This window comes from Lethenteron reissneri, chromosome 14, assembly GCF_015708825.2.
Source record: "Lethenteron reissneri isolate LAM-NWPU_2019-01 chromosome 14, ASM1570882v1, whole genome shotgun sequence".
Classification (NCBI taxonomy): domain Eukaryota; kingdom Metazoa; phylum Chordata; class Hyperoartia; order Petromyzontiformes; family Petromyzontidae; genus Lethenteron; species Lethenteron reissneri.
The window spans coordinates 808,396-952,574 of record NC_083792.1 but is presented as its reverse complement, the minus strand read 5'-3'; the positions used below and the strand labels follow the sequence as shown (position 1 = coordinate 952,574).

Genomic DNA, 144,179 nt, shown 5'->3' with positions numbered 1-144,179 from the left:
CGGTGGTGGCGTAGGCGAAAAGGGCGTAGGGGAGGTGTTCGTCCCAATCCCGTTGATTTGCGGCCGCCATACGTTTGAGTTTCCCCGCTAGGGTCTGATTCATGCGCTCTACCATACCGTTCGCTTGGGGGTGATACGCTGTGGTTCGGTCCTTCTGGATTCCGAATTCTCGGCACAGTGCCTGGAACAGCTCGGCCTCGAACTCGCTACCCTGGTCGGTGAGGACTCGTTCCGGGATCCCGTGCTTGAGTACGTAATGTTCTACGAATGCCCGGGCCACCACCAAGGCCGTTTTATCAGGGATGGCCACTGCCACGGGGTAGCGGGTGAAATACTCTACTGCGACTAGAATATACCGGTTGCCTCGATGGGATCGTGGGAATGGCCCCTGTAGATCGATCCCGACCAGCTGATTCGTGCGGCTGACGCGGAACGGCCTTAGGGGTACCTGGTATCGTGCCGGTTTCGGCCCACACTGCTGACAGGCGCGGCAGCCCTGTACCCAGGCCGCCACGTCTTGTGCCAATTTGGGCCAGAGATACTGGCGACGCAGGGTCTCTCGAGTGCGTCGTTCCCCATCGTGGCCCCCGAGTGGGTGGTCATGCACCAGCCGTAGCAGCTGGGGTCGCACCTGGGCAGGAACACAGATGCACCCTGGCTGGCCGGCCTCGGTTAACTCCCGTACCACTCCGTTCTGCACACACAACCGGGCATACAAACCGCTCCAGGGTCCTGGTAGGGCGCTCTTTTCCTCCCGCAGTGCCGCCTCCACGGCCGCCAGATCCGGATCTCGCTGCTGGGTCTGTCTCAGCTGCTCGTCGTTCAGGCCCGGGAAGGCGCAGCCGACGTCCTCCTGGATCCGTCCGATCGGGTCCCGAGCCGCGGGTCCCGCGCTTGCCGGGCGGTCGACGGGATCCTCGGTGCCACCTGTGAGGGTCTCTGTGGCGCACACTGCACTCTCTCTCGCTGGGGGGGGGTCAGTGGCCGCGGCCTCTCGGGGGTCCGTTGCCTGCCGGCAGCGTCCCCCCGTGAAACAGGGGCAGGCCTCCTCCGCCCTTGTCTCGGCGTACACCGTGGGCCGCCTCGACAAGGCGTCCGCGTTTGCATGCGTCCGGCCAGCCCGATACTCGATTTGCAGGTTGTACTCCTGCAACTGCGCCAACCAACGGGCCATCTGCCCCCGCGGCTCCTTGAATGTAAGAAGGAACTGAAGAGCATAATGGTCAGTGCGTACGCGACATCTCCTGCCGTACAAATACGGCCGGAACTGCTTACATGCGAAAATCACAGCGTACAACTCTTGGCGGGTCACGCAATAGTTCAGCTCGGCCCCACTCAAGGTCCGGCTGGCGTACGCGATGACTCGTTCCGTCCCATCCTGTACCTGTGACAACACCGCGCCCAGCCCGCTGCTGCAGGCGTCGGTGTCCAAAATAAAATCGGTGGTAAAATCGGGGAAAGCGAGGGTGGGGGCGTGGGTGAGGTGGTCTTTGAGAGTGGTGAAGGCCGTCTGGCAGGCCCCCGTCCACTGATAGGGGTGCTTAGGGGAAGTGAGTTGGGTGAGGGGGCGTGCAATCTCGCTGAATCCCTTTACAAATCGACGATAATAGGTGGCAAGCCCCAAAAATGATCTGATCTCCGTCAGATTCCTTGGCCGTGGCCACTCCACTACGGCGCGTACCTTCTCCGGATCGGTGTGCACGCCTGCCTCGCTGACGCGATGCCCGAGGTACCCCACCTCGCGTTGTGCGATGTAACACTTACGTGGCTTGAGCTTGAGATGAGCCGCTCGCAGTCGCTAGAACACCTCTCGAAGCCTGGACCAATGCTCAGACAAAGATCTACTGAACACTATCACATCGTCCAAGTAAATCAGGCACTGTTCCCATTGCAAGCCCCGCATCACCAACTCCATCAGCCGCTGGAACGTCGCGGGCGCATTGGTGAGTCCGAACGGGAGTACTCGAAACTCGAATAGCCCCATCGGGGTGGTGAATGCGGTTTTCGGCCGATCCTCCTCCGCCATCTCCACCTGCCAGTACCCGGACGCGAGATCGAGGGTGGAAAAATATCGCGCTCCAGCGAGGCTGTCGAAGGTGTCGTCGATGCGGGGTATAGGGAAGGCATCGCCGAGCGTGACTGCATTTAGTTTACGGTAATCGACGCAGAACCGTGTTGACCCATCCTTTTTCGTTACTAGTACCACCGGGGCTGACCAGGGGCTCGCCGAGGGCTGAATTATGTTATCGCGAAGCATGTCCCCAACTGCCTCTTTGATTTGGGCGCGTTCGGGTGCGCCCACTCGGTACGCAGGGAGTTTGATGGGTCGGGCTGCACCGGTGTCAATTTGGTGCTTAACAAGATCGGTCCGACCCACGTCCGAGTCGTGTTCACTGAATACGTCGGCATACTCCCGCAGTAACTCGCGCAGCCGATCGGCCCCTCCCTTAGGTAAATCCGCCCATGGTACATGTAACGCGTCGAGCAGGGGAACGACCTCGGCTCGGGGAGTCGGGCCGACTCGCCAGGCCAGGTCCTGGTCACCCTCAGGATGCCCGGGGTCCTCAGCCCAGAGTGCGAACACCGAGTCGTTAGAGTGGCGTGCGTGCAGGGGGTGTACTGTGGCTATCGGGGTGCGCCGTCGCAGTATCGCTGGGGTATTGTGGGGGTTAAACATCCGCATAAACAATCGGTCCCCATCTGCATTTACCAACGTGGCGGATCCCACAACCCCATACCGTTTTGCCAACTCCGGGTGAGGAGTTAGCATTACCTCCCCTGATGGTCGGAGCGCGGGGTCGGTGGGGGATGTTGCCACCGGCACCAGCATCTCGGTGAGCGGGCCGATGGTGACTGTCGTCGCCAGGATAGCGGCCACAGGTGCAAAGCGGCGGCGCGTTGGTTCTCGTCCCAGGAACGGTATCCGCTCGCCGTTGCTCTCCATGGTGGCGCATCGCTGGCGGGGTTGCACGTTGAGTCCCAACCGTTCTAGGAGGTCGGTGCCTGCGATACACTCGTGACACAACGCACTCGACACGTAGAACTCCTGCGTGCACACCTGGCTGCCTATGCGGACCTCTAGGGTGGCTCTCCCCAGCAGTCCCATTCCGGCTCCGCTCGCAGTGTGCAGCGCGCGGTCCGGGGCCTGCAGGTGACGCACGTCGACCCCGATCGCGCTGCAGTGCGCTGCGCTCACGAGCGAGGCCACCGCCCCCGTGTCCAGCAGGATTCGGGTACGCACTCCGTTTACCTCCCCTTCCACCAGCGACATGGCCCCCGTGATCCCCGCCACCAGCTCCCGCAGCCAGTCGCCAGGAGTCACCGTTTCTGTGGGCGTTGTTGCTGGAACCTGTGTGGAGATCACTCGCTTGCCATTATTCTCATTATCGTCTATTTGTATCGGGACCGCGTCGATTGCACCCCTAGTTGGTCCGCTTTCTAGGGGGCGTTGGAGTTTAACCCCCGCGTCTGCCTAGCTCGGGTGATTTCAGGACAGTCTCTCACTAGATGCCCTCGGCGGTCGCACATATAACATGCCCGGGGAGGGGGGGCGGCTCCGTAGCGGGTCCCCTGTCCGCTCCCTCTCCCTCCCCCAGTACGCAGTTGTCCCACATCGGACTCTAATTGGGCTACTCTCCCGGCCAGCCCCCCTACGGTCGAGCGTAGTTCCCCCATCTCAGACTGGAGGGTCTTCATATTTTTATTCGCTTCCTCGCGTACCTGGGTTACCCTCTCACCTACGTGGGTTACCCTCTCCCCTACTTGGGTTACCTTACCGTCCATTCGGTCTACTCGGCCAGCAATATCTCCCATGCCGGTCTGTAACCCAGCTACCCAACCCGGGGTTGTCTCGCGGGGTTTCTGGGCCTCTCTTGCCCGTCTCCCCATGGGGCTGGCGGGCTCATCCTCATCCTCCTCCTCGTCAGGGATCAGGCTCGCCACGGTGTACTCCTGTCCCGACCCTCGGAGCTGCGCGCGTTCGCTGGAGAGCTCCTCACACTCCAGCGCTTGCTCGACTAGGGTATCGAAAGGGAGGCCTGCGCTACTCTTTTTGGGCTGCCACCACGCGGTGCGAGCTAGGTACCTGAGTAGCTTGTCTGCAGCTAGCGCGTCAATGACCTCCTTCGAGAACTCTGGACGGGCGATCCGGGTTAGTGATCGCACGTCCTCAGCGTAGTCTCGGAAGTCCTCGCCAGTTTGGCGTCGGCGCGCCTCTAAGGCGGTCTTCGCCCGTATCACGTTGCGCGTGCCGAAACGCAGGTCTAATCTACGCATTAGTTCTTCTAGTTGGGTTTGCGCGCTTTCGGGTAGTGCCTCTACAAAGTCGGCTGCCCGCCCGTCTAAGTTTAACGTAAGATGTCGCAACGCCTGCGCGTCCGACCAGCCATTAAGCTCTTTAGCCCCTATGATATTATGGGAAAACGCTTTCCATGTAGGGGTCCCCTGGCCGGTGAACACATGCCTTACCTTTGCGTGGAGTAGCGCGCCACCTTCCCGTGAAGATGTGAGGGTTCGTCCCACTTCTGGCACCAAGTTGTTGGGGCCGCTGGTCCCCGGAGTCCCTCCCTGCTCCGTGCCTATGGCAGGGGCTCCGCCGTGCGCCGACCCCTCGCTGCTCTGCGAGCAGCTGCTGCCGTCGCTGGGCTCATCGCCCGACGGCTCCCCTCCCTGGTCCGTCCCTCCGCGAGCTCGTGTGAGAGGCATAGCTCGCCGCACGCCCTCGTTCACCTGCAGACGCTGCGTTGTCTCTCCACGGATCACGCGCTATTAAAACGGGGGTCGGGGGCGAACGGCGCTGCCCTCACACTGCGCGAGTCCCGGCGGCGACAGACGGATCGGGGACCTGCGGACGCACCGACCCCTTCACCCACACTACGAGCGCACACACCTGCACACACACGACACCCACTCGTGCGCCGCTCTACGCAGAGCTCACTCACGTGGTGAACCACAGTGTACACACGCGCACCCACACGCTCACACTGCACGACAATATCACGCGAGACCACGCTTCGCTATTAATGATTTATTATCTGATACCTGGTAATTTAATGTTAAATCAGTGAGTCGACGAGGCTGGCCTACGCTGATACCTTTATACCTATTCCCGATTTATCTGCTATGATTCTAATTCACCTACTTACTTCCTGCTGGATGCCCACGGCGGTTCGTTGATCCCGTGCTCGCAGCGCACCTCGATGCGTCTCACGGACGATCGGGTCGCTGGACTGGAGAGCGTCCTGTCGCCTGGCGCTGGAGAGAAGAGAGCTATTTTCCCTCTGCGCCCCTCTATTTATCCTCCCTACCTCAAAGGGGATGCTGCGCTAAACAATGGGCTCGCGATCCTCTGGCACGCGCACGGCGGTTCTGGGCGCTGTTGATATGCTAATCAGTGTGCTGCGTGCAAGGCGTAAATCCTACTTAATCCCTTACCCTCCCTAACAATGGGGCCTGCGCGCTCAAGCGCAATTATCCCAACCCTCCATGACTATGCGCAACAGCCCCTGTGACCCCCCTATTCATGCTGTCCCGTGCCTCCCCTGCTCGCCCCGTCGACCCGTGGGAGTGTGTGTGGGGGGAGATGCGCTTCAACCGCGGTGGCCGAATGCCCCACGCCGCGACCACACCATATTAAGGCCGGCCGCAGCGCCGCGGTGCCACGTAGCACGGGGGAGGTCATCCAATCCCCTGATCGCCGGAAACCGTGAGAATTAATCCCGATAAGGGTCTCTCGGATAAAAACCGGTCGGCCAGGCGACCTCCCCTCGGAGCTCTATGGGGGGGGGGGGAAATGAGTGCGGGTGTGTTCATGTGAGGTGAGGTGAGGGGGACGCGGGGTCGGCTCCGTTGCTTGGTGGTGGCGAGGTCGGGGATTTGGTGCCTGCCGAACGGCTTCGTGGCGGCGGCATCACAGTGTCAAGATCGGGCTCTGTGGAGGGGGCTCGTGAAGGATGCTACTGGGCAGTTGGAGGCAGTCGCGTTCCAGCAACAACGGAGGGCAGAGGAGCGACGCTCACAACAACGAGCGGAGCGCCGGGTGGATAAATTCCAGCAAGTTGGCACAGTAGGGGGTAAAGCTGGTGTGCATCTATACCTGTTATCTCAGTAAGCCAACCCATGGCACCTGCTGCGTCTGTCCCGAGACCTCCTGCCAGAAAGCCTTCAACACTACACGTGTGTAATAACAGCCATAGAGGGTTCACGTGGGGATTGGCTTGCCGGTCCCGCTTTGTAGCCAATAAGGGATGAGCCAGGGAGCATGACCTCGGCGTGATCACGGCATGTTAGCAGGGGTGATTGGCCTGGCCAATCGGGGCCTCAGCTAATGGGGAGCCGGATCAGAGGCGTGGTCCCGGGATTGACAAGGAACCATCGGGAAGGGTCAACGCTGTCTATGGAGGATTGGCTGGGGGGTACCACGTGACGAAGAGATTAAGAGAGAGAGGGAGAGAGCAGTCGAGGGCAGACTTGGGAACGAGAAGAGCAGGAGTCACGCGCGTACGTGGGCTCTGGGTGCCACGTGCGCGGTGGGGACTTGGCGGGAAGTCTGCCCTCTCTCCGTTGTCTGTCAGCAACGGGGAGTGTGTGAAGTGTAACTGTGGAAGTTGAAAATAAAAGGACTGATTCCGGAAGCCGTCTCAAGAAGGTTTATTACACGTGGTAGCCTCAAAGTGCGCCTGGCACAGGCAGCCTGGTGACGTCACCGTCACATTGTGGTGAATGGCGGGGTATTGCTATTGGTGTGTGGATCGGTTGTGTAGTGGTTAGCGCGCTACGCAACAAACCCAGCGACCCGAGTTTGATTCCCGCTCATGGCCAACAACAGTGACGATTATCTGAACTGGTCCTGGGCCTCCCCTAGGTCGACTCAGCCTCAAATAATTACCTGATGTGATATATAATCATCGCCACTTGGGGATACAAAGGTGGCCGGGCGTGGTGCTGGCCACCCACCCCCTCGTGTGCCGTTCCGGCCTTCATAGATGCTCGCAAACGGCACTTGCCTCAACAGTCTGTTAAGGCTATATGGGGGATCTTTTTCCACAAATCTGGCTGTCACCTGATGATGCTTATTGTAATTACTCGCGAAACGTCATACTCGAATTGTAATTGTTGTGCGTTTACTCTCCAACACACCGGTGTGCTGTATTAGTGTAATGACATGATGACACCTGCTGGCTGGAAAAGGAAGCACGGGTACGGGCACCGCTAAAGAAAACATCAAATCTGAAAGGGAGAGGTATCTGGGGCAAAGGTAATGGGCGGGGATGGCCTAGACGCTCCGGGAACCTGCTCGAAGGTTCCACAATAGGGCGTGGCCAGAGGCGGAGCCTAGCCGCGCCTGGGAGGATATAAGAAGGGCCGGACCGGAGCTCGGGGTTCGTGTGTGAAGTCTTGGGCCCGGACTGAGTCGCTGCTCGCCGTGATCTCTCTCCATCGTCCGGCCACGTGGAAGATCCCCTGCGGGTTTCCGCCACCCTCCTCGGCACGACACCAGCCAGCGGCGTAGCCGAGTGTGGACGGTGGAACCACGCCAAGTGATTGGCCGTGTGTGCGTAGCCAGTAGAGACGCTAACATCCAAGTGTTGTACTCAGAGTGAGAGATAAGGTTGGCCTGTGTTGTGCCCATATATGAATAAAAGAGGGAGTGCCTTCTTCAAGACGTGTCGCGGAAGTTGCTCATTACACTAGTAACGAATTGGCACGTTTTGTTTATATGACAAACCGTACTAATTGGCTGTGTCAGCCATTACATAGAATACAAAATGGAGGCACAAATAGCATCTCAGTGAAGACAGGTGCATCTGTTCATTGTGGGACATTGAGAAGCATTGTCTTTTTACCTCATTCTATTAATTAAATACGTTGGAGTCGGATGTTCACCCTGGCTCTGAAGGTTTATTGAATGCGAGGTTAACTACTCGGATAATGATGCAACGCAGCGCACAGTGAGGCCGCGACAGTAAAAAGACACTCTTCTCGGAGCTCTCAACCAGTTAGCTCTTCAGGCTTGGAGCTCTCAAGCAGCCAGCTCCACATCAAGTTTACATTAAACCTGTGCTGCAAACACAGTAAAAAGATACTCTTCTTGGAGCTCTCAACCAGCTAGCTCCTCAGGCTTGGAGCTCTCAAGCAGCCAGTTCTGCAGTGAGTCTACATTAAACTTCTGTTCCAAGCATCACAGCAGGAAAGGCACAGTTCAGCAGGGAGAGATGCTGAAGCAAGTGAATTAAGCAATCCAGGACCTCCCATTCTGCCTCAAGAGGACCAAGGGAGTTCAAAGCCCAAAGAGAGGCCAGGCTGACACAACAGGCCTTGGAAAGCTATGATGCTGAGAAGCAAGACTTTGATGCCAAGATACAAAGGGCATGGGACCGGGTTGAAGCAGACATATCTGAAGCTCAAAACGCCTCAGACACAGTGGCCTTAATCCAAACCCAGTGGCACTAAGCCTTTCGATCCCGAAGCAGAGCACAGCGGGGAGCAAGGTGAGACCGCCGCATCCACTTCGTCAGTCACAACCAAATTCACAGACGTCTGTGGAGAAGGCTTCAAAGGAAATCTTGCTCAAATATACAAATATAGGCCTCGTCCGAGTGTATCCTAAAGGACATCCTGAAAGAGCAGTAAGGATGTACGCCATAATGGACAATCAGAGCAACAAGTCTTTGGCAAGGTCAGAGTTATTTGATCAGCTAAGCGTATGTGGGAATTCCTTTCCAAACACTCTCAGAACATGCTCAGGACTGATGGAGACAGCGGGAAGAAGAGCGAGTGGCCTCATGGTGGAAACCATGGATAGCACTATGAAGCTAGCCATTCCTACGGTTATACAGTGAGGGAAAAAAGTATTTGATCCCCTGCTGATTTTGTACGTTTTCCCACTGACAAAGAAATGATCAGTCTATAATTTTAATGGTAGGCTTATTTGAACAGTGAGAGACAATAACAACAACAATATCCAGAAAAACGCATGTCAAAAATGTTATAAATTGATTTGCATTTTTATGAGGGAAATAAGTATTTGACCCCTCTGCAAAACATAATTTAGTACTTGGTGGCAAAACCCTTGTTGGCAATCACAGAGGTCATATGTTTCTTGTAGTTGGCCACCAGGTTTGCACACATCTCCGGAGGGATTTTGTCCCACTCCTCTTTGCAGATCTTCTCCAAGTCATTAAGGTTTCGAGGCTGACGTTTGGCAACTCGAACCTTCAGCTCCCTCCACAGATTTTCCTATGGGATTAAGGTCTGGATACTGGCTAGGCCACTCCAGGACCTTAATGTGCTTCTTCTTGAGCCACTCCTTTGTTGCCTTGGCCGTGTGTTTTGGGTCATTGTCATGCTGGAATACCCATCCACGACCCATTTTCAATGCCCTGGCTGAGGGAAGGAGGTTCTCACCCAAGATTTGATGGTACTGTACATGGCCCCGTCCATCGTCCCTTTGATGCGGTGAAGTTGTCCTATCCCCTTAGCAGAAAAACACCCCCAAAGCATAATGTTTCCACCTCCATGTTTGACGGTGGGGATTGTGTTCTTGGGGTCATAGGCAGCATTCCTCCTCCTCCAAACACGGCGAGTTGAGTTGATGCCAAAGAGCTCCATTTTGGTCTCATCTGACCACAACACTTTCACCCAGTTGTCCTCTGAATCATTCAGTTGTTCATTGGCAAACTTCAGACGGGCATGTATATGTGCTTCTAGATTTGAAGCTTTCGTGACTGCAAGGATTCATACTCTTAGGCTTTTTCGGTAAAGTCACGTAGGTAAAAAATAAAAATTAAATTAATAGAATAATAGAAATAAAATCATAAATCACGTTTCGGAGGCAACACAAGTCTCCGTCATCAGGTGGGACCGTCACAGCTAAATTTACTGCATCAAGTGAGGCAAAATTCCAAGAGACAAGCCCTTAAATACAAGTTAAGGGGGGAGGGGCTTATCTGAATGTGGTAACCAGAGAATGGAACGTGAGGGTGGTGGGCAGGGCTACAAGAGAAATTGGCGAACGTCGTCCTGTGCAAGAGAATAATCGGTGTACCTCGACCTAAACAGGTGTTGGTTGAGAATCCAAATACAAAAAAGCAGTATTGTTAAACGCTAGGGATGTCAACACTCGGTAAAGTAGAAAAGTACCTGTCAAATAAGATGGTACAAATATGTGTAGTTAAATCTGTTTTACATGGTTAATAACATCTTTCCAATGATTACTCAGTTTGTACCCATCATCACGGTTGAAGTTATGTCTGTGTTTGTATATCTGGATGGCTTCGTGTACAAACCTTTGATGGTAGCCAGAAGGTTTGCAGAGTACCTTGGTGTCAGAAAAGACAATATCATGAGAGCCCACAGCGTTGTAGCAATGATCGGCAACGGCAGAAGACTCAATTTTGCCATGTTTCAGATCTGACTTGTGCTCGCGGACACGATAGGAGACATGACGTTTCGTTTCTCCAATGTAACAATCACCACAGATGCAACTCAATTTATAGACTCCAGGGTATTGTAAGTCAGGAATGACATCTTTAACCGATGGGATTAGATGACGGATTGTATGTACTGTACGGAATCGGACTTGGATCTTAAGTTTGTTTAGAATTTTGGAGATCTTTTTGGTCACGCCTGCTATGTATGGCAACGTGATAGTTTTGATGGGAGTTTCAAGTGGTTGTTTCTGTATGGTGGGAGAAACAGCTTGGCGAATAGTGCGGTCAGAGTATACGTTCATCTTTTGGGCCCGATGTACATGTTTTAATTCACTGGCCAGGTGGTGTTGGTCAGATATGCCATGAGCTCTGTGGTATAGTGTTTTGATGAGATAATTCTTTTGAGCTGGGTGGTGGTGGGAATCAGGTTTTAAGTAGGAATCTGTGTGGATGGTTTTCCTGTAGACAGAATGTCCCAAGGATCCATCAAGTCTCCTCTCAAACAGAACATCTACCAATGGTAGTTTGCTATCTTTCTCCACTTCCATGGTGAATTTGATGGATGGATGTCTGGAATTGATGTGGTCCAAGAAGTGGTTCAATGCTGGGAGGCCATGTGGCCAAATGACGAAAGTGTCATCTATATACCTCTTCCACAGGGAAGGACGTAGGGTGGACGTCTGGATGGCGTCTGATTCAAACTTTTCCATTAACACATTGGCTATCACTGGTGACAAGGGGGAGCCCATAGGGATACCCTCATTCTGTTTGTAGAAGGTGCCATTCCAGGTAAAATAAGTGTTGGTGAGGCAATGCCTAACCAGCGCAGGTACATCCAAATTCAATCCATGTTGGACCAAGTCCTCAATTATTGTTAGGGTGTCAGGCACTGGGACTTTGGTAAACAGAGATACTATATCAAAACTGACGAGGATATCGTCAGGAGATAGTACAATGTCCTTGACCATAGAGACCAATTGGGTTGAGTTGAGTACTGCCGAAGAGGTCTTGCCTGTGAAGGGAAGCAGAGTATCTGATAGAAAACGGGCTAGTTTGTAGGTAGGAGAGTTGATCATCGACACGATGGGTCATAGTGGGGTGCCTTCTTTATGGATCTTGGGAAGACCATAGAGTCTGGGAGGTCTTGCAGCCGAGGGTTTTAGAGAGGGACATTTGGTTGGTTCGATTAGGGAAGTCGAACTCGTGATGATCTTGTTAGTTTTTGTCGTTAGGCTGTTAGTAGGATCGCTTTTAATTTTGGAGTAACTCCCATCATTAAGTAGGTCCAGGATTTTGTTGTTGTATGATTCTTTATCCATGATGACCGTGGAATTGCCCTTGTCTGCCGAGAGGATGACTATATCATCTCTTTTTTAGGTTCGCGAGTTCAGAGCGTTCGTTTTTGCTAATGTTGCTAGTGGGTTTCTTAGCATTCTTAAGAATAGTGGCTATTTCAGCTCTTGCTACATCCGCATGGATGTGTCCTATGCCTCTGAGGGCTACATCAACCTGAGAAATCACATCCTCTACTGGTATATATTTAGGGGTGACAGCGAAATTTAGTCCTTTGGCCAGTACCGTTTTCAGATTGTCAGAAATTGGGATGTTACTCTGATTAATAACGGTCTTGTTGACATCCAGCTTTGTGATGTGTGGCTCTGGCTTCTTCTTAGATAGGAGGTTGAATTTAGAAATCAGGTTAGCTTTGCATTTGGCTGATAGTGAGTCAGCAGAAGCAGCAGTCATGTTGTCAACGTGGTTCCAATCAGAAGGGTACATTTTTTGTTTTAACATTAAATGTGTTTGTAAGAGAGTCTTGTGTAAATTATCGAGTTCAAATCGGAGTAACCTTATTCTCTTCGAGATTAGTGATAGGCTAGCTTTAAATAAAATCTGTTTAGAGTTCGGTTAGGACACAGCAGCAGATGTGAGTGTGAAAGTGATGGGTATTACCTTGTTATCGCGGCATCTCTTGAAGAAGGCCAGCGTCTCGAGAAGCTGTGACTTCTTGTCTCGTTGTCTGTTAAAACTGTAACACAGGGGTCCTCAAACTTTTTAAACAGAGGGCCAGTTCACTGTCCCTCAGACCGTTGGAGGGCCGGACTATAGTTAAAAAAAAACTATGAACAAATTCCTATGCACACTGCATATATCTTATTTTGAAGTGAAGAAACAAAACGGGAACAAATACAATATTTAAAATGAAAAACAAGTAAAAGTTAAATCAACAAACTTGCCAGTATTTCAATGGGAACTATGGGCCTGCTTTTGGCTAATGAGATGGTCAATGTCCGGTTCCATATTTGTCACTGCTAGTCGTAACAAGTGATGCAAGTGTGCATCCATTAGTCTAGATCTGGTTGGAGATTTCAAATGTTTCATTCTGGAAAAAGTCTGTTCACAGACATAAGTGCTGCCAAAGATGGTTGCCATTTTGAGTGCATGGTTCCTGAGATGAGGATATGTCTCAGAGGGGAGAGATGCATAGAAATTATGAAGGCTGCTTGACTTGAATGCGTCTTTCAGAGAGTCACAATTCTGCAGTTCAGCCAGTTCCATTTGGTAAATTGTATCCACATTTTCAATGTCAATAGAAAATGGGTTACGGAAAAGCTGTATGTCCTGTTCATGGAGATGAAGCTCTTTAAATCCAAATTGGAACTCCTTTTGCAATTTTTCCAGTGAATCCACACGTTTTGTTTGGGAATGCAACCAATGGTTTTTCCGCTAACATATTTTGAGTTGTGGGGAGATGGCAGAAGTTTTCCTCCTTCACTTGTTTGATGAGGAGGCCTAATTTTACTTCAAATGCTTTGACATGTGATTGCATATCACAGATGAGCTTCACCTTTCCTTGAAGTTGCACATTGAAACTGTTGAGTAGCTCTGTTACATTTGTCAGAAAGGCAAGGTGCCATTTCCATTCTGCATCATTGAGCTCTGGTACTTCTTTGTTTTTTGAAAGCAGAAAAGCTGTAATCTGTGGAAGTCATAGAAACGTTTCAAAACTCTCCCTCGACTCAGCCAACGGACTTCTGTGTGATACAGAACATCTTCATAGTCAACATTTAGCTCAGACAGAAATGCCTGAAATTGTCTGTGGTTTAGTGCATGAGCTCTAATGAAGTTAACACAAGATACCACAAATTTCATAACCGAGTCCCACTTCAGTGATTTACTCCACAGCGCTTGTTGGTGGATGAGGCAGTGTATGGCTATTGGTTGAGAATGGTTATGTTTGTCCATCTCTTGGTTAATGCGAGCAATTACTCCTTTCTTAGACCCCACCATGCTAGGAGCACCATCAGTTGTCACACTGACTAGTTTAGCCCAGTTCAGCTCCAAACCATTCACAGTTTGGCAAACCTTTTCATAGATATCCTCTCTTCTTGGTTCTTTCGGTAAAGTCACGTAGAAGGGAAGTAATAAAATAATAAAAATAAAACATAATAAAATAATTCTCACGACGTTTCGGCCACAACGCAAGCAGCCGTCCTCAGGTGAAAACCAGGTCTGTCGGGGAGACAGCGTCTGAATGAAACAGCACACGAGCTTGGAGCATATATAAGCTGGGTTGGAAACGGGGGAAAGAGCGCCTTGACAAAATAATTTGCATATCAAGAGGAATTTAGCATATTTATGGGAAATGCAGGAATGTTATTAGTACTACATATGCAGCACGGGTTGACTGGAGCACCTTGCTTGGGCCGCGCTCACGAGGAAACACTGCGGGGTCCGGGGGATCCGTCCGAACCTCGTGGCTGGTCTCGGGGCAGGTGGCTCCGTCCTCTGTAACTCCTGCGGCGGCCTCCTCCTCCACTCTCTCCCCGTCCTCCGGCACCTGTGGGCTGGGGCACAAACTCAGCAGCAGAAGGGTTTAGGGGCCGTCGTCCTCGCCGTCTCCTGACTGGGTCGGGGCGTCTCGGGGTCGGGGGCCTGGCGGGGCCCATGTAGCGTGCGAGGCCCCCAAACACGGGGGGTGCGGGTACCCCGGGATTTCGGGGCCTTCGGGTGACGGGGTTCTCTCTCGCCGGGGCCACTTTCCATGGTTTTAAGCGGCGGACGTTGACCACTGTCTCTCGACCCCTCTCCCCGCCATAGATTAGTACTGTCCAGGGGGAGATCTGCCGCACCACGGTCCAGGGTCCTCGCCAGTAGGTCGTCAGTTTCCCCACCTGCCCAGCCCCGACGCGAGGGGTGTGTAGCCACACCTTAGCGCCGGTCAGGAATAAGGGGGGTTCCATGCGGGGTCGGGCGCCCTGTTCTTGCCGCCGATGCGCGGCTTCCCCTTGCGGGTATGCTCGGCCTCGGGCTTCTCGCAGGGTCTCCATCAGGTGTTCCACGGGGCGGCTTCCCTCCTCCGGCTGGGGGGAAGGAACGCCGAACAGCAGGTCTGCGGGTAAACGAGACTCATGCCCGAACATCATTAAAAATGGGGTTTGTCCCATCGACGTGTGTACGGTGGTGGCGTAGGCGAAAAGGGCGTAGGGGAGGTGTTTGTCCCAATCCCGTTGATTTGTGGCCACCATACGTTTGAGTTTCCCTGCTAAGGTCTGATTCATGCGCTCCACCATACCGTTCGCTTGGGGGTGGTACGCTGTGGTGCGGTCCTTCTGGATTCCGAACTCTCGGCACAGTGCCTGGAACAGCTCGGCCTCGAACTCGCAACCGTGGTCGGTGAGGACTCGTTCTGGGATCCCATGCTTAAGTACGTAATGCTCCACGAATGCCCGGGCCACCACCAAGGCCGTTTTATCAGGGATGGCCACTGCCACGGGGTAGCGGGTGAAATACTCTACGGCTACAAGGATATACCGGTTGCCTCGATGGGATCGCGGGAATGGCCCCTGTAGGTCGATCCCGACCAGCTGATTCGTGCGGCTGACGCGAAACGGCCTTAGGGGTACCTGGTATCGTGCCGGTTTCGGCCCGCACTGCTGACAGGTGCGGCAGCCCTGTACCCAGGCGGCCACGTCTTGCGCCAATTTGGGCCAGAGATACTGGCGACGCAGGGACTCTCGAGTGCGTCGTTCCGTGTCATGGTCCCCGAGCGGGTGGTCATGCACCAGCCGTAGCACCTGGGGTCGCACCTGGGCAGGAACACAGATGCACCCCGGCTGGCCGGCCTCGGTTAACTCCCGTACCACTCCGTTCTGCACACACAACCGGGCATACAAACCGTTCCAGGGTCCTAGTAGGGTGCTCTTTTCCTCCCGCAGTGCCGCCTCCACCGCCGCCAGATCCGGATCCCGCTGTTGGGTCTGTCTCAGCTGCTCGTCGTTCAGGCCCGGGAAGGCGCAGCCGATGTCCTCCTGGATCTGTCCGATCGGGGCGGGGTGGTCCGCCGGGCCCCGAGCCGTGGCTCCCGCGCTTGCCGGGCAGTCGACGTGATCCTCGGTGCCACCTGTGAGGGACTCTGTGGCGCACACTGCACTCTCTCTCGCTGGGGGGGGATCAGTGGCCGCGGTCTCTCGGGGATCCGTTGCCTGCCGGCACCGTCCCCCCGTGAAACACAGGCAGGCCTCCTCCGGCCTTGCCTCGGCGTACACTGTGGGCCGCCTCGATAAGGCGTCCGCGTTTGCATGCGTCCGGCCAGCCCGATACTTGATTTGCAGGTTGTACTCCTACAACTGCGCCAACCACCGGGCCATCTGCCCCCGCGGCTTCTTGAATGTAAGAAGAAACTGCAGAGCATAATGGTCAGTGCGTACGCGACATCTCCTGCCGTACAAATATGGCCGGAACTGCTTACATGCGAAAATCACGTACGCGATGACTCGTTCCGTCCCATCCTGCACCTGTGACAACACCGTGCCCAGCCCGCTGCTGCAGGCGTCGGTGTCCAAAATAAAATCAGTGGTAAAATCGGGGAAATCGAGGGTGGGGGCATGGGTGAGGTGGTTTTTGAGAGTGGTGAAGGCCGTCTGGCAGGCCCCCGTCCACTGATAGGGGTGCTTAGGGGAAGTGAGTTGGGTGAGGGGGCGTGCAACCTCGCTGAATCCCTTTACAAATCGACGATAATAGGTGGCGAGCCCCAAAAATGATCTGATCTCCGTCAGATTCCTTGGCCGTGGCCACTCCACTACGGCGCGTACCTTTTCCGGATCGGTGCGCACGCCTGCCTCGCTGACGCGATGTCCGAGGTACCCCACCTCGCGTTGTGCAATGTAACACTTACGTGGCTTGAGCTTGAGATGAGCCGCTCGCAGTCGCTGGAACACCTCTCGTAACCTGGACCAATGCTCAGACAAAGATCTACTGAACACTATCACATCATCCAGGTAAATCAAGCACTGTTCCCATTGCAAGCCCCCCATCACCAACTCCATCAGCCGCTGGAACGTCGCACGCGCGTTGGTGAGTCCGAACGGGAGTACTCGAAACTCGAATAGTCCCATCGGGGTGGTGAATGCGGTTTTCGGCCGATCCTCCTCCGCCATCTCCACCTGCCAGTACCCGGACGCGAGATCGAGGGTGGAAAAATATCGCGCTTCGGCGAGGCTGTCAAAAGTGTCGTCGATGCGGGGTATGGGGAAGGCGTCGCCGAGCGTGACTGCGTTCAATTTACGGTAATCGACGCAGAACCGGGTTGACCCATCCTTTTTCGTTACTAGTACCACCGGGGCTGACCAGGGGCTCGCCGAGGGCTGAATTATGTTATCGCGAAGCATGTCACCAACCGCCTCTTTGATCTGGGCGCGTTTGGGTGCGCCCACTCGGTACGCAGGGAGTTTGATGGGTCGGGCTGCACCGGTGTCAATTTGGTGCTTAACAAGGTTGGTCTGACCCACGTCCGAGTCGTGTTCACTGAACACGTCGGCATACTCCAGACTCCTGCAGTAACTCGCACAGCCGATCGGCCTCTCCCTTAAGTAAATCCGCCCATGGTACATGTAACGCGTCGAGCAGGGGAACGACCTCGACTCGGGGAGTCGGGCCGACTCGCCAGGCCAGGTCCTGGTCACCCTCGGGATGACCGATGTCCTCAGCCCAGAGTGCGAACACCGAGTCGTCAGAGTAGCGTGCATGCAGGGGGTGTACGGTGGCTATCGGGGTGCGCCGTCGCAGCATCGCCGGGGTACTGTGAGGGTTAAACATCCGCATAAACAATCGGTCCCCGTCTGCGTTTACCAACGTGGCGGATCCCACGACCCCATACCGTTTTGCCAACTCCGGGTGAGGAGTTAGCATTACCTCCCCTGATGGTCAGAGCGCGGGGTCGGTGGGGGATGTTGCCACCGGCACCAGCATCTCGGTGAGCGGCCCGATGGTGACTGCCGTCGCCAGGATAGCAGCCACAGGTGCGAAGCGGGGGCGCGTTGGCTCTCGTCTCAGGAACGGAATCTGCAGTCATGTGGACCAATCAACTTCAAGGACAGTGCACATTATCAGAGTTATGTCTTTTGTTTGTATGTATGACTGCAAGTATTGCGGTCTATGCAAACATGACTCCTTGTAAAAAGGTGTCAGTTTTGTTGCCAGATAGAAGGGTAAAGAACCAATTATCATATTTTTACTGGCAAATGAGGTCCCCATAGTGTAAATGCTTACCCTGAGCTTTCATACTCTGATGGTGCATTGTCTTTGAGTTGTGCGCCTTTTGGCGTCTTCTGGTCCAACCCATGTGAGACTAGGCTCTAAGGAAAGCTGTCTCGGGTGTGGACCAATCAACTTCAAGGACAGTGCACATTATCAGAGTTATGTCTTTTGTTTGTATTTATGACTGCAGGTATTGCGGTCTATGCAAACATGACTCCTTGTAAAAAGGTGTCAGTTTTGTTGCCAGATAGAAGGGTAAAGAACCAATTATCATATTTGTCTTTTGTCAACGTGACACTGCTTTAGCCCACCGGTGTGTTGAAGCGTGAAACCACAACAAATTGTAAATGTGGTTTCACGCTTCAACACACCGGTGGGCTAAAGCAGTGAACTATTTGTCTTTTGTCAACGTGACACTTTTTTACTGATTGGCCGTGTCGGGTGGTGGAGGGTTACGACACATTTATAAATAACGCGATCTAAACCCAAAAACGGTGATTATGAATAATATTGGTCGCGAAAGCCTACGTGTTAAACTCTCATTATTGTATGTTTGTATTGGGACCGCGTCGATTGCACCCCTAGGTGGTCTCCTCTCTAGGGGGGCCTTAGTGTTTGACCTTAGCTCTTGTCTAGCTCGAGCGACCTGAGGACAGTCCCTCATTCGGTGTCCCCGTTGGTCGCATATATGGCATGTAGGGGGAAGGGTGGCGGCTCTGTGGCGAGCTCTCTGCCCACTCCCTCCTCCCCCAGTGTGCTGTTGCTCATACTCTGCTTCTAGTCGGGCTATCCTTCCAGTTAGCCCTCCTACCGTGGAGTCTAGTTCCCCCATCTCGGATCGGATGGTCTCAACGGAGGATTGCAGTTTGGTCATATTTTTATTCACTTCCTCGCGTACTTGGGTTACCCTCTCACCTACTTGGGTTATCATATCTCCCATGCCGGTCTGTAACCCGGCTACCCACCCTGGGGTTGTCTCGCTGGGTCTCTGGGGCTCCCTTGCCCGTCCCCTTACTGCGCTGCCGGGCTCCTCCTCGTCCTCCTCCTCCTCGTCTGGGATCAGGCTCGCAACGGTGCACTCCTGTCCTGACCTCCGGAGCTGCGCGCGCTCAACCAGGGTATCGAAGGGGAGGCCTGCACTACCCCTATTGGGCTGCCACCACGCGGTGCGAGCTCGGTACCTGAGCAGCTTGTCTGCAGCTAGCGCGTCAATGACCTCCTTTGCGAACTCTGGACGGGCGATCCGGGTTAGTGATCGCACGTCCTCGGTGTTGTCTTGGAAGTCCTCGCCGGGTTGGCGTCGGCGCGCCTCTAAGGCCGTCTTTGCCCGTATCGCGTTGCGCGTGCCGTAACGCAGGTCTAATCTACGCATTAGTTCCTCTAGTTGGGTTTGCGCGCTTTCGGGTAGTGCCTCTACAAAGTCGGCTGCCCGCCCATCCAAGTTCAACGTAAGTTGTCGTAACGCCTGCGAGTCCGACCAGCCATTAAGCTCTTTAGCACCTATGATATTGCGGGAAAATGCTTTCCATGTAGGGGTCCCCTGGCCGGTGAACACATGCCTTACCTTTGCGTGGAGTAGCGCGCCACCTTCCCGTGAAGATGTGAGGGTTCGTACGACTTCTGACACCATGTTGTTGGGGCCGCTGGCCCCTGCGGTCCCTCCTTGCTGCTCGCCGACGGCAGGGGTTCCGTCATTTGCCGACCCCTCGCTGTTCTGGGACCAGCTGCTGCCGTCGCTGGGCTCATCGCCCGACGGCTCCCTTCCCTGGTCCGCCCCTCCGCGTGCTCGCGTGAGAGGCATAGCTCGTCGCCCGCTCTCGTTCACCTGTAAACGCTGCGTTGTCTCTCCGTCAGGCACACGCTCTGAACGGGGTCAGGGGTCGGAGGGCGAACGACGCTGTCCTCCCACCGCGTGAGTCCCTGCGGCGATAGACGGAGCGGGTACCTGCGGACACACCGACACCCCCCCACGTTATCGTCCCTGGGTCTGTACCCGATCTATCGGAGGGATATGATCTAGGCGGCTCTGGACTCTCTAGTCTCTTTCCCAATACCCCCTTTCCACTTACTCACGATTAGGTGCCCACGGCGTTCCGCTGATCCCGTCCCCACTGCGTACCTCGATGCGTCGCATGGACGTCCGAGTCGCTGGGCTGGAGAGCGTCTCGTGGCCTGACTCCGGAGCAAGAGAGGCTCTACCTCGCTACATCCGCTTTTTATCCTCTCTCCCCCGTCCCCCCACCCCTTACGCGCGGCGCACATTCTAATTATCCTCCTCCATAACAATACTTATGCGCGGCGCTTATTCTAATTATGCTCCTCCATAACAATGCTTTATGCGCGGCGCTTATTCTAATTATGCTCCTCCATGACAATGCTTATGCGCGGCGCGTATTAAAATTAGTCCTATTCTTATGCCCCTCCATAATAATGGGTGGTCGGTCTGACCGCGCCGGTGCACGGCGCCTTTGTCATGCCAATTAGTCATCTCGCTCCTCCTCGCCTGCCCCGTCGATACGCGTGTGTGTGGGGTGCGTTTCAACTGCGGTGGCCGAGTGGCCCCTCGCCGCGACCATGCAATCTTAATGCCGGTCACAGCACCGCAGTGCGAATTAGCGTCGGGGGAGGTCGTCCAATTCCCTGGCCGCAGGAAACCGTGAAGATTATCCCGGTAAGGGCTTCTCGGGTGAAAACCGGTCAGCCAGGTGACCTCCCCTCGGAGCTCTATGGGGGGGGGGGGGGGGGTGGGGGAATGCGTGCGGGTGTCTATGATGTGAGGTGAGGTGAGGGGGAAGCGGGGCCGGCTCCGTCGCTTGGTGGTGGCGAGGTCGTAGATGGGGCGCCCGCCGAGCGGCTTCGTGGCGGCGGCATCACACACTCCCTTTAAGAGTGTGCTCCTAATCTCAGCTCGTTACCTGTATAAAAGACACCTGGGAGCCAGAAATCTTTATGATTGAGAGGGGGTCAAATACTTATTTCCCTCATTAAAATGCAAATCAATTTATAACATTTTTGACATGCGTTTTTCTGGATTTGTTGTTGTTATTCTGTCTGTCACTGTTCAAATAAACCTACTATTAAAATTATAGACTGATCATTTCTTTGTCAGTGGGCAAATGTACAAAATCAGCAGGGGATCAAATACTTTTTTACCTCACTGTATGCATCTAAGGTCTTGAGATCTTTGTAGATAACTTTTCCAGTGTCCTCTGTTGTCCGGGCTTGGGTTGCCAGTGTGATGTCGTCCGTGTACATGAACTTACAGGAAAATGTCGCCAGAATGTCGCTGGTGTAGATATTGAACAGCACTGGGGTAACAACATATCCCTGTGGCATTCCATTATTCAATCTCCGTGGGCTGCTGGCAACCCCACCAAGGTGCACGGTGAACCATTGGTCACTCAGCATTTCGGTGATGAGTCTGATAGTCGGGCGGCAAGGCACGACTATTGCGAGCTTCAGCAGGAGACTCTTCCACCATACGGTATCATATGTGGAGAAGAAGTCGATGAATGCTGCTCCTGTTTTGGAGCTGGCGTTCGAAACTGGCCTCAATGTAACTTGTCAAAGCTTGCACCTCGTCTCAGCGATTTCGGCCGGTTCAGAACCTGGCTTGTTCCTTAGGGACTATTTTGTCAAGTGTAGGCTTGAGTCTTTGCAGCAGGAGCTGCTCCATTAGCTTGTAGCAGACGCTGAAGAGGGAGATAGGGCGGTAGTGTTTGGCCTCAGATGCGTCCTTGCCAGGCTTAAGAATGGCTATGATCTTAACCACTTTCCACTCCTGTGGAACCACGCTTGAGGAGTGGATATCATTGGGGAAAGTGGATAGCTATTTTCTTACTCATGGTCCAAAGTTATTGATAAATTCCGGGTAAATATCACCGAGGCCTCAGGCTTTATCGCTTTTAATCTAGGGCAAAAGCAGAATCTACTTACTCCATTGAGAAAGGACCAGAGAAAGCAGAGGTTTGTTGGCAGCGGTCAAGAGTGTGGTAGAATTCTTTGTAAACTTGCTGTCTTGTGTTTTTATTAATTGGCGCTCGCGAGTTTCTGATTAGCTGTCCGGCAATGTTGTCAGGGCTGACTTGTGGAGATTTGTAGGCTGGCATGGCTGCTGCTCCCAGCATCCTCAAGAGGCCTCAGGCGTTGCAGCTGTATTTTATAAAGTCAAGCGCCGCCACTGTCTTACACCACCTTTGTCTTCTTGCCACGTTCAGGGACTCAAGCAAGGCTTTGGCAGTGTCCTGCTCCTGATCAGCATTCAATTTCCGGAAGAGTTGTTCGCATTCTTGAGACCAACAGGGAGTGAAGACTTTTCTGAAACCTCTAGCAATGTTGGCCTTGGCATCCGCCTTGATGAGGCCAGTGAAGCGATGATAGTTGGCCGCACATGGAGGGATTATCTAACAGATTCCTCCATGGCCATGGTGTAACTCGGCCAGAAAGCCGTTCTCAGATTCCAGTGCGGTTTTGGTGCAGAGCAGATCAGTAAGATCTGAAGGCCGATATAGATCAATACAGCAGCCTATTTTGGCTATTTGGAAAGTCATCTAGGACGGTTCTCATTGACGGCATACAGTTACCATTATCATCCCGTAACACAAAGCATAGATCAGGCATGTCGCATTTTTTTCCAGCATGCCGATTTGAACGAGCCCCGGAGATTGACTATGATTGGTGATGAATAGGATTAGATTGGTGATGATGACAATACACCCAGTTAATCGGGAGTAATCCCGAAGTATGACAGAGAGGATTGATCCCTCGAGATGAGGAGACATGATTCGTGGTGTGAAGATAGAGAATTGGTGGCTGGGAATCAGGAGACAGGGATGAGGGGATGGAGAGGGAATTGGAGAGGAGGCCGTGGAGAAGAGTGGACCTTGGAGGAGTGATAGGGAGGGAGCTGTGGATGAAGAAGAGAGTTGTGGATAAAGGAGGGAGCTATGTGTGGAATAAAAGGGCTAGAACCCTTCCCTGTCTCTGCATGTTAGTGAGGAGATTGTCCACTACATTGGTGGCAACAATGACGACGTGTCGTATCTTCAGCTGGGCCCTCCTCACCAGCAAAGCTGAAATTGCTGCTTGCTGATGCTCTAAAAAAAGTCTCTCAATCACCTCTCGGCGATGGTCCTGGCTCAGTCCACCCGAATACAGATGCTTGTGGACCACCACGCATCTCCCTCCCCTGCGAGGCTGCGACGCTGATGGCTGGAATCATGGGCAACCACACCGTCTTGTTGCCCGCTTCGGCCACGCTGCTGTTTTCCCTCGTGCCCAGCGTCTGCCTTGGGACAGCCCACCGACAGTGCTCCATCCCCTGCTCGTTGTCATCATGCCGTTGCTATGCGCGATGCCCTCACCGCTCCTGGTAGCCAGCCGCCGCTGTGCCATTGCCCGCAGCACTATCACTGACCACGATGGTGCCCTCGCCGCTCCCTGCCGCGTCGCCACTGCCTGCGCAGCCATTTTCACCACCCCCGCGCTGCTGCTCCGCATCTCTCCACACCGCCGCTGCTGCTCTCTGCTTTGCGCACTGCGGCCGCCTGTGATACTGTCGCATGCAGGCGCGCCAGGCTTGGGGACTATATCGCTAGGTCTGGCGGCAGAGTTGCTCGGCTCGCTCGGCTCACTCGGCCTGGGTCCTGTGGCCTCGGACGCCACCGCTTGGCTGCTCCTGGTGACACAGTCTCGGGACAACTGCAAACGCTGGGAGCAACAGCTTCAACAGCGGCACAGTGCCTCCTACTGGACGACCTGCTCAACACACATTTCCACAGGAGGTTTTTTTTGGGTTCGATCGTGTAAATATAAATGTATCGTTAAACCCACCACCACCCGACAACCAATTAGTAAGGGTTGTCACGTAAACAAAATATGCCAAATAGTTACTAGTTCACCGGTTTGTTGGAGAGTAAGCCCACAACAAAAATTCCCACGTCATGGAAAGTGGTAACAGGTAAAGTACAGGATTGCCAGACAGGGCTATGTATGGTGGATGGTTCGACTACCTGGGCTACTTCGGTAATCAAGAAGGCTTGTCTGGACTCACCTGGAAACGCGCTGGCTAACGGGGCTCTGGTTAGCCACTTAGGCTAAGGGAGTAAACCCTGACAAAATCCCGGGTGGATACCAAGTGGCTAACGGCCCACCTCGGTGAGGCGGATGAGCTACGGTCCAGAAGGCCAACGGCATATGGCGGAGGAGCCGCTGAATGTCTGGTGCTTCAGAACAAGCCTTCCAATCGTCTTGGTTTCCTGCCTCGCCATTGGACCCAGGCTTGGTTCATGGTTAAGCCCCGTGCGGTAGCTGGTGGGCAACAGACACTACACGTAAATTAATTCACGCACTGGCACCCTCCAGAGAAACTGTGCCATCGCACCACCACACTACGCACCCAAAGCCCTTAGGCGATTGGCAAGTGGCGAGCGGGGCAGGCCTATGCAGCTAGAAACTCCTAGTCACAACACAGCACAAAGGCGGCAGCTATTAGAAGGTCGCCATGCACTCGGATTAGGCAGGAGTGCATCCCGGCAGCTGTAGCTGTGACTGAGCAGCCCAAGAGGATCCACTCTGCTCAACCAACATATGGGGAAGGGGCTATAAAAGGTGCCCTAAACACAGCCTGCCTAGCAACATCCTGTCTGGCTTACCGCAACCAGAGGGAGCATCAACAATTGCGGTCGAAACAAAAATAAATATAACCTAAACATTGCATCCTGGAATGTCAGGACCCTCACAGACAACCCAAACTCGCAACGTCCACAGCGCTGAACAGCTCTTGTGGCACGCGAGCCGAGACGATTTAATATCCATTTAACCTCCCTCAGCGAAACCCGTCTGGCGGATGAAGGCCAATTGACCGAGTTAAGTGGGGGCTACACCTTCTTTTGGAAGGGTAAACCAGCGCATGAACGACGCCTGCATGGTGTAGGGTTTGCAATAGACAACGTGCTCATCAGCATCTTAAGTGAGCTTCCAATTAGTATCAATGAGCGTTTTATGACCCTACGCCTGAAACTCGCAAAAGACCAACATGCAACCATCATCAGCACCTATGCACCAACACTGGACTCTGAAGAAGACACTAAGGAGACCTACTACAGCCATCTCAACCAAATCCTTCAGAGTACACCAACAACTGACGAGCTGATTCTCCTCGGCGACTTCAATGCTAGAGTTGGGAGAGACCATCAAATGTGGAATGGTGTAATTGGTAAAGAGGGAGTTTGAAAGTCCAATGGTCACCTTCTTCTTACAACCTGTTCTGAGCACGACCTGACAATCACCAACACCCTATTCAGGCAGAAGAATAGCCTTAAGACCTCTTGGTGCCACCCTCGATCACACCAATGGCATTTACTGGACTACGTGATTGTCAGGAAGCTTGACAGCACAGACGTCCACATCACTCGTGCCATGATCAATGCAGACGATTGCTGGACTGACCACAGACTAATTCGATCAGTGATGACTCTCAAACTAAACCACAAACACATCAATCGACCATAACTACAGAGGAAAAGACTCAATATAACCAGGCTAAAAGACCCAGCAGTACAGCCCCGACTGAAAGAACAACTAGTTCAAAGACTCAGCACTAGCCAGTCTTCAAGAAATGTTCATGAGTACTGGACACAACTGAAGACGGCAGTTATAACCAGCTGTGAAAACACCATTGGCTACACAAGAAGGAAAAACTGTGACTGGTTTGATGACAACGACCAGGAAACCACAGGCCTCATTGGCAACAACACAAACAGTCTAGACATAAAAAAACAATCATATTGGAGGCCAAATCGTAAGTATAAACTAAAAATCCAGGAACTGAAGAACAACTGGTTAGAAACAAAGCAGAAGAAATACAACATCTTGCAGATTCCAATAGCCCACATTAATTTTTTAAAGCAACCAAAGTCTTATTTGGACCATCAAAACAGGGCGTTGCACAACTTCAGTTTAAGGATGGGACATAAATCTTCAAAGACAAAAATGCAATCATCTCCCACTGGCAGAAACACTTCAGCACTCTTTTCAACTGCAACGCTGTTGTAGACGCTTCTATATTCAGTGAGATTCCGCAACACTCTGCCACTGAGGATTTAGCAGGAGAACCAACGATACTTGAAGTGGCTAAAGCTGTCAAGCAGATGAAAGAGAACAAAGCTTGTGGGCTAGACCAGATTCATATTCTTAGGTTTTTTCGGTAAAGTCACGTAGGTAAAAAAATTAAATTAATAAAAGTAAAATAAAAAAAATAAAAAAAATCACGACGTTTCGGAAGCAACACAAGCCTCCGTCTTCAGGTGGAACCGTCACAGCCACGACAGCTGTATCAAGTAAATGAGAGATCACAAGAAATACCACCCCGTATATATAATGGTTGAGGGGGGAAGGGCCAGGAACGGCACACTTTTTATGAATATGGTAAGGTGAGGCTTAAGACTAAGAATAGACTGCATAACAAAGGACTGAGCATTTGTTATGGAGAGGTGCGGTTTGTAACTAACACCTAGCATACATAACAAAAGTGTGAAAAAAGAAAGCAAGTAAAAACTAATACTGGTAAAACAACAAACTGGCTGTCTATCAATAACCTGTAATAGTTGTCTGTCAAATAAGATGGTCCAAATAAGTGTAGTTACATCTTTTTTGCATGGTTAATCACATCTTTCCAATGATTACTCAGTTTGTAACCCTCATCACGGTTGAAATTATGTCTGTTTTTGTATATTTGTATGGCTTCGTGTACAAACCTTTGATGGTAGCCAGGAGGTTTGCAGAGCACCTTGGTCTCGGAAAAAACAATTTCATGAGAGCCCATAGAGTTGTAGCAATGATCGGCAACAGCCGAAGAATCAGTTCTGCCGTGTTTCAGATCTGACTTGTGCTCGCGGACAAGATCAGAAACATGACGTTTCGTTTCTCCAATGTAGCAATCACCACAACTGCAACTCAGTTTGTAGACTCCAGGATACTGTAAGTCAAGAACGACATCCTTCACAGATGGCATTAGATCACGGATTTTATGCACTGTACTGAATCGGACTTGGATCTTATGTTTGTTTAGAATTTTGGAGATCTTTTTGGTCACGCCTGCTATGTATGGTAACGTGATAGTTTTGGTAGGAGTTTCATGTGGCTGTTTCTGTATGGTGGGAGAAACAGCTTGGCGTATGGTGCGGTCAGAGTATCCGTTCATCTTGAGGGCCCGATGTACATGTCTTAATTCACCGGCCAGGTGGTGTTGGTCAGAAATGCCATGGGCTCTGTGGTATAGCGTTTTGATGAGAGAATTATTTTGAGATGGGTGGTGGTGGGAATCCGGTTTCAAGTAGGAATCTGTGTGGGTGGCTTTCCTGTACACAGAATGTCCCAAGGATCCGTCAGGTCTCCTCTCAAACAGAATATCCAAGAATGGCAGTTTACCATCTTTCTCCACTTCCATGGTGAATCTGATGGATGGGTGTCTGGAATTGATGTGGTCCAAGAAGTGGTTCAATGCTGGGAGGCCATGTGGCCAGATGACGAAAGTGTCATCCACATACCTCTTCCACAGGGAAGGACGCAGGGTGGATGTCTGGATGGCGTCTGATTCAAACTTTTCCATGAACACATTGGCTATCACTGGTGACAAGGGGGAGCCCATAGGGGTACCCTCATTCTGTTTGTAGAAGGTACCATTCCAGGTAAAATAGGTGTTGGTGAGGCAATGCCTAACCAGCGCAGGTACATCAGAATTCAATCCATGTTGGACTAAGTCCTCAATTATTGTTAGGGTGTCCGGTACTGGGACTTTGGTAAACAGAGATACTACATGAAAACTGACGAGGATGTCATCAGGAGATAGTACCATGTCCTTAACCATAGAGACTAATTGGGTTGAGTTGAGTACTGCCGAAGAGGTCTTGCCTGTGAAGGGAAGCAGAGTATCTGATAGAAACCGGGCTAGTTTGTAAGTAGGAGAGTTTATCGTCGACACTATGGGTCGTAGCGGGGTGCCTTCTTTATGGATCTTGGGAAGACCATAGAGTCTGGGAGGTCTTGCCGCCGATGGTTTTAGAGAGGGACGTTTGCTTGGTTCGATTAGGGAAGTCGAACTCGTGATGATGCTGTTGGTTTTTGTCGTTAGGCTTTTTATATTTTTTATTTGTTTTATTTTACTTTTATTAATTTACATTTTTTACCTACGTGACTTTACCGAAAAAACCTAAGAATATGAATCCTTGCAGTCACGAAAGCTTCAAATCTAGAATTAGACCAGATTCCTGCTGAGATTTACAAACATGGAGGACAACCCCTACTAGAACACCTGCACTCCCTCATGGGCAGGATCTGGAATGATGAAGACCTTCCCAACGAACTGAAAGATGCCATCATTGTCACCGTCTTCAAAAAAGGTGGCAAGTCAGACTGTGACAACTACAGAGGAATCTCTCTTCTTGCCACTGCTGGAAAAATACTGGCAATAATCCTACTAAACAGACTTCTACCACTTGCTGAAAAAATCCTTCCTGAATCGCAGAGTGGCTATCGACCTGGCAGGGGAACCTCAGACATGATCTTCTCAGCCCGTCAACTACCATTGTACATGGCCTTCTTTGATTTGACTAAAGCTTTTGATTCCGTTAATCGTGATGCACTATGGAGAATCCTTCTGAGATATGGCTGCCCAACAAAATATGTTAAGGACCTTCGTCTGTTGCATGATGGTATGAAGGCTGTCATCCTCTCTGATGGTGAAACCTCAGAGCCAATCGAAGTAAGGACTGGTGTGAAGCAAGGCTGCGTTCAAAATAAAGGTTTTTGGGTTAGATCGCGATATTTATGAATGGGTGCAACCCTCCACCACCCGACGTTGACAAAAGCCAAATATTTCACTAATTTAGACCACCGGTGTGTTGATAAGTGGATCCATAACATTTACAATTTGAGTACGATGTTTTGCTGAAAATTACATCCAGCATCTTCGGGCGATTTGCCAGAATAGTGAAGCCATCCACCTGTTTCCGGTCTTAAATAGTGCAGTATGACGTCATCATTGTTGAACCCCATCAGGATTTGAGATCAGAGGCGGAGGTGTGGGTAGGGGTGCATGCAATTACGTAATATATCAGTAATCGGCCACTTAGCATATGACTGACCTGTAAGGAATTGCAATGTGTTGTGTATTCCTTAATAATACACTTCCAGGCTGCGCTGAGTCTATAACTATCGCAGCGATTAAAAGTATTAGAATTCTTCTCAATTTAAATTGATTCTCTAACTAATCTTGGCTAGCAATTATTAGTTCTGCATAACACTTCAACGTTATCAAAATCAATTGAATGTCTTTGTTGGCAACCATGCTCTGCCACTGCTGACAGCTGTGTTTGGGATAATTTAATGTTCCTTTGGTGTTATCTTAGTCTTACGCTAATGTTACGTCCTGTCTGCGTAATTTCACCAACTCTTTTCTCCATCTTGCTGGCGGGAATGCTTCATCTGACAGAGAACAGACTTCCCAGAGGCATACATATTACATATAGGACAGACGGGAACATATTCAACATCAACCATTTCAGAACCAAGTCAAAAACATCAATCACATCCGTTATTGAGTTCCAATATGCGGATGCCCAAGTCAGTGACTGCGCAGAAGCTGACCTTCAGGTTATCGTCAACATATTTACAGATTCTAACAGCAGGATGGGTCTAGCATTAAATACCAGCTAAACAAAAATCCTTTTTCAACAAGCTCGGGGAGGACACCTACCACCTCCTTACAGTCATTACCAACAATGCAATACTAGAAAACGTTCTCAGTTTCCCATACTTAGGCAGCCATCTCTCTAGCAATGTCTTAAGTGATTATGAAATCCAACATCGGATTGCCCGAGCTAGTGCTGCCTTTGGCAAACTTAAGAACAGGGTCTTTGAAGACCACGACATTATCACCAAGACCAAAGTGTCTGTGTATAACGCTGTGATCATTCCAACCCTCTTATATGGTGCAGAAACTTGGACCACTTATTGTAAACACGTAAAATCTCTCGAAATGTTTCAACACTGTCTCATGAAAATAGTAAACATCACCTGGGAGAAAAGACAAACTAATATCAGTGTCCTGGAGCGATCCAACTCATCCAGCATAGAGGCCATCATGATGAAGTATCAACTCAGATGGGCAGGTCACCTTGTGAGGATGAAGGACTCGAGGCTTCCTAAGCAAATCTTCTATTCCCAGCTCAGCAATGGATCACGTGCCCCCGGAGGTCAAAGGAAACTTTCCCATGACAACCTTAAAATGCACCTCAAGCAATGCCACACAGATCCAAACAACTGGGAAATCTATGCTCTTTATAGACCATCATGGAGGGCCAAAATAAACAATGGAACTCAGCATTTGGAGGCCGAGCGAAGAGAGTTGATAGCCATGAAAAGAGCATGCCACAAAGGACAACAACGAGTGGGAGCTCCAGGATGGACCATCCATGCCCCCATTGTGCCAAGATCTGCAGGTCACGGATTGGCCGATTCAGCCATCTCCGGACCCATGGTGTCATGGACAAGTGACAGCTGGAGGGAAATCATACTCGACTACGAGGGATCCCAGAAGAAGAAGAAACCCACAACATTAAAAATTCGAGTACGACGTCTCACCGGTAATTACAACTAACATCATCAGGTGACAGCCAGAATTGCCATGCAGGTGTCTGGCCTATGGAGCAGTGTAATGGCGTCCTCTCCTGGTCACGTGGGGAGTGGCATTCATGACCCACAAGCTCGACCACACTTCACCGCTGGAGCGTCACCGCCACCACCTCACGGGCCAGTCCACACCGTGCGGCGACACCCGTGGGTGGCTGCTCAAGTCCACTTTTTTTTCGCAAGATGTCGCTAATCGGAAACTCGCCATGCGCCCTCCGCCATCTTCACCAGCCCCTGCCTCCACCCAACAAGGCCTCCACCTAGGACTGATCGAGAAGTTCTGAACCCCTGATGGACTGGGACCACTTTACCTGCTGCTACCGGGCAGCCTGTCTTTTAACAACGGTCGTACGATGACGCCACCCTGTTGTACTTCCCCACCGTCTTTGGGGACGACGCGTTTGAGGCTTGCGACTCCATCCCGGCGGGACAGTAGACCACTCTTGCCGACGCATACAAGGCCATGGCAGAGATATTCACCACAAGGGTTGTTACAGGGTGCCACTTCTGGGGACGGACCATAGCCATGGAAGAGACTCCCATGGCCTTCACCGTTGCCCTCCACCTCTTGGCCCAGAAGACATACCTGACCATGAATGACGTGAATCTGGAGGGTGTGGTAGTCGACTGACTGGTCAACTACGTTGCCATCGTTGAGGACCACCTCAGTGATGGTCACGTGGGTCACTGAACAAATCGATGTGCACACGTGGTGATGCACCGATCGGCGACCGTCAAAATGGTCACCGTGCCCTCTCCGGGCCACCTCAACTGCCGTGCACCTCACTAGTGGCAATGGGAACTCTCCAGTGTGTGACTGTGGTTATCCAGAACAGACCATGCAACGTATAACAACACAATGTCCGATCCACAAATACGAAGAGATATCATGGCGATACACTCCGGGTTGTCTGGCTTGACCACCTGAATGTGAAATTGCAGCTGTTGTCTCTACATGAATATCAGACATACGAAAGAAGAAGTGGCAATGCACATTACAGATGTTCTGACCACCGTCCTGCGAGAAGTATGGGAAGAGCTCCCAGACACACAGCACAGGGGCCTTGTCCACCGGGGTTACCATCCCCAACAGCCACGGCCGGCTGCAGGCTTCTTAGTCCTATCAGGCGGCCGTCGTTTATCATTGGTGTGGCCAGCTGGGTCGGGTCCCAACGGGTGTCACTGAGGCAGGCCAGCGACGCCAATCCATACACGCCTGCTCTCCCCTCCGCCACTGCCTTGCAGCCAGAACCGCCGTAGCTGGCAACACCGTTGTTGCCCGTGGGCCGGTGGTCACCCATCGCCTTCACGTCTGCCACGAGTCTGCAACCGCCACCTACACCACTGCCAGTGGCCGCGCCATTGCCACATGTTGCTCCGTGGCCGCCTTTCAATCTTCCGGTCACCGTCCTCTCTTGCCGCCCACCCCCACCGATTCTGCCTGACATTCCACGGGCGAGTGACCCGCAAACCGGCCACTCGATCAGAGCTATCTCACAGTGGAAGAGGCTCCAGCGGCAGGTGGTGGCCGCGGCGTTGGGCACAGCCTTCATTGTGAGGCCCGATCTTTGGGACTCGTACTAAAATGTCACTGGTGCATCCGCTGCACTAATTGACCACTCGCTCTTCAACTCGCTCCCTCAACACCAGTGGTAAGCACTTATCTAGGTCATGGGGCAGGGTAAAGGTCAGCATCTCTTTTGCTGACATCACAGTAGACGCGCCCGACCACGTCTCTGCGACCCTCCTGCGTGCCGTGCCCCTTTTGGGAACTGACTTCTTATTCTGGACGCCTCTACGAATGAATGCGCCGGAGAGTCACTTTGGAACACCCAACAAGATCACATACCCTTGCGGAGTCCGGCGAATGCCGATGCTACCGGCGAGGTGTAGGCGGTAGTGGTCTGTGACGCGTACATGCCTCCGGCCACACAAATGCTTGTACCGTTATACAGTACCGCGCTCCCTTCGACGCCCCCCATCCTCATCTCGCCCACGCGGTCTGCGGTGGGTCGTCTGGGCCTGGTGGGAGGCCGACATGCTCCTCCACTGTCATCAGGCAGAGTCTGTTTCTACAGGTCCTCAATGCTACTGCGGACGAGGGCGTCACGATGCAGTCCGTAACGACATGAGCACACGGCTCCACGTTGCCTGCCGATACGATGATGATGAGCGGTGAGTGTGGAATAAAAGCAATGGAGCCGTTCCTTATCTGTCTCCGCGTGTTGATTGAGGAGAGTGCCCGCTGCAGTACGATACTGTGCGACAGCTTACGAGCTAGCGTTGATCAGTGAGGTGACAGCTGAGGGGAGGTTGTGGAGTGAGGGAAGGGGTAAGGGCAGGGTGTGGAGTGAGGAGAGGGAGTGGAGTGAGGAGAGTGAGAGGAGTGAGGGGAAGGAGTGGAGTGAGGAGAGTGAGATGAATGAGGAGAGGGAGTGGAGTGAGGGAGGGAGTGGAGTGAGGAGAGAGTGCGAAGTGAGAGGAGTGAGGGGAGGGAGTGGAGTGAGATGAGTGAGGAGAGGGAGTGGAGGAGGATTGTGGGGAGGGAGGGGAAAAGGGCTAAAGAGAGGGTGTCGAGTGAGAGGAGTGGCCGAGAGAAGGGTGCGGGATTGAGGGGAGTGAGTGAGTGGATGGTGCAGTGCGATGGGAGGTAGCGAGGGGAGGGTCGTGTCGCCCTCCCGGCGCGCCACGCGCTGCTTGCTGTCTGCTGAGCGGAGCAGGGAGCAGGGCGCAGTTCACAGTCGTCCCGCGAGGAGGAGGTGCAGCAGAGTCCCGGTCGGAGTCCCGCGCCTCGCAACTCCCCGAGCTCCCGAGTCGAGATGGGCACCGCGCTCCACCCTCTCGCCGCGCTCGCCGCGCTCTGCGCGCTGCTGGGCTCCACTGTCTCTCAGCCAAGCCACGAGGCACCACCGCAGGTAGGAGGCCTGCGTGGCACCGCAGGTAGGGGGGCGCGTGGCATCACCACAGGTAGGGGTCCGCTGGTCGTGCAGTGCGAGTTGATGACCTGGCACATCAACTCGCACAGCAGAATTTCCGTTTACAGTAATTGTAACCTTTGCATTCACATGGCGTTGCTGGATTCCCACGGTTTCAGTTGGGTACACGGCGGAAGAGGCGAACACGATGCCATGATTATTAATTGTCATTTATCATCGCCACCCTTTGATCGATCGTCATCAGCTGTTGCCCGACTCCTGAAACTCGCCGCCACGACGTGTGGATTACAAACGTAGTCACAACAAAATAGAGATCGCAAACAGGGAAGGGGCCCAGAGAAGCGTGGGTAGATGCATCGCACCCGTGGGCTTACATCAAGCGGCGATGTGGAACACGGGGATTTAGAGAGCACACGCAGGTTCATGACATCATCCATGGCTCAGGCGGGATGATGGATCACGGTCAAGAATAGTGATGGAGTGGCAGCGAAGGAACGGAACGCGCCGGAGAGGGCGTTGAGCGTGGAGACGGAGCGATTGAATCAGTTCACCTGCAGGTGGATCGTTGTTGTATCGTTAGATGGCGAGAAGTGGTGGCGGCTTGGGGAGGCCTTCATCCAGAAGTGGATTGAACATAGCTGATGATGATTCTCAGTGACGAATCGTTGTAAATGTCGCGAGGTGTGCAGTTGTTGCCTCGTGAATACCACGGCTTGTATTCTTGTAAACGATATTCACACGGGGAGATGTTACGTGTCACGTTTTGTAATAGACCGTGGTTCACCCCCCCCCCCCCACCTATTCACGATGCCGTGCTGGGGATGAAGGCTCGGCGAGCGATCATCGATGTGGCAGAATGCGATTTTTTAAACTCGTCAACTGGAACGTTGCAAAGTTTAAATCCCAGTCGGGGGTCCAAGCGGCCAGTTTGCGCCTGTGGGGGGGGGGGGGGGGGGGGTTTCTACGGAGAAAAGTGACTCCCCACCCGAGGAATTTGGAATTTCCTCCACTGGCTCTGGGCCTCCAGCATGGATGAGCACCGACTCTTCGCGTCTAACAGGGCAGAAAGCTCGACACGCTCATCAGTCACACCGTGGCCTCGAAGGGGAAACCAAAACAAATATAAAGCAGGCGATGTTTCAGGCAATGGCCCTTCTTCTCGTCTGTGTAGCGCGTGAATGGAATGGTCAGAGAATGGAGAAGAGGTGGAGACTGCACTTTTACACAACGGGGCCTGAGTTACATTTCAGCCAATGTTTCCTGATGAACAGTTTTTCAACTGGCCTTGGCATAGTAAAACGCTTAGCTCAATGAATAACGGGCTACCCCCTTCAATAACTATCGAACAGTATTCCTAAGTAAATAGACTCGTTTACATTAAACTAAAATACAATTATAAAATGTTCCCGCCACACTGCATTTTGGTGTGTCCGTTGCAGTGAGGTCAATGGAAATACCATTCGCACAATCTACCGAGCGAAGCGTTCGCCTTGTGAGCAGCACTCGTGCGTGTGCACGGGTACAGCACGCGGTGCTCTTGCTTTGTGCGTGCGCGTGTGGGACACCGCTAACTCTACGCGTGTGCATCGCGTGCACAGGACTGCTCCGAGGGCTACGAGTGGGAGGACGCGACGAGTGAATGCAGAGGTACCCCCCTCTCCGCCAGCCGGTGCCATACATCACACTTCACGGGGCTGTGTGAATGTTATAACAGTGCCAGTGTAGAGGTTTTGCGCACACACGTACTCGGATGTCGGTGAATTAGATGGCACTGTCATCGTTGTTGAAGTGACACGGGCCTGGTAACTACATGATGCGGTGAGAAAGAAGTGACTTGATTTTATATCAGTCATCTTGGTTTCGTTATCAGCCTGTCCATGAAACTCAACACGAGACTGCGATCTTGCAGACTGTCGAGGTTGCTGAACGCTGTGCATAGAGAACAGCATCAATCCATAGGCACTGAATATGTACCGAGTCTGAACTTGGCTCAGATGTCTTATTTGCGGGTTTCAATGTGCGCGTGTGTTTTGTGGTGCAGTGGATATCGCACTGCATGCGTTACAGAACCCGGTGCCCCGAGTTCGATTTTCGGCCATGGCCAACATCGGTAACAAATACCTGAACCGTTCCTGGGACTCCCCTATGTCGACTCAGCCTTAAATTAGTACTGTACCTGGTTTGTTGTACGTTAAATGTCAGCACTGGGGAAATAAAGGGGACTGGGGAATGGCACTGGCTACATCGCCACCTTGTGCGCCATGTTGGCCTTCAAAGGTGCTTGCTAATTGCACTGCCCCAACAGCCTACCCAGGCTACACGAGGGATCTTTGTTGTGTTTCCATGTGCATGCGTTTTGTCTCCATCTGTTTTGTGCGTGCATGTGTGTGTCCGTGTGCTTTTGTGTACTCTCTTCACGTGTGTGCTTGTTTGTGACGTCACCGCCCCTTAGTGGCGAACGGCGGATGTGAGTGCACACATTCGCGTATCTGCTTGTGCGGGTTGTGTAGAATCCGCCTTCACAATTCTGTAAAGGTAGGTCGTGGCCTAATACAAGAAACTCATTCGCAATTTCTATAAATGAACAGAAGTAATATATATCAAACTGTGTCCCACAATGCAATGTCATTTCAACGTCTAAATGCCATCGCAACTCAATAAGCTTAACAAAGCTGACTTATCACTGAAAATAAGTAGCAAAACATTGTTCAGTAAACTTCAATAATTCTATCTTAATTCTATATCAACAGTAATGAACTCAACATAAAACACGTGCTACATTTATACAACCGACTATATAAAATCCTGGGTTAAGTTTCCAATCAGTAAATAAAACAACTCCAATAGTAAAACCAATGGCAAAAATTTTACAATTTATAATCATACGACGGCACGGCCTTGCGAGGAATCGGAGTCACCAGACTGGAAGCGGAAATGTGCGAGGCTTCAGACCAGACTTAAACATTCCGCCAAATGCAAGAAATGTGTTGGGAGGGCTTTCCAACGGCCTGCTTCCGTCACATTTCCCTTGCGCCGTCTGAACGACGGTGCAAGGGAAACGTTGCCGCAAATTGCCAACGTGTCCCATGCCCCTGCAGGGTTATTGGCGAATGTGTCGAGTTTTTTTGTTATTCGTGCCCCGACTATTTACATCAATATTTTTTCAGTGCCTTAGATGCCAAGCAGTCATTCGTGTTTGTTCGTCGACCAATGTATACGCCGTATCTCTAGCGATGGCCATGTGGGTGCATGTGTATATTTTCACGAGTTAACCCACGGCTTTTTTTTTGCAACTCAGCTCGCCCCATTTCAACCTCCCCCCAACATGGCCCCATTGATTTGTTTTCCAACGAGGCAGAAATCACACGTGAGCCAGCCCCAAAAGCCATCCCCGAGGGAGCCACGCGCGCCGGTTCACTCCTGCGTCACGCTGTGTGCTCGCTCCTTACAGATGTGGACGAGTGCACCGGCATTCCAGATGCATGCCGCGGCGACATGATGTGCGTCAACCACTTCGGGGGCTACATGTGCCTGCCGCGATCGGCGCTCGTCATCACGGGTGGTGTGCAGCCCGGCGGCATGCAGCTCGGCGGCACGGACCTGAGCGGGCCTCAATCTGGGCTTCCAGGCCAGGGTGGGCCTGAGCTGGGCACTGGGCAGGACACTGAAATTGGCACTCGAGGCCCAGCCACATCGGGGTTGGATGGACGACGACCGGGTGGACCTAGGCCGGGCGGGTCTAGACACGGTGAGCCCAGTCCTGGTGGATCCAGGCCTGGTGGACCTCGGCAAGGAGAACTGAGGCCAGGCGTACCGAGAACCGCTGTGCCGAGGCCAAGTGAACCTAGACGGGATGGACCTAGACCTGGAGGGACTATAATCGCAGAACCAAGGCCAGGGAGACCAAGATCAGGTGACGCTAGGCAAGGAGGCAGTAGGCCCGATGTTACTGGGCAAGACTTTGAGCAGGACAACGACTTCTCTGACCAAGGGCATCGACCGCAGCCTCCAGACGTGAACATTCCAGCAGAAACTCCACTTCCCCCGCCCACTTCTCGCTGTCAACTTGGCTACAAGTTGTCCGAAGGATTCTGCATAGGTAAGTTGTCCTAACGTTTTCTCACTCAAAATTGCTGGACCAGGGTGGCCCTGGGGCCACCCTGGTCTCAATGAATGGCGTGGTCTACACGTGATCAGGCGTAGCGAGTAGTCATCCCAGCCAGTCACCACCAACTACTAAAAAAACCAGAATCAGTACCTGGTTGAATGATATTTTGGAACTTAATTCTGCATATTACGTGACATTTTCAAAGTAAATTTATTTGATTTTAACGTAATGCGCACATTTTTTCTACAGGGTACGTATGGTATTTTCCACCTCGTGTTGATAAAAGGCTTTCAGTGGAATTTAGTTATGTCTGTTCATCTTCAGATGGCAATTTCCTGACTCGTGACAGTACTACACGGCTCGCTGTGAAAGTTATCAATGGACTTGTGTGATTTTTTTCGTCTTGTGCCATATAACCGTCTTTAGGCAACGGGTGGTGCATTTTGCACTGTAGGCATGATAATTTAAAGCCCTTTATTTTCTTAAAAGTAAAAATGTTGCATGCAGATGCTCGATCCTCCACCTCTGCTTCCAAAGTGTTGTATTACAGGCAAAGCACCACGACGTTCAACAACAAATAAAAAAAAACGAAATCTGACGTAAAAAAAAATAAGGATATGAAAGCAGAAGTCATCAAATGGTACCCGTCATGCACTTTCACTGCTCAGGCTTTCTCCCCTCTGCCAGATCACACAGCTGCTGCACAGCAGACCCCAAAACTCCCGAGCTTTGCACTGAGAGTCTCCCACCATCTGGTCTAAGGCCTTCTGGTCGCTGGACTCGTGGAGACCTCTCCAATTTCCGTGGCACCAATCGGTCCCTGTCTGTTCACACGTCTCACTGAGCTCAGCCATATTTTTGGATTGTCATTTCTTAAACACAACGGAGTCATATTTTATATCGGACGTCTTTATTGAATATTGTCTTGGCACAGAATTGCCAGTGTCCATCTCTCAGACATATGTGCTCAAATGCCAACAACTTATTGTGGAGCAGCTTGGTTTGCGTCCAGCTCTCGGATTCATACAGTAATACGGACAGTGCTGCTGCGGCTGCCCTCAAATGCCCATTTCTTTATGTCGAAGTGCGTATTCTCAGTCACAGTTCGGCTCGGGCTTGGCTCTGGCTCAAGTGAGCCGGCTCAAAGTTCCGCTTGATTTGAGCCGGCTCTGAGCGCGGTGCCATCCCTCGCTCGTGATGTCCACGAGCGGAGCCTGAGCCAACCCACGGCTGAGCCGCTGGTGCATCTTTGAAAGCAACCGAGCGGCTCAAGTTAGAGCCGCGACTCAGAGCATGGCCCTCACACAAAGTGATGTCCATAGCCCATCGACAACCTGCCCTGCTAAAGCAATGCACCTCCTTCTCACTGCCCCCCCCCCCCCCACCGCATTACAGATGTGTAGGACTCGTACTCGGCTGTCTTTCTGTTCTCTTTATTTTCCGCTCAACAGTCCACCTCCGCCGCGCCACCGCTCTGCGTCTCGGCGCGGCCTCACTCCGCTCCGCGTCTCTCTCTGCAGCGCCACCGCTCTGCGTCTCTCCATGCCCTCACTCCACTCCACGTCGCTCCGCGTCTCTCTCTCTCGCCGCGCCGCGTCTCCTCCGTGTCTCCCTCTCTCTCTCTCTCTAGATCTGTCGACTCCCCTGCTATTCTACACTGCATCCTTCAGATGCATGGCTACCCCTGTTCGCACACTGCGTTCTCGCTATTACTGTCTCTCTATACTCTACTCCATCTGTCGCCGCTAACCCACTCTATCTCTGCTCTACTATCGTCACCGCCTGCTCAGCGATTCCCCCAGGCACCGTCGCTGCAGCTCCATCCAAGACGCCGACCAAGACAAGCCGACCCTCTCTCCGTCACGCTGTGGCTTATATCCCCACACCAATTAATCCCCATTAATTATCTCAACCCCCCGCTTATTACTCGCCCCCTGCCCCCCCAGTCTCACGTGACCTTGTTATTGACGCCAGAGCGACGCAAGCTAATAACCAATTACCCTCTTAGCCAATCGCTGACCTGTGTCCCCCCGGCTACCCCGAACACCTGTCTCAACACTTAACGACCCTCTCACCTAATGCCACAACAACAACCGTGTCCTCAGACACACCCCACTGTACTCTGCTCGCTCGCATAGCAACAGTGGAAGAGAATGCGTGGCGCGCTATAACTCTACAGATGTACTGCCTCATACGAAGTCCGCTGCCACTCTTCCTGCAGGTATTTGCGATCCTAAAACATCCCGTTTCTCAATACCGCTGTTCACTTTGTCTTAGGAAAGCTCAGATTCTCAAGAGTCCAATGTCGGGCCTCAGTGCCTAAGATCGCCCACCCCTCTACGCCTCCAGCCAAAGTCCTCTAGCCAACACATTTGCATCTTGTTGACTGACATGATGGGTTCGGTCACATTTTTACGCACCTTCGATTAGCACGGTTGGCTACGTGTAGTGCGAAAGCAGTTAATACTCACACATAAACCTACAGACTCACATAGAGACCCATAGACTCACACAGACATCCATAGTTTGTTGTCCTTCCCCCCGCACCTCCGATTAGCACAGTTGGCTTTGTGCGGTGCGAAAGAAGTTCAGCATACATACATATGACTCAGCTGTCTGCAGTTCATATTGGTGTACGGTACGAGGCGCCTCCACAGAATCTGCTGAACATCACTGCATTCATTCTGTTTGGGCAGCCTATATGCGGCGGTTCTGTTAACGCTCAGTGCAGGATGCTGAGTGAGCTGGTACAGGGAGCGCTGGGGAGTTGGCAGGGAGCGCTGGCGCTTCGTGCAACTTTGTCTTCATCGCCGTCCCACCAAGCAACAGGGGCCGGTGCCCAGAGCGGTGGTGGTTGGGGGCGGCAGTGGCGCCCCGCAGTTGCGGGCTGTTGACAGGGGCGTGCGGCGCTAGTTGGTATTGGACCTCGGGAACAAACCGGGCCTTGTGAAGTGGGCGCCCATCTCACACACAAGCCCCCCCCGTCCCCGTCCCTCGCTTTTAGCAGGGCGGTTAAATTTACACAAAATAAATAGAGGCGGACAAAAACTGCGGCAGTATAAATAAACATCGATCGCGTGGCGTGCCGCGCCACGAAATGTCCTAATGCACGCTCGACCCCCCTTACCGCGCTGCGGAGTTTGGAGACGCAGCGTGGAAAATCCGTCCACATTCCTCTGTCGCTCGGGGGCCACAGCAGCGCGCGCGTGCACGCAAAGCAACGCACCCTGCCACTCAAAACACAGCGTGGAGAGAGATCCCTTTTATCCTTCACAGATAATTATCAAAGCCAGCAGGGCACCCACGCGATGTGGGTGGCGTGAGCGCAGCCACGCTCGTCCGCCTTGTCCCCTCCGGTTAGCGCATCCCATCGGACGCTCGAACGTTGACTGCGCCGACATTGCGTGAATCCCGGGCCACTTGTCACAGACGCACGTGGCCGGGAAGCGAACCTGGATCGTTGGCAGTGCACAGAGGTGTGGGCGAAGGTCCAGGAAGCAAGGAAGCATTAGTCCGTTGGGGTATCACCATGGGTGGACAACAGACGGCAATGGTCGATGCGTGAAGAGATGAATGGGGCGGGGCGAGTCGAGGGGCTCGCAGGCTCCTCCGTTGGGTCGTCGCACTCCAGCTAGGACTCACTCCCCCCCGCCTCCCTCTCTGCATGCTGCGGGCGTCGGAATGTGAAATTATAAGAGAATTCAACAGGTGGATGCTCAGTCATCCGATTCAAATTGGCATTCTCACTGCACCGTCGAGCCGCCATCAGCGACATCGTGGAGGGACGGCCATTTGATGGGCAGCTCCGCAGTCCATATTCGAAAGCCACTGAAACTGTGCACTTTGAATTTCTTTAGAACCTCTTTGTGTGTTTAGTTTGTCGTTATTCCCCTGCACCTTGGCTACGTCCGGTGCGAAAGAATTTCAACATAATACATATATGCGTAGTAGAGATGCCATACTAACAGAGATGGTGACAAGTCGACGCGCTGAGCTACAGCGATGATTGCGGCTCTTCAGTGATTTTAAGTTCAATCTGATTGTGACCTAATTTTCGTTCCATCTCGAATGCTGCTCCCCTGTGGTACATGTTCTTGGGGTACAGGTGCGTGAACGTGCCGTTCAAAGTCCCAATTCGTATCGTACCATAGATTCCTCATACATTAGGGCGTGTAGGTGTATATGGTAGCTCTGTATGAAAGCAGACATGCACGGACACAAGCAATAGCGCACACATGTACAGTTCGGTGTGCAGACGGGTCGGGCTGCAGGCGGGTCGGGGTGCAGGCGGGTCGGGGTGCAGGTGGGTCGGGGTGCAAGCTGCTTGGGGTGCAGGCGACTCGGGGTGCAGGCGGGTCGGGGTGTAGGCACGTCCATGCTGGCGAAACTCCCACTGCTATGCCTCCGAAATGCGCGAGCACGTAGTGTGTGTGGTTACAGTGGCTGATGTTATTTCAATATTGTCGAAATTAATCAAAGTACATATTTTACACCCTTGGCAGGAAGCAATATGTTCAACAAAAATATTAGCATTTACCAGATTTACAGCATATGCATTGAGCCCCTACCACCCGATTCCTATAAAGAGAGCTGCATTGGCCCAGAATTGGCCCAATGCGGTTCCGTATGCAGACTTTCCATCTGACAAGCGTGGATTTCACAGCTGGGAAACAAATTACCCTTTAAATCCACAGAGACATACAGAGGATCACAGAATTACATCAGCACAATGACAAACACATTCTGTATATACTGACATACAAAGATCCCCTGTATAGGCTCGAACAGGCTGTTTGGGCAAGTTAGCTCGCGCCAATGAAAATTGGATCAGCACACGAGGGGGTGGGGTGGTCAATACCACTCCCGGCCGCCCCAAGTACATACTCATCTTAGGCTGAGTCAACCTAGGGGAAGCCGAGGACCCTTTCAGATAATCATCACTAAATATCGGTCGTGAGCAGAAATCGAACGCAGGTCACGAGGTTCGTAGCGCAGTGCTCTAACCACTACGCCACCACTCCGCATGTACACACATGTACACACACCCTGACTCGCACACATACACACAATAACCGGTCAATTAAACACATCGGGTTGTTAATACTGTCACTGAGAGGAATGGAGAATCTCACCGTTTTAGCTAACTGACCTTCAGGAAAAATTGAGGTTTATAGAGTCACGGATCATCTTAGAAGGGCAAGGGGAGATGGGTAGCGTACAGTGTCAGCTGATTGACTCAGTGGGAAAGATTCCCTCAAGTGCAATTTGTTTTCTCATCGTGTGTTGACATCTGCAGTTGGTCAACCGTAACCGAGTGAACCGTTGGCAATGAATTAGCGAACCACTTCCGATATAGCAGCAAAGGGACCTTTGATCCAAAATCAGAATACAGTATGTATCCGATGAGCTATAAAGCTCTTTGTCACCGACGATCCACACAGGAGAGAGCAGCACTTTCCCACCCACCCGGCTAAAAGGCGGTAACGCTCGACGCGTGACGTGTCAAATCAACATTTTTATCCTGAGTGCTAGAATCTCGACAAACGAATGGCAGAACCAAATATAATCTGATGGAATTTTGCTTCTTAATAAATTACCCAAAAACCCAGCTTAAATCATCACTATCATCATTACTATGAACGATAACACTTCTCTCGCATCCGCTCTCCCTCCCGCTCTCCCGCCCCGCTCTTCCGCCCACAGACGTGGACGAGTGCGAGGTGGACACGCACCGCTGCGCTCCCCCGCTCGTGTGTGCCAACACTCCCGGGAGCTACCGCTGCCAGTGCCTTCCCGGCTTCCGCATGGGCGCCCGGGGCGCGTGCCAGGGTGAGTGGCGCATCGGCAGCCCCCTCCACCATTGCTCACTGCGCAAAACGAGCTCTCGTGGCGGGCGACTCTCGGCTAATGACAGCAGGGCACACGCGTGAGCCTCTTGCGTTGTGTTCCGCAGCACGTGGCTCCCATGGCGGATCTTAAAATCATGCACAGACCACGCACGCCGGCACCAAGCACAGCATGGCCTGGCCCGGCGCGCTCGCCACGCTTGTCGCGGGGGTTCGCGGTTCGAAGTACGCCGGGCCGCGTTAGTTAGTCCAGTGCTCCACAGTGAACTTCAAAGATCTCCCAACGTCGTTCAAATGGAATAGGCGATGGCATGCTGGTGTCATGGTCCATATCCTAAAAGTTCGAAAATGACTCGATAATGGTTACCCTGATCCACCCTCAATGGTCGCCAACCAAACTAACAAGAAGAGACAAACTTTTTTTTCGAATTCGGTAAAAAAAAACCCAGCCTTCAATATTTTAAGAGCTCGCACAACGTGGTGATGAATACGAGACGGTGGGGGTCCCTTAATAAATAACGGTCACGAAGCAGTCCGAAGACAGAGCGGCACACGGCTCTGGAGCCGCAAATTGCCCACCCCTTGGTCTAGGAGTTTGAGAGTGTTGTTCCTCATCTGTAATATCCACATCACCCCCCCCCCCCCCCGTGCAAGTTGCTGTAGCCGTCGGTGTCTGGGGACAACAACCCTTAGCCTAAATGCTTTTGTTTTCACTGCGGACTTTTCCCTTCCTCAAAATACTCTTGCTATGTTTTTGTTTGTCTTGCTGTACGTTTTAAACTTAATGTGTTTAATTGCATGACTGGTTTCTAGCGAACACGTACGCGTGTGTTCGGAGGGTATGCCTTGTGACTCATACGTCACAGAGAAGACGCCTAATGCTGGAATCGGTGGGAGAGATGGATTACTGTATCTCATCTCTCTGTTTGTGCACTCTACTCTTCCTCACAGTCTTCGTCATGAATTAAACCCATGTGTAATGACGACGTAGACGCACTTGTCTTGAGATGGTTTCTTTTATTAAGGAGCCACGTGCTCACACTCGAACAGGCGGAGACCCCACTGCAACAGCCCCGAGTTTCCCGCCCATCTCCCTTTTATACGGTCCAAGGCCACGCCCCCATTCCCGAACTTTCTCCCTGGTTCTAGACGCTCGCTCTACCAGCAGACTCTACCATCCTCTTCCATCACCTGGCCATTCTTCTATTCTTGATGATTCCCACAGCCACCAGTCCATTCGTACTGCAGGCTGACTTCCCTGTAATTACCTCCTGTGGTTACTAGTCCATTCACACTGTCGGTTGACTCCTCTGTCATTACCCAAATCTAATTAATCTTTACACCATTCATCTCCACTTCCCTCTGTTCTTTTCCATACAGATGTGGACGAATGTTTGCGGTCACCCTGCCAGCATCGTTGCATCAACACGGTCGGTTCGTTCGAGTGCCAGTGTCCTGCAGGTTACTCGGTGGCAGTGGGTGGTCGCAACTGTGCTGGTGAGTCCGGCTAGCCCTCAGTTCGTAGACCTACACCCACACCCACAAAGATTCCCCGTATAACATCAACAGACTATTGGGCCAAGTGCTGTTAGCGAGCACCTACAAAGGCCGGCACGGCGCACGAGAGGTTGGGTGGCCAACACAACGCCCGACGGCCATTGTCTCCCAAGTGGCGATATTTTTATGTACCGCACCAGGTACTCGTTTGAGGCTGAGTCGACCTAGGGGAGGCCCAGGATCGGTTCAAATTATTGTCATTGTTGTTGACCGAGAGCGGGAGTCGAACTCAGGTCGCCGGGTTCATAGCGCAGTGTGCTTACCGATACACTACTACTCCCCACACACCCACGCCCACCTGCACACATTCACACTCGCCAACTCAGAAACACGAGCAGACCTGCCCAAGATCAGTCTTCTTCTTGCGTTCGCTATCAAAAGTTGATATCCAAAACTGATCAACGACTCCATCTTCGCCACTTCGTCCAGTTCACTAGGCCCTCTCATTTCAACCATCTGGCCGTTGTAAGGGACGGTCCTCAGCGATGTGGAGAGACGGCTATCTGCTGGGCAATCCCCACAGCCACTTATAGGCGAGGTGGCATACGAAATTTAGGTGGTGCCAAATCATCGTACCAAGATGCTCGTAGCCACACGGTTGAGTCTCGTCCAAGACGGTGTGGATGGCTGGTGTTTACATACACGTGTGACTGATGGGTAGTGGAGATGTATGACCGATCGCAACCAGTACATTGGGGAGACTGGTACGTTCTTGGGCAACAAGGTCATAGAGACTGACTGGCAGACAACAGGTATCTAGCCTCTCAGCTCTTGCAGAGCACACAATCAACACTGACCATTTGATAACTTTCAATTCCTTGGAAGTACTTTTAAAGAGTAAAAGTGATGTCCTGCTCAAAGTAGCATTAAGGTGGTGCTCCTGTTTACAACCCTGAGCCATTGGTGGAAGTTCCGCATTCCTATGGCATCCTCCCCACAAATGGTAATTATTTTATTGATGATGGGCTGAGCCAATTCCAACCAAGGGGCCGTCCATAAATGACGTCACGCGATTTTGGCCGATTTTTGACCCCCTCTCCCCCCCTTGTCACACAGCGTCACAAAAAGTCAGACCCCCCTCAAATATGACGTCACAAAGCTCTGCCCCGCCCCCAAAAACATTTCCATTTTTAAAATAAAACGTGCTGCAAATCACTTTAAACTATTGTCATTGTAGTGCGTATTTAATGTGGCGCTGCACTCTGATGTTGTAGGAGAAAACATTTATTAAAAAGGAGGCGTTGGAAAGCTGAAATTTAGCATTAAATTCACTTGAAAATATTCGTCTAACTAAAACTGCAGATGTTCAGAAAATTATATTGAAATTTTCTCATAATGATAAAATATTAAAAGTAATTCTAACTAATTGAAACTTTGTAGTAGAACGAAGCAAAATGTAGAGTACAATTATAACAATCACATATTCATTTCACAGAATGAAAAGCCCTGGTAGAATCATTAGAATAAAAATGTTTAATAACAATCATTAAAAAAATTGACAAAATGTATGCTCCTCCATTCTCCCATGGAGAAGCAAAATGCTCCTTCATGGAATAAATAAAAGTGATCTTAGTAAATTTAAATAATCAAATAGTTAATAATGAAAATTAGCAAAATTAGTGTTGTTATAACAATTATTTTAATTCATATTTATTTAAAGTTGCGCATTTTGACGTGACGTCACATTTCTATAACCCCCCCTCCCCCCCTCTTCACACATCGTCACAAATGTCCGACCCCCCTACCCCCCCTAGATGCGTGACGTCATTTATGGACGGCCCCCAAGATTTTAATTTGCATCCGTCCGATTGAGAGCCACTTGCTGGCCAGGTTGTACTTTAATCCGTTTAAAATCGTTTCTATTATCAATGCCTAGAATATCCAAGCAGAAAAATAACGTCTTAGCGGTACACCGGTGGTGCGCGGCATAAAATAAGCACATTTGTAACAATAATTATTAATTTTCCCGCGATACGGAAACCCCGGTCAGAAAATCTTGCGCGGTGGTGGTAGTGATGCGAGTCAAAATCAGTTCTCGTGATGTCGAAGCAGTCGGAAGACGAACGTTATGTGCGAGGCTGAAAACGAAGCTTCACAGTCTGTTGCCGTATAGCAGCACCCAGCCTGATGATGATTGGCTGCTTCGTGTTCCAACGGCAGATTTGACTCCTCGTACCCTAGACTCGGTCGGACGGTTCCTCGATTAATTTCCGGCATCATTTCTTGGTGGACAGTGGCATCAAAATATTAGGACTCGTGGTGTCACCATATGTTCAAATGGGAAAGCGGCTGCTGAATCTAAGGCAACTACTGATGGAGGGAGTATGCAGCTCACTCAAAGGGGCAACAACAACATCGTCAGTTATGAGGACCGCTGTGCTCTTATGCTGCACCGGTGTACCGCCAATACGTCCACATGCCAATCTCACCAGAAGTAAACAATGTATAGCAGCGGTCGGGAACCTATGGCTCACGAGCCATATATGGCTCTTCCGGTGACGACATATGGCTCCAAGAAAATTTAGAGTTGAAAAAAAAAATAATAATAAAAATCAGTTTGGAACTGATTTTAAAATACTTGTGATATTGCTTAATAATACTGTGTCATTTTAAAGTAAACAGAAATTAGTTTTGAAGATAAATTTCACGGGTCACGGATCCCGTGACCCGTGGGTCGGGTCTGGAACCAATGGCTCGCGAGCATGTCACGGGTCATTGTAAAGGTGAAGAAATCCATTTGATCAGATAGCCAACTAGTTTATCCGCTTCAACCCTTGTAACTGAAAAGATGGCGAAAAGAAAAAAAGACGATGATTACCGTGCATTCCAGGCTGCGTGGACAGAGGAATTTGCATTCGTGGAGAGAGCAGGATCTGCGGTATGTCTAATATGCAATGATAAAATTGCATTGATGAAACGGTCAAATATAAAGCGGCACTTCGATACGCACCATGCTTCATTTGCATCGAAATATCCAGCGGGGGACAGCAGGAAAAAGGCATGTGAAGAGCTACAGCAGAGAGTGCAGACGAGTCAGCAGCAACTACGTGTGTGGACCAAGCAAGGTGACGGGAATTCCACTAGCTTTGCGGGTGCTTTGGCAATAGTAAGGAATGGAAAGCCATTCACGGATGGCGAGTATGCCAAAACATTCATGCTTGATGTGGCCAATGAACTGTTTGATGACTTCCCAAATAAAGACAAGATATCAAACGAATAAAAGCCATGCCTCTGTCAGCAAGAACTGTTCACGATCGTAGCATCATGATGGCAAATCAAGTCGAGGAAACACAAATTAAGGACATAAACGCCGGGACATACTTTTCTCTCGCGTTAGATGAGTCAACAGACGTTAGCCATCTATCTCAGTTCAGTATAATTACCAGGTATGCTGCAGGTGACACACTGCATGAGGAAAGCTTGGCTGTTTTGCCAATGAAAGGGACAACAAGAGGAGAGTATTTATTCACGTCTTTCATGGAGTTTGCTAAAGAAAAAAAAAATACCGATGGATAAAAAAAAACTACCGATGGATAAACTTATTTCTATCTGTACTGATGGATTTATAGCGCTTCTCCGTGAACATGAAAAGAGAGCCATCCTAAGTTTTCATTGCATCCTGCACCAGGAGGCGCTTTGCGCTCAGACGTGTGGCCAGGAGCTTGGTGAGGTGATGTCGCTGGTCATTCGAGTGGTCAACTTTATTGTTGCCCGAGCTTTAAATGATCGCCAGTTTAAAGCTCTGTTAGAAGAAGTTGGGAATCATTATCCCGGTCTACTTTTACACAGCAACGTGCATTGGTTGTCAAGGGGGAAAGTGCTCAGCCGTTTTGCAGCTTGTGTGGGGGCCGTTGGCCCCCGGGGTCCCTCCCGCCTGCATCCCCCTATTCGTTTACGTTACCCCACCTCCCTATTACCCGCTACGGTTTCGGCGGCATTCGAACGCGACACCCCTACTATTACAGCCTCGCGCCGCGCTCCCACGCTGCGAGCATACGTGCGCACATCATCAATCAAACGCCGTGCTCGCAGTATAGCCCTGTGCGGCACGTTACCAATGCGCATCCGTATCCGACACGTAACGAACGTATGCGCACTCCCACACACACAGCTCTGCACGGCACTCACTCTTGCGCCGCTCTGCGCCGCGCTGGCCGCTCACGTTACGATCGCGCACCTGGGGTACGCCGATTTCGCACGACGAGAGCTTACGCATACACCGTACCACACGCGTTCACACTTATAACACGGGATCACACGAGCACACGCAAGCGGGGCACGCGCCGACACAACGACTCAAGTTTCCACCGCCGTGCGCGCGAGATAAACCGTACAACAATGCGCAGCCGATTACGCGCTCGAGCACACGCAAGCTCGCACAAAGCTAACAGCTTCACTGCGCACCGCGGTTTCGCACACGCGAGCGGGGTGCACGCCGACACGACGACTCGTCCCCTCCCGCACTCGCGCGTGCACGTCAACACAAGTATCGTGCAAGGACGATTCTCCTCTCACACGGCTGCGTAGGCACGCCAACACACAAAAGTGCTCTCCCCGGGCGTTAACACACACACCTCCGTACCCGCACCATCGTACAGAGACCACGGCCTTTACGCATACAACGACCACACACCCGCGAATGCAGTGCACGCTAATACCACGTTCAAAAACACCCAACAACACGGTTTTGTTACTACTGCTCGAGATTTTATTAACCCTTGTTAACTCACCGAGCCACCCGTGTGTGTGTACGAGCCAGCAAGGCGCTTCCAACCCACTCTCTAGTGGCGTGCAGCCCTATTCTATGCTGCGCTCTCTGTTACACCGCTTTCCTACTCGTCCTTACCCCGAACTAACCTTCTCCTACGGATCCTACTCTCCGCTCTGAGGTGTTGTAAGGCGCGTAATACGATACCGTCTGTAGTCCTGGGTGACCTTGCGGCGCTCAGGTCGTCCTGCAGACGATCCTGCGGCTCGCCCGATGACTCCCTCGTCGTTGACCCCGTGTCACTACTCCAGAAGAAGAGAGTTCCCTTCTGCCCCTGCGTTTTCTTTTAAACTATCCACATCAAAGGCTAGGCGCCCCCGTCCCGACCGCCTTGGTCTCTCGACCAATCCTGAGCCTAGGATTTCCCGCCCTTTTGCGATCCCGCCGGCCTTTGACCTTTTGGCTAAGCAGCAGCCCCGGGTCCTGATCCTAGCTATCTGCCTTGCTGACCCGTGTTTGTGTTTCTAACTGCGGGGCTCTCTGAGCTCGCCGTGGTCGTGCGATCTCAAATTCGCCCACGGCGCCGCAGTGTTACTTAGCCTGGGAAGGGTCCTGTCCAATTCCCTGGCCCTGAGAAACCGTGGGGTAACCCCCCGAGGGGGCCCTCGGGTGAAAACTCAGGGTAGGTGACCCGACCACAAGGCCCTACGTGGGTGCGGGTGCGTGCTTATGTGGGGGGAGTGATGGGGGGCAGTGCAGTGGTGGAAGCCGGGCGGCTCCCTGGCTCGGCAGAGCGGCCCCGTCGATTGTGGCACCACATAGCCCCCCGGGGTGCCAGTCCCCGTCCCGGGTTGACTGGAGCACCTCGCCTGGGTTGCCCCCACGAGGTATCGCCGCGGGGTCCGCGGGATTCACCCGGCCCTTGTGGCTGGCCTCGGGGGTGGCGGCTCCATCTCCTGGGGCTCCGGTGGTGGTCTCCTCCTCCATTCCAACGGCTCCCCTCGGCCTCTGGCACCTGCGGGCTGGGGAACAAACTCAGAGGCGGTGGGGTTTAAGGGTCGCCGTCCTCGTCGCCCCCGGCCCCGCCCGGGGCCCCTCGGAGCCCGGGGCTCCGTGGGGCCCATATACTGCGCGAGGCCCCCGGGCACGGGGGGTGGGGGGACCCCGGGGTTTCGGGGTACTTGGACGGCAGGGCTCCCCCCCTCGGGGGCTGCTCGCCACGGCTTCAGTCGGCGGATGTTGACCACCATCTCCCGGCCCCTCTCTCCTCCCTGAATCAGCACCGTCCATGGTGAGATCTGCCGTCTCACAATCCAGGGTCCTCGCCAGTAGGTGGTCAGCTTCCCCACCTGTCCGGCACCGACGCGGGGAGTGTACAGCCACACCTCGGAGCCCGCAGTGTAGAAGGGGGGCTCCATACGGGGTCGGGCGCCCTGCGCTTGCCGCTGGTGCGCGGCCTCTCCGTGCGGGTAGGCTCGGCCCCTGGCCCCTCGCAGGGTCTCCAGCAAGTGCTCCACGGGGTGGCTCCCTTCCTCCCGTTGCGGCGGAGGGACACCGAACAGCAGATCTGCGGGCAGGCGAGACTCGCGACCAAACATCATTAGGAACGGGGTCTGTCCTGTAGAGGTGTGAACGGCGGTGGTGTAGGCGAACAGGGCATAGGGAAGGTGTTCGTCCCAGTCCTGTTGATTCGCGGCCGCCATGCGTTTAAGCTTCCCGGCCAGAGTCTGGTTCATCCTCTCTACCATCCCGTTCGCCTGGGGGTGATACGCCGTGGTTCGGTCCTTCTGGATCCCGAACTCTCGGCACAGCGCCTGAAATAGTTCGGCCTCGAATTCACTACCCTGGTCGGTAATGACTCGTTCGGGGATCCCGCACTTAAGTACGTAGTTTTCCACGAAGGCCCGGGCCACTACGAGGGCTGTTTTATCCGGGATAGCCACCGCCACGGGGTAGCGGGTGAAGTACTCCACCGCTACGAGAATATATCGGTTGCCCCGGTGGGATCGTGGAAAGGGCCCCTGCAGGTCGATTCCGACCAACTGATTCGTCCGACTGACTCGGAACGGCCTCAGGGGTACCTGGTACCTCGCCGGCTTTTGCCCACACTGCTGACAGGCCCGGCAGCCCTGCACCCAGGCGGCCACATCTTGCGCCAATTTAGGCCAGAGATACTGGCGGCGCAGAGTCTCCCGGGTGCGCCGTTCCCCATCATGGCCCCCGAGCGGGTGGTCGTGTACCAGTCGTAGTAGTTGGGGTCGCACATGGGCGGGAACGCAGATGCACCCCGGCTGCCCAGCGTCGGCCAGTTCCCTCACCACCCCGTTTTCTACACACAACCGGGCATACAAACCGCTCCAGGGTCCTGGTAGGGTGCTCTTTTCCTCCCGCAGTGCCGCCTCCACTGCCGCCAGATCCGGATCTCGCTGCTGGGTCTGTCTCAGCTGCTCGTCGTTTAGGCCCGGGAAGGCGCAGCCGACGTCCTCCTGGATCCGTCCGATCGGGTCCCGAGCCGCGGGTCCCGCGCTTGCCGGGCGGTCGACGGGATCCTCAGTGCCACCTGTGAGGATCTCTGTGGCGCACACTGCACTCTCTCTCGCTGGGGGGGGTCAGTGGCCGCGGTCTCTCGGGGGTCCGTTGCCTGCCGGCAGCAGTCCCCCCGTGAAACACGGGCAGGCCTCCTCCGCCCTCGTCTCGGCGTACACCGTGGGTCGCCTCGACAAGGCGTCCGCGTTTGCATGCGTCCGGCCAGCCCGATACTCGATTTGCAGGTTGTACTCCTGCAACTGCGCCAACCACCGGGCCATCTGCCCCCGCGGCTCCTTGAATGTAAGAAGAAACTGCAGAGCATAATGGTCAGTGCGTACGCGACATCTCCTGCCGTACAAATACGGCCGGAACTGTTTGCATGCGAAAATCACGGCGTACAACTCTTGGCGTGTCACGCAATAGTTCAGCTCGGCCCCACTCAAGGTCCGGCTGGCGTACGCGATGACTCGTTCCGTCCCATCCTGTACCTGTGACAACACCGCGCCCAGCCCGCTGCTGCAGGCGTCGGTGTCCAAAATAAAATCGGTGGTAAAATCGGGGAAAGCGAGGGTGGGGGCGTGGGTGAGGTGATCTTTGAGAGTGGTGAAGGCCATCTGGCAGGTCCCCGTCCACTGGTAGGGGTGCTTAGGTGAGGTGAGTTGGGTGAGAGGGCGTGCAATCTCGCTGAATCCCTTTACAAATCGACGATAATAGGTGGCGAGCCCCAAAAATGATCTGATCTCCGTCAGATTCCTTGGCCGTGGCCACTCCACTATGGCGCGTACCTTCTCCGGATCGGTGTGCACGCCTGCCTCGCTGACGCGATGCCCGAGGTACCCCACCTCGCGTTGTGCGATGTAACACTTACGTGGCTTGAGCTTGAGATGAGCCGCTCGCAGTCGCTGGAACACCTCTCGAAGCCTGGACCAATGCTCAGACAAAGATCTACTGAACACTATCACATCGTCCAAGTAAATCAGGCACTGTTCCCACTGCAAGCCCCGCATCACCAACTCCATCAACCGCTGACCTTAGCTCTTGTCTAGCTCGGGCGACCTGAGGACAGTCCCTCCTGAGATGCCCTCGCCGATCGCACACATAACACGCCCGGGGAGGGGTGGCGGCTCCGTAGTGGGCTCTCTGCCCACTCCCTCCTCCCCCAGTGCGCTGCTGCTCATACTCTGCTTCTAGTCGCGCTATCCTTCCAGTTAGCCCTCCTACCGTGGAGTCTAGTTCCCCCATCTCGGATCGGATGGTCTCAACGGAGGATTGCAGTTGGGTCATATTTTTATTCGTTTCCTCGCGTACCTGGGTTACCCTCTCACCTACTTGGTTTACCTTGTTGTCTATCTGGGTTACCTGGCCGGAGACATCCTTTATACCCGTTTGTATACCGGCAACCCATCCCGGGGTTGTCTCGCGGGACACTGGAGGCTCTCTTTCCCGGCCCCTTACCATCCTCGCGAGCTCCTGTTCCTCCTCCTCGTCTTCCGAGAGCAGGCTCGCAATGGCGCGCTCTCGTCCCAGCCCCCGGAGCTGCGCGCGTTCGCTGTGAATTCTTTCACACTTACGTGCGCGCTCGACAAGGGTGTTAAAGGGAAGACGTGGGCAGCTCATGTCTGGCTGCCACCACGCCGTGCGAGACAGGTACCGCTGGATTTTCTCGGCGGCCAGTTCCTCAATAACATCAGTTGCGTACCCCGGGCGTGCGATCTTTGTTAACTCGCGCACATCCTCGGCGTAATCACGTAGATCTTCGCCAGGTTGGCGACGGCGCGCCTCTAAGGCCGATTTTGCTTCCTCCTCGTCACGCGTGCCAAAACGCTGATCGAGTCGGCGCATCAGCTCCTCTAGCTGTGTCTGTGCGCTCGCGGGTAACGCTTCTACAAAATCGGCTGCCCGCCCATCAAGATTCATATTAAGTTGACGTACTGCCTGCGCGTCCGTCCATCCATTAATTTCCTTGGCCCCTAAGAGATTGCGGGCGAATGCCTTCCACGAAGGGGCCCCCCGGCCGGTAAATATTAGTCTTATTTTAGCGTGAGGTAACGCGGGGGTCCGTACCGCTTCCGACACCAATTTGTGGGGGCCGTTGGCCCCCGGGGTCCCTCCCGCCTGCATCCCCCTATTCGTTTACGTTACCCCACCTCCCTATTACCCGCTACGGTTTCGCCGGCATTCGAACGCGACACCCCTACTATTACAGCCTCGCGCCGCGCTCCCACGCTGCGAGCATACGTGCGCACATCATCATCAATCAAACGCCGTGCTCGCAGTATAGCCCTGTGCGGCACGTTACCAATGCGCATCCGTATCCGACACGTAACGAACGTATGCGCACTCCCACACACACAGCTCTGCACGGCACTCACTCTTGCGCCGCTCTGCGCCGCGCTGGCCGCTCACGTTACGATCGCGCACCTGGGGTACGCCGATTTCGCACGACGAGAGCTTACGCATACACCGTACCACACGCGTTCACACTTATAACACGGGATCACACGAGCACACGCAAGCGGGGCACGCGCCGACACAATGACTCAAGTTGCCACCGCCGTGCGCGCGAGATAAACCGTACAACAATGCGCAGCCGATTACGCGCTCGAGCACACGCAAGCTCGCACAAAGCTAACAGCTTCACTGCGCACCGCGGTTTCGCACACGCGAGCGGGGTGCACGCCGACACGACGACTCGTCCCCTCCCGCACTCGCGCGTGCACGTCAACACAAGTATCGTGCAAGGACGATTCTCCTCTCACACGGCTGCGTAGGCACGCCAACACACAAAAGTGCTCTCCCCGGGCGTTAACACACACACCTCCGTACCCGCACCATCGTACAGAGACCACGGCCTTTACGCATACAACGACCACACACCCGCGAATGCAGTGCACGCTAATACCACGTTCAAAAACACCCAACAACACGGTTTTGTTACTACGCTCGAGATTTTATTAACCCTTGTTAACTCACCGAGCCACCCGTGTGTGTGTACGAGCCAGCAAGGCGCTTCCAACCCACTCTCTAGTGGCGTGCAGCCCTATTCTATGCTGCGCTCTCTGTTACACCGCTTTCCTACTCGTCCTTACCCCGAACTAACCTTCTCCTACGGATCCTACTCTCCGCTCTGAGGTGTTGTAAGGCGCGTAATACGATACCGTCTGTAGTCCTGGGTGACCTTGCGGCGCTCAGGTCGTCCTGCAGACGATCCTGCGGCTCGCCCGATGACTCCCTCGTCGTTGACCCCGTGTCACTACTCCAGAAGAAGAGAGTTCCCTTCTGCCCCTGCGTTTTCTTTTAAACTATCCACATCAAAGGCTAGGCGCCCCCGTCCCGACCGCCTTGGTCTCTCGACCAATCCTGAGCCTAGGATTTCCCGCCCTTTTGCGATCCCGCCGGCCTTTGACCTTTTGGCTAAGCAGCAGCCCCGGGTCCTGATCCTAGCTATCTGCCTTGCTGACCCGTGTTTGTGTTTCTAACTGCGGGGCTCTCTGAGCTCGCCGTGGTCGTGCGATCTCAAATTCGCCCACGGCGCCGCAGTGTTACTTAGCCTGGGAAGGGTCCTGTCCAATTCCCTGGCCCTGAGAAACCGTGGGGTAACCCCCCGAGGGGGCCCTCGGGTGAAAACTCAGGGTAGGTGACCCGACCACAAGGCCCTACGTGGGTGCGGGTGCGTGCTTATGTGGGGGGGGGGGTGATGGGGGGCAGTGCAGTGGTGGAAGCCGGGCGGCTCCCTGGCTCGGCAGAGCGGCCCCGTCGTTGTGGCACCACACTTGCCTGAGTGAAATCCTGACTTTTTTTTAAATGAAAGGCGTCAAGCATCCTGAACTAGACAACACTGACTGGCTCCTGCAGTTTCACTATCTCGTGGACATAACTGGCCATCTGAACCAGCTCAATGTGAAAATGCAAGGTATTGGAAATACAATCTCATCCCTTCAACAAGCAGTGTTTGCATTTGAAAGCAAGCTGGAAGTCTTTCTCAGGGACTTTGAAACAGGTCGCCTTCTGCACTTTGAAAGACTGCGACAATTTAGAGATGCATGCTTAGCAAGTGACTCCACTCAACATCTGGATCTCCAGCAGCTAGCTGGCTTTACATCCAATCTCCTGCAGTCATTCAAAGCACGTTTTGTAGAATTTCGTGCTCGCACTGGTCTTTTCAAGTTCATCACTCATCCACATGAGTGTGCAGTGGACAAAGTCGACCTGACATGCATCCCCGGGGTCTCTATCGGAGACTTTGAGCTGGAAGTTGCTGACCTGAAGGCATCAGACATGTGGATGAGTAAGTTCAAGTCACTTAATCGAGAGTTGGAAAGTCTTGCGCGACAGCGAGCAGAGCTGGCGAGGGAACACAAGTGGACAGAAATAAAAAATCTTCAACCTGAAGACCAGCTGATTTTTAAAACTTGGAACGAGCTTCCTGTGACATACCACACAATGCAGCGTGTGAGTATTGCCGTATTGACCATGTTTGGCTCTACATATGCATGTGAGCAATCATCCTCGCATATGAGGAACATTAAGACCAACCTACGCTCACGTTTAACTGATGGAAGCCTCAACGCCTGCATGAAGCTCAACCTCACCACGTATGAACCAGACTACAAGGCCATCAGCAAAACCATGCAGCACCAGAAGTCGCATTAAAAGTAAGACATATTTAATTTATTATACGTTAAAAATACTATATGGCTCTCAATTAAATATATTTAGATATATTTGGCTTTTATGGCTCTCCCAGTCAAAAAGGTCCCCGACCCCAGATGTATAGGGTGGTGTACAGTAATACAGTATATAATTTAATGTTGGGTTTGTCTATGGCAGTATATAGTACGGGGTAGACCCGTGTGATGTTAGAGAATAAAGTTTAGCTGGAAGCATATTATATTACTTACTGTTAGTAGCTCAGCTTATTGGAGAGTATATTTAGTATACTGATGATACTATGTAGTTTATACTTTAGTTGTTTACGTGGTGGTTTAGTTACTGCAGCTACATACTATTGTAATAAAGCTCGTTGAGGCGACTTCTGGAATCCGTCTTTTATTCAACTTGTATTACAGCTTTCCTTCACGCTGCTGACAGGCAGCGTGAGAGGGACAGATAGAGAGAGAGACACACTGCCACGTGGCAACCCGGAGCCCCGCTCCGGCGTGGCCCCCTTCCTCTGTTCGTTCCCGTTCTGACCACGTGTCGTCCGTTTCCACCCCTATTTAATACCCGGGTCACGTGGTACGTTTCCACCAATCCTGGTTAGCCTCTATGGAATATTCCAGAGGCTCCCGGGACCACGCCCCTGACTCGTCTCCCCATTGGCTGTGGCTAAAGCCAGCAGAACCAATTCTCTACAACCAGCTGTCACCTTTCCATTACGTCAGGGCCACGCCCCTAGGCTTCCCCCCATTGGCTATGAACCAGGACCGGCAGAGCCAATCGTCGTGACGAGTTGTAATCCGTCAACGACCCGGATAAAACCTCACATTACACTATTAACATTCCTTCCCTTTATTAATGTAACCCCTATCCCCCTCCCTTTGATGCTGCTAATCCTGCATAATGCACGGGCATAATATGACTTTAAACCCCCCGCCCACCTCCTACGCATTTCACAAGTACTACTAATCCCATATCTGCATTTCCCATAAATATGCTAAATTCCTCTTGATATGCAATTTTTTTGTCAAGGCGCTCTTCCCCCTCCAACCCAGCTTAAATAGACGCTCCAAGCCTGGGGTTGTTTCATTCAGACGCTGTCTTCTCGACAGACCTATTCTTCACCTGAGGACGGCTGCTTGCGTTGTGGCCGAAACGTCGTGAGAATTATTTTATTATGTTTTATTTTTATCATTTTATTATTTCCATTCTACGTGACTTTACCGAAAGAACCAAGAAAATGTACCCCCTGCACGTGCTGCAGGCTCCAGGTTAAGCAGCAGGGTCTGAACAGCTTCTAAAAGTGGGCACTCATCACCAAATCTCCTCCATGTATAACTTGGTTAGTCATTCGCGTCGTTGTGGAGAATATTAATAACACGATGGTTAAGCAGACAATATGAACATAACTTGGTTAACATCCTTCCATTGTATTTGCCAATATCAGCATGTCAGCATGGCCAAAACCGCCGATACATGAATACCCAAACACTTGGACGACATAAAATACAAGTTTAACATATTGTAGACATGCAAGAAGCCAGTGCCCTATCTACAACTTAACCCACACAAAGACAAAGATCCCCCGTATAGCTTGGACAGACTGTTGGGCCCAGTGCTGTTAGCGAGCACCTACCAAGGCCGGCACAGCACACGAGGGGGTGGGCAACATCACGCCCAGCCGCCTTTGTCTCCCCAGTGGCGATGTTTAATTACCCCCACCAGATACTCATTCGAGGCTGACTCGACCTACAGGAGATCCACACGCGCACAGACGCTCCTGGCTGCTGATGCAAGCGCTCACCTGGCCGTACGCCCATGTACGCCTAGTCACGCCAGCTTCCTCTGTGCGCACGAATCTCTGTGTGAGCACGTAGATGTAATGCTGGACGAGACACTCGGTGTGAGTGAAGCTGCAGGTCTCTGGGATCACTCCCTCCCCGAAATTGCGCTACTTTTTGGTGTAAAAGTCAACAGCGGAGAATCCTCATTCCCATCTGTTCCTATTCACAAGATCTCCTCTCCTTCTTCTCAGCGCCTACGCCTCTATTCTATCCCTGCATGTGCATCGATTCTAGTGATTTTTTTCCCACTGCGTCGAGCAACCGGTAAATATTGAGGGATTGACTTTAAACTGGGACGCCTACGAAAAAGAGCTCATCGGATTTCTCCGGGATAAATATTTTGAAAACCTAACCCCACAGGCCAACCAAACCCCCACTCCATGAACCCTACCACCACCCCACTAACGCTACCACCACGCCACCCCTACCCCCACCGAGACTCACAAAGCGAAGCATGACGCCCTGGCAGGCGTGATGCTTGAGCAGACCTTGACACTCCGCAGTCCACGAGGGCCTGCACTGTAACCAGAGAGAGAGGATAATCAGACACAGAGATCCCTCCACTCAACCCAGCACTCACCCTGTGTCTCCAGCACTCACCCCAAGATTCTTATTTTACAGGAACATTAATTTATCATTTTTTATTAATAAATAAAACAATATCATACGGCCAAATACAAAAAGTCGTGGGACAGTCAAGAGAGTATTGTTGTAAATTTACAACATGAGTGTGTGCATCCACATTTCAAGCAAGCAGCAGCATCAGCATTCAAGATCACAAACAGGAGCATAAGTAGCATCATTGACACCAATTACCAAAAGTAATGCATGTGTAGTGAGTCCAACTGAGTCGATGACGTTGTCTTGGGAGCAACACTATTTATTACATCAACTCAACACAACATAACGTAACCTACACTTGGGTGTTGAATGCCCGTCTAACCACGCTACGGCAGAACTGGACACGGTCCCGCTATCCCGGCCCGGACCACGAGCTGGGTCCCGGACCGTGTGGCTAGAGGCTTCTTCAACCCGACGTGTATCTTCACTCACCAACAACCCGAAGAACCCCGAGCCCCTCACGGGGCCCCGTTATATCGGCGTGGGCTGGGGCTGGCTCCGTCCCTCACCCCGCCCACCTTCTAGATCTCTCGAGCTCCTTCCACAGAAGGCTCCCGAAAGCTCCTCTATACCACGTGACCACCCAGCGGCCCCCGTCCGCCGGTGGTCCCCCTTCAATATCATCCGGTCACGTGTCGGCAGGTCAACCAGCGTATCATACCCCAACGTAACCCTGGCTGGCTGACACTCTCGCTCCCTCACCGGGAGCCTCCACTGCACACTGTACGTGATGTTTCTGCGCTAACTAGCGCTCACCCAAGCCCCGCTATGGCTGGTACTATGCCCAGTAACCGGGCTGCACATAATGACAACATATTATCTGCCGTTGCCTCGCAAGCCTGGCACACAGTGACATTCGCAGTCACTACACATCAAACAGTTTATGTTTATAAACATAATTTTTGTCGTCTATTGGTTTGTGTTTCTCCCTTGTGATGGGACTTTGCAGGATGAACGTTAAGATTTATAAGGGCACGGGGTGACCAATAAGGTCTGAATTGGTCTGTAATAAGGTAGGGCACTGATAAGGGGTTGACAGGTATGGTGTCTGCACGTGGATGCACGTGTGTGCACGTGGAGGATTCGTCACTGCAGAGCCTCGGCGCGTGCAGCCTCGATCATCACAGCTCCCCGACTAACGTGATGTTAACATTGTCGATGTTTTCAGGGGGACATGACTTTAGGCACAGTCTATCCCAGTCCACAGTGTAATGGAGCCACGTTCCATCGAGCTTTTACCGAATTATCCAAAGCACACACACACGGCCGAAGTAGGAATCCTGCTGCCATACCTGGGGCAGTGCCGGATTATCCTTGTGTAATAAAGGACTCTCTCTCAGATGTCGATCTCCGTTGTCCTTTATTGGGTTCGTAGAATCTCCGTACCACGGCGTCTCGCTCAGGCCCGCGTCCCGCTCGACGACCTCTCCACAGCCCTCGGCTGCTCCGTTGTGCAGTCTCCCTGCTGCTCCAATATGCAGTCTCCCTGCTGCCCCGTCAGGCAATCCTTGCAGCCACACCGCTGCCCCGCTATCTAGCGTCACTGCTGCCCCTTTCACAGCTGCCCCGTTAGCTCTCTTCGTCTGACACCGATGGCTGTCGGTGTCGACGTCTCCCACCACGTGGCGACCGCACCACTCTCTCCGTCTTGCCCAGCGTGGCCTCCTCGTATTTCACTCCGTCTCAACTCCCCCTTCCCCTTCCGGTTCTCTCCCTAAATCCTCTCCCCCACGTGACCCTAACTCCACCCACTCCCCACGTGACTCAGACTCCGCCCCCCCTCAATCCTTGCTCGCATTACACTTATAGCAAAAGTGTGCTACATGTGCTACGGGCCCCGCACTTTCAAGGGCCCCGTGCTAAATGCTTTCAAGCTATCAATTCCGGTTCAGTGATTCTGCACTTGCGTTATAACCATAGTACTATACCGCCTTCAACTTTTATGAACGACTGGGTATTTAAGGTTAGCGATTTGTCGTATTAGCTGGCTGTATAGCAAATGAAAAAATACAATTACTTTACTATGCAAGTAAAAAAATCTGTGTTTTAATATTTATGTGGTTGTTTTGTTTAGGGCCCCTTAATAACAAATGCTACAGGCCCCGCACTAGCTTAATCCGGCACTGGCCTGGGGTGCAGCACCCTACCTCACTGCACCAGACATAATTGAAGAAGCAGGCAGGGTGATTGATGATCCAGCACTCACTGATTCACTCCAGTCAAATTTTGACTTAACTTTCGTGACTGCAGGAATTCATATTATTGGTTCTTTCGGTAAAGTCAAGTAAATATAAAAAAAATTCAACGTCTGTTTGCACAGCTCTTTCTGCCGCCCACTCACTTTGGAACCCTTATAAGCAGCTACATTTGGAGGCTTGCCCCCTCTTTTATCTCTGCCTGATGAAGACCGCTTGTGTTGCGATCGAAACGTCGTGGGTTTTTTGCTTTTATTATTTTAAATTGTAATAAAAAAATATATTTACGTGACTTTACCAAAAGAACCAAGAATATCACTCCAATCACTCGCTCGTCGGCGGTCAGTCGCCTCCTTATCACTCTTCCTTCGCTACTATTACCATGGTCGCTGTTATCGTGAACTTCACTCTTTGATCCTCCTGCCCATGTTGAGGACTTGGTCTACAGCCGCTGTGTTCAACCACCACACTGCAGGCCACAACACTTCTCTTTCGGCATCTTCCCTCCAACTGCTCCTCTTCTTCCAAAGCAATTTTTTGTTTAATTAAACATACAAATGTAGAGCACACCGCAAGCGGCACAACCGGAGAATGATGCAAACAAAACAAAATACATTCCAGAAAATTGTGTCAGTGTCAATATAAGATGAATCCGGAGATGGTGAGTATATGCCGCTTCTCTTGGGAATTTAATTTCCATCTTCTCTTTTCGCAAGCTCTGATAATATCCTTGCTCAATTCAAGTAGGCGTCTTCACTCTGTACCTTTTACAACGTTGTTGGTGCTGTTTGCTGCTGGCTGATTCATGTTTTCGTCCATTGAGCCTGTGCTCGGTATCTGTGTAAAACAAACGACCCGTATTTACACTTCTTCCACGCGTATGTGAGTTTGTGGATGGGGGAGCAGTAGTGTAATGGTTAGTGCTTCACTGCGCTATGAACCCAGCCACCTGGGTTCGCTTCCCGCTCATGGCCAACACCAGTTGACGATTACCTGTTAATCGGCCATGGGCCTCCCCTAGGTCGACTCAGCCTCAAATGAGCATCCTCTGCAGTGTGTAAACATCGCCACTGGGGAGATAAAGGCGGCCAGGCGTGATGTTGGCCGCTCACCCCCTCGTGCGCAGCCTTCAGAGGTGCTTGCTAACAACACTTGCCCCAACAATCTGTTAGAGGCTAAACGGGGGAATCTTTTGTCTTTGTGTGCCCAAAAGGCCTGTCAAGTCCACACGGGGCGGGGGGGGTAGGGGGATTCTTCGTCTCGTCCACTACCATCCCTTGCTTTGTGTTTTCCACAGATGTAGACGAGTGTACAGAGAGCAGCCCTTGCGCCCAGCGATGCCTCAACACTCCTGGCTCCTTCCTGTGCCGCTGCGAGCGCGGCTACCTGCTCGAGAGGGACGGACGCACGTGCCGAGGTGAGTCCGCGCCATGCAATCTCCTGCTGCTCAGATGAGCGTTGAAACAGGGTGGGGGTGGGGGGGTGCTGCGGGGTGGGGGGGCATCTCCCGTTCACAGCCCCGAGCCACTGCTGGTAACTCCACACTCTACAAAGTGGTGCTCGTTTTATTGACCCCACACAGGACGATGGGCCAAGTCACCCGCCAACCGGGATGTAAACTCGCAAATTCTGATCGCAAGCCGGTCCCTCTACCGCTGAGCCACCTGACTGGGCTGTAGGGTCCGGTGCAAAGTCACTGCATATGTTAGAGAACATATGCAGGTTAATGGCATCATTCAAACTGTAAGTGGGGTTGGACAGAATACGCCGCAAGCAGCGATGACAGCTAATGGTCACCAATAGTGATGCAATGTCGGCCAAGGAATGGAACTCATCAGAGATCACGTGACCTGCAGAGATGGAGCAATGAAATCAGTTCTTGTGTAGGCTCTTGGTAGATTATTACATCGCAGGATCATGAGAGCTGGCAGCGGCTTCGGGAGGCCTTCATTCAGCAGTGGATTGACTGCAGTTAATGATGATGATGAACCAATTGGTAAGATAATAGCTGTTTTGCAATACATTTGTAGTGCTAATACTTACGTGATCTGGGGGTAGAAATACCCACGGGAACCCAGGTTACTGTTAAAGATGACATCACAAAGGAAAGTAAAGAGAAGGCAGGGCGTGAGAGAGGGAACGCCGAGGGAGAGAGTGGTGACGTCACCGAACGAGGCGGGGCGATCGGGGGAGCTTCCTGGTGGGTTTCGGAGTGGTCGCACGCGGCGTGAGCTCGTGCAGAAAATAAAGAAGAGTTGTGTCGTCTAAATCTTCGTCTGGTAGACTCATTACATATTTAAATGCAAAGTGAAAGGGGTGTACTCACATACCACTGGGCCTAATTAGCAGTACAATGAGAGTGAATACTTTTGTAAAGTGTGCATTCTTAGCAAATGGTGTCTACAACCTATACATTCATCTCAGAATAAGTTGGTGTCGTGTGAACACGGGTGTTGGGGAAACCAATGTGGCCAGACAAATTGCTGGCCACCACTGCCAAATGCCCTCTCTTGTGTGCAAGTACGTGTGTGGTGAGATGTTAACTAACTCGCCTGATATGCAGGAGGTTGTGGGTTTGATCACGACCCCAACGCCTGTATATTTAGAGTTTGCGTGTCACTCCCCCCGTGGTTGCGTGGGTTTTTCTCTGGGTCCTCCGTTTTTTCCCTCCACATTTATAAACACGCGTTTAGAGTATTTGGCTGCTAGAAATTTCCATGTGATAACCCACTTTATTGAGCTATCATTTGTGGCCAGGTCGCTTCTGAAAAAGAGCTTCATAGCTCAGTGGAGCTTACCTGGTAAAATTCTAAGTTTCGTTTCGTATGGGGGTCGGTAGTGCTATGGTTAGCGTGCTGCGCTACGAACCCGGCAACCCGAGTTCGATTCCCGCTTCAGGCCAACACCAGTGATGATTATCTGAACCAGTCCTGGGCCTTCCCCTAGGTCGACTCAGCCTGAAATGAGTACCTGGTGCAGTGTGTAAACATCTAGCACTGGGGAAGACAAAGGTGGCCGGGCATGATATTTGCCACGGCATTCACTCATGTTCCGTGCTGGCCTCAATAGGTTGCTGCTCGCTAACAGAACTTGCCCCCTGACGGTCTGCTAAGTGGGGATCCGTTATCTTCATGTTGCAGACATCGATGAATGCAGTGCACCTGTGCCCGTTTGTCGCTTCTCGTGCCAAAACATCCCCGGGAGCTACGAGTGCCAATGCCCGGAGGGTTACGAAGCTAGCGAGGGCCGCTGTACAGGTAACCGCATCACTACTCGCCTTGTCCACTTTTGGCGAAGTACCAATCAATGTGATCGCCATTCATAACTGATTCTTCTCAGGTTAGGCCACGGTCGTGATCTGGCCACGTCTTTTGTCGTAAAATCCCTCCCATATTACTCGGTATCACCATTTTTTTCACTTCGCATCGATTTAATTTGCTGGGCTCTTGTCGGGTATAGTTTTCATGAAATGCGTGTCGCTTTGCTCCACAGTGGATGCTAGCGACGATTCCCTGGCATGCGGACAGAGTTGGCCAATGCGTGCCAGCATCGCGGTCCAAATTTGCCTCATTTGAAGAAAAAATACTCAGTTGGAATTACACAAACCAGCAAACATCGCCCCCTCTGTTGGCAGACCGATGCTCGCTTGCAAACCAGGTGCTGAGTTATCACGTGCTGCAAAGGGACGGCTGCCACATGTTTGAGATGAGATTCGAATAGTGCAAGTCGCCCATCCCGTGTGAAGTGCTCTGAGACAGCCCCTGCCTAAAAGGGGGCTGTAATTGTAAAACATTTTTTGATTTGTCGTGTTGACAGTCGTCTGATACTAAGGTATCTTATCAGACAAAAATCGATTATTTTAGTGTTCTGTATATTGCCCTGAATAATTCCAAACAAAGCATGTGTTTTGTCATTCACACAGACAACGATATATATTTGGATAACACTGACTGAAAATATTTCTAAAACATAAACATATCATTATTTTTGGGGATTGGTCTTCTTTAAAGAAAAATATTTGGTAAGATTTCAGGAGAATTTCTGCTCAAAGGAGCATTGAGGCGGTGCCCATTTACAGGCCTGAGCCAGTGATATACATTCCACATTCCTATGGTGGGGGCGAGTCTCTTACTCAGAAATTGCTGCTGATTTTATCGACGCCTGGGGGGATGATGGAGTTGAACTTGCAACCTTCCCGATTTGCGAGCCGCTCGCTCCACCACAGAGCCCCCTGAGCGGTTACGAGAAAACAAAGCATTGTAAATTAATTCTTAAAACGACAAAGTGTTAACTTTATGACGCTGAAATTGCGTGGAACACCACCGCCTCCTTCCCGCGCTAACGCTCCACTTCCTCCTCCTCCTCCGCTGGCGCTTGCGCAGACATCGACGAGTGCGACTTAGGAGTGCACGGCTGCACGGACTCGCAGAGCTGCTTCAACACGCCGGGCTCCATGCGCTGCCTGCAGCGGGACAAGTGCACGCAGCCGTACTCGCAGACGTCCGACGAGTCAGTGTCCCTGCAACTCGCGCCCTGACACCTCCTCCCCCCCCCCCCCGCGCGTCCGTGGCAGGGCACGCGGTGCAATAGCGGTCTGTGCTTGCCCACGTCGGGCTGCTGGACTTGCTCCGATTGCATTGTGGTAATGACGCGGGGTTGCTATCCCGTTGAAAATGTCTCACCTGTGTTTAAAGTCGCGTCAGGTTACGGTGATTTCCTGCTCAATTGAGTGTTCCGACGTGCAGGTGCTCGTTTCTCCTGTCTGCAGTCCTGAGCCCAGTGGTGGACATTCCTCATTCCTATGGCAGGGCGCGAGTCCATCCATAGGACAACTGTAGTGAGTTCAACTAAGTCGCAGACGTACTCTTGGAGGCAACACATTTATTTAACACCAACACACGGGGTAACTGCCCCTTAACAGAATAACAACCTAAGATGGTGACCACCAGGCTAACTACACTAATTACAACGTAACTAGCTACTATGGACCAGACCACAGCTCGGGTCCAGATCTACGTGTTGGAGACTTGGTAGACCGTAGAACGTAGACAAAGGTTTCTTCAGGATGAACAACAATGCCAGTCCCTCTGGGGGACCCGGCTTATATTCTCTGCGGCGTGGTTGGCTCTGCCCTTGGCCAGGACCACCTTCCAGAATCCTCGAGCAGGATCTGGACCCAGACCACGTGACCACCCCTAGCCCCCACATGAGGCCCCTTTGTATACTTAACCGGTCATGTGTCCTCTCGGGTCAACCAGAGTGCCATGGTCTCTAATAACCTCATTCCTACAGCCGGCACTTCCACACCCTGTCCTGTAGGGCTGGCATTGCACGCCGAGCGTGGTGCCATCCAGCGCTATCAATCAGCGCTGACCGAGCCCCTCTAGGGCCGGTACTACACCCACACCATAGTGGTATCCGCGTTGTCGGTACACAATCACTGTTGATTTCCCCACACAGTGCTCATTTTATCGACTTTGTAGGGATGATGGGTGGTCAACTCCCAATCAGGATTTGAACTCGCAAGCTTCTGATTGTGAGTCGCTCGCTGAGCCACCTGGCCGGTATCGTCAAAATCCAATTCATTACACTCCTGTACGTCGGCGTGTGCGCATGTGTGTGTGCGTGCAAGTGTGCGTGTGAGCATGTATGCACGTGCGTGTGTGGATTTGCTCAACCTCTTCCCAAATTTCCTTGCTGCGCGATCGCAGCACGTGCGTGTGCCCGCGCGACCTGGCCGCGTGCCGGAACCGACCGTACATGGTGCGCTACCGCTACGCCGTGCTGTCCCCGGACCGGAGGCCCCAGTCCACCGTGTACCACGTGCACGCCGCCACCCGCTACCCGGGGGCACGCAACTCCTTCCACCTGCACGACACGCCCGGCAGCGACGGCGCGTACTTCTCACTCCGGGTATGTATGCACTCGGTGCACTCGGCCCCCCAGTGGGCACGGCCATTGATGCGTGTATGTGTGAATGCGTGTGTGGTGCGTGAGTGCGTGTGTGGTGCATGCGTGAGTGTGTGTGTGAGTGCGTGTGTGGTGCGTGAATGCGTGTGTGGTGCGTGCGTGCATTGTGCCCACTGCAGGGTGTAGTGGCACAGCGATTATCGCGCTTCGCTACAAACCCGGCGACCCGAGTTTGATACACTGCTCATGATCAACATCGATGACGAATGTGTCAAGTGGTCCTGCGCCTCCCCTAGGTCGACTCAGCCTCAAATGAGTACCTGGTGCAGTGTGTAAACCTCAGCACCGGGGAGACAATGATGGCCAGGCATGATATTCGCCACAGCACCCACTCATGTTATGTACTGGCCTGAATAGGTGCTACTCGCAAATCGAATTTGCCCCCAACAGTTTGACTCAGTCTTAAATGAATAACTTGTGCAGTGTGTGGCAACACAACCCTCCTCATGTGCCGCACCGGCCTTAATCGGCACTTTCCCCAACAGCCCATGTAGGCTACATGGGGGATCTCTATCTTCATATGTGCGTGTGTGTGTGTGTGTTCGCCGGTTGGAAACATTTAGGCTGGCCTGCTTACGATCCATCCTGGGTTTAACCAGGCTGGATTGTGTGAGGAGCTCAAAAATCCTTGAAAGATCTGGGCAAAGTCCCATCGGTGAGCTCCTCCGGCAGGCAAGGCTGCGTTGGCTGGGTCATGTAGCCCGCATGCCCAGCCACCGCATGCCTAAACAGCTTTTGTTCGGCCGGATCGAGGGGGCTAAACAGGTTAGAGAAGAGATGGAGTGATGTGGTACAGGAAGACGTGGAGCTGAGTGGACTTGCCGATGACTGGTACCAGCGGTGTCAAGATTGGCCTCAGTGGAGGAGGCTTGTGAAGGACGCTACTGGGCAGTTGGAGGCAGTCGCCCTCCAGCAACAACGGAGGGCAGAGGAGCGTCGCTCACAACAACGAGCGGAGCGCCGGGTGGCTAAAGCACAGCAAGTTGGTACAGTAGGGGGCAAAGGTGGTGCATCAGCCAGTCATCTCGGTCATCTCGGTCAGTCGACCAGTGGCACCTGCTGGGTCTGCCCCGTGACCTCCTGCTAGTGGGCGTTCGACACTTCACGTGGCCTCAAGGTGCACTTGGCCTGGCACAAGCGTCGTGGTGACGTCACCGCCACTTAGTGGCGAATGGCGGTTGTGTGTGTGTGTGCGCGCGAGCAGCAGACGGGCCCGTACAGCGCCGTGCTCACGCTGCTGCGCTCCTTGAGTGGCCCGCGCGACATCATCCTGGACGTGGAGATGGTGAGCGTGCAGCCGTACGTGCGCAGCGGCAGCAGCAGCAGCGTGCTCCGCCTCACGCTGTTTGTGACGGCGCAGCCCTTCTGAGCGGCGCCCGTGACCGCACCGCGGTGACGGCGCACCGCCCCGCGCGCCACGTTTCCCAACATAATCACAGCGATGGTCCGTGGCATCGCTTGCTCATTACGCTTGGTCCTACAAGGCTGCGTCTAACCGCAATGTATCGTTTATACAGTTACTGGAATATGCACCGTGCCACACCACACCGTGCTATGCTCTACCAATCCACACAACACACCGCGTTAAAATCTCCTTAACCACACACCACACCGCACTACACTCTACTAAACCACACACCACACCGCGCTACGCTCTACTAAACCACACACCACACTATGCTCTACTAATCCACATACCACGACGTGCTATGCTCCACTAAACCACACACCACACCGCGCTACGCTCCACTAAACCACACCCCACACCGCGCTACACTCCACTAAACCACACACCGCGCTACGCTCCACTAAACCACACACCACACCGCGCTACGCTCTACTAAACCACACACCACACCGCGCTACACTCTACTCAACTAGACACCACACCACACTACGCTCTGCTAAACCACAAACCACACCACATGAAGCCACGTACTGACGTACAAAGGAATACAACGCCACGTGATGCCACGTCACACCACTTTACATTCAACCACTGTAGGCACACTGCAATGTAACCATTCCGCACCAAACCAGGGTGGCAGGGTGGCACAGTGGTAACACCCTTTTCTCGCGGCATGAAGGGCCTGACACGTTTTCTGCGTAAAGTTTGTTTGTTCTCCTCCCATTCTGCTGCATGGCTTTCCTCCGGGCTCTCCCGTTTCCTCCCATAGTTACAAAAACATACCCTACACAATGTCACCGTTATTGGCCAATCACATTCCCAATGCTGAAGAATTACCTGCGAATTACTCGATTGGGATCACGCAGCGGCGACATCGCCCCCCTACTGCAAAAAAACCTGACAGGAACCACCTCCTGTTGAGAAATATATATTGAGAATACATGGTAGAAGATGTGACATCTACTTAGAATAACCTGAAAGATTAGCAGTGTCAGATTTCCTGTTTGGGGCAGGCGGGAGGGCATAAAGGTCAAATAATGCCCGTGACCGACGCAGCATGTCCTGGTGTCAAGGGGCCCGCTGCTGGCAACACACACGGCACATGAAGACAGAGATTCCCCGTATAGCTTTTAAGGCTGTTAGGGTAAGTGTTATTAGCGAGCACCTATAAAGGCCGGCGCAGTACACAAGGGGGTGGGTGGCCAACACCACGCCCGGCCGCCTTTGGCTCCCCAGTGGCGATGTTTTTACACACTCATTTGAGGCTGAGTCGACCGAGGTGAGGAGGTCCAGGACTGGTTAAGATAATCGTCACTGGTGTTGGCTCTGAGCGGGAATCGAACTCGGTTAGCCGAGTTCATAGTGTAGTGTGCTAACCGCTACACCACCGCTCCCCACACAGTACACCAGCGCATCACCAATCGGTAGAGCGAACCACACCGACGCACGCGTCCTCCAGCGCATTGCCGCCGATTCAGCGTGTCAGAGAAAACCTGCGGCTATTTACAGGATCACATTTTAAAGCTTCGTTTAATTATATCCAACTGCAAAAATTTGGTTGTGAGAATTGTTCAACTTTTTCGTGAGGCGAGGAAATAATATTTGGCGGCACATTAAATGCGTGTACTCTTGACAATTTACTTTTTTGGCTGTGCCTGGTGGTGGTGGCCAGATCATTACGTGACCTACCCAGGACCAAAACTGCGAGCCGTGAGAAACATTTTTTTTCAAAGAAGTGGCGAGGTGTGAAACCAGTTTGCGAAGAGAACTCTGCCGTTGGAAAGAGGACATTGAAGCGCTGAATCCTACCCAGTGACCGGCAAAATAAGATTTATCACTAAATGACAACTGACACCGTGCACATACAATAAATAGTAAAGTTTTTCCATTCCACCATTTCATGTAATCGAGTGTCTTTTATTTCAGTTCTGCACGTGAATTCACTCCTGCATCCTTTGTGCTCTTGAGATATGCATAGCATGTGATTCTGACGTCTATCTCCCTTAATCAACCCTCCATATTACATCTTTATCAGACCACTAAGTCTCATGATCTGCCTCATCACATTTCCTCACTAAATTTCACAGTTACCTTCCAGTCACTTGTCATCTGCTCATTTGATAACCGATTCTCGCGTGTTTCTATCCAGCTTATACTTTCCTCTCCCCAGGACGACAACTCAAACGCTCAGATTCTTGATTTTCCTGCTTGCAAAGTGCTCACATCGCCAACAAACGAAGAACAGCACTCCCAAATTAAAATTTTCTTCCGAGATCTTTATTCCATTCATAAAACACGATTTGTACTGGGGCGGTTATTGTCCTGAGGTCCTCTGCACGCTGACCATGCGTTCATCACTGACCATACGTTCATTGATATAAGCAGTAGAACGAATTCAAAGAACTGCTGTGTTTTCGCGGTTAGTCAATTGTCCATGCAACGGAGGATGGCTGTCTTCTCAAACTGGATTCAAGCCTTATCATGCAGCAATGCAGCCTGACCTGCATAATCATACGACACATTGCAGCTACATTTCTATAATCTTGTGAACATCATGCTAAACGAGAGCAACGCTATGTACGGAAGGAACATAGTCATTCTCAAGTGTAATTTTCTTGAAATGTTTGTTTTACCCATTGTATTAATTATACCTCCAGTATAAAGTGACGGTTATACTAACAAAAATACCCCTCCCCCTTCAAATAAAAAAAATGCTCTTTAAATGCTAAAACCAGTGATATTAATACAAACAATCTCCAGCAGATCATTTCATTTTTAAAATGTTAGTATTTTTTTGAGTGAGAGCCCATAGATATAAATGTGTTGTAAAAACCCGCCACCAACCGACACAGCCAGTTAGTAAGGTTTGTCACGTAAACAAAACGTGCCACTTAGTTCCTAGTTCAGCACACCGGTTGAGTGTTGGAGAGTAAACCCACTAAAACATTTACAATTCTAGTACCGTGACATTTCGCCGGTAATTACAACAACCAGCAGCATCATCAGGCAAGAGCCAGAATTGTGGAGAAATCCTTCCTTCTGTTTCAGTCACTTGTGAGCCAATGAGGTGTGAAGAACAGAGGGGAGGGGGAGTTAATATATTCATATAAATTATAAACCCAAAAGCTAACCCAAAAAACCACTATGGATATTATTGGTCGCGAAAGCCTAAGTGTTTAAATGTTAGGATGGCTGCACGCGTTCCTAATTTTCAATCAGAATCAGGAGTGTATTTCCCACTGAGTAAAGCCCGTAGAGCTAAAAAGCTATTTTTAAAGGGCGACTCGGCCAGCAGAAAAAAAACAACGCATTCCACAATTACGGATTTAAAAAAAAATTTAATAAAAGTTATTCTGTTGTAAAATCTACCTTCACACTTAAACAACAGAATGAGTCGCTAGGGCGGCTCGGCAGTCTGCAGCGTGCCAGAGCCGTGACCCCATGGCACGAACGGCTCAGGAGCAATGCGGCTCGGCTTTGTTTTTCCCGAGCGAAGCGGCACAGAACCGCGCCACGCACTGTGATGCCACAGCGGCAAAGCCGCTCTGCCGGCGCCGCACCCGCGATGCCCACACCACCGAGCGGCCTGGCCGACGCTGCTCTTCCCTCACCACCCCCCACACGAACACCCGCACCCCCCCCCACATAGAGCCTCGCGGGGAAGTCGCCTGGCCCACAGTTTTTCACTCAGGAGCCCTCCTCGTGGGGGGACATTCTCCACGGTTTTTCCTGAGGCCAGGGAATTGACCGGGGTTTCCTCCAGGTAAAATTGCGCTGCGGCGCCGTGAATTAACGTGGAGTTACACGGTCACGGCGAGGCTACACAGCCCCCGCGGTTAAGACACCCACAACACAGACGAGTTAGCAGGCAGGTAGGGGGCAGAGCCACGAACGGCGGGAAACCAGGGTGGGCGTCTGATTGGCAGGACAAATGTGCTTGTGTACCAAAGCAGCAGCCCAGCGGCCGTCCCTTTGATATGGAAATTGGGATGCGGACGGCGCTGAGAGCACCGATGCAAGAGATAAGGCTCTGCGGGAGGAGCCAGAGCAATCTAATTAGCCGGGAAGACCATCGGGTCAGCGCCAGGTTTTCTTTGATGTAAAGAACAATAAAAGGCGAGGGAAGGTATAGATAGAGTTAGTTCGTGTCCAGCACAAGTCAGCGATGGGTCGACTCTCCAGCCACTCGAACGTCCGTGTGACGAGTCGCAGTGCAGCAAGGACTGGCCCGCAGGAGCTCCGTACGAATCAAACTGTGAGTACGAGAGAGAGGTAGAGTACAGCGTGATAATTCCTCGAGAGGATGTCTAAAAAGGCGGGGAAAATTGGGTTTAGACCGTCGTGAACAGGCTAGTAACCCCACTGATTTTGTTAGGGCCACTGGTCCCCGAAGTCCCTCCCTGCTCCGTGCCTATGGCAGGGGCTCTGCTGTTCGTCGACCCCTCGCTACTCTGCGAGCAGCTGCTGCCATCGCTGGGCTCATCGCCCGACGGCTCCCCTCCCTTGTCCGTCCCTCCCCGAGCTCGTGTGAGAGGCATAGCTCGCCACACGCTCTCGTTCACCTGTAAACGCTGCGTTGTCTCTCCATGAATCACGCGCTATTAAACGGGGGTCAGGGGTCGGAGGGCGAATGACGCTGCCCTCACCCTGCGCGAGTCCCTGCGTGATAGACGGAGCTGGTACCTGTGGGCGCACCGAACCCTTTCACCACGCTACGAGCGCACACACCTGCGCACACGCGATACCCACTCGTGCGCCGCTCTACGCAGTGCTCCCACGTGACGAGCCGCTGTGTACACAGCTCCACACGTGACACACTGCTCAACAAGATCACACGAGGCCACGCTTCGCTATTAATGATTTATTATATGCTACCTGCGAATTGATGTTAAATCAGTGAGTCGACGAGGCTGGCCTATCCTACTTCCCCTGGACCTATTCCCTATTTATCGGCTTATGATACCCTGTCACCTTGCTACTCACGGGTCGAAGTATTCGGCGTCCTGTGGGTTTCCTCTATGCCGTCCGGGCACGTCACACGGACGTCCGGAGGGCAGAGCTGGGAGCCGACTTGAACGCGTGCCTCTTGACGAGAAGTGAAGAGACTCCCTACCTTGCTACGCTCCTTTTTATCCTAATTCCCGGACTCGGGCCCCTACCCCCTTCCCACGTACCGTGCGCCTTCGATATGCTAATCGGATGTGCCGCAAGTGCGGCGTTCCGCAAGTTAATTCCTTTCTCACGCATGCCTTTGTTATTGCAGATTATGCGGCGGCGTCCATTACAAAGGTGCGCCGTGGGAATTTGTGCACGGCTCCCCGCGTGCGTCCGCCCTCCCGATTATTCATACCTTCAGCTCAATCATTTACCCACCCCAACAATTGTGCCTGCGCGCTCAAGCGCAACCATCCTAACCTTCCGTGACTATGCGCAAGAGCCCCTGCGGTCCTGCTACTCATGCTGTCCCGTTCTTCCCCTGCTGGCCTCGTCGACGCGTGGGGGGGGGGGGGGGGGTGTGGGGGGGGGATGCGTTTCAACCGTGGTGGCCGAATGCCCTTCGCCGCGGCCACACCATATTAAGGCCGGTCGCAGCGCCGCGGTGCAACGTAGCGTCGGGGGAGGTCATCCAATTCCCTGATCGCCGGAAACCGTGAGAGTTAATCCCGATAAGGGTTTCTCGGATAAAAACCGGTCGATCAGGTGTCCTCCCCTTCTAGCTCTATGGGGGGGGGAGGAATGCGTGCGGGTGTGTTCATGTGAGGTGAGGTGAGGGGGACGAGGGGTTGGCTCCGTTGCTTGGTGGTGGCGAGGTCGGGGATGGGACGCCTGCCGAACGGCTTCGTGGCGGCGGCATCACAATTTCGGCTTCAGGCTCCGGAATATTCAGTATCAGGTGCGCGGGGAATAAACCATTAGTAATCAATAAATAGTTTCGTGTGGTTTCTGCGAGTGTGGGGTGAGTGCGTGGAGGCGTATGCTCGTTGTAACGCGGAGATTGGCGTATGTATAACTGTATCGGGGCGATCATTGCGCAAGAGTCCTACGCGCGCATCCAGTCGAGTACCGCGACCGTTGTGCCCGAGTCTGGTGCGCGAATCCTGTCGCTAGTTACTCATCATTGCGCGGAGGAGCCAGAGGACGATTAGCGTGCTTCGTTAATTTCCCAGCATACAGCAACACTCGTTCGAAAACTAATCCCGAATACCCGCCCCACGGCCCATTAAATAACCTTCATTACCCACCTTCGGCAGCCACGTGTGCAAGTGACGTCACTGCCCTTTGACCCCTGACCCCCTGTTCCGCGCGTGTGATTGGTGCGCGTGGTTGTGTGAGCAGAGACGTCGCGTTTGAGTGGCAGAGGAGCAAAGGATTAATTCCAGGCAGCCGAGCGCCAGTCGCCGAGTTATGCCCCACAAACCGGACTCGGAGACGGTGGGGTCGCGGACTCGAGGGGCCGCGGCGCGAGGAGAGGAATCAGGGATCAGCTGCTCTTACACGAGTGAGGAGTCAGGAGACAGCAGCCCTCCTGAGATCAACCCTCCCCCGGGGGGGGGGGGGGGGGGTGGGGAGCCGGGGGCCAGCGTTCCCCACAGCACTTTTCCCACTTCACTTTCTTTCGTGCCAGGTGTTGCGCTGTTTTCCCAAGACACACACTGCACTCCAGAGCAGTGCTAATTTAAGTATTTAAATTGTACCATAGTGTGTGTATTAAAAGTGAATATTGTTTAACATTAGACGTGCAATTTTATATTTAAATGTATAGAAAAGTTGTTTGGGGGCTACTGCCCCCGATTCCTCTCTGTGAGACATAACTCTCGGCTGGCCCTTAGCCACTTTGTCCATTCGAACCCCCTCCGCGTGCCTTCCCTCACACATTGGTAATAACTACCCGCACGCTACTGCTCACCTCCGAGCACGCTCTATAAATCGCATGGCCGCTGAGGGTCGGAGGTCGGAGGGCAGTGGCGTTGCTCGCACACGCGCGGCCGCCGTGAGCGGGTGATAACGCTCGTTTAAAGGGGCTGTGGAACAGGTGTTTGCGGTGGGTGTGAGCCCTCACGCAGCACGCGTCTCAACACCGACCACCCTCGTTACGAGCGCACACCCGTGGAGCACTGACTACACACGATATGAGCGTACTTACACACAGCACCACACGCTTGCACTCGCTCGTCCAAACCACACAAGGCTGCGATGTGTTATTAATGATATATTATTGGCCGACTGTGATTTACTGTTGGGTCAGTATGTTTCGGCAAGGCAGGCCTACACTATCGCCCAAGGGTCTGTACCCGATTTATCTAATTTGATAGGTTCTAAGCGGTTTTGGTTTTTCTAGCCTCAATCCCAATACTCTCCCTCCTCTTACTCACGGTTAGATGCGCACGGCGCTCTGGTGATCTCGTCCTCGCTGCTCACCTCGACGCGTCACACGGACGTTCGAGTGGCCGAGCTGGAGACCGTCCCGAGGGACGACTTTTGGATCAAGAGACCGCTCTACCTGTTTGCGCCCCCCTTTTATCGTTTACCTACATCAAAGAACGCCGACGCGAGGGCCTTCTCGGCCAATCAGGTCGCCATGCCTGTTCAGCCGCATTCCCGGTTTCCCTAACAATGGGTCCGCCGCTGACTGCGGCGCCAGCGGTGGTCCACGTGCGCTTTTGCTATGCTAATCAGCCGCGGTTTCCGTAACAAAGGGCTCGCCGTGGGCTGCTGCGCGGCGACGATCCCCGAGCCCACCTGCTATGCTAAACATGCTGCCCCCCCCTGGCTTCTCCCTTCGTTTGTGGCTGCGGACCCCTGCCTGCCTTGCCGATACGTGTGTGTGGGGGGTGCGTTTCAACCGTGGTGGCTGGACAGCCCCCGCCGTGACCATGCAATCTCAACCCAGGTCACAGCGCCGCGGTGCGAATTAGCATCGGGGGAGGTCGCTCAATTCCCTGGCCGCAGGAAACCGTGAAGATTATCCCTATCAGGGCTTTCGGGTGAAAACCTGCCGGCCAGGTGATCTCCCCTCGGAGCTCTATGGGGGGAAATATATAAGGGTGTGTTTATGTGGGGGGCGGTGAGGGGGAAGCGGGGTCGGCCCCGTCGCTTGGTGATGGCAAGGTCGTAGATGGGGCGCCCGCCGAGCGGCTTCGCGGCGGCGGCATCACAATTGCAAATGTCTATAGTACAGTAATGCTGTATGCAAATTGGTAAATTAATAAAAACCACTCAAAACACAGAGAGATGCATGCTTAGAACAACTCGATCTTAGGAAGCCACTGGAGCTATGCACTTTAAAATATATGTTGAAAACTCATTGATTTAGAACTGCTGTTTGTGTTTAGTCTGTTGTCTGTAGCATGGTTGGCTACGTAGGGTGCAAAATAAGTTCAACATACATACATTCAACACTCTGCGACAGAAAGAGGAGCACGAGGACACGCAGATTAATGAGATCAAACTTAGGAAACGTAAGTGGGGCTTGGGCATAATGCGTTATGGCTCAGAAGGGATGATGGGCGATTCCTACACCTCCGATTAGCGCGGTTGGTTACTTGCAGTGTGAAAGAAGTTTAAAATACAGTAGAACCTCTGGTCACGAACGCTTCTGACTACGACCAAATCGGGTTACGACCAAAAAATTCACAAATTTTTTTAATCTGGTCACGAACACAAACTCGGGTGACGATCAAACACGGCCGCAGCCGATTTCCCCTTCCGCGCCATTTTTTTTGTCAACGCCAAACAACACAAAGCGTAACAGTTATATATATATATATTTTGTTATATAAAATTCCTAGTAAGATATTAATTTTGTGAGTGTAGTCATACCCCTCCCCCCTCATTCAAGCCGTAATTTAGAGAGCGAAAGCGCTGAGTACGTAAATCGCTAACATTAAAACCCGTTAATCTCTTCTCGCATCATTCATACTATTGTAGTATCTTGAATGAGACGGAGACTTTTTTAGAGGCCACACACTTTTATTTCAATAACAGCTAGTCATCCTGACTCACTGGGGGAACAGCCCAACCACACAACCTAGGGAGGTACAGCCTCCACTCTATTACTACTACTCTCCTTCCCTAGCCTACAGCTACTCAGCCCAGGGATGCTTAACGCCAGCCTCAGCCCACTCAGTTCCGGCGGGGCGGCATCCTCGAGGCTTGGGGTCCAGGATCTCCGGCAGCACCTTCCTTCAGCTTCAGATGAGATGGACTGGCTCCCGCTCTCCGGGAGCCGTCTTATATATCCCCTCTCTGAGGGGCGGGGGTGTCTCGGGGCCCTGGCTCTCGCCAGCCCCCTCCCCTCAGAGCGGTTCCAACAGTCCTCTCGTCCCTGCCGGTCCGGACCGGTCCAGACCGGTACGTACCCTCCCCTAGGTTGTGTGAGCTGTGTCAACCTTGACCACCACACTATGATGCGGTGAAGTAAACGTTCATACGATATTACGGTGAATGCTTCCAAAAACAATACTGTACCCAAATATTACTGTTAACTTACTTTTCAATAGAAACATTAATTGCTCATATGAATATTTTCTCTCTCTCAGAATCGACCGACTGATGGAGCAGACGAAACAATCATCTTGTTCAACGATTCTAAACCTTTACGTGGCAATGTTAGTTGTCTCTGTTGTTCAAGGTTTTCTCAGTGATATTCTATGTTTTTACATTTAGTTTACTATTACACTGTGAATTACATGGCATAAGTAACAATTTTTGTGCTTAAAATTTTTTTAAAAACACTTTATATACAGTTCGTAGGAGTCTGGAACGGATTAATCGTATTTGCATACAATCCAATGGGGAAATTAGGTTCGAGTCACGACCAAATCGGGTTGTGACCAAAGTTATGGAACGAATTATGGTCGTGACCAGAGGTTCTACTGTACATACATGGCCAGGAATAATGACGGAGTGGCAGATAAGGTAAGCAACGCATCCAAGAGGACGTCCACCGAGGAGATGAAGCGATGAGACCGGCTCGTGTGCAAGATGGCGGCTGCTTGGAGATATCTTCAATCAGCAGTGGATCGATCTTGGGTGAAGGTGGTGAATTGCAGTGAGTGGTTCACTCCCCGCTGAGTAACGTGTTGTGCAGCGACGACTCCTTGCACTGCAACATTGGACTGTAATGGCTAAAGACGCGTAAAAACTGGCTTCCTCCACCCGGCTTCCAAGGTTCAGAAACTTAAACTATTTGCAAGTGCCTTTGATACATTACCGTAATCCTCACATTTCCCAAGAGCTCCCCTCGCCCTATCAAAAGAGCATTGGGCCCAGGGAAGCTTCACTAAGCGAATTGTGTATTACGGTTTCAGTGACCTCCCTACAGTTCTACCCATAATGCAATGTGGCAGCAATATTTTAATCTGTGGCCTCTCTAAGGCCACACGTCACTTAATATTATGAAAGATTTGTTGCGGTTTTCCTAGCAATGTGTAACAGACACTTGCGGACATTGTCTGCATTAGACGATACAGGATAGCGCGTGACTAACGTCGCGCATCAGCTGTTTAAAATCATCGGCGATCTATGAAACTCATCGTGGTTGGCTGACCGGCTGGATCCCGCGTGTTTTTCGGCCAATCACAGTGCACCTCCAATTTTTGTGCGCGGCCACACGTGAGTGAACACGTTACTCAATAACCTCGCTGAGAGGTGAGTTTGCGTGAACGTGGAGCTCAGATATTTCACATTTACACCTAGAACCATCCTTGCTCATAAGATTAAAACCAATCACATAGTTTGCATAGCACATATGTTGAATTATAAAAAAGAAACCGACAATTATTTAGTAATTTATTGTCATTTATATGTATTATTTTCCAAAATAACCCAGATTCATAAACGTTGACAGCTCTGTCGCAAGAATATAAGGTAAGTGGTGAGTTTCTGGAGAGTCATATATATCGAGTATTGAAATTGTGGGAGAGGTTGTGAGCGTGATTGGTGTCAATGGTGGTTGCTAAGTCTTTGGTAAGTGGTGTTTGGTAAGGATCGAGTGAGAGCCAGTACCACAGGATAGCTTCTAGTTATCAGGATATGTAGTTATACTGGAGGAATCCGATGTGCTATAAAGCTCTTTTTCACAGATGTTATGAATACTGTAGTCCACTGCAGAATGAAAGTCGTCCAAGCTGTCGCCATCTCCCGCGTTCCTGAAATGTATGAATCCACCCCAGCACCTGTAAACAACGCCGATTTTATTGCTCCATTTCTACGGTGGACGTCCCATCGGACACGTTCCCTCCTTTGGCTGGCTGCCTTTCTCCGTGAGTCTTGACAAACGGTCATGACCGCTTCGAGCCATGACGCGTCCTGCCCAAGTTCGTTGTTAACAGTTTTTACTTGTACTTGCGTGTATTTCAATGTAATTCCAGGCATGCATCTCTCCACGCTTCTTTGCGCACTTTTTAGTTTTTGTCCCAATTTTGTTCATGACCACGCGTTTCTGAACCGTGTCACAGCAGGTTATGCTTCGTGCCCAAGGTCATATGAACGAAAGTGCTCCACCCTGCCCTCATCCAACTCCATGTCATCAATGCTGATCCATGTCTGCCATTAATAGCTGTCCTAAGCATGCACATACTCAGTGCGAGCGCATTCGTCACTTGTTGCAGAAGTTCGCGGATCGATTCCTGTGGGCCACCCTGGTTAATACTGCGGATATAATAACCATAACATACTATATTCTTAACAGTGAACTTTATTCAAAACAAGTCGGCCATTGCGTGCCGGCGTCATGGTCCAATGTTTACGACTTTGAACGTTTACCTGCAAATTACTGTACTCAGTTGGGTTACACAGCACACCCCATACTGTGAAACTACTGCAGACTGTGAAACACTGCTGCACCTGCCTTCATTATAGCGCCGTTCTATGATAGTGCCAATCGCAAATGTACTCGATTATTTAACAATGTTTTTTTCTTCTGGCTGGCTACCACCATGGGTGGATTCCTGTCTGCCTAGGTGTCGCGCTCCCAAGTGAGCGAGCGTGGTGTTGGTGCCACAGAGCGCATCTGCGTGATGACGTCACCCGCATCCCACAGCATTGATCCGGGTTCGTGCGTGCTGACGTCACGTCTCCTCGCCACCCACCTCCCGTCCCAATCGCCACAGCCACGCAGATGCAATGGGAGAGTGAGGTGTGGGAGCGAGTTAGAGGGACGTGGTGGAGGGAGATTGAATAAAGTGAGGGAGAGAGAGTGAGGGAGGGAGATGGAGGGAAACGTGGGTGGGAGATAGAGGGAGGTAATGGAGGTAGAGGAGAGAGGTGAGGGAGACAGTGGAAGAGTTGGAGATGAGAGGGGCGGAGAGAATGAAAGGGCATAGAATGGAGAGAAAGTGAAACGAAAAATGGAGAGCAAGGGACCGTGACAAGAAGTGGGAGAGAGCTTTAGGAAGAGGCAAGAGAGATTGAAATGGGAAAAGGGAGGATGGGAATGAGGAGAGCGAGGATGAACATTTAAGTTTACAGCAATCCTTTACCAACCGCGCTTATTAAATCCGCGGTATTTTTGATCCATTGGTTTCCTTTGGCATACCAATTTGCTAACCGCGTCGGTATGGAGTGTTGTGTATCCACGGTTTAGCACGGCGACCGGCACTTGTAATTCGCGTGCCCTCCGTGCATCATCTTATTCCCCAGCTCCAACCACCAACTCTCTCTCTCGCATCGTGACTGGTGTAGCGTCTGGACGTTGTCATATTGCTACGTATTATTCCGCGTTTCTTGACCTTTAGTGTTTATTTGCATACAATTTACCCTTAATCCTGGACCCTAAGCATGCAACCAAGAGGGTGGGCAAAGTCCCTCTTCCTTCCAACCCTCTGTATTAAATGTAAAAAACATTCTCTTTGGTTCTTTCGATTAAATCAGCAGTTGTCCTGCTGTATCGGTTCTGCCTGATGACGGTCACTTGTGTTGCGATCGAAACGTCGAGATTTAATTTAATTTATACTGATAGGAACGAAGTGGACCAGCCTACAATAGATTATATCGTCCGTCTGTCCGACCGTCCGTCCGACCGTGTAGCAACATCGCCCCCTACTGCAAACATTTGGCATGACCCTACAAAAACCTTTAGACTCAGTGACGCTTTCCTGGCTAAACAAGTGTAACATTCCCTTATAATTCCCTCAGATAGCTTTTAATTAAAACATTTAAATTAATGAGGCTTTCCTGGCTAAACAAGTGTAACATTCCCTTATAATTCCCTGAGATAGCTTTTAATTAAAACTTTTAAATTCAAATTTTACTCACAGCGCCCTAAAGCCTACAGCTAGGCCTAAAGCCTCGAACTACGCTTATCACTCTCCCTTCCTATCGTACCCCTGCGTGTGTGCAAGGGAGTTAATGTTTAACAATGTTACATTCCCTGATGCTTTTAAATAGAACCATTTAAATTTAAAGCTTTTACATAAATAATAAAAACATTTAATTTTAAAATTAACTTACGGCAGGCTAAAGCCTACAGCTAGGCCTAAAGCCTAGAACTAGGCCTCAACCTCTCCCTTCGTATCGTACCCCCGCGTGTGTGAAAGGGAGTTAATGTTTTACAATGTTACATTCCCTGATGTTTTTAAATAGAAACATTTACATGTAAAGCTTTTACATAAATAATTAAAACATTTAAATTACAAATTAACTCACAGCGGCCTAACGCCTACAGCTAGGCCTAAAGCCTAGAACTAGGCCTCACACTCTCCCTTCGTATCGTCCGATTCGGTGTAGCAACATCGCCCCCTACTGCAAACACTTGGCAGGACCCTACAAAAACCTTTAGACTCAGTGGGGCTTTCCTGGCTAAACAAGTGTCATAATACATTATGTTTATATTCTTTGGTTATTCGTTCCTACCAGACCACCCCGCAGGGTCCTGTTTTTATACCGACGTGACTTTACCGAAAGAACCAAAGAGTATGGATCCCTGCAGTCACGAAAACTTCAAATCTAGAGTAAAAAACATTACTTTAATGTTTTTAATCGTTTATTTGAACATTGATGTTGTGTATTTTATTTGTGTTTAGTGAAGGGAAAGGCAACCGAGGTGTTGACAAGTGTGAGCACGGCCGCGGTTGCCCTAACCTATTCCCACAAGACTTGAGCAGTGCCAACCACGTCGCTTTTCAGGAACGTGACCCCCACACGTTTGGCGAGGGCATTGTCGTATTTTGATTTATTACGCGGATGATCCCGCTTAGCCAACTGTCCGACTATATTACAAAGGGGGAATCCGTGCTGCCTGAGCACAGCAACAGCGGTGCGGAGAACGAGTGTCGGAGTGCTTCAGGAATATTGCCAGAGGCATTTAAAGTTCGTCAACTAAACACACGCACGTACAAAGTTAGGCACAGGTGCGCTTAAGCTCTACATTTCATCCTCACGGTGTATTCGCACACGCACGACGTAAAGGAGAGTGCAGGTTTGTGGGAACAAGATCCGCCAGAAGAGGTGAGACGCTAGTAAGCTCTGTGTTTTGGTTGAATATGGAAGAAGGGGAGTGAAGGGCGGGGACCAAGCTGGAGGGACATGGGGGAGGTGATGCAGTGGAGGGAGGAGAGGGAAATGAGAAAGACAGAGACAAAGCGAGACATCGATATTAACAGGGATATACAGCACACGAGAAAGATGGAGACAAGGCCAGATTAAACGTGTTGCTGGCTGGGAGAGAGGGACGTTACAGTCAGTCACATCCAAGGGACGTGTGGGTCGATAGCGAGCATCGTCAATGCTGCTGTTAAGTACTGCAGCTAGTCCTCGACTTACGGACACCGGCACTTACGGACCCGCTTCCATGAAATATCTATTTTTAAATCCTTTATATTAAGTTCGCTTGCTTGCTTGCTTGCGTGCTTGCGTGCTTGCTTGCTTGCTTACGACCGTGCAAATCTTTCGGTCGTTTTTTAACCCACTTCCCGTGATCCAATCGAGCTGACATTTTGCACACAGACTCGTTGTGCGAGACAATTAATGTTCGTGAAATTTTTTTTCCAAAAATGTACACTGTTTAGGGAAAACAAATTAAATATTTAATTACCAATTGCTTAATACTGGCAGACAATCATCTGACCCATAGGTGGCAGCCATCTCAAGCCAGAGGACGAGAGGACTCTAGCCGCCAAGCATATAAAGGATTTAGAGTGAAAAACTTTGTTTTTACGGGTTATACTTATAAGTTAACTTAAAACGCGAACTCGCACGTGCAAATTGAAGCGCAGAACTATTTTGTTCAGCTGAGTGAATCTCCGAGATATGTAATGAGTTTGTGTGTGTGCACACGTGTGTGTGTGTGAAAGTGTGGAGAGAGGTTAGCTCTACGAAAGGAGCGACCCGAGTTCGATTCCTGCACACGGCCAACACCAGTGACGATTATCTGAACCGGGCCTGTGCCTCCCCTAGGTCGACTCAGCCTCAAACTAGTACCTGGTTTGGTGTGTAAACATCAACACTGGAGAGACAAAGGCGGCCGGGCGTGGTGTTAGCCACCCACCCCCTCGTGTGCCGTGCCAGCCTTCATAGGTGCTCGCTAACAGCACGTGCCCCCAGTCTGTGTCTGTGTGTGCAATTGTGGTTACTAATTACGACCCTTCCGACAAGCAAGCCAACATCAGGACTCAAGGGAAGTGAAAACCCAATTTTTGTATATTCACGTTATTGTACTTTGTTTAATTTACTAAACTATTATTTTAAAGTGTTACGTAGAAAGGTACACTATGTATGAGTTTAATAATACTTCTATAACACTGACTATATGCGCAGTGCCTACTTACGAACCGTTCGACTTACGAACGGGTCTCAACTATTTATGTTCGTAAGTCGAGGACGGGTCGCATTACATTTGTTGTTTAACGATTTTTTTTTTACATGAGTTGTTTAAAAAAATCGAATTGCTTTTTACCACCTTTATTTAAACGATTAACCGTAAGCGTGGGTAACAGTAACCAAAACCGGTTTCGAACCGATTAAACCGTAATCGTTTCCATCGATTTTTCCCGTGACCCGCCAGCGCAAAACCGCTGAAATCTCACGGGCGGCCACGGGAGACGATGCCGCACTGCGCATGCGTAGTGGGGAATGTGAGGGGCGGGGCCGGGGGAGGGGCGGGGCTGGGGGGAGAGGAGGGGGCGGGTTACACGAGTTCGGGTACCCAGCCCCCGCTCTTTATTCCAGCCCCGCCCCTCTCTCCGGACCACGCCCCCACCCCTCCCCCCGGCCCCGCCCCGCGCCCCGGGTCCGAGGCGCGACCCCAGTGATACAGTGCGACCAGATACAGTGCCGCTATCGCCGCTGCTGCTACGACAGCCACAGCCGCCGCTACTGCTGCCGCTGCTGCTGCTCGGTAATGCGGCGCCCTCTCTTCTCTCTGTGTGGCGTCTCTCGCCTCGCTCTCACCGCGTCTCTCGCTCGTCACGCGAACCGGGAAGGTGGCGCGGCGGCGCCGTGATAGACGAGGCCTGGACGCCGGGGGATGGGTCAGGCGGGGCCATGCGGGCCCCCCTCCTCCTGTGGCTGTCTCCTCGTGTCTCCTCTGGTCTCCCTGGCTCTGTCTCCCCGTGTCTCGCTGTCTCCCCGTGTCTCCCTGTCTCCCCGTGTCTTCTTATCTCTGTCTCACCGCGTCTCCCTATCTACCCGGGGGTCTCCTCTCGCAGTGCGATTCGCGTCCGTGCAGGACACTGCTGAAGGTACCACTGTGGTGTGAGCAGACATGGTCAACCCTCGCCCATGTGGTGTTCAGTGTCACCTATGTGGTGGTGGTGTAAGTAGTGGTCTCGGAGTCACCCATGTAGTAGTCGTGTTCAGTGTCACCCATGTGTTGTAAGGGATCTTATCGTCCCCCATGTGAACACCATGATGCTTGCAGTGGCTGAGGCATTTGCTCCACCGCTGTTTGGCCGCTACAGTTTTGGGTGGAAGCTTGCAGCGACTTGCTTCACGGCCCGTGTCGCGCCGCCGTGGTGCCTGTGTTGAGCAGGCCACGGAAGGGATATTGAGGCACAATTGTGACGTGACGCAGGTTGGACCCCAGGGATGGCTGGCCACAGTGATGGCTGGCACGGTGCGGTGCAGCAGGTGGTCAAAAGTTCGCCTGCGGCTGAGTTTGGCATTTAGGACAGTTTCTGCTCCTGGCTCTGCACAGTGTTTCTCCTGTTCGCGTGCGCTGGTGCCCTTGTCACCACAAGGCCAAAGGATGGCTCGGGTTGTCACTGAGTGGAGTCCAATCGCACTGCATGGCAGGGAAAATGGTCCAGTACATTATGATGTTAATTTACAGTCTCCGGGTTGTGGTGCTGCACACATCATGTGCAAATGGAACCAGCGCGTGTATGAAACTCGTGGTGCTTACAGACCAGTGGCGTGCTTAGATGTCATGCTTGTCTGCATATTATCATTGTCTTGCGTGCACTTGATGCTGTACAGTTTCATCCCGAACTCAAAAATACTCCCGGATTTGGCTAAACATCTCAATATCCTGAATATAACCACTAGAATCAATGCAGCTTCATAGTTAAAGTTTTTTTTAAATATATATATAAACTTATATATAACCGCAGTGCAAAAATTGGTATGTTTCGTAATGTAGCACAACATATGCATGTTCATAGAAATATTAACACATATAGCCAGAATGATGAATCGTAATAGGTTTGACTCTTTCTGGCAATGCAACAGGAGGTGTTAAGATGGCCAAACACCAAATAGACACCTTTTGCAAGGCATCAATTTTGCATTAACCACACATACTTGTGGCAAACCATGCAAACAAACATGTTCTGATCATATATGCGTTGTCTTTGAAACTGTACTCGCAAAAATGCAAATCCATTTAGCAAGTGATACCTGGCAAAATGCAACACGAACAACCACATGGGAAATATAACTAAAGAAAATGGTACAAAACGGACAATGTGACTAAGAATCACTCTCATATTTGTCTCTCCAACTGCGTATAATCTGACTGAATACATAACACAATCATTTTCGTCATCGTGATGAATATAGGTAACAAAATAAATACTTGTAAGCAGGTAATTATATTCCTCCTGTCCACGTCTCTTTCTGAACGTGGAAATTGAAAGTATTTTTTGTTACAGATCCGATCGGACACACACAAGTATTGGTTCAACACAAGCAAATTCTGGCCCGGTTTTGACATCGTCTCATCGGCAGTCGGTCACCCTTGCTTGAACCAATGATGGGGAACTGACAGACGTCAATAGGCGAGGACCTCCTCTGGTCCGAGTTCGACACAACCACGGAAAACAACGACACAATCGCTTGTGTCGCTGTGGAGAATATAAGGAACAAAATCTTCTTTGACACTTGCCTGCTGTCCATGAGCTGTTAGTGTTGGTGTCTGGTGTGAGCCACTTCGCTTTGCCGCTTAGCCACCTCGGCCGGTTATAAATGTTTATTTGCAACTTTTCATACGTTGAGTCCTTTTATAATGTTAGTTCATTGATGAAAGTCTCCTTGAATTTCAAATATGTTCTTTGTGGTACCCTGTTTGCTGTACCCTGCTTTGCATTGTAGCCCTTTCAGTCCTCTGCTTGTAATCTGTAGTATTAGAAGCAAGTGAAGTTTGTTTAGACATGGTTTAGTACGGCATGGCGCGGTCGATCGGCACGGCATCATCTTGTTTCTCGCAAGCTATGTATAGCCTCATTCCTAGAGTGCAACGTGGTATCAAATGACGACGCTTCGGTAAACTGCACCTACTACTGCACCCAAGAGTTGAATTTCAGCTTCACACGTGGAGTGGGGCGAATGTGTTTTTTAACAGAATGTGTCGGTGTAATACATTAAAAAAATCCAAGTGATCTACTCAAATTAGCATTGAAGTGGTGCTCATCTGTTTGTAGCCCTGAGCCAGTCGTAGACATTCCTTGTTCTTATGATGGGGACGAGTCTCCACAGGACAACCATTGTTGACCCCTCCACAAGTGGTACTCATTCGATCTACCCCAGAGGGATGATGGGCTGCGTCAACCCCCAACTCGGATGTGAACTCGCAACCTTGAAATTGCGAGCTACTCGCTCTATTGTTTGACTATTTTCATGTGGGATGAATCCGGAGTGGAGAAAACTGCCATGTGAAGGGATAACAAAAACACCATGAAGATAGGGCAACATCCTGCTTGCTGTTCTGTCTTCTGTAAAACACTTCACTGTCCCAGATTGTGAGCTGTCGGCCAAGATCCACCAACTCTGCCTCCAAGTAATTCGATCCTAGGCCTGCAGCAAATAGAGCTGGCAGATTTCTGTAGCCATCACACTCAATTCCTACAACTAAACCCCAGACGGTTTCTGCAGGATTTACGGTTCTTCTGTGGGTGATACCGTGCTAAAATCTACCTTAAAATTAATGTGATTCTACGAGTGATTCTGCCACAGGAGATGTGTATAATAGAATGGTATTCTACTGTGATTTTATTGCATAGCTGGGATCGGTCAGCGTTGGTTCTGGATATCTAAGCATCACCAAATCCAGCTGGCTACAATGGTACTGCAGCCCAATTCCTCGTGGCTAGAATTTGCATCGAAATGCTTTTCTGGAATTGGACTGGTTCTACACTGGTTCCAGGGCATTGAGTTGTGGTCCTCGATATCAGCTGGCCAGTAACCAGAATTAACATTACGTTGGATCCACAAGCATATAAAAGTTTTCTTATTAACAAAAACAGTATTACTGTTGTATGCATATAGATGCACACTCCGATTCATGTTTTTCATTCTGCGTATCATGGGTTCCTGCCGTTGGTTCCCTGCTTGCCTGTCACCCTGCTGCGATTCCGTTGAGACTCACGCGAATGGATTCCAGGTCCATAGATCCGGATCCAGAAAGATCCAAGAGAAAAAACCCACATCGGCATTGATTCACCCAGCAGGAAAATCCTTCCTCTTTATAAGCCAAGTGCAAATTTGCTTTGCCAATGTGAGCTAAGCTGGGTTTGGGCAAAGGTTTCCCACTACAGAATCATGATGTCATGGTGCAATTCCCACCCGCAGTGGTGGCCAACCATGTTGGCTCTGATCCAGCTGACACACATAAATGGTACTTGGCCAACTTTATGTGTGTGTGTGCTCCTACGCGTTTAGAATGAAGCCGTCCTCCTGGGCCCGCGTAGAACAAAGCACGTCCTGCAAATGACCTGCAAAGTATGGAGATGTTCCAGAATGGTTGTGAAAACAGTCAATGCGAGTGGCACAAATTGAGGGCGCGGTCCGACTTTTGGGCATATATATCAAGCAACTTTATTTAAAATTGCACCCTTCACAATAACGTCAAAGAGCGCTTCACAAGTAAACATTACATCAGTAAAATTTTAGATACACAAAGCATTAAAGAGTATATACAGTTCAAAATATGCAATACATGTGTACTGCATATGGCAATCTTACTGCCGATATGTACACACGTGTGTACATATGTGGGGAAGCGTTTGTGTAGCGGTCAGCGTTACACTGGACCAGGCGACCCAAATTCGATTCCCACTAACGGCCACCACCAGTGACGATTATCTGCACGGGCTTGGGCCTCCCCTAGGTTGACTCGGCCTCAAATGAGTACCTGGTGTGGTGTGTGAACATCGCCACTGGGGAGACAACGACGGTCGGGCGTGGTGCTGGCCACCCACCCCCTCGTGTACCGTGCCGGCCTTTATAGGTGTTTGCGAATAGCACTTGCCCCAAAAGTCTCTTAAGGCTATAAGAGACTTTGTATTCGTTTATATATAAGGGGGAGTGGTAGCGCAATGGTTAGCGCATTGCTCTACCATTATGGCGACGCATGCTAGATTCCTGCTCACGACCAATAACGGCAAACGTTTGAACCAGTCCTGGGCCTCCCCTAGGTCGACTCAGCCTTAAATGAGTACCTGGTGTGGTGTATAAACATCAGCACTCGGGAGACAAAGGTAGCCGGGCATGGTGATGCTTGCAATACCCCCACGTGTGCCATGGCGGCCTTTTTGGGCTACACGTGGGAGTCAGTCCAGTTTACTAATATTCATGCGAACAAGAGATCGCTTCCTTCCAGCCAAATTCAGTGACTTGCACAACGTGGGTAACTACCAGTAATGTGTGCTGCAGCTGTCACCCACCTCCAGCATGGCACGGCCATAGAGACCTCTAAAGTCTGCTCCTGTCGTGTCGCTCTGTCTAGCTTTAATTCTAGACTTGAAGCTTTCGTGACTGCAAGGAATCATATTCTTAGGTGTTTTCGGTAAAGTCACGTAGGTAAAACATCAAAATTATTAAAATAATAAAATAAAAATAAAGATCACGACGTTTCGGAGGCAACACAAGTCTCCGTCATCAGGTGGGACAGTCACAGCCAGATCAGCTGCATCAAGTGAGGCAATGATTCAAGATGTAATCCCTTAAAAGCGAGTTGAGGGAGGAGGAGAGGGGGGGGGCTCAGAATGTGGTAGCCAATGAATGGAAAGTATCGGGAGAGAAGGGCCAAAAAAGGGGTGGGCGACGGCGTGGAAGCTATTGTGCGCAAGCGACACACTGCTGCCCACGCCAACGCATTGGACAGAGAGGGGGGAGGGGGGAGGTCTGATACACATGAGAAAAGAAAGAAAATGCGTATGTTTATACCAATGCTGGCTGAACAATGAAGAGATTACTGTTAAACACTGGGGATGTTAACACTCGGTCAAGTAAAGTAAACTAGTGCCTGTCAGATAAGATGGTCAAAAAAGTGTAATTAAGTCTTTTTTGCGTGGTTAATAACATCTTTCCAATGATTACTAAGTTTGTACCCATCATCACGGTTGAAATTATGTCTGTGTTTGTATATTTGTATGGCTTCGTGTACAAACCTTTGATGGTAGCCAGGAGGTTTGCAGAGAACCTTGGTCTCGGAAAAGACAATTTCATGAGAGCCCACTGAGTTGTAGCAATGATCGGCAACGGCCGAAGAATCAGTTCTGCCGTGTTTCAGATCTGACTTGTGCTCGCGGACACGATCAGCAACATGACGTTTCGTTTCTCCAATGTAGCAATCACCACAAATGCAACTCAATTTGTAGACTCCAGGATACTGTAAGTCAGGAACAGCATCTGATTCCATCTGTGAAGGATGCTGTTCATGACTTACAGTATCCTGGAGTCTACAAATTGAGTTGCATTTGTGGTGATTGCTACATTGGAGAAACGAAACGTCATGTTGCTGATCGTGTCCGCGAGCACAAGTCAGATCTGAAACACGGCAGAACTGATTCTTCGGCCGTTGCCGATCATTGCTACAACTCAGTGGGCTCTCATGAAATTGTCTTTTCCGAGACCAAGGTTCTCTGCAAACCTCCTGGCTACCATCAAAGGTTTGTACACGAAGCCATACAAATATACAAACACAGACATAATTTCAACCGTGATGATGGGTACAAACTTAGTAATCATTGGAAAGATGTTATTAACCACGCAAAAAAGACTTAATTACACTTTTTTGACCATCTTATCTGACAGGCACTAGTTTACTTTACTTGACCGAGTGTTAACATCCCCAGTGTTTAACAGTAATCTCTTCATTGTTCAGCCAGCATTGGTATAAACATACGCATTTTCTTTCTTTTCTCATGTGTATCAGACCTCCCCCCTCCCCCCTCTCTGTCCAATGCGTTGGCGTGGGCAGCAGTGTGTCGCTTGCGCACAATAGCTTCCACGCCGTCGCCCACCCCTTTTTTGGCCCTTCTCTCCCGATACTTTCCATTCATTGGCTACCACATTCTGATGAGCCCCCCCCTCTCCTCCCCCCTCAACTCGCTTTTAAGGGATTACATCTTGAATCATTGCCTCACTTGATGCAGCTGATCTGGCTGTGACTATCCCACCTGATGACGGAGACTTGTGTTGGCTCCGAAACGTCGTGATCTTTATTTTTATTTTATTATTTTATTAATTTTGATGTTTTACCTACGTGACTGTCTAGCTTTGTATCCTTTAGCACAGGGGTCCTCAAACTTTTTAAACAGGGGGCCAGTTCACTGTCCCTCAGACCGTTGGAGGGCCGGACTATAGTTAAAAAAACTATGAACAAATTTATATGCACACTGCATATATCTTATTTTGAAGTGAAGAAACAAAACGGGAAAAAATACAATATTTAAAATGAAGAACAAGTAAAGTTAAATCAACAAACTTGCCAGTATTTCAATGGGAACTATGGGCCTGCTTTTGGCTAATGAGATGGTCAATGTCCGGTTCCATATTTGTCACTACTAGTCGTAACAAGTGATGCAAGTGTGCATCCGTTAGTCTAGATCTGGTTGGAGATTTCAAATGTTTCATTCTGGAAAAAGTCTGTTCACAGACATAAGTGCTGCCAAAGATGGTTGCCATTTTGAGTGCATGGTTCCTGAGATGAGGATATGTCTCAGAGGGGAGAGATGCATAGAAATTATGAAGGCTGCTTGACTTGAATGCGTCTTTCAGAGTCACAATTCTGCAGTTCAGCCAGTTCCATTTGGTAAATTGTATCCACATTTTCAATGTCAATAGAAAATGGGTTACGGAAAAGCTGCATGTCCTGTTCATGGAGATGAAGCTCTTTAAATCTAAATTAGAACTCCTTTTGCAATTTTTTCAGTGAATCCACACATGTTTTGTTTGAGAATGCAACCAATGTTTTTTCTGCTAACAGATCTTGAGTTGTGGGAAGATGGCAGAAGTTTTCCTCCTTCACTTGTTTGATGAGGAGGCCTAATTTTACTTCAAATGCTTTGATATGTGATTGCATATCACAGATGAGCTTTCCCTTTCCTTGAAGTTGCACATTGAAACTGTTGAGTAGCTCTGTTACATCTGTCAGAAAGGCAAGGTGCCATTTCTATTCTGCATCATTGAGCTCTGGTACAGAAAAGCTGTAATCTGTGGAAGTAAGTCATATAAACATTTCAAAACTCTCCCTCGACTCAGCCAACGGACTTCTGTGTGGTACAGAACATCTTCATAGTCAACATTTAGCTCAGACAGAAATTCCTGAAATTGTCTGTGGTTTAGTGCATGAGCTCTAATGAAGTTAACACAAGATACCACAATTTTCATAACAGAGTCCCACTTCAGTGATTTACTACACAGCGCTTGTTGGTGGATGAGGCAGTGTATGGCTATTGAATGAGAATGGTTATGGTTGTCCATCTCTTGGTTAATGCGAGCAGTTACTCCTTTCTTAGACCCCACCATGCTAGGAGCACCATCAGTTGTCACACTGGCTAGTTTAGCCCAGTTCAGCTCCAAACCATTCACAGTTTGGCAAACCTTTTCATAGATATCCTCTCCTGTAGTTGTTCCTTTGATGCTTTGCAGTGCAGCAAGCTCTTCTGTGACTTCGATGACTTCGAAATAGTCATTCGTTCCACGAATAAAAATTAGAAGTTGTGCAGAATCACGAACATCATTGCTTTCGTCGAGTGCCAAGGAAAAATAGGAAAGTTTTTTTGTGGAGTTTTGCAAATGCTGGTGCAAATTGTCTCCCATTTCTTCAATCTTCCGTGTAATTGTAGGTCCTGAAAGACTCACTGTACTAAATAAATCGGCCTTCTCTGGACACATCTCTTTGGCAACAGAAAGAAGGCATTCTTTAACAAATTATCCCTCCACGAATGGTCTGCCAGTGCACGCTATTAGCTTGGCAACTTGAAAACTTGCTCGCAGTGATGACATATTTAGCTGCTTCTGCTTCACAAAAGTATTTTGCTGAGTTGTTAATGTATTTTTCAGTTTTAATATTTTATCTTTTCTCACTTCTCCAACCAAACAATCATATTTATCTTTATGTTGAGTTTCATAGTGTCGACGTAAATTGTATTTTTTTAACAAAGACACTATATTCTGGCATATCAGACACACAGCTCTTTCCTTGTACTGCATGAAAAAGTAATCATAAGTCCACTGTTCTTTGAATATCCTACACTCCGAGTCAATTTTTCTATTTCTTGACATCATTGTTTCCTAGGGAGTCAAAATTGCTATTAGTAAAATACCAATATATATACAGCGCTACAAAAACAATATACCAGCAATAACTTTGCCCACACAGAGACATACAGACTGCACTGCCCATCAATGCAGTCTGATTGGGGGAACTCCGCTTTAACCCCAGGCTCACACTGGTGCGGGTGCCATTAAAAAGTTAATTACGCCTGCAGTTTTGTTCACAGATCGCAGTGCGATCTGTGAACTCGCATAGGAATCTGATCGCATGGGGGAGAAGACCCATGCGATCCGATTCCACTGCAGGAAAAAATAAGGCACATGTGCCTTTTTTCTTCCGAATATAATGCAAGTTCAGCCATACAAGCATATGGCTGAACTCGCACTGCTCAGAGATCGCAACAGTATGAACCGGGGCTTACACAACATACAACATATAACTTCATACAACTGAATAGCAATCAGAATATAAATGCACTTACTGTCATTTAAATTGGGTTTCCTACTCCTCGGCTGTCTGTCACTGACCAGCACGGGAAAACAGCAGGCAGCCCCTCCAGAGATCAGAGATCACTCTGTTATTACCCCTCTATCATTTTCTCAGCGGTGCGTGTGCTGGGGATCTACATCCCCAGCACACAGGGGATCTACATCCCCAGCACACAGGGATATCACTGGAAGTGGAGCCGAGGGGCAAGTGAGGGAGCTGAGGGAGGGAGAGCCAGTCAGGCGCAGCCAGGGGAGGGCTGGCAGCCTTAGGCCTGGGGGGCAAGTCCAGTCAATTGGCCCATTGAACCATTCACCAGCGCAGCCCAATGAGTGCCTACCGCCGCAGCTCAATCAGTGCCCACCGCCGCAGCTCAATCAGTGCTCACCAGCGCAGCCAAATCAGTGCTCGCCACCGCAGGCCAATCAGTGCCCACCACCGCAGCCCAATGAGTGCTCACCAGCGCAGCCCAATTAGTGCTCACCAGCGCAGCCCAATTAGTGCTCACCAGCGCAGCCCAATTAGTGCTCACCAGCGCAGCCCAATTAGTGCTCACAAGCGCAGCCCAATTAGTGACCATGGGCCGGATAAATGTCCTCGGCGGGCCGCATGTGGCCCGCGGGCCGTAGTTTGAGGACCCCTGCTTTAGCACATTACCGTACTTATCAACACCCTGCTATCAAGGTCCGCTCTCAGTCTTATCGCAAATGTAGATTTGAAGCTTTCGTGACTGCAAAGATTCATATTCTTAGGTTTTTTCGGTTAAGTCACGTAAGTAAAACATCAAAATAAAAATAAAATAAAAATAAAAATAAAAAATCATGACGTTTCGGAGGCAACACAAGTCTCCGCCATCAGGTGGGACCGTCACAGCCGAATTAGCTGCATCAAGTGAAGCAATGATTCAAGATGTAATCCCTTATAAGCAAGTTGAAGGGAGGTGGAGAGGGGGGGTAGAGAGCTTATCAGACTGTGGTAGCCAATGAATGGAAACGTATCGGGAGGGAGGAGGAGCGGCGATCAAAGACTGCACGCAGTGCTCAACACAATGAATGGAAACGTATCGGGAGGGAGGAGGAGCGGCGATCAAAGACTGCACGCAGTGCTCAACACAATGAATGGAAACGTGTCGGGACGGAGGGTGAGCGGCGATCAAAGACTGTCGTTCCTGACTTACAGTATCCTGGAGTCTACAAATTGAGTTGCATTTGTGGTGATTGCTACATTGGAGAAACAAAACGTCATGTTGCTGATCGTGTCCGCGAGCACAAGTCAGATCTGAAACACGGCAGAACTGATTCTTCGGCCGTTGCCGATCATTGCTACAACTCGGCGGGCTCTCATGAAATTGTCTTTTCCGAGACCAAGGTTCTCTGCAAACCTCCTGGCTACCATCAAAGGTTTGTACACGAAGCCATACAAATATACAAACACAGACATAATTTCAACCGTGATGATGGGTACAAACTCAGTAATCATTGGAAAGACGTTATTAACCACGCAAAAAAGACTTAATTACACTTTTTTGGACCATCTTATCTGGCAGGCACTATTTTAATTTACTTCACCGAGTGTTAACATCCCCACGTGCAGTCTTTGATCACCGCTCACCCTCCGTCCCGACACGTTTCCATTCATTGTGTTGAGCACTGCGTGATGTCTTTGATCATCGCTCACCCTCCGTCCCGACACGTCTCCATTCATTGTGTTGAGCGCTGCGTGCAGTCTTTGATCACCGCTCCTCCTCCCTCCCGATACGTTTCCATTCATTGGCTACCACAGTCTGATAAGCTCTCCACCCCCCCTCTCCACCTCCCTTCAACTTGCTTATAAGGGATAATTCGGCTGTGACGGTCCCACCTGATGACGGAGACTTGTGTTGCCTCCGAAACGTCGTGATTTTTTATTTTTATTTTATTTTGATGTTTTACTTACGTGACTTAACCGAAAAAACCTAAGAATATTATCGCAAATGGTTGCCCACCACTGGGTGCCCATTGCGTGCACGGCCGCTGACGGAAAGGCCTCTGCTGGAGCGAACTCTTTAGGGTATTTGGTCTACTCTTCCACGTTGACCAGATGTGGTGGATGAGGTGGGTATACCCACACTTTTCCCCACGCCACGTGACCTGCCGATTTACTAACTTGTGACCTACCCATGTTATACTGGCTGGGTGGACAGCGGTAGGGGAATTTGAAAAACGTGCGCCATTGTTTTTAACTGCCGCGCCGGGAGATGGAATCGCACCGGCAACCTCTGGATTGCGAGTCCGGCGTGATCACCGCTACACCGTGGCATGCTACCCAGAGGGGATGATGGTGGATTGAGCCAAACCTAGGCGTCACATAATTGTGCTGGGAGACATCCGTACAGTCAGCCAGTTCCACAGCTGCCCTGTCACCTCCTGAAAAGACAGCACAGCTGGCTCCAGAAATCTTAGACGAGCGTCACAGGTGGCGCTGCCAGGCTTCTACACGGCACTCTACCCCCCCCCCACTACCGCTGCCCCTAACACACATGAGTTCTGCCCTCAGTTGGTGGTCACCAACAGAACTGGGAGATTTGTGTGCGCGTGTCGGAATGTACGTGTGTATATGTATGTACATATATGGGGAGCGGCAGTGCAACGGTTAGCATACTGCGCTTCGAAACCCGGTGACCCGAGTTCGATTCCCTGCTCACAGCCAACACCAGCGACGATTATCTCAATCGGTCCTGAACCTTCCTGAGGTCGACTCAGCCTCAAATGAGTATTTGGCGTGATGTGTAAAAACATCACCGCTGGGGAGGCAATGGCCAGCCACCCCCTCGTGTGCTGTGCTCGCCTTCATAGGTACTCACTAACAGCACTGACCCCTACAGTCTGTTCAGGCTTTAGGGGGATCTTTGTAAGTCAATGAGAATGTGCAGTAGTGCTGCTGCTGATGTCTTAGGTGCACACGTGTGTGTGTGTGTACGTACGGCTGTTTCCTGCCTCAAAACAGGAAACTGCCTCAAAGTGCACCTGGCCTGGCACAGGCACCGTGGCGACGTTACCGTCACTTAGTGGTGGGTATTGGTACAGCTGTTCCCATGCGATTTTGCTCGTTTACCCAGGAAAGCCTCACTCAGTCTTGTGACTCTTTCACGAGGGTTCTGCCAAGTTTTGCTTTTTATAATCGCAAATTAAAAAAGCACACTGTCTATCTCAGTTCAAATTTGCAAACATTTGAAAATATACCCACAAATTACTCGCACAGCAACCATTGCCCCCTACCCACAGACTAATGCAAGTGTACTTGTTGCGACAAGTACAATGCTATTTATATTCTTGCGTGTTTGTGTGTACCCTTGTGTGTATTTGTGTGTGCGTGCGCAGATTCCCATCCGGCAATATGGGTAAGAAAAGTCGTGTCAAGACCCAGAAGGTGACAGGTGGTGCGGGAGTGAGCGCCTCTCCCAGTGGCAAGGAGATGATGGGACTCATCGCGGAGCTGTTGCAGAGTGAGCCTTTTCGCCCATGCACACCACCCGAGTAGATGTGACACGTGGAATGGCTCAGCAACTCAAGCGCCTTGCATCACATCCCAAAACATTCTAAGGGCACCCCCAGTGGCAGCTGTTCCCATGCCAACACGTGGTGCCTCGACATCAGCCTGCAAGCGAATCAGAATATTTATTTATACTGTAGGAGGAATCTGATGAGCTATGAAGCTCTTTTTCACTGATGTCCAGTAGGAGCATGGGGTAAGAAAGTTACAACTCAAACAAACAATACAAAAACATAATAGGAGTGAAAAGTATAGGAAAGGTAAGAACATCACAAAAAATAAAACTTTTTTTATTTTTCCAGGTAAAGCCCACTTAGCTATTAGCTTCTTTTTCAGAAGCTACCTGGCCACAAATCATAGCAGCTCAAAAAAATGGCTCATCACGTGGAAATTTATAGCAGCCAAGTAATCTCGATGCATGTTGATTCTAAATGTGGAGGGGAAAACCGGATGAAGATAACATCTCACCACCGTGACAAGGGGGCACTAGCCTGCCAGCATGGGGCTCATCTCCATTAAGTAATCTTTGTGTGATTTTTTTAATTGAACAAGTTTGAACCATGATACCAGCACACAATGGACTGCTCGTCTCCAATTACATCATGGGATCTTTTAAACGTTCACCGTGAGGTGGAGGGCGCGTTGTATATTTGTGTTTTGTACGCATCACAGTTGTAGGAAGGGGTGGCCTGCCGCATGCAAACCGCGAGCCTCTGCATTTAGCGGCGTATTGCACTCCTGCTTTGCCGTGTCACTGTCCCATAGCCGATGCTCAGCAATCGCTTGCATCTGCGGAATGGGTTTAGAACTATGAAAAAGTAAGAATAGGATAATTGTTTTTTTACCCTTCTATCTGGCAACAAAACTGACACCTTTTTACAAGGAGTCATGTTTGCATAGCCTGCAATACCTGCAGTCATAATACAAACAAAAGACATAACTCTGATAATGTGCACTGTCCTTGAAGTTGATTGGTCCACACCCGAGACCCGAGACAGTGGGTGTGGACCAATCAACTTCAAGGACAGTGCACATTATCAGAGTTATGTCTTTTGTTTGTATTATAACTGCAGGTATTGCGGTCTATGCAAACATGACTCCTTGTAAAAAGGTGTCAGTTTTGTTGCCAGATAGAAGGGTAAAAAACCAATTATATTTTTACTGGCAAATGAGGTTCCCATAAATAAGAATATGTTTTACCCTTTCTAGCAATAAAACAGGAGGTGTTAAGATGTTAAACACCAAACAGAAACCTTTTGCGAGGAATCAAGTCTGCATTAACCACACGTACTTGTGGTGAACATGCAAACAAATATGCTCTGATAATATATGCATTGTCTTTGAAACTGATTGGCCTACACCCTAGACAGCCTTTTTTAGGGCCTGGTCTCACCAGTGTCAGATCAGAGATCGCCAAAAGGTGAATAGGACAAAGACAATGCACTATCAGAGCATTTATAGCTTGGGGTGAGCAGCTACAAAATGGGACCTTTTTTCCACTTTCATACTCCTTCTTCTTCTTGGTTCTTTCGGTAAAGTCACGTAGACGGGAAGTAATAAAATAATAAGAATAAAACATAATAAAATTATTCTCATGACGTTTCGGCCACTACGCAAGCAGCCGTCCTCAGGTGAAAACCAGGTCCGTCGAGGCGACAGAGTCTGAATGAACACACGAGCTTGGAGCATATATATAAGCTGGGCACATTGACAAAGGAATTTGCATATCAAGAGGAATTTAGCATATTTATGAGAAATGCAGGAATGTGATTAGTACTGCATATGCATGTGCATTATGCAGGATTAACATCATCAAAGGGAGCTGCAGTTGCTGCTGCTGCTGCAGTTGCTGCTGCTGCTGCTGCAGTTTCTGCTGCTGCTGCAGTTGCTGCTGCAGTTGCTGCTGCTGCTGCAGTTGCTGCTGCTGCAGTTGCTGCTGCTGCTGCAGTTGCTGCTGCTGCTGCAGTTGCTGCCTTATCCATTTTAATATAACACTATGTATTATTCTACCCACCCTAATGTGTATCACACTGCTATATATTTACTATACAATTACGACACCATACATTACTCTGCACACTGCACCATGCCAGTGAGTGGAACGCGGTCTGAAAGTCACCGTAAACGTGAACACAATCAGTTAAGATCCGAAATGGTTTATTACGTCCTTCCAATGATTGCTAAGCCAGAATCCATCTTCTCGGTTGAAATTGTCTCTGTGTTTGTATATGTGGATCGCCTCATACTGGCAAAAAGGTCCCATTTGGTTTACAACTGTTTCGCAAAGTGCATGTACACACGCGCACACCGGTGTATGTGTGCGTGTCTGACATGCGTACAATCGGTTGGTGTTACTCGACAAATGCACAGTGCTCTGCATATACTGTGGGGGCAGAACGAAGCCAAAATGCGGCTGCGAATTAAGTGCAATGGCTTTTTGTGAAAGATCCTGCCGTGAGACTTCCTCAAAGCAGGAAAGAGCCCTGTTCCTGAATCGGGCCCCATGCAGTCTCGTTGGATGCTTAAGCTGAAAACGTGAACTGATGCACCTAAGTAAAACAACTACTGGCGATTGGTTGCACGAGCGTGTTGCCACGTTATTTACACACCTTCCTCAATGGCATATGTCTCATTGTGGAAATGACAAATTACAGAAGTGCCTCCTAAATTTTCCGCCCTCCGTATTTTGCCTGCTCCCAGTGTGCAGCGGCCCCCCTCCTGCACCTGGCAAGGAGTGGGACGAGTACCTGCAGATCCGTGTTCTCGTTGAGAAGATTCGCAAGAAGCAGAAGGGTGAGTGTGCACAAGCACGCGTGACGCTTGTTCTTTTGGTACGCGTACTGAACTTTATACTTTTTGCCTAAAATTGTATTTTCCAATGCCCCAAATTACTGCAGTATCCATTTTTATTTATTTAAAAAAACTCAAACACATTTGGCAATAATGTGTTGTGGTTTTAAAAGTTAAAATATATAAACGGCAACGTTTCGGGTAATGGCCCTTCTTCATAGCTCGGAAATAGAGAGGCCAGAGAGGTCGGGTTGGAGTCTCTAATTTATACCACGGGACCTCATGGCAATTACATTTTTTATGTAATGTGCATTCCTGCATAACTAATATGATATGAAACACACCCAACAACGAGACATGTCAAATATCATAGGAAAGAGTATCTTTATATCAACGATTCTAACTTGTTTGCGTATTTCTATCTGTTGTGCCTCATGTGAATGCGAGGGACTAAATGCGAGACTCCACCGCTGCTGTGGTCCAGTTTTGGACGCTGATATCACGGGCAACATAACAGTAAATCACATATCTGTGTTTCAATATTTTTACACAGGTCTGTCGGTGGTGTACGCTGGTAGTCGTGATGAGTCCTTTGAAGAGTTCATGAGCTGGGCTGTGGGAAATGGCATCCTGGCAGAGGGTGTGGAAATTGAGACGTTTGCTGATGAAGGCTATGGCCTGAAAGCCAAGAGAGACATCAAGGTGTGTGACAGACCCCCCACCTGTGTATACTCACGTGTGTTTGTGCAAGCTTTTACACCTTACAGAAATTAAGTTTCAAGATGATTTATTTTAGGGGCACCGCGGTGGCAAGATGTGAACTCCCTTGCCTGGTATGCATGAGGTCATGGGTTCGATTACTGACCCTGACGCCAGCTGTATATTTGGAGTGTCCATCTTCTCCCTGTGGTCACGTGGATTTTTCTCCGGGTCCTCTGGTTTTTCCATACACGTTTAGTATCAACATGCGTTTAGAGTATTTGGCTGCTATACATTTCCACATGATGATAAGCCACTTCGTTGAGCTACTATTTGTGGCCAGGTCGCTTCTGAAAAAAAGCCATGTAGCTTTAGTGGGCCTGAGCTGGTAAAATAATAATATTTTTTTCCTGCCTGAGTAGCTCTCCCACTTTTTTCACCTGATGACGATTGCTTATGTTGCGATCGAATCGTCGTGATATTTATTATTATTATTTTTCTATCTTCGTGGCTTTACCGAAAGACCCAAAGAATACAAATAATAATTGTTTAGTTTTTTTATAGTTTAATTGACTGCTGGATAAGTACACCTTCTGTTATTTCTGACAAAGTCTGGAAATGTAATATTAATAGTAATTTGAATCTAGTTTGAACCACCTCTACGGGGAGGGTTTACTCACAACTCACACTTTACTTCTAATTTAGCAATCTTTGGGAGAACGTTAATCAACCAGGTTATGCGTTAACTGTGTGTTAGCCGACTCTGCGTTGCATTACATTACACTCTCTAATTTTGCTAAATTTGTTGTCAAACTTCCTATTTCTTGCTCGGTGTGTCTTTGTGTTGTGTCTCTCTTTCTGCTTCTGGGTCTGCCTATGCTGTTTCCGTGTCTGTGTTTGATCACACTTTACTTCGAATTTAGCAATCTTTGGAATAACGTTAATCAACCAGGCTATGTGTTAACTGTGTGTTAACCGACCCTCTGTGTTGCAATGCATTACACGTCTTAATTTTACTAAATTAGCTTTCTCAAACTTTCGATTTTCTTGCTCTAAACCATTGTCTCCTCCGGCCACTGTGATCCAGAATTCCACGCTGCTCCCTCCTTGTCCCCTCGTTTGTCAGCTGGTCCCGCCTCCCCAGTCCTCTCTCTGCCCCGGCCCCTCCCCCTCTATTTAAGGCCTCGGCACAGAGTCGTTGTCCTTCTGTTTGTCTTGGTGTGTGTCTCGCTCTGTGTCTTTGTGTGTGGCTCTCTCTGCATGTGTGTCTGCCTATGCTGTTTCCGTGTCTGTGTTTTATCATTAATTTTTACCTGATGATGGTTGCTTGCAAGCGAAACGTCGTATTCTATTATTACTAGCCTTTTGCCCGTCCTAGGACGGAAGTTGTAATATTTACGAAAAAATTGAGCAGAGTATAATTGTATCTTGTGTAAATTTAATGGCAGTGAATCTTGCACGAAATAATGTCATCAAACACTACACTGAATTTCACTGTAGCACTGTATTAATGGCAGTGATTATTGCACAAACTCTGTCATAAAACACCTCACTTCATGTCACTGTAGCACTGCATTTAAAACTCGCCTTCAATTAGTTCAAAATCACTGCTCTGATACTTTATTTTCTTCTGCTTTCGCTCGCTAGGGTTGTAATACATTTTAATTCGATTAAATGTCTGGAAAATCACAGAGAAATGTATATATTTTATCATAATTTAGAAGCAAAAATATTAGACTTACCTTTTGTTTAAAGTGCTGAAGAAATAAATAAAGACACCAAATACACTTTGTTGCTGCGTAGAATTATTTATTTGATTAACTTTAAATAAAGAAACGTAACATTTAAAGCGAATTTGCATGAAAAAAGTCTTGCTTATGATGGTAATGATTTTGGGGGGGGGGGCTCTTTTGCAGTGACGTCACATACAAATGTAGCACTGTGCTGCATATATTTCTTTTTTACCGTCACTTTCTGTAAAGAAACGTCATATTTGAAGCGATTTTGCGAAAAATAAATATCTTTACACTCGACCTTCTTCCGCGTGAGTGTAATAATGCACCCGCTCATGATTATTTTATTATTAATGACGGGGGGGGGGGGGCGGGGGTGCGGCATGTGGAGTGACGTCACGCGCGTTACACACATTTCTGGGCTATTATAGTAGTAATTTGATTTTACCAAAAGAACCGAAGAGTAATAGTAATTTAGTACATTTGCGATTTGCGGAATTCTTATAGCGCAAGGCTATCATGAAGGAAGGTGCCGTGCTTTACGGACAGTCTTACTTACATGCCTCATTTGCAGACTCTTATGCCCGCACATTCACAAACAAAACAATTAAAACAACCACGTTTGTTCATTACATTGTATACGAAACATTGTTCAATATAATTGATACTATTTATCTTGGCATTGTTGTAATAAAAGAGGTGGATGTACATGTAGCTTGCTGTCATATGCGGTGCACCTATCTGTGTTCATAAGTGAGATGTTCATATGTGAGATGTTCAAATGCATCTCACAGGTGGACTGAAACGTTGTTGTTTTGTTACGTCTCCAGTGTGTGCGCGTCTGGCTACGGGGTTTTGCCTGTGCGTGAACATGTTTGTGTGTGTGCATGCGTGTGTGCGCGCCTCGCACAGGCGGACGAGTTGTTCCTGTGGATCCCACGCCGAATGATGATGACGGCTGAATCTGTGAAGTCCTCTGTTCTCGGTAAGCCCTGTCGTCTCCGGCATGGCTAAGGTAATTAGGAGACCTGATTATAATTTTTAATCGGGGTTGCTGAGCATGGGCCAAAAACCTCAAATGACCGGCAACAAATAGCATGATGAAGGTTGTTCAGGATAAAACTTAACATGTTTTATTTTTCATTGAGCAAAGTTATAATAGCTTTTGTAAACGGGACGATAATGGGAGGAAATTCCAAAGTGGAGAAGTGCGAGGGAAGATGCGGAGAAGTGTTGTGACCTGCAGCGTGGTGGCTGAACACAGTCTGGATGAGACGAATGATGTCTTCGCTTTGTTTGAGTTTCCTCATCTCTCTGTTAGGTCCCTGTGCTTATTGGCACGTGTATGCACCTCCACGCGTGCCCGTGTTGCCCTCGCGTGCGCCCAGGTCCCCTGCTGGCAGAAGACCGCGTCATGCAGGCGATGGGGAACGTGGCACTGGCGCTGCAGTTGCTGTGCGAACGTGCCAACCCCTCTTCTTTCTGGCAGCCGTATATTCGCTCGCTCCCATCCACCTACGACACTCCGCTATACTGCCAGGCCGATGAGCTGGCGTACTTCCGAGCCACGCAGGCGCTCCCTGACGTGCTTGCTCAGTACAAGAGCATCGCTCGCCAGTACGCCTACTTCTACCGCCTCATGCAGGTGAGACTTGCACCTGTGTGGGTCCAAACTGTGATTTGGTTTTGGTCACATTTGTTTTTATAAAAAACTTTTTTGTTTATAAATTATCCCACGTCTGAAAGTGTTTGTGGGACGTTTTGCCGTATAGACACGATTCTGTTAGTAATTCTACACTTTTATTAATCGCAGTGAAGCTCACCGGGTCGAGCTAGCGACTCGTAATCTGACGATTTCTCGTAAAAATCTTGGGGGTTGACTCATCCCATCATCCCTGCAGGGTCAAGTTTATGAATACTATTCTGTAGGGACGTTACCAGCTGTTGTCCTATGGATGGACTCGCTCCTGCCATAGGCTTGTGGAATTTTCACCACTGGCTTGGGGCGGTAAATTGCAGATGGGCACCGCCCTCGGTGCTCATTTGAGCAGGAAATTAGTGGACTTGACTATTACACACATCTGCTTTTCAGACCACTCTGGTTGCCTCAGAAATACATTACATCCACGAAATATAAACTGGTCCCTTCAAACTTCTACGTTTGGAGAGCTCTACAGCCTTGCTAATTTCTTACATCTGTTTGACTTTTTATTAGTGGTAGGGATTCATATTCTTTGGTTCTTTCGGTAAAGTCACGTAGATAGAAACAATACAAATAAAGTGAATAAAAATATCACGACGGTCGTCATCAGCGGTCCTGATGACGACCGCTTGTGTTGCGATCGAAACGTCGTGATATTTTTATTCACTTTATTTTTTAATCTACGTGACTTTACCGAAAGAACCAAAGAATATGAATTCCTGCAGTCACGAAAGTTTTAAGTCAAAATTTAGTGGTAGGGAATGGAACATGGAACGGAATAAATAGACATTGTAGAATAATTTAAAGTTACAAAATATGTCGACCGAAAAATGAAACACGGCGATATAAATGTCATCATTCCTGCGGTAATTGGGAACATTTAACTTTTGTCATTTTTTCATTTTCAGAATCACCCGGCTGCCAGCAAACTTCCTCTGAGGGATTCATTCACGTACGACGATTACAGGTGGGTCTTTGTAAAAAAAATCACTTGTTAAATGTAGCCCGTTTAACACATAGGCTTTCGCAACCAATATTTACGCGATCTAACTCAAAAAGCCTCTTATGGGTTAAAGTAGCCATTTGAAATTTCCATTTTGAATGGATTTCTTTGAAGACATTTGAAATAAGTAACATTTAAACGAAGAGGCGCCACGGTGGCGAGATGTTAATTGCCTCACCTGGTATACAGGAGGTTGTGGGTTCGATCGCGACCCTGACACCTGTATATTTGGAGTTTGCATGTTATCCCCGTGGTCACGTGGATTTTTCTCCTGGCCCTCCGGTTTTTCCCTGAAAATTTTAAATCAACTTGCGTATAGAGTATTTGGCTGCTATACATGTCCACGTGATAAGCCACTTCGTTGAGCTATCATGTGTGATAGCCATGTCACTTTTGAAAAGGAGCTACATAGCTTAGTGGGCCTTACCTTTTAAAATAAAAAAAAATCGTTTAGTTTTAGACAAATATACGGGAATGACCTACGCCAGTTGGTGCTGTCATTGCGGGTACTGAAGGTACAGTGGAGATGAGGCAACCTCACATGACCTCCAAGTTCACTACCTGATGAAGCTCTCACGAGTTGGAGCGAAGCGTCGATTTGTTGATGTTAAATTCCAGCGTAAAAAGATTTATGCCACCCGTGAGGAGTTTTATTGGTCAGAAATTGATCCATGCAATTGCACGTTTAAATAATAGCTTCTCTAAACGTGACAGGCTTGTCGGGTGGTGGAGGCTGAATGACAAGAGTTTTGGCATTGAACTACTTTGCAGCCTAACCTCTAACAAACATGGATTATTGTGAAGTGCATTGGCACAAATCTTGTGTTGTTTAGGTTGTGCATGAATTACCAATGGCAATTCTATTTGTACTGTTTTAGCATGTATTTAATGGAATTCACATGCACATATGCATATTGAATAGATCTAATTTGCATGGATAAGAGCTAATTACAGAGCCAAAATCTTTTACTCGGAAGAAATAATAATGCAGATTAATCAAAGTAAATTCATTTTGAATAAATGTATATTTATAGAGCAGAGCTTCAAAAACTTTCCATTCTTATCATTAGTAGCAATTCTAATCATTTTGCATTATGGGTTACAGTCAGTCGTAGAATATATAGTTGTGTAACCATTCCTGTAACTAACCAAATTTGCCAGCAGAGAGCAGATAGGCAAATTTGGACTCTTTTTCCATCAGAATAGGATAGAGTGTTGCCCCCTCGCACGCGTGATTTGGCCAATAGCACCTTAATATATTGAGGACTGCAGTGCTTGGGGGTTAATTTGGCACCGGGTCACAGCGCGGCTGCTGCCTTTCCTGCTCGTTTGTGGTTCCTCGTCGTGCCCCTGAGCCATGTCCCTCTTAGGAGAGCGAGCGAACACTGTGCAGTGCGTTAGGAATTGAAACCATAATCATTATAATGGGAGATTAGCACTGTAAATGCTCATTGAAGCAGCAGGACCTTGACTTGGACTTGCTATCGACTTGGACCACGTGGGGGCAGCAGATGCCAGTGCAGCAACAAACATTATTGTGCTTACCGCCTTCACCAGCGTGGTAAAATATGCTCACATAAGCCCCTCGACCTACGCATCAAGGGGATGCCCTCATCCAGCAGTGGATTGACAAAGGGATGATGACATTTTATTTTTGATTCTGTACAGTTACAATCACAGTTGGCCAGCGTGAACCATGCCCATGATGGTGTTTAAGATACGTAATAGAAAGATTCAGAATAGATTTTTGGGTTAAGTCATGTAAGGATCCGGCCAAATTTATGTCATAGGACATAAATCCTCCACCTAACACAGCCGAACAAATTAAATTGTCACGTGGTGCACGATAATTTAATGCCCCAATTATTTTCGTTACAGCTTGCCAGTAAGTTGAAGGACATTTCTCAAAACTAAATTGAGCAATTAGATACGCGACGTCAAGCTTGAAACAAATCCAAGCATCTTCAGGACATGATCTAAAGTCAGAATAAGATCCTGGTAGTCAGAATAACCATTTGTCCTAACCCATCTTCTTAAATAGGCATCATATTGGCTGCAAAAACCTTCATGTCAGATGTAGTAAATTAACCTCTGGTTTTACGTAACATCCTTTTATGATGTTCATCTCATGTGTATGGGTGTGTGGAGCGGTGGTGTAGCGGTTGGCACGCTGCGCTACGAACCCAACGTCCCGAGTTCAATTCCTGCTCATGGCCAACACCAATGACGAATATCTGAAACGGTCCTCGCCCTCCCCTAGGTCAACTCAGCCTCAAGTGACTACCTGGTGCGGTGTGTAAACATAGCCACTTCGGAACACAAAGGTGGCCGGGCGTGGTGCTGGCCACCCATCCCCTCGTGTTCTGTGCCGGCCTTCATAGGTGCACGCTAACAGCACTTGCCCCAACAGTTTGTTAAGTCTATACGGGGGGGGGGGGGTCTTTGTCTTTGTGTGTGTGTCAGGTGGGCAGTCTCTACAGTGATGACACGACAGAACCAGATCCCAATGGAGGATGCCTCCAGAGTCACCCTGGCTCTCATTCCCGTGTGGGACATGTGCAACCACACCAATGGGCTGGTACAGAGCACAACCCGCACTTTTTTTATTTGCGTGCATTTCGTTTTTATGACCGTTGAATACCGCAGGTTTGTTAGTTGCACAATGTTGTTTTTGTATTTGTTTTGCTGCTGCTGTGTGCACTCGGTACGGATAGCTGAACATGATCATGTAGCAAACAAAATAAACTTAAACATGCAAGTAGAAATTCTGCTTTAAGAGTAACAACCCATGTTCAGTTACATCAGGCTGTGGCTGGCAAAAGATACAAACCCATGTGTTCCGTCTTCCAGATCACAACCGGCTACAACATGGAAGATGACCGCTGCGAGTGCGTTGCCCTGCGCGACTTCAAACCCGGCGACCAGGTATGGCACAGGGCGCAGGCTCGCCGCGAGCGCGCCGAACGAGCGACGTCGTGTCGGGCAACAAATGGTGGAGTAACGACGCCCGTCCGTTTTTTCGATAAACTTATGCACACGTGACAACCGTTGCTCATATTGTTGCTTCAAGTACTGTTGACCGTTAATGAACGCAAAGTGACGTGTGATGGTTACCATGTGTGATGTCGCCAATGATGGCAGTGAATATGTAATGCTGAGGTAGAGCAGTGCAAGTGGGTAAACATTACAGGAGATTCATCCGTTGACGGAAAACAATTGCACCTGTTGCAGTATATTTCCTGCTTTGCTGTTGATCCCAGTGCAAGAGTGCATGTTAACCACCCGACACCCTAAGTGCACTGGAAGAGGGCAGGCGACAGAGACGGGCATTGGAATGGCACCCGGAGGTCAGCGACCAATGGGATGACCAAAGGCCAGATGTTGAAGTCAGGTGTCAGCGTTATGACAAATCCGACATCCAGCAGCAGGAAGCGGTTTTGGCAATGCACGTGGCCTGTAATCCGGCACTGTGGAGGCGAGGGTTGGTGGATTACACAAAGGCTGTGAATCTCCCTTTCCATGGGCATCAAGGTGCTATAACCCGAGTTATGGCCACCCCAACAGCTTCGTGTGTCAAGATTTCTCCGATCTTACATTTACATGCAAATTTAATCTCTAGCCCCGCCCACTGACCCATGGGCTATACTCATCTCAAACCTTTATAACTCCCTGCCTCAGCAGCTCTCCCATTATATTTTTCACCTGATGACGATTGCTTGTGTTGCGATCGAAACGTCGTGATATTGTTATTATTTTTCTATCTACGTGGCTTTACCGATAGACCCAAAGAATAGGATGGAGATGTTTTTTTTATTAGCATGTGTTTGGGTGATTTGTTTACATATATTGTACTTTGCACTACGATAATGTTTTTGTACTGTTTTTTTTATAGTAACTTACTTACCCACCCCTTCTGGACATCTGTGAAAAAGAGCTTTATAGCTCATTGGATTCCTCCAGTCTAAATAAATATTCTGATTCTGATTATAGAGAGAGAGGACTGCAGAGATTGGACAATTATTGGCAGCAGTTCACTGCCTGGCTGCTGCCTTTCGCCCCTTGTCTATGGTTCCTCCTCGCACCTCTAATTCCGTTCTCCCCCTTCGAGAGCGAGCGAATAACGCCCGCTGGCGCATTGCAAGTTGACATGAATTAAGGTGTGGTCATATCAATGGCATTGGACGTTTGTGACTTTTTGGAAACTAATGAAGTATCCAACATCGCAGCGCTGCCACTGTGCTGGTGGTCATTGCCGTGCGGTCTTTCTGACTTCGCCACCCATGGCTGCTGCGGATGTTCGCAGCAGTGAGGCTGTGAAGCCGCTGAAGTTGTATTCATGGTAGCAGAGTCACAGGTGTTCACAATCATGGCGCTGAAATGTATTGCACACTTTATTTACCCATCATTGGATCACTACCCTTGTTGGTTAATCATTTGACATTTGTTCTAGGCCATGTAATAATAGCGCCAAATTTTTGTCATGAAACCCTCCACGTGTCCAACGTTTTATCGTGTCGATGGATGTTGCTTCAGCTCTCCGGCGAGTTGAAGAGCAAATCTTCGCTGCCACATTTAGCAATCTGATTCAACGGAGATGGCCATCCACCCACTGTGCCAACTTGATCTATGGGATCAAGTTGGCACAGTGGGGAGCACAGCTGGTGAATTTGCCAGTCTTGTCCGTTAACCCATAATACCTGGGCCTGTTGCATGATCTTTAGCGCTGTGGTGATGTAACAACCGGAACTTCGTGGCGAATGACGGCTGCCGTTATTGTCGGCGAGTATAAATCTCCCGATGCCGTCACCAAGGGAAGGCGGCAGAGTGAGGGTTGAAATGTGAGCGATGCCTCAATATATGCCTGCCTCCTAACTCCTGTAGGCAGTGCATCGTTTGTTAGGCCAATGGCAAAAGGATAGTAGTACCATAATCATAGCAATGCCAAAGGCAGATCAGCCTTCAGTAGGCCATTAGCATCTTCAGAAATGTGCATTAAGTACCCTCCTGCGGTTAAGAGAATGGCCAGTAGATGGCAGTAACTTAGTTATTTTGAGTAACTTTGTAACTGGATTTTTTATTTAATGTTTGCCGTAAAAAAGTCAGGGTGGTTTGGTTTCTTCACATGGAAAAAAATATATATGTAAGTAACTGATGCCCAAAACCCTTTTTGAATGGATACTTGAGACTGACGTTTTCTTTGATAATTAAGAAAATAAACTGTACATGATGATGCCACGGCCTTTAAAACGATTTTAATCATTTGACATTTGTTCTAGGCCATGTAATGATAGCGCCAAATTGTTGTCATTAAACTCTCCACGTGTTCAACGTTTTATCGCGTCGATGGATGTTGCTTCAGCTCTCCGGCGAGTTGAAGAGCAAATCTTCGCTGCCACATTTAGCAATCTGATTCAACGTTTCACTGGAAACTGAAACTGCATCAAATCAGATCAGCAATCGGGAAGCAAAACAAATTTGTGCGTTGAGTTGATGTCGATTTTATTTTCCAGTCACATTTTCCCTGCATGTCGTTCGACCCCCAGATTTACATCTTCTATGGGATCCGCTCCAATGCGGACTTTGTCATCCACAATGGCTTCTTTTTCGAGGGCAATGCAAACGACCGAGTCAAGATCAAGCTGGGCGTGAGCAAGAGCGAGCGCCTCTATGCCATGAAGTCTGAGATCCTGGCGCGCGGAGGGATTCCTGCGTGAGTGCTCATGCAAGCGCACAAAGACTTAAGATCCCCCGTGTAGCCTTAACAGACTGTTGGGGTAAGTGCTGTTAGCGAGCACCTACGAGTGGGTGGATGGCCATCTCCGTTAAGGCACACCTTCAGCTCCTCTGCAACCACAAAAAACAAAGTTCCCGAATAGTCTTTAACAGACTGTTGGGGCAAGTGCTATGAAGGCCAGCACGGCACACAAGGGGGGGGTGGCGATGTTTACACACCGCCCCAGATACTCATTTGGGGCTGAGTCGACCAGGGGAGGCCCAGGACCGTTTCAGATAATTGTCACTGGTGTCGACCACGAGCGGGAGTCGAACTCGGGTCGCCGGGTTCGTAGCGTAGCGCGCTAACCGCTACACTACCGCTCCTCTGTGCAAGTGCCCGCACACAGACGGCGTGCACACTAACATGGGCCTGGGTTCCATTCCCGACTCGGGCGCCTCTCTGCGTAGAGTTTGTATGTTCTACCCCTTTTCTGCATGGGTTTCCTCCAGCTTCTGCAGTTTTCTCTCTTTGCTAAAACCATAATAATTTTACGGGTATTGCCCAAGTATCCCAATGCTGAAAAATGAAAGGCAAATTACTCAATTGGGATTGCTCACAGCAACGTGGCCCCTGACTGAAAAAACTTTGTAGGACCCTCTTGAAAAATAATCCTGAGACTTGGTAAGGCTTTCCTGGCGAAGGCAGTGGAATGATAAACATCAGCAATACTCATGCTCAAGCACATATATGATACACCTCTGCATATGTTCTCACACATTAAACAGGACCCTGCGGGGTGGGCTGGTAGGAACGAATAACCAAAGAATATAAACATAATGTATTATGACACGTGTTTAGCCAGGAAAGCCCCACTGAGTCTAAAGGTTTTTGTAGGGTCCTGCCAAGTGTTTGCAGTAGGGGGCGATGTTGCTACACCGAATTGGACGATACGAAGGGAGAGTGTGAGGCCTAGTTCTAGGCTTTAGGCCTAGCTGTAGGCTTTAGGCCGCCGTGAGTTAATTTTAAAATTAAATATTTTTATTATTTATGTAAAAGCTTAAAATTTAAATGTTTCTATTTAAAAGCATCAGGGAATGTAACATTGTTAAACATTAACTCCCTTGCACACACGCGGGGGTACGATACGAAGGGAGAGTGATAGGCGTAGTTCGAGGCTTTAGGCCTAGCTGTAGGCTTTAGGGCGCTGTGAGTAAAATTTGAATTTAAAAGTTTTAATTAAAAGCTATCTCAGGGAATTATAAGGGAATGTTACACTTGTTTAGCCAGGAAAGCCTCATTAATTTAAATGTTTTAATTATAAGCTATCTGAGGGAATTATAAGGGAATGTTACACTTGTTTAGCCAGGAAAGCGTCACTGAGTCTAAAGGTTTTTGTAGGGTCATGCCAAGTGTTTGCAGTAGGGGGCGATGTTGCTACACGGTCGGACGGACGGTCGGACGGACGATATAATCTATTGTAGGCTGGTCCACTTCGTTCCTACCAGTATGAGGACATATCCACACGGTCACTCCAACATCCAAACATGCATGGGTACACGTAACAGTACCATACATTTACATTTCTATTTATTTACAGTTTTTTCATTCTGCCATGACTCTTTTGTCAACCCATATATTTTAAATATCTTCTGTCTGAATATTGATAAAACTTAAGGTCCTTATTAGCAAGAAGTCTGCCCTCGGTATTGATCGACTTCCAAGTGTCCTTCGATTATTAAATTATGACATTTTGTTGTGATCGTGATAGCTTAGTGGTGGTCGATAGAGTTTTTGTTTCCATAATCGAGGTTTTTTTTTTTGGGTTAGATCACGTAACAATGAATGTGTTGTTAAACACGCCACCACATGGCACAGCCAATGAGTTAGGTTTGTCACGCAAACCAAACGTGCTAATTCGTTACTACTTCAGCACACCGGTGTGTTGGAGAGTAAACCCACAACATTTACAATTCGAGTACGACGTTTCGCCAGTAATTACGATAACCAGCCTCATCAGGCAACAGCCAGATTTGTGGAGGAATCCTCCTGTTTGTCCTACACATTTATATTGACGCGATCTAACACAAATAAACCTCTAGGGATAACATTGGTTGCGAAAGCCAACTGCGTGTTAAACTGAGTTTGTGTTTGTCTGCAGTTCCACGATGTTTGCACTGCACTGTGGAGACCAGCCCATACCAGCCCAGCTGCTCGCTTTCCTGCGCACGTTCTGCATGACAGAGGGTAAGGAGCTGTGCTCTTGCAGGCACATCCCCACCAAAAATGTCACTTTCCCAAACCCGTGATGTGTTTTTGCCGAGCATGAAGCGCACAACTGTTATACAGCATTTTTGGGGATGGCGTTGATGGATCTTTTGAGGGCATTTTTTCTCGTGTTGAAAAGCTAAAGTTTAAACTTGAAATGTGTTCTTCAAAAAATCCAACTTCTACCCAATTTGAAGTGCTCACACAGAGAGGAAACCCAAATGTTCACCAACAGTGGAGCTGAAGGAGCAATGCTCAACAATGAGCAGAGTGCTCAGTGCTATTACATATCAAGTTGGCACAGTGGGGAGCACAGCTGGTGAATTTGCCAGTCTTGTCCGTTAACCCATACTACCTGGGCCTGTCGCATGATCTTTAGCGCTGTGGTGATGTAACAACCGGAACTTTGTGGCGAATGACGGCTGCCGTTATTGTCGGCGAGTATAAATCTCCCGATGCCATCACCAAGGGAAGGCGGCAGAGTGAGGGTTGAAATGTGAGAGATGCCTTAATATGTGCCTGCCTCCTAACTCCTGTAGGCAGTGCATCGTTCGTTAGGCCAATGGCAAAAGGATAGTAGTACCATAATCATAGCAATGCCAAAGGCAGATCAGCCTTCAGTAGGCCATTAGCATCTTCAGAAATGTGCTTTAAGTACCCTCCTGCGGTTAAGAGAAGGACCAGTAGATGGCAGTAACTTAGTTATTTTGAGTAACTTTGTAACTGGATTTTTTTTTAATGTTTGCCGTAAAAAGTCAGGGTGGTTTGGTTTCTTCACATGGATACTTGAGACTGACGTTTTCTATGATAATTAAGAAAAAACTGTACATGATGATGCCACGGCCTTTAAAACGTATTTCACTCATTGAGTTCTTCAACCATATTGAGGACTCGATCAACCGGATGGACTGTTTTGTATCATTCACACTGCTCAACCACTACACGGCACGTCACAACACGCTCGCCAACTCGCACACTCACACTCACCAAGTCACTCGCAAACTCACACACTCACTCGCACACTCACAAAGTGACACACTCACACACTAACTTACCCACTCACACACCAACTCACTGTCTCACTCAGAATAAAAGAACGTATTTATAATGGAGGAATCCAATGAGCTATCAAGCTCTTTTTCATAGATGTCCAAAGAGCTTTAAAGCTCTTTTCCACTCACCAACTCAGCCACCCACTCACCGCACTGCCGGTCACCGTGCTCTAGTTAAGACAGAACCAAGAGAATGTCTTCACAATTCTGGCTAATCGCCTGATGATGCTGGTTGTAATCACCAGCGAAACATCGTACTCGGGCTTACTCTCCAACACACCGGTGTGCTGAACTAGTAACTAATTGGCACGTTTTGTGTACGTGACAAACCTTACTAATTGGCTGTGTCGGGTGGTGGCGGGTTTAAAGGCACATTTATATTTTCGCGATCTAACCCAAAAAAAACTTTATTCAGCACATTTCTTCTTCTGCTTCTTCCCTCGCTCTGCTCCACTTTGGGATTCCCTCCCATCGTCACTTTTCCCAAGCTCTTACTATAACCTTGCTTAATTCAAGAGATGTGTTAACTCCAGTACAACTTTGATGATGCTGCTTATTCCTGGCCACTTGACCTTTTAGAGTTTTGGAGCTGTTTTCCCCAGCAACTACGTAAAAAAATAAACCCTAAGAGTGGTTGTATATAACCCTCTTCATACCGCTTTATGGTTGAAAGCACTTACGAGTGTAAAATTTCGATTTAAAGCTTTCGTGACTGCAGGGATTCATCTTCTTGGTTCTTTCGGTAAAGTCACGTAGAAGGGAAGTAATAAAATAAGAAAAATAAAACATAATAAAATAAAATAATTCTCACGACGTTTCGGCTACAACGCAAGCAGCCGTCTTCAGGGGAAGAATGAGACACTGCCAAGCTAGGAGCTTATATATACGCTGGGTTGGAGGTGCAAGAAGAGCGCCTTAACAAAAAGAATGTGCATATCAAGAGGAATTTAGCATATTCATGGGAAATGCGTAGGAGGTGGGCGGGGGGGTTTCAAAGTCATATTATGCCCATGCATTATGCAGGATCAGCAGCACCAAGGGAGGGTGCAGGGAGTAGCATTAACAAAGGAAAGGAATGGTAATAGTATGTAGCTGCAGTTACTAAACAACCATGTAGAAAACTAAAGTATAAACTACATAAAAAACTAAAGTATAAACTGCATAGCACCATCAGTATACTTACTATACTCTACAATAAGCTGAGCTACTAACAGCAAGTAATACATTACAATTCTACGTCGTAAAAATTATATAATATGCTTCCATCTAAACTTTATTCTCTTACATCACACGAGCATACACCGTATTATATACTGCCATAGATAAACCCAACATTAAATGATATACTGTATTGCTATAACCACCCTATACCTTATACATTTTAATATAACACTATGTATTATTCTACCCACCCTAATGTGTATCACACTGCTATATGTTAACTATACAATTACGATACTATATATTACTTGTACATTGTATTAAGCATATAAATGTTATACTATTTGTTATTATACACTGTACCATTGACCGTCGTGTCAATGGGTGAGTCGTGGGGGGAAAAAAACTTGCAGCGGGGCAAAGAATCCATTCCCTGCGGAGAATACAATGCCAGTGAGTGGAACGCGATCTGAAAGTCACCGTAAACGTGAACACACGACTCACCCATTGACACGACGGTCAATGGTACAGTGTATAATAACAAATAGTATAACATTTATATGCTTAATACAATGTACAAGTAATATATAGTATCGTAATTGTATAGTTAACATATAGCAGTGTGATACACATTAGGGTGGGTAGAATAATACATAGTGTTATATTAAAATGTATAAGATATAGGGTGGTTTATAGCAATACAGTATATCATTTAATGTTGGGTTTATCTATGGCAGTATATAATACGGTGTATGCTCGTGTGATGTAAGAGAATAAAGTTTAGATGGAAGCATATTATATAATTTTTACGACGTAGAATTGTAATGTATTACTTGCTGTTAGTAGCTCAGCTTATTGTAGAGTATAGTAAGTATTCTGATGGTGCTATGCAGTTTATACTTTAGTTTTTTATGTAGTTTATACTTTAGTTTTCTACGTGGTTGTTTAGTAACTGCAGCTACATACTATTAACATTCCTTTCCTTTGTTAATGCTGCTTCCCTGCACCCTCCCTTGGTGCTGCTGATCCTGCATAATACATGGGCATAATATGACTTTGAAACCCCCCCGCCCACCTCCTACGCATTTCCCATGAATATGCTAAATTCCTCTTGAAATGCACATTCTATTTGTTAAGGCGCTCTTCTTGCACCTCCAACCCAGCGTATATATAAGCTCCTAGCTTGGCAGTGTCTCATTCTTCACCTGAAGACGGCTGCTTGCGTTGTAGCCGAAACGTCGTGAGAATTATTTTATTTTATTATGTTTTATTATTTTATTACTTCCCTTCTACGTGACTTTACCGAAAGAACCAAGAAGACTTACGAGTGTGTGTGTGCTTGTGTTTGGAGCGACAGTGTAGCGGTTAGCGTGCTGCGTTACGAATCCAGCAACCCGAGTTCGATTCCCGCTCACAGTCAACATCAGTGACGATTATCTGAACCAATGCTGGACCTCCCCTAGGTCGACTCAGCCCCAAATGAGTATCTGGTGCGGTGTATAAACATCGCCACTGGGGAGACAAAGGCGGCTGGGCATGGTATCGTGCTGGCCTCCAAAGCACTTGCCTCAATAGTCTGTTAAAGGCAATACGGGGGATCTTTGTTTTTTGTGGTTGCAGAGGAGCTGAAGGTGTGCCTTATCGGAGAAGACGTCATGGATAAGATTTACCGCCTGGGAGATCCAGCTCTGCCCATCAGCTGGGAAAATGAAATCAAGCTGTGGACGTTTCTGGAGACGCGAGTTTCCCTGCTTCTGCACGCCTACAACAACAACAAGGTGGGGCACGCATGGTCATGAACCCACGCGTGTTGTGGACACGCGTGGTCAGGGGAACCACTGCGTCTGGCCGGCACGCGTGGTCAGGAACCACTGCGTCTGGCCGGCATGCGTGGTCGGGAATCACTGCTTGTGGTGGGCACGCGTGGTCAAGTTGGTTTCGGTGTTCACGTCGATGAGTTCCGACTCAGTTGCTTGCAGTCGACAAACAAATCTCCAAAGTGCCCAGTTTCTTACCTCACTGCGGTCGGCAAAATTCAGTACGAAGCAGTCACGGTGATTGATGATCCAGAACACGCTCGTTCACTGGCGGTCGGTCGCCTGCGTATCTGCTCCGCTGTCACTGTTGGCAAGGTTTTTACTCCCGTGGCCTTCACTCGCTGATTCCACTGCGCACGTTGAGGACCCGGTTTCTGAGACCGACTGTTTTGTCTCATCATCCACGCTGTCTTCGCCCCACCGCACTGCGCATAACAGCGATTTCTCTTTCTGCTTCCTCCCTCGCATTGCTCAACTTTGGAATTCCCTCCCGCTGTCTTAATTTCCCCCAAACAAACTCTTACGACAATAAGATTTCTCAAGAAACTTTTGACTCTTTTATCCTTCAACTCTGGCAGTGCTGTTTTATTCTTACTTTTCACTTTAAGTCTCTTGGTCCTTTGGGCTTATCCTTGGCAGCTGTATTTCAACAAACACCAAAGATGTTGTCTCTATTTCTAGGTCTTCCTTGATAGTTACATAAAAGTAAACATTGCATCACTGCAACCCCTCCGTGCTCATAAGTGTTGAAAAATAAGAATAGGGTTTACCCTTTCTGATAATAAAGCAGGTGTTAAGATGTTCAGACACCAAATAGATACCTTTTGCAATACATCAAGTGGCTCTTATGTGTGTTCCTCAAATAAACTTGTTTGACCTGCGTGTAGTTTTCTTCCTTACACTGATAAAACTTTTCATGGAATGGTCAATAAATCTATCTCTGAAATAACCACACCCATTGCTCATTCAGTTTTGTGTAATGGCACGCCTATATACATCTTAAAGACTTGAGGAAATACTAACTACCTTACAACTGCGGATGAGATTATGGCTGACTTTATTATGCAGTCCGTACAGAAATATGTTGACTCGTTACAGAATCTCGTGAATACTCCACCGTTCTGCAGCCCTAATTCCGTTTTTATTTCTCGGTATCTTTTTCCTCCGCCTCTTCAATAATCTTTGCTTTTTGTACAATTTTACCTCCCTGCTGCCTTACTCAATATTTTTTTTCTCCCTGTTACAATAACAGGTTAAACAAGCTCCACGATTTATTTAGAACCTCTAGTACCTCCAGAATCGCCTCCCAATGTGTAATAATTAAATGTTGTTACGCCTATCTTTATTCTTTATAGTCTGTTTAAGAAGGCGATTATATTTTGATTTAAAGCTTTCGTGACTGCAGGGATTCATATTCTTGGTTCTTTCTGTAAAGTCACGTAGAAGGGAAATAATAAAAGAATAAAAATCAAACAATAAAATAATTCTCACGACGTTTTGGCCACAACGCAAGCAGGTGAAGAACAGGTCTGTCAGAAAGACAGCGTCTGAATGGGCACCACCAGGCTTGGCAGCGTATATTTAAGCTGGGTTGGAGGGGGGAAGGGGCACCTTGACAAAGGAATTTGCATATCAAGAGGAATTTAGCATATTTATGCGAAATGCTGATATGGGATTAGTCACTACTTGTGGAATGCGTAGGAGGTGGGGGGTGGGTTTGAAAGTCATATTATGCCCGTGCATTATGCAGGATTAGCAGCATCAAAGGGAGGGAGTAGGGTTAGCAGTAATAGAGGGAAGGAATTTTAATAGTAAGGAGCTGCAGCAGCTAAACCATCACGTAAATAAACTAAAATATAAACTACATCAGTATCATCAATATACTAAATATACTCTCCAATAAGCTGAGCTACTAACAGTAAGTCATACATTACAATTCTATGTCGCAAAAAATATAATATGCCTCCAGCTAAACTTTTTTCTTACATCACACGGGACTACCCCGTACTATATACTGCCATAGACAAACCCAACATTAATTTATATACTGCATTACTATACACCACCCTATACCTTAGACTATACATTGTAATATTACACTATGTATTATTCTACCCACCCTACTGTATACCACACTGCTGTATATTCACTATACAATTACGATACTATATATTACCTTATACATTATATTAAACATTACACTTTTATACTATTTATTTTTATACAATCTGTTATACACTATACCATTGACCGTCGCGTGAAAGGTACTAAGAGGAAGCAACGAAATGTCAATGAGCGAGTGGTGGTAGGAGACTTGCAGCGATTATAGACATACACAAATCATGTAATTGTGAAATAAACAACTGACTTCTGGAATTTTATTCTGGCTTCCTGGGTCTGGTCCTGAAGATCTCTTGGTGTAGTTTCAAGCATAACATCACGTCTCTAATTAAAAAATTTGGTTGTGAGAATTTGTCTTCGACATACCGGCGAACTGAAACTAGACTATTTGGTGCGTTAAAACGCTTTTACCACTGAGTGACAATTTAATTTGTGTGACCATGTTGGGTGGTGTAGGATCCTATGACACATATTTGGCCAGAGAATGACGTGTCTAAGCAAACAAAAATGGTTACGAATCGTAATATTTGCTGCAAAAACCTACGTGTCTTAAATTAAATTAAGCGTGTGGGTGGAAATTGCTTGTGCGTTAGTTTGTGCTCCTTCAACGTGGTTTTCGTCTATTGTTTCATAACGACCTGTGTGTGCTTTTGCAAGGATGACGACACTCTGCTGACGGACCCCAAGCTGTCTCACCGCACCAAAATGGCGGTGCGTCTGCGCAGAGCCGAGCAGGACATCCTGGCCAACGTGGTGAGCTACGCGGGGCGCATGAAGGACGCCTCCAAAACACTGCTCGCCGAGAATGCGCCCATACCGGAGCCCACGGACGGAAGCCGCCTCGCCGGGGAGAACGGCCTCACGCCGACCGAAGACGACGAGGAGGAGGACTACGACACGAAGATTCGCTTGGGCCTGCAGACGCTGCGTTGTGGCGCGGACAACGAAGAGAAGGGGGTTAAACGCGTGCCACCAAGCACCATTGGGGAAGCCGAGGCGGCAGTTGGGGAGAGAAGAGGGGAGGAGACAGACGTAGTTCCTGAAAGCTCCGAGGGGGGCCAGATCGAATTGCCAGGCAGCAAAACCAAGTCCCTCCAGCAGACGAGTGAACCGTCCTCCGCATAAAGCAACGACGTGTGTGCGACGTACCCGAGGACAAGCGCTGAAGAAAGATTGATGAACTGTGAGACGTAAAAAAAAACGTGACACTGGAATTAAGATTATTAATTCGTACATTTAAAGAGTGCGCAATTGCAATTGCACAGCCAAGCATGAACACAGAGGGAGAGAGTTCAGAAGCACAGTGGTGGCCGGGAGAGGGTGAGGCAAGGCGGTGTTCCTGCCGTCCTCTTAGCCTCTTCTAGATGAGCAAATCTTCCAAATTCCAGGATCATTGTGGTGACAAATTAGGATTATTAGTCATGCACAAGAAAGGAAAACCAAATCCGACTTGCAATTAAATGAGGTGTGTGTATTTGTATTGTATTTTTCCACTTAGTTGTGGCACATTACCCAGGATTTTAGGATTGGCCCGACGATGGGGGTCATTAGACTGCACGTGTTGTCATCTGTGAAGGTCCTTCTGAGCATCCGCATTGCTACGGTTAGTTTCATGCCTCACTTTGGGGGCCGAGTTTGAATATTTGCAGGATCAGGCTATGATTCAACGTGGTACAGCGAAACTCCAAAAATCTATGCTGATTTGGGGAGAGGGTTTTAAAGAATCCTATTTGCAATACACCACCGGCAAATACTCTGAAACATTGTGGTAAAAGTCAAGGATTTTAGACTTGCAAATATAAAAATCCACAATTTACAGATTGTATAAATTCCCAGGAAAAAAATTTCATTTTTTGGAAAAATGAAATTGAGCAAATCTACAATATGCATCTATCCTCTGTGGGGTTTTAAAAAATGTTTTTAAGGCTTGGAATCCAACATGGATTGAATGTCTGCCTCCATTACCCGGCCACCAGACCTGCACTGTTAGCCATAATTGTTTAAATTACTCTGTATTAACACACCACTCGCACACACTTGCAGAACATACAAGTAACATAAATATAAGCTAACTTAAAATGTAACCAAACTTTGGTTTAATCAAAATAATTCTGAATTTAGCACTGCACATTAGAACTTGCACTCGTGTGGCACTAGCATTGCACGTGCATGGCGTTGAGAGCAAGATACTCGTGTGTTTACAGACCGGCGCAGGTTTGAACGAGCGGGCGAGGCACTCGCAGTTTTAAATCCTGCCCGTGAGGCCCACCACCTCCTTCACATTAAACACAGAAGAGTCGGCGATCGTGCCATTTCGTTGCAACTGCGGTGGATCATGGATTTTAGGAGGAAGTAGGCACGCGACTATTTTCGAATCCACGCAACATCACACCGTCGCCAGCTTCCGCGGATTATAGAAGTTTTTAGCAACTTATAAAATTCCTAAACGTCGTGGAAACTCGCGAATTGAATGATTTTCACCCCCAGCTAACAGGAGATTCTGAAAACTATGGGGCGCCAAGAATTTTTGGATTTGCAGTTTAGAGTTTCACTCTATTTGGATCAATGATAGGAGTTGATGTAAATATACAAGTGATTGTTATTAAAAAAAAAGAGAACAGCTGCTGAGTTGATCCGATGGTGCATTAAGACATTGCGTAATCTGATGAGCGTCTTGAACCTTAATCTGTAAATGGAAACATTTAAATACAGATCACAGTAGATTCATTTTCAAACAAGTTTCATTCTGTAAAGCCTCTGGGTCCTCTTGATTTTCTTGCAGATTCTTTCAAACTCTAAGACAATCTTGACTTAAAGCTTTCGTGACTGCAGAAATTCATATTCTTGGGTCTTTCGGTAAAGTCATGTAGATAGGTTCAAAGAAATAAAAAAAATAACAAAAAACTACGACGTTTCGATCACAACACAAGCGGTCGTCTTCAGGAAAAGGGAGGTGAGCTTCCAAGGCAAACTGTTTATAAGGGTTTTAAATGGATGTTGCCCAAATGTCAGCAACCAGTTTAAGTCATAATTGGCTATGATGTTCCCATCCTACCACCTTCCGATGTTAGTTGTGCTTTACACCCATTTCAAACTTGCGCTTTCACAGGGTTCACACTAACACAGCCACTTCGCGCGCCGACCTCTTGGTTACGGCTCTGTGATCTGCCATTAAGATGCAAATTTATCATTAACATGCTCATTTTCACCTGGCAGCCCTTTGGTGGAAAACCAACCACCGTCGGGTTGGCTGCCCACCACTTACATTATCATTGGCTGCTGACATTTGGACTACGCCCATTTAAAACCCTTATAAACAGTTTGCCTTGGAAGCTCACCCCCCTTTTCCTGAAGACGACCGCTTGTGTTGCGATCGAAACGTCGTAGTTTTTCGTTATTTTCAAAGACAATGTTTTGCATGTCCATTTTTTTTAATGTTTCGCAAAAAGTTGAGAAAATTTAAACATCGATAACTTGTATTTAATTGTCGCTCAGTTGTATTTACAAGAGAAAAAAGTATCTGCACTGCTGAATTCTGTTACTGCGTAAGTGTAAATAAAGTAGCATCATGACTGGAGTGTATCGCGTGTACGTCACCCTGCGAATGTGGAGTTGAATTGACAGCTGAACGTTCGCAGCTGAGATGGTTTATAATTCATTTTTAGGTTAGGCTCATTAATAATCTGGCCAAATCTGTGTTGTAATACCCTCTACACCTGACATAGTAAAACTATAATACATTCCAGGAAGTCTGTCTGAATAATGAAGTAATTCAGAAGGACTGACTCAGGGTTGTGTTCTTATTTCCTGCATCTTGTTTTGAGGATGCTTGGCATAGTTTTGAATGAAATAAATCAAATTGCTCAATTTTATCGTGAGAATAGTTTTTTAACTCACCGGTGAGCTAAAACGATACGAATGTGCAGGGTAAACGCTTGTATGCTTGACAATGTAACTTGTGTGGCAGTGTCGGGTGGTGAAGGGTCTTGCATCATAGACTTGGCCATATTATGTGGCCGTACCAAAATACTTAAATTCATGTTCGTTGACCACATCTATGTTTAATATACAATGTAGTCCACAGTTTGGCCCCAATACCTTCAAAAGTACAGCGAAGATTACATTACTCATGAATATACACAGCCCTTTGTCAATCCACTGCTGGATGATGTCATCACCATGCCATGTGGGTTGTGGGGGACTTTGACCATACCTCACCATGCACTGTACTCTGACTATTCTTTGGGTCTTTCGGTAAAGTCACGTAGATAGGTTCGAAGAAAATTACAAAACATAACAAAACTACGACGTTTCGATTGCAACACAAGCGTTCGTCATCTTCCTGATGACGAACGCTTGTGTTTCGTCATTTTTCTGATGACGAACACTTGTGTTGTGATCGAAACATTGTATTTTTTTTCTTATTTTCTTTGAACCTATCTACGTGGCTTTACCAAAAGACCCAAATAATATGAATTCCTGCAGTCACGAAAGCTTTAAGTCAAGATTTGTACTCTGACTCTTTAACAACCTGTTGTGCATGGTGGTCACTCATCCAAGCATTATCCATGTTGAAGCCCACTTGGCATCCAAGATGTGGCATCCCGCGTGGTTTGGTCATTGTGCAATAACATTTTAATTGTAACGTTAATTAATTTTACTTACAAATACAGCTTGAGTTTGTATAAGTACATTAACATAAACTCTAAACCAGGTTAAACTCATTGAGCATAAATTTCGATTTAAAGCTTTCGTGACTGCAGGGATTCATCTTCTTGGTTCTTTCGGTAAAGTCACGTAGACTTTACCGAAAGAACCAAGAAAATCATTGAGCATAAGTCAATATTCTTAATCATGGCTCGAGATCAGGCTTGGCTCTGGCTCCAGTGGGCATGGCTCAAACCCACGCTTACTTGAGCCGAAGCCAAGTACCTCGCTTCCAGAAATCACTTTTGTAAAGGGGCACAATCTTTATGACGTGAATTTCAGCATCTAAACTTTTAAATGGTGTGGACCAATTCTAGATTTGAAACTTTCGTGACTGCAAGGATTCATACTCTTTGTTTTTTTTTCGGTAAGGTCACGTAGGCAAAAAAGAAAGAAAAAAACGAAATTAAATCACGACGTTTCGGAGGCAACACAAGCTTCTGTCTTCAGGTGGAACCGTTACAGCCAAAATCACCGTAGTAAGTGAAGAGCGCTAATAGAGAGACGCCACTATAGGTTAAGAGGGGGGGGGGGGGCTAGGCTGAGTTAAGCCGATTGATAACATCTAATAATTATGCAGGAGAGGCGGGGGGGTTATTGGGGTACCGTGAACAAAGGGGCGGAAGTTGAATTGACTAATAGGAACGGTAAGTTAAGCTGATCACTATTAAAACACTGTACGTCAAATTTCTGATTGATGGTAGTGTATAAAGCTGGGAGTAAAAAGAATGGAAATATGGATATGACTAACACGATAAAGCAGCTAAAGTTTAACTTGGTTAATTACATCCTTCCAATGATTGCTCAATTTGAATCCATCCTCTCGGTTGAAGTTATGTCTATGTTTGTATATCTGGATGGCTTCATGGACAAATCTTTAGTAGTATCCAGGAGGCTTGCAGAGTACCTTGGTATCGGAGAACACAATATCATGAGAATCAGCAGCATTATAACTGGTCAGTTACGGCCGAAGAATTCGTCCTGCCGTGCTTCAAATCCGACTTGTGCTCGCGAATGCGGTCAGAAACATGTCGTTTCCCCGATATAACAATCACCACAGGTGCAACTCAGTTTGTAGACACCAGGGTACTGTTCATCAGGAATGACATTCTTTACGGATGGGATCAGATCACGGATCTTGTGTACTGTACTGAATCGCATATCCGACCCATCAGTTCGCATATCCGACCCCCCACTTCGCATATCCGACTCCCCAGTTCGCATATCCGATCCCCCAGTTCGCATATCCGATCCCCCAGTTCGCATATCCGACCCCTCAGTGTGGATATTGACGTTTTATCACCACGTGCAAAATGTAGTCAGGTCCTGCAATTTTTATATCACGGCTCTACGACACATTCGACCACATAGCCAACACGGTGGCGTGTAGCGTAGTATCGACAAGGCTCGATAAACAGGACCCTGCGGGGTGGGCTGGTAGGAACGAATAACCAAAGAATATAAACATAATGTATTATTACACTTGTTTAGCCAGGAAAGCCCCACTGAGTGTAAAGGTTTTTGTAGGGTCCTGCCAAGTGTTTGCAGTAGGGGGCGATGTTGCTACACCTAATCGGACGATACGAAGGGAGAGTTTGAGGCCTAGTTCTAGGCTTTAGGCCTAGCTGTAGGCTTTAGGCCGCTGTGAGTTAATTTTTAATTTAAATGTTTTAATTATTTATGTAAAAGCTTTAAATGTAAATGTTTCTATTTAAAAACATCAGGGAATGTAACATTGTTAAACATTAACTCCCTTTCACACACGCGGGGGTACGATACGAAGGGAGAATTTGAGGCCTAGTTTTAGGCTTTAGGCCTAGCTGTAGGCTTTAGGCTGCTGTGAGTTAATTTTTAATTTAAATGTTTTTATTATTTATGTAAAAGCTTTAAATTTAAATGTTTATATTTAAAAACATCAGGGAATGTAACATTGTTAAACATTAACTCCCCTGCACACACGTGGGGGTACGATACGAAGGGAGAGTTTGAGGCCTAGTTCTAGGCTTTAGGCCTAGCTGTAGGCTTTAGGCCACTGTGAGTTAAATTTTAATTTAAAAGTTTTAATTAAAAGCTATCTCAGGGAATTATAAGGGAATGTTACACTTGTTTAGCCAGGAAAGCCTCATTAATTTGAATGTTTTAATTAAAAGCTATCTGAGGGAATTATAAGGGAATGTTACACTTGTTTAGCCAGGAAAGCCTCACTGAGTCTAAAGGTTTTTGTATGGTCATGCCAAGTGTTTGCAGTAGGGGGCGATGTTGCTACACCTAATGGGACATCGGACGGACGGACGATATAATCTATTGTAGGCTGGTTCACTTCGTTCCTACCAGTATGACTGCAACCTCACTACGTCTGACGCAAACACATGACCAAGCTGCAGCGTGTACAACATTGTCTGTCACGTGTCGTGACGGATGCTGCGAGACCCGACCGAGTCTGCCCCGTGCTCCGAGCTGCATTGGCTTCCGGTTGCTGAACAAATCCGTGAATCAGGTCGCACTCATGACACAAAGTGCTTGCCATAAATGAACCACGATACCTCGCTGATCTCGTCAAGGAGCATACATCATCACCACCACGGGAACTCCGCTCATGCTCGCAGCGGCTTCTGGCTGGCCATCGAACAAAGACGGTTACTATATCGCGTGCTTTCAGTAAAGTCACGGAAGTATAAAATAAAATAACTCACGACGTTTCGATTGCAACACGCGCAATGATTGCGCGTGTTTTCAGATGTGCTTCTGTGGTTGTCTGGAACGCTCTTCCTTCCGATATTAGTAAGCCACTGGAGGCTATGCACTTTTAAATCTAGACTGAAAACTAACTTCTTTAGAACTGATCTTTATTTTTAGTTTGTTGTCTTTCGCTCGCACCTTCGATTAGCACGGATGACTACGTACGGTGCGAAAGAACTTCAACACGCTTGAGATACAACACCAGATCAGCGTTTCCCATGCCATCTTCCAATATGACTCCATTTTATTAACCACAGATACTTGTGGTGAAAATACAAACAAAAAACATGCTCTGACAGTATATGCATTGTAACTGATTGGTCCACACCAGAGGCAGCTTTCTTGAGAGCCTAGTCTCAAACAGTGTTAGACCAGAAGACGCCAATCGATTGATCTATGTTTTATTGTTCTATTTCAATTAACAAATTTGAATAAATACATGTTGGAAGAAATTCATATATTGTAAGTTCTCATCCTTGCTTTGAGCAGTTCATATTTTGATGGTATCATATGGTAATGCTCCATCACGTGTTTTAAATCTATTACACAGTGAATATTTAACTGAACCTTGACTTTAAAAAATGTAATCGCAAATCAAATCGCAATGATAGAAAAATCGCAATTAGATATTTTCCCCAAATCGTTCAGCTTTAATACATGCTCGCAAAGGGTGCCGCTGGGTTTTGAAGGCGAGCATTGCGAGTTTCGGGCATTCTTTCTTCACATTCGACTGGAATTCTGGAAGCGGAGCTCGGGAACGTGTTTAGTGCAAAAGCCAGTCACGTGGAATGCCAATGAGCTGTTCGATTTCAGCTGCAGACAGATCCATCGTTTGAGACAGGCGCTGACATTGGTTTTGTACCCCAATCACACGCGGTCACATCCAGATCAGAGAAAAATGTGGTGGAGCCTGCTTCCAGGCAGCTGGTCAGTCGTCATCATCTGAGCAGGGCACTGGTTCAATTTCATTGTCAGACAAAAAAAAAACGTTGATAGTTGAGTGACGTAACCATAACTCAGCTTGGGACAGATTCATTGTCCAGATATAAATATTTATCGTGAATCTTGCGAAATTCGTTTACTCGTTTGAATGTTTGTGTTGTGTTCCTTGCATGCTCGCATTCAATTCAATTTAGTTTCCACAATACCGCCATGACCCCGGTTTACGCCCAGGATGCGTTCCTGAAAACCAGAACGTCAATCGAAAACACCGAAATCGGATCAAAGGGTTTGATGGCGGATCGTAATCTGGCACAGAGGACAATCAGTAACCCATTGGGCATCTGTACTGTACAACAATCTGTGTTAAGAGTGTTTATTGATATATTATCATATCACCTCGTCTGTTCTACTATGTGTATTATTAGCTGTTGTTTATCATTACAAATTTGTTTACACTTGTACATATAAAAAAATGTCGTCGTAAATACATTACGTGAAAAAAAACATATTCAATAGCGTACACGTCAAAGAGACAAAAGCCAGCCAGGGAGGCGGCGTCTGAATGTTCGCTGTGGAACTGAAACAATTTTGGGCCTCACGGTGAAGTTGGTAAAGCGTGGGGACATTATGGCGAGGCGCACAGCACATGAGGTGGGATTGACTATGAATAAGTCGAGTACGTTAGAGCGAAAGGGCTTCAAGGGAGAGGCCGTAGATCTGTATGCCAGCGACACAAGGGGCCGTCCATAAATGACGTCACGCACCTAGGGGGGGAGGGGGGTCAGACATTTGTGACGATGTGTGACGAGGGGGGGAGGGGGATGGGGGTTTGAGAAATGTGACGTCACATCAAAATGCTCAACTTTAAATAAATATAAACAACACGTTCTACCTAATTAAATATAATTGTTATATAAACACTAATTTTCATTCATTTTCATTATTAACTATTTGATTATTTAAATTTACTAAGGTCACCTTTTATTCATTCCATGAAGGAGCATTTTGCTCCTCCATGGGAGAATGGAGAAGCATACATTTTGTGAAATGTTTTAATGATTGTTATTAAACATTTTGATTCTAACGATTGTACCAGGGATTTTCATTCTGTGGAATTAATATGTGATTGTTATAATTGTACCAGGGATTTTCATTCTGTGGAATTAATATGTGATTGTTATAATTGTACTATCTGCGGAAGTCCACGAGAAAGGCAACTTGAGAAGAGATCGCTTGTCTTTAGAGGTCGTCCTGAAGGTCGCTACCCTTCGTATAACAGTGAGTACTTGCGCGAAAGTACGTGTTGGGGCTGCTGCCCCCCGATTCCTCTCCCTCTTCCTCCTCCTCTTCTCGCTGCTGCCGTTTCCTCCCTGCGAGACGTAACTCCTGGCTGGCCCTTGGCCACCTCGGGTCATTCACACCCACCCTCCCCGTGCATGCCCTCAAACAGTAGGAGGACTCCCTGCACACCAATGACGTCACTCGTACACGTGTAGTTGATTGGAGGTTGTTTTAGAGATGATTTAAAGGGCTGTGGGGCGGGTATTCGGGACAGGTTTTAGAACAAGTGTTGCTGTGTACTGGGGAATTAAAGAAAATGCTTTAATCGTCATCCGGCCCCTCTGCGCAGTGATGAGTAATTGGTGACATTATTCACGCACTGCGCTTGGGCACAATCTAAACAATAGCCGTATGAATAATCCCACATTTACCCGTGCATATCTACCGTTGCTCCCCATTGGGCACACGCTCGCTAAACAAAAGCGCAGCGCAAGCGTAACGATAACCGAATCGAGGGTAAGATCCGCGCGTTAACCCGTCGCTCACACCTATGCCCACACACGCAGCGCGGAGGTCAGGGGTCGCAGGACGAAACGCGCACTCGCGGAGTCCTTCGGGCGCAGCGTTTCTTTTACCGGGACGCTGCGCACCCAGCCACACAAGTTACGGCGAGCGCACTTACACCACCATGCATTCCCTCACACTCGTAAAAACCACACGAGGGTATTATCGATCACTAACGATGTATTCCCAGCGTGTCTGATGCTAAATACCCCGGAGCCCGAATCCGAAATCAGTGTGGATGTTTAATCGGTTCGCGATGGTTTAAGCCCAACCTTTCCCGCCTCCTTAGACTTATGCCCTCTCGGAATTATCCTCCCGTTCTCTGCGTCTCTCTCCCGTACTCACACTTTGGCTCGGATCTGCGGGAAGTCGCGGAGAGATGAGGCTGCTTGCTTCTCTCGTTGGGAGCGGGCCTGGCCGCGCTGGGACTCGTCACACGGACGATCCAGTGGCCGGCAAGCTCACTGCTCCTGACTTGTGCTGGACACCAACTGACTCCTCGTGCCCTCTCTCTCCCTTTTTATTATCCTCTACATCAAAGAATTCCTCGGCTAACCCGCGATCCTTCACAGCCATTGGTGTGCTTCTTCGGTGCTCGCCCGCTTCCCTCTTTACACATAAAAGGGGCCGCCGCTGGTCCTCTGCCTCGGCAACGAGCACACTTGTTCGACCAATCAAACTTTCACCCTGGCGGTCCTGCCCCATGCGTGTTGTAGCCCCCGTTCGTGCCCCCCCCCCTACCTGCCGTGCTGTGTGCATCTCTCATTGCGTTGGCGGGGTGGCCTGACCGTGACCTGTGATCGTTAAGTCACTTCACGGTGCCGCAGTGTTATTTAACCTGGGGAACGTCGGCCAATTTCCTGGCCCCAGGAAACCGTGGGGAATGTTCCCACGAGGAAGGCCCCTGGGTGAAAACCTGGAGGCCAGGCGACTTCCCTCGAGGTCCTACATGGGGGTGTGTGTTCATGTGGGGGGTTGTGGGGGGAGAGCGGTGTTGGCCCGGACGCCTTCTCGCGGTGGCGTTGCAGGCATGGCGCCAGCAGAGCGGCATCGCTTCTGTGGCATCACATACGGTGAACTTAACTTTGAGCAAATGTGTGGTCTCGGTGTGTGTTTGTGTGTTCGTCGAATGAGCGGTTAAGGAGGCAATAAGACGCGGTTAATAAGATCCTCGATGTTGGTCCCTCATATCTCCACGGATATGAAGGAGATCTCCTGTACTTACCAATATTCTTTTTTTTTTTATAAAATCCATTGGTGGCAGATGACGGTTGAAAAACGAAAGACGCTGCTTCGTGCTCTCTGTTAGCGTAAGCTCTGATAGCAGGGTACACAGGCGTTTACAATGGTGGGCCAACGTGTTAGTTGCCGGTTCCAACGACCTGCCAACTTTAGCCCAACGTTCTCATGTTTACTGGGTTGCTTTTGCAGAGGAAGAGAGAAGCTGACATTTTTCTAAGCTACAGAGATATAAAAATTGGATTAAAAAACAATAAAGTGTTGGCACTGAATTCAAGTGACCCCTGTCTTTCCTGGTGATGTATTAAATGATTACAAACAAAGATTAATAACTCCTGGGTGGTAAATGTGATGTGGCCACTTGTGAGATAATCAGGTGCGAAGACTAAACATGAAGTGCATTTACTATTGTACACCTAACATCGCGGATATTAACATTCTCTGTTGACCTTTGCTGACGCGATCTATACCGCGGTATTCCAATTAACAATGTTAATTAAAGGCACTGCGTTCTTATGCAAAAAACTACTTAATTGCTTTGAGTGTGACTTACAGTACTTTTTTTTGCTGATCGCACAATAATTAATAATGATTGCAATGCCAACCCCATGGCGTGGGACCCTCCCAAATGCCGTTATTTCACAGTGCAGTACCTGCGCGCCAGATGCACCGCCCCCTCTTGCCCAGCACTCACGATCCGGGGCCGAGGCAGGAGGCGGCACAGCGCGCCGGCACCAGCTGCTCCCCCTCGCACCCCGCCCCTCGCACCCCGCCCCTCCCACCTCGCACCCCGCCCCTCTCACCCCGTCCCTCGCACCCCGCCCCTCGCACCTCGCACCCCATTCGCGGCCCTTCCGCGCCACCCTGCAGACTCGCGTGAAGTCTCAGAGTGCGACTCAGTTGAACCCACTACAAAAGTGCGGAATAGATTCGTGCACGTCGGGATTTGGTTGGCGGATCGCACGCATTCATCAATCTGCGTACTCTGAGGGCGTCAAGGTTCCGCTATGCTACTTTTCTTTCTTTCTGGTATGGCAGTACAGAAAAGTGGATTTATTCCCAATCCGTACGGGGAATGAGTGTTACCACTCGCTCCGGTTCCTCCAACACGTAGAATAAACACTCATTTGTGAAGTTGCCAAACATCCCATTGTAGGACCACAGAGGGCTGGGTTATTGTTAGCACCGGTTCTGGCTGCGTTTCTGCTTGTCTGGCTTCCCACTCCTCATCACAAAATCCGTCGGCATTTTGAGATGCAACTCGCACGTACGACGCTATTTAAAAATATATATATAGTATTGATTTTTTTTATTGCAATTATATCCCAAATATGCTTACAGGGTATTGGGATATTGAACTAGCTCTGGAGTCCACGACAACAAGTCTCTCATGCCATGCTAGGCAGCAGTCACGGTTCGTAAAGAGTGGTTCCACCTCATGCCAGTAATATGATATATTTTTTTTTATAATAGTAAGCCCTCAAGAGCTGGGCTATGCTGACCTAAATAAAAAAACATATATACTGTACTCGATTTTTGTGTGCGAAAGGTGGCGACGACTTAGAGAGGCCTCCATCCAGCAGTGGATTGATCATGGCTGATGATTTCACTCCTTTCAGATTCAGTAAGATGAGCATCGCTTGGGTGGGTCTGTAGCAGGTGGTGGAAAGCCAAAGTAATCGTCCTCTTGGGGTGAATTGTTCCAAATTCGGGAGAAGATGGTTCGATGACATGGCCCAGTGCAAGTGTGTTTTTGCCGTTTGTCGCAGAGGTTCGCGTTTTAAATTCCGCAGCCTGATCTGGTTGAATACTGCAGGTGTATGAACTGTAAATACATGCGGCTCGCTTCAACGTTGGGAGATCCCGTGATGTCGTTTGGACAGAGTAGATCATTGTTCGCCATGGTTCAAATTTCAATTAATTCTAATAATTATCAGCAAATTGCTGGTTGGGATTCCGTATTGAAGCAATGCCCCCGTATTGTCATACTACTGCAGACTGTCTGCGAGGCATAGCGCCCCATTTACAACAGCCTTGCCGCCAATAAGGATGGGCGCGAATACCAAATGTACTTAATTATTATCTACATGGCACTCAGCATCGCTGATGTGGACGAGTACTGCCCATAACTAATTTGATTTCGAGGTAACATTAACTGTGCATTAATAGCGCAGCCACCCGGACCTCCCACGAAAAGGGAATAAAACATTTTTCATTGGACTCTCATCCGATTGAATAAAATGTACGAGTCAATGAATCGATACCGTGGAGCAATCCTCAAACGAGTCCGGAGTGGCTCGCCACGGTCCAGCTTCCTTATTTCCAATTCGAATGTAAATGAGGTAATTACACGTTGACTGGATCTGCTGATTGGCAAAATGGAAATCTAGACCGCATGGGGCTACAGGATGGCATTTGAGAACCTCGATAAACTTTATTCTCCTTTCCCCAACTATTGTCTCGTGGCGGCTTGGCCGCACGATGTTCTGTTTGCAGTGCAAAGAGTGTCAGTATCGTTCAGTTACAAATGGCATTTGGTAATTATAATCATCTACATTTACACATCTGCATTATATTGTTTAGTTTTAACATTTACAGATTCAAATATTTGCAAACATATTTTGTTGAATGTTTAATTTTTTAAAATGTATATTATATAATCTAGCAAAGTGACTTTGCTGCATTTCTTTTGAGCATTGTAATATAGTAGATTCTCGATTATCCGCGTGCGGTTTTTCCGATTTGCAGATTAACGTGCACCTGACATTTTGACATAAATTAATGAAGCATGGATTTTCCCTTAAGCCTAAAGTAATAATCTAAAAACAGTTATACATTGCTATTCCTGGAAATGTTTATTACAAGTCACGTGATTTAACAAATATGTGCTCCGGATAATCTGAAATCCACGTGATCACCACTACAGTACAGTAGTTGCACATCTTTACAACAGTGGCGTGGAGTTTCACTGATTTTGATTGGCGTGGCTCTGCTATCATCCACTTAGTGGACCGAGTCTTCTCTGTGGCAGCAGGAAATTGTTATTATCAATGAGCACGCACATCGATTGGTCGATCGTTAGTATTCGTTCAAAATTGAAAGAGTAACAATCGAAATCGATAGTTGTACTTCATTTTGAGTGATTTGTCCGATAATTTATTTTTGGAGTTTTAATTCACGAAACTGTGCAACTTAAACATAATTTAGACCTATTTTAGACGGGAGCCGGGATCGGAGAGGTGGAGAGAAAAAATGCTCGTTTAGGTCGCCAGTTATGTTTTTAGTTTCTTTATGTCAGCTGTGTTTTGGTTATATCCCTCTCTCCCCTTGTCGTCCCTTCCCACTTACTTTAAGTCAAAAGTCACTCTTTCCCCTTTCGGTGAGGCCACCTTGTATGGTTTGGGACAGCTAGTCTTTCTATCCCCTGCTTTAAACAACCGGATTGACTGACGTTGACGGTGTGTGTACGTGCGTCACGACGTGATGTATCAGGCCCACACATTGCCTCACTAAAAATGTATCTATATTTTACAACACAAGACATAACGTATACCTATATCAGTGGTTTTCGGCATAGAGATTCGCAGAAGATATACATATTTTTTACTTATCCGCAATTTTGAATTATCTGTGGCAGTCCTCCCCGTCATTAGCGCAGATAACCGCGGGTCTGCTGTATATGACAAATCTGCCACTGGTATGGAACGTGCTGGCTCACCGTTTCTTGCCATTGGCCTGCGATTGCGCAAGAGATGCGATTTATCATCAGGAGTTCCCATAGGAGAATGGTACATTGTTTTACAACTTCCTCGTTAAACTTTCTCACATGAATATGCAGCGCATGCCCATGGGTAACCTTACCAGTGGAGGACACATTTTTAACATCAAGAATCCAACTCCATGAGACCTAATTGACAAGTTTCGTGCACTAGCAGGCTGTAGTTCAGGCATGTTTTTTAGTCGAGTGTGAGATAATCTCTGTATTTACCAATTATTCCAATGAAATGTGTGAGAATTGGTATTGCTGTCACGAGAATATTTGACTCGTATGAAAAGCATGCCACTTCAGAGGTCTTCAGATGTGTGATACTTCCCAAGATTCACTGGCACATATTTGGATTCCGGTAAATTATTGTTGATGTCCGAGGCTGAGAAACTAGACTGGTGCTGGAAGGATTCTCGGGGTTAAATGTTGACGCTAAATGTTGCCACAATTCATGAATGGGTGGTGACATGACCCAGCAGGCATTCAATCACCGCTTGTTGCAAAGGTTCATGGTTCGATTCCAGCGGCTGCCATGATCATTACTGTGGGTGGATTAATCATACAAAATACACTTCATCTGCTGCAAGTGTGTGTTCATGATCCCGTGATGTCACTTGATAGAGTAGGTCAACATTTGGCAAATTTTAAAAAGTGACACCGCAAAGTACTTAATTGGGGATGACAGTAAAATCTCGCCGGACACGTGGGTCACGTTCCTGGAAAATGCGTGTTTGGAAAAAATCGCCTTCAACTAATAACAGATCTCAAGGGAAAAATAGGGTTACGTTCCTGGGTCCAAAATTATCACTCCACTCCCTCTTTGTGTAACTAATTCAACATGATTTCCCCCCACTCAATATCACATACAAATAATAAACATACACGTGATACATGTGTAGTTACGCAGATCAGAGACAGTAATACTTTGAGGCACTTATTTTATTTAACAAGCACCATCGGGATAATACACACCCTACGTAGGTGCACACTATTATAATAAAGACTGCCTATTGTCGGCGGCACTACTTAGAACAGTTGGTAGGCTGTCTGACTAACAGAACCCCGGGATGGTGAAGACAGAGACGACAATGAGGAGATGGTGACGACGATGCTTTTTAACAGCACGACGGGGATCCCACTTCCAGCTCAGGGCCTCCTCTTATACTCCCAGCGTGGCCTTGCTCCGCCCTGGCCATACCCCCTTTCTGGAACCTACTAGCGAGTTCCCGAGGATTCCCGATGGGCCCCTTCTGTGACCTTAATCCTAGCTGTCCCCCTCTCGTATATATCGTGGCCTGCTGATGCGAATATTGCCGTACACCGCATTTACCCTTTTCCATCAGCAGCCATGTAGGGTGAACTTCTTTCGCACCGTATGTAGCCAACCTTGCTAATTGGAGGTGCGGGGGAAGGATGATGGTGATGATTAATTATATATCATCCCATCCCTCTTTTTTTACTCATAATTGTACGTGATTTCCCCCTTCTTATTACAACACACACACAACATACATGGTAAATAAACTAAAATTGGGGCATAAATTAAGGAAAAGTGAAACTGTGACTGATGATGGTGATGACGAAGGTTAAGATAATGTCAGTGAGGGTGTTGGAGGGGGCTTGACAGGTGTAATGCGAGCGTAAGCGAGGTTCGCTGCTGGCCTTTGGGCCAATCATATGGCCCGGGGTATTGGGGGGCGGAGCCAGTATGGGGGCGTATGTGAAGGTCCGCCGCTCACCTCGGGTCCAATCGGAAGCGAGGTGAGTGGGGGCGGAACCTAGGGGCGGAGCCAGCAGGGCGTTATGGGGAGGCCAGATATGGAAGGTTCGGAAGGGCGTGGTGTGAGGGAGGAGACAGGGTCACGTGGTGAAGGGGATATAGGTGGGAGCCCGGAAGGGCTCCGGGTCAGTTGGTGGAGTGAAAAAGCGGGACCATGTTGGGTGGCCGGAGGGAATCCGTGCCATCAGCCACGTGGCTGCAGGAGCTTCAGCACACCGTCAGCCAGCGGTGTGCAGAGCGGGGAAAGCGCGAAAGACTGACGAGAGAGCGCGTGCGGGGCGCGTCGCGAGGAGCAGCTGGTCCGGTGTCGGGACCAGCGAGGTGCGGGTGTTAACCCGAATAAAGAGTGATGGAGACCAAGCAGTGTGTGGTGAAGTCCTTTATTACACAGGTAACGCATGGAGTGACACCGTGTGATGAGTGTGAAAAAGATCTTCATAGCTCATCGGATAGCTCCAGGACAAATACAGATCCTGATTCTGAGTGGTGGGAAGGGATTAATGAGACGAGATATGCATCCACAGCTAAAACAATGCAGTACGATGGGGCCGCTCACTCTTTCTCGACGTGGAGATGAGAGTCTTAGCAGCGTCAAACCACGTATGGCCGAAACTTTACCCCCGTTTTCTGGAAAACAGAGCTCTGAGGTAAACCGTGTAGAGCCGAAACACACGTTCGATAACACGGCATTGAGTAAGGGCTCCCACTCCAATAACCTGGCATGACCCGATCGCTCCGAACCTGGTATGACCCACCCAGCCAGCCCAGCCAACCATCTCCGCTTCTACCTCTCCCTCTATTCGTATTCCTCTCCTCCCGCCACTGCATCTCACCCACATCCCTCCGCCTCTCTCCCCGTTTCTCTCTCTCGACTCTCACCCTCGCGCTCCTTATCCCCACCTCTCCATTTCTCGTCTCAAATCTATATTATCTGTCCCGAATCCTCCCACCCACCACTTGTTGCTTTCCCTTGAATCTTCTCTGGTGAGGAGAGAATTTGACTTTAAAAAGTCTCTCCTCATCATTCCTCTTCCCCACTTTCTCCATTTCACCCCCCCCGCCCCCCTGCTGCATCTCGCTCCATTGTCGCATTGACGCGCGATGCACGGCCGGCGTGGAGGGCGTGTGAGTGGAGGCATGACGTCAGCGTAACGCACGAACCCGGGTCAGAGCTGTGGAATGCGGATTCCATGCTCCAGGCAGGCAGACAGGAATCCAGGCAGGAGGCCAGCCAGAAAACGCGTTTCTAATATAGTATGATATCGTTGGTCAAACAATGACCTGCCATTACAGATTGTCGTTCACTCTTCAACATCCTCCTTACAGCAGATGGCACCTGTCTGCGGTTCCTTAAAAAAACACAGGAGGCTGTGGGAATTGAACTGGTGACCTCAATTTATTAGGCTCAGTGGCAATTAAAACTAACCACTAGGCGTTTTAACCACGTACATTTTGATTGACTAGAATAATTACAATTCAGCAGAATCTCTTCCTTATTTGTCTCAATGTTGTATGTAGAATCAATCACCACGATTTTATAAAAGTGTGTTGCTAAACTGCTAATGCTTACATTTCAGATGGTACCACGTTTGAATAATGCATTGACCCATCTGTTAAGAAAATGGTGCATTCATGAGCATTGCTTAGATGCATCCATTGTGATCACTGCGAATGCCCATTGCACAGATGTGCTCTAACGCCCCACACGACCGCAGTGTGATGTTCACTTCATGTTGCCGCCTGTGGCATGTCCTTTGTTCTCTTGTCCCTGGGGTGCCGTGGTATCCTTGGGTAGTGCGATACTTCTCTACCACCCAACCACACAGAATCAAAACGGCCAAATGATTAGGAAAGCAAATACATAATTTAGATGTTCAATCCACCGCAGGCTTTTATAATTAATAGATCCACATGGAGAGGCGACAGACACGTGGCTTGGCATAATGATATGGGTACCTCCCTGTGGTAGACCTCTCCAGTCGCAACAGGCGCTGAATTAGTGCTAATCATTGGCAATCGGCCCCAGGCTCCCTCAGTGAAACTGCTGTGTTTACTGAAAACTGAATACCATTACAAACCCGCCCTGTCACACGCAGCTGCTTGGCTTGCTGTCAGGGGCGCAGGTCCCTATTTCAACGGGGGGGAGCGGGCTATGCAAGATCCCATTGTGGGCCCCCTCCTTTCTACCGACTCACTTTTACTGAACTAACTATGGATGGTTTTTGAACCCGTAGTTACAATACAATAATACGTTAGGCTATAACACTCTATATTGATTTTAGTTGCACCGTGTATTGGTTTTAAAGGAAGACAGTGTCACAATGACAGTATTAATTAAAAAAACATTTAAAGTTACAATGCTCACAAATAAGTTATTAGGCGTCTGTTGATATGACAGCCAGACGCGTTAATCATGGTGCTTGGTCCAAGGTAGACCGCAGGTAATTGTTAATTTTTTAAAAATACATTTTCTTAACATTGCTTGTATTTGTCGACCTGTTGATTTGGGACAGGCTTGTGGCCGGCTGGGACCCTATGCGTCGCATAACGCTGCCCACATTTCCCCCACAGTTGCGCCCCTGCTTGCTGTGTCTGCAGCTGGGAGTGGGTTGTGTGCACGAGAGGGGTCGTAAGTACATGGGGCAGCTGTGGAGCTAAGGTACTCATTGGCCTGTCGACGGAGTGTTGAGTGCCATGAGATCCCTTGGAAGTGACCTCCAGTCCACAAAGTAAGAGGGCAGCAATTTCCCATGGATGCTTAACGCGCGAGAGTAATGTTCGTCGCATGACTGTTAAACTGATATTTTAATTCTCGAAGCTGAAAGCTAACTGAATTGAGGACCAGTAACCACATTTAAATGTAATCTGATCATATTTGTGCGGTTATTGGTGACCTTACTGCACCTGACAACCTGGTTTTAATTGCAAACAGCTGCCTGGGTTTCAATCCAGGAATAGGAAAACGTTGACCCGAGGACAACGGATGATTTATTGGATTAGTTCAGACCACTGAGTCATGGGGTCGCAGGATTGTGGCTAAGAAGAGTTTCATTGTATATATCTTAATTATTACAATATTAATGCCGAGTTTCCCACTTTGCATTTACTTTGTTTAATATTTTAATGTATTGACATCTTTGTAGTGTTTTACTTACACATATGTAGTGGATTTAACTGAGTCGCAGACGTACTCTTTGGAGGCAACACATTTATTAACACCAAATCATTAACACAAAGGGGTTACTGTCCATTTACCAGATAACCTATGGTGGTAGACCACCAGGCTAACTACGCTAGTTACTGAGAGTAGCTACAACGGACAGGACCCTCGGGTCCTTGTCCACTGTTGGTGACTTCTTCTCGGACGTAGATCGTAGATCTTCAGATGACAACAGCAACGCTAGAACCCCGGTCCCTGCGGGGACCCAGTTTATATGCTCCCGGGTCGTGGCTGGCCCCGCCCTTGACCACGACCCCCTTCGAGAAACCTCTTTGTCATTTCTCGACCCTTCCCGTAGGATCTGACTCGTGACCACCCCCTAGCCCCCACCTGGGGCCCCTGTGTAGATCGTACTGGTCACGTGCCTTCCAGGGTCAACCAGAGTGCCATGACCTAGGTTAACCTCATCCCATGGCTGACACTCTCACACTCCCTCCTGTAGGAGTCAGCACTGCACGCCACGCGTGGTGACACTGAGCGCTATCCCAGCACTCACCGAGCCCCCCTCTAGGGCTGGTACTACACCCACCTACGGGGTGTCCGCGATGACAATGCATCGCACACCGTGCCTCGCGAGAGCCGGAATTATTCAGCGACATTCGCGATATCGCTACATACGTGATGTCCGCGATGTGAGTACAGCGCACGCTGTGCCTCTCTAGGGCCGGCACCACACAGTGACATCTGAGACATCTGAGATGTCACTACACATATATATGTTTAAAGGTAATATAAACATCTGTATTTTGATCACTTTCACTATAAATATTTGCGCTGCCATTTATTTAATATCTGCTTTTCAGATTTATTTTCCTTTATTTTTTTTTTCGCCAGTTCTCCCCTTGCAAAAGAACCGTGTGCTTTATTTATTTATTAACGAGTTCCCACATTTTCATTGGAGTATCGGTCGGGATAGAAGTAACAATATTTTTTATGAAGCGCAAAAGTTTTTTCTGGTTTTCATAATTTGCACAAGTGCCATGCCGTACGAAATCTTCCAAAGTCCTGTCAAGCTGTCCCATTATTTAGTCAGGTTTGACCATCTGACCCTGAAGCCATTTCATGTTTCTGCCGCTGTGCATTTTTGTGCTCTGGATCACGGCTCACAGCTGCCTCCAACTCTCTCCTTGCTCTCTCTCTGCACACACAACGCCGCTGTTGTCCAACTCATTCATCAGAGCCAACTTGCCACGTGCCAAACAAAGAACGTGATTCACATTGTGTCTGACACGATCAAAGTTTTCTTTTTACGTATGACCATGGTAAGAAGTGTGCCCTTGTATCCATCTTTCACCTGCTCACTCACATAACAGACATTGTTTGTATTGCTGTCATATCAAAAGTTGAGATTGTTGGCAAAAGTATCGAATCAGATGGCCAAGAGCAACTCTGGGGTAGTTCCCATACAATCTCCAGAAAATTGCAGTCCCCATCGTCAACTCTAGTAGATGCCAATTGTGCGGTTGGAATAACGGAGTTGGGTTACATGGCAAGAGCATTGAATCAGTGCCCTGTTACTGATATCAGATCAATCCCAGAGGATATGGGACATTGCAGAACGATTTCCGGGACCCATTCGTGAATGGAGAGGGTTTCTGGCTTCACATGAAGTTCTGCGGTCAGAGACACTTCTCAAATCACGAGTGCATAATAGTGCAAGTTCGCAAAAGAGAAGAGCTGCTCACCATTTTTCCCTCCAAAAATGGCAGCAAATCCCAAATCAGGAGCATGAAAGGGACTTCTACAAATAGCCATGGAGCCAAACAAACATGCTCCGATCTGGTCAGTGGCCAAGGTGAGGACCTCAAGCTCGCTGGTGAGAGACTGAAAGCAGAGCTTGTGGCGGGGGGGGGGGGGGGTCACCTGTGCAACAGTGGCAGCATCTAGCACAAGGCGGGAAGCAACGGGGAGGTATGACGGCACCAGCACTAAGGGTTTTGATAATCTCTTTGTCTAAAGCTATTCATTGGTGTGTGCGCTCATGCATGCGTCAACTGAAATTCGGCATTCCTCTGTCATGATTCAAAGTTGATTCCTGCTCAAACGAGCAGTGCCAGAAATTCCACATACCTATGATGGGGTCGAGTCTATCCATAGGACAATCACCGTTGACTTCCCCACAAAGTGGTAAATTTTTAATGACCCCCGTAGGGATTATCATCTGAGTCAACCTCTAACCAGGATTGGAACTCACAACCTTCCAATTGTGAGCAGATTGCTCCTCCGCTGAGTTGCCTCTGCCAGCTTAATGTCAAATTGTTATTGTTAACCCTCTGGCCTTGCCTAATCTCTATGGGCTGAAATAGAGTTTGCCCACTGTTAATCAGACCTCACTGTACGCCATGGTCGGTATCGGACTCATCGTGAGGAACGGGGAAGGTTCTGAAGCCATTGGAGAGCTGAGTCTCATGCTCTGGCTGAATAGTTATGCGCACCATACACCTCTTGGAAATTAATCAAACGTGGAGCAAAACTGCATCTCCCAGTCGCCTCAATTGGCAGTGTGGCTCAGTTGTAAAACTGCGGAGGATTGTTAAAAGATTTTCCCGCTGAAAAAAATGTCAAGTTTAATAAATAGTAAATAAATAAATACAAAGTACTGCAAGCTACTCCTAACATTTAATTTGCTGTCGGGTTGTCAATAGGTTTTTTATGTACAGGTATGTTTTGTTAAAGGTCAGTCCATTACTTTTTCAGTTATGCCAGGACGGTGTCGTGAATAATATCTTCTGGCAGTAGGAGGAACGTCAACTGCATTTCATGCAGACGTACTGACAGAGTTGTGTGCACAATAGTCCGGCAGCTTCCCAGCTCTCACCACTTCGTGACAACAGATTGCCTCGTGATGCTTGACAATCTCTGCAATTTCACATCAGTTCACAGCACTCACACAGTCATAACAAATGCATTAGGTTTTCGTTTGGCAGATTGAAAGGTCACACTTTGTCTGTAGGTCTTTATTGGCTGTGTTTGTCTACTTTTTCCTCTTTTCATCTGACTTGCAGTGTCAAGGATATTTCGTATCGGTGAATGGTAATAGAGTTGTGTATAAGTCTTAACGTGTACGCTGATTAGATTTCCAACTTCCCAAATACATACTATTTGGTTCTTTCAGTAAAGTCACGTAGATAGAAAATTAATAGATTACGACGTTTCGATCGCAACACAAGCGACCGTCTACAGGTGAGAGAGAAAGCTGCTGAAACAAGGTCTTATGTAGGCCTGAGATGAGTGCAGCCTCATGTGAGAGATTAGCATGTCAATGCACGAGCTTAGTATGCCGCAGCATCGGTGACTTGCCTAGTATGTCGCAGCATCGGTGATTGAGCGAGAAGGACATCCAGCCCGTCAATACAAAGACATCCAACCTAATAATACAACTCAGAGTCAGCTAAAATTCCAGGAAGGATGGAAACATCACAGCAAGTTAAGATTTTACCTGGTCAATCACGTCCTTCCAATCAAAACCATCACCTTGCCATACATAGCAGGGGTTACTAAAAAATATTTCCAAAATCTTAACAAACAAAAGATCCAGGTTCGTTTCAACACATTACACAAAATCTGTGATTTGATCCCATCTGTAAAGGATGTGATTCCTGACATGCAATATCATGGTGTCTACAAATTAAGTTGTGGCTGCGGCAGCAGTTACCGTGTTCGCGAACACAAGGCAGATCTGAAGCACGATAGGACCAATACCTCTGCCTTTGCGGATCATTGTTTTAACGCTGTGGGCACACACGAAATAGATTTTTCCATGACGAAGGTACTCTGCAAACCCACTGGCTATCATCAAAGATGTGTTCATGAAGCCATCCAGATATATAAACACAGACACAACTTCAACCGAGAAGATGGGTACAAATTGAGCAATCATTGGAAGGA

The 144,179-nt window shown here is 49.0% G+C and overlaps 2 protein-coding genes across 4 annotated transcripts; both read left to right on the top strand.

The window, feature by feature from the left end:
• Positions 1–33,350: 33,350 nt before the first annotated feature.
• Positions 33,351–71,336, top strand: LOC133342214 (EGF-containing fibulin-like extracellular matrix protein 2). Its single transcript, XM_061551214.1, has 10 exons — positions 33,351–33,574; positions 35,194–35,242; positions 37,047–37,694; positions 43,407–43,532; positions 44,930–45,046; positions 62,960–63,079; positions 64,803–64,919; positions 66,045–66,171; positions 67,374–67,575; positions 68,837–71,336. Exons 1-10 carry the CDS (start codon positions 33,479–33,481, stop codon positions 68,999–69,001), a joined length of 1,767 nt encoding a protein of 588 aa, XP_061407198.1. The 5' UTR covers positions 33,351–33,478; the 3' UTR covers positions 69,002–71,336.
• Positions 71,337–81,077: 9,741 nt separating this feature from the next.
• SETD3 (SET domain containing 3, actin N3(tau)-histidine methyltransferase) lies at positions 81,078–123,625 on the top strand. 3 transcript variants are annotated; one of them, XM_061551217.1, is made up of 13 exons: positions 81,078–81,094; positions 97,823–97,947; positions 100,695–100,787; positions 101,338–101,486; positions 104,129–104,201; positions 104,605–104,861; positions 105,827–105,885; positions 108,385–108,499; positions 108,772–108,846; positions 111,465–111,631; positions 113,796–113,881; positions 117,736–117,893; positions 120,711–123,625. In XM_061551217.1, exons 2-13 carry the CDS (start codon positions 97,839–97,841, stop codon positions 121,176–121,178), a joined length of 1,809 nt encoding a protein of 602 aa, XP_061407201.1. In that variant the 5' UTR covers positions 81,078–81,094; positions 97,823–97,838; the 3' UTR covers positions 121,179–123,625. The 3 variants fall into 3 exon arrangements, with proteins under 3 accessions (XP_061407201.1, XP_061407200.1, XP_061407199.1); XM_061551216.1 differs by lacking the exon at positions 81,078–81,094 and adding an exon at positions 85,266–85,376; XM_061551215.1 differs by lacking the exon at positions 81,078–81,094 and adding an exon at positions 95,847–95,863.
• Positions 123,626–144,179: the final 20,554 nt, after the last annotated feature.

Bases quoted from the DNA above. Each gene is read 5' to 3' on its own strand.
- SETD3 (XM_061551217.1), top strand. From the start codon at position 97,839: ATGGGTAAGAAAAGTCGTGTCAAGACCCAGAAGGTGACAGGTGGTGCG. The intron at 108,500-108,771 runs GTACAGAGCACA...TCCGTCTTCCAG, and splicing joins GCAACCACACCAATGGGCTG to ATCACAACCGGCTACAACAT. The intron at 111,632-113,795 runs GTGAGTGCTCAT...GTTTGTCTGCAG, and splicing joins GCGCGCGGAGGGATTCCTGC to TTCCACGATGTTTGCACTGC.
- LOC133342214 (XM_061551214.1), top strand. From the start codon at position 33,479: ATGGGCACCGCGCTCCACCCTCTCGCCGCGCTCGCCGCGCTCTGCGCG. The intron at 43,533-44,929 runs GTGAGTGGCGCA...TTTTCCATACAG, and splicing joins CGCCCGGGGCGCGTGCCAGG to ATGTGGACGAATGTTTGCGG. The intron at 45,047-62,959 runs GTGAGTCCGGCT...TGTTTTCCACAG, and splicing joins GGGTGGTCGCAACTGTGCTG to ATGTAGACGAGTGTACAGAG.